This window comes from Lactuca virosa, chromosome 5 (assembly GCF_052849685.1).
Source record: "Lactuca virosa cultivar CGN04683 chromosome 5, Lactuca_virosa_CGN04683_v6, whole genome shotgun sequence".
Taxonomy (NCBI): Eukaryota; Viridiplantae; Streptophyta; class Magnoliopsida; order Asterales; family Asteraceae; genus Lactuca; species Lactuca virosa.
The window spans coordinates 379,736,069-379,880,247 of NC_136430.1; the positions used below are offsets into that span (position 1 = coordinate 379,736,069).

The window sequence follows — 144,179 nt, forward strand, 5'->3', positions numbered from 1 at the left end:
AATGTCCCAACAATGTCTCAATTGTGATAAAACAATAAAATGAAGTTGGAATATATTAGAACCACATGATACACCCCAAAAGTATTGAAAATTATAAAGTATGGGGTAGATTACTCACATTAGTCCCAAAACGAAATGCGTGTGTCGTACGATAGACGATTCGAGTCAAAATGGCGTAGAACCTAATATAATTAATAGTTTTGGTTTAGGAACTGCTAAACGAGAATGGAGTATTAATACAAATAATTAGACACATATTCTTATATTAGATGAATTAACAATAATTCATTTTGATTATAATATTAAGGTATTTATTTGTTAAATGAATTTTAAATTGAATTACTTACTTTGCATAATTAATTTATATTTTCAATTTAGGTCAGATTTTAATAATTTCTTATTAAAATAATAACTTGCCCAATTATAATTATTTACAGATTTTAACAATTATTTATATGAAATAATCATTAAAATGCATTTTTACATGCTTAAATACTTAGGAAAATAGTTTTAAATAGTAAACAGTATTGAAAAATTATGAAATTATTAGGAAATCATTATTTCATACAATATGAATTACTGTAAAATTTGTATATTTTTCTGAACTGTTTTAGTATTTATTTAATATTTTAATGATTAAACAACACAAAATTCGGGAAAAATAGTAAATGATTCTCAAAAAATCTGTAAAATTAACCATAGTTTTATAACATGATGTAGAGCCCAGTGTGTAAGTTTCAGATATTTGTGACTAGGGGAAGTATTTTTTATATATTTCATTATTAATTAATCAATAAAATCATAAATAATAGTAAACAGTAATATAAATGCATGAAACTTCATATATCATGTTTAATCAGTATACAGGTCATCCCAGAATTTTCTCAGAATTTATTGAATGCAACAAGTATTTTATGTGAATTATTGCCCTACTTTATTGCAATAATTATGATAATTCAATAAAAATAAGTTATTTTCTGAAAATTTCCAGAACTTCTTATTTTATTGATGGTATTCTGAGAAAAATCAGGTTTATGCAAAAAAATGAGTTTTAGATATTTTGGTGGATTTAATTTGTTTCTTGTATGAATTTGAAACTTTTAACAACATACCTTGATGAATGCTTCAAGAGGGATGAAGATTTGAGTATAATAGATTGTTCTTGGATGGAATATGAGTATTCTTGGAGGAAATTTCGAGATTGAGAGTGAGAGAAAGAATAGAGAAGATTTAAGTGGTGAAGAGAATAATGTGTTGGGAGAAAAAGGAAAGGAAAGTGGATGGGAGGTGTGAGTGGGAGACCATGGGAATAATCTTTTTGCTTTTGGTGGTCTTCATAATTTCCCACTAACACAAGCATCTTTTACATAATTAATATAAGAGTTTTATAAAATTTAATGTAAAGTTTATAAAAATAGAGTTTTATAAAATTTAATGTAAAGTTTATAAAAATGGAGTTTTATAAAAGATGAGTTATTATTTGATTATAACAATCTACTTTGATTTGAAGTTTAATTATAGCATTCAAGTTTGATTCTTTTAAATTTAATTAGAGCATTATACTTTGATTTGATTTTAATATGGTATCATAATTTAATTTGATTATAGTTATAACGTTGTACTATACTATGTTGCTATTAACGTCAATTTATATCGTAGTGTATGAGTTTCGATCCTATTAGCGTCAAGTAATCTTGAGTAGGGTTTGAATGAGATTGCGAGAGGTTTCGTTTGTGATCTTTTTGAGTGTCCGGCTTCGCAACGCAAGGTCCATAGACCCCGTTAAGCCATGATTTAGTGTCCTACACAATCCCGATGATTGGGCAATAGTGTTTTATCACTTTGGTTCGTTGTTTAGCACTGTTAAGGCTAAGGAATATCAAACACATGAACTTTCCAAATGATGTTTTCTCATTAAAATAGCGAATTGTACAGTGATTACATAACGTAAACCCTAACATACAAGGGTTAATAGAGTTGACCGGTTTAACTTGTTGACTTTGTTTGACTTTGACTTGACCGAAATTTGATGGTTGTCACATCATCCCCCCGTTAGAGGGAATTTCGTCCCGAAATTTGCATTTTGACTGGGACTTCAAGAGTTTGGAAAAAGATGTGGAAAACGTTTCGTAGTACAAGAAATTGATTATGGTGAGGAACAACCCTCCTGATGTCACATGACGACCTTGGAAATTTCTTATTGTAACTTGAACTGAGTCAATTTAAAAGGAGTTTATTGTTTTGGGATGATAGAGTATTCTATGTGTGCTTTTATACTCCCTGTTTTATCCTTGGTATTACCACTATGAATATTTTATAACGTAGTTAGCGAGTTCCATCATTACGAATGTTTCAACAAATTTTGACGAAATTTGCATTATAAGTCCTACAAGTTCTTTTATAGTCGATTGACATAAACTAGTCGTATATCATTAAGATTGCAAGGGCATTTTGGATGGGTGACCCCGCCTTAAGCCCACAACCAAATAAGGAACAGGGAATGAGGCGGAATCACACATTCTAAGTCCATAGAATCTTAATGATATATGACCATAATGTTTACACTAGCCCTCATAGATTCCAGGGGAGTAGTATTATTGGGCTAGAAGTAGGAATTGTAGTTCAAAATAAAATAGTTATAAGCCTGCTATCTTCAAACTTGGGCTTTGGCCCCTCCCGATTCCTAATCAGAATAGTCCAATACTCCCAATTCTCCAAGCGACCAAGCGGTATCAAGAAATCAAAATCGATTCATCCCCATTTTCCCAATTCGCTGCCTATCTCGCCTGTTGTTCGTTTGTCGCTGTCTCGCCAAGTCAGTCGCCTGGTCTCACTCTCGCCAATCGCCATCGCCAAGTGCCCAAGTCCCCATTCACACTTCACAGAAATCAAGTATGTAATCCCGAGACCCAAATCCTGTTCAGATGTTCTTTCTTTTCTGATTGTAAGATTGTTGATTGTTGGTGTTGGCGTATTGCACTGCTGCTGCTGTTTTCTGTCAATTTGTTGCCTATTTATGCATTACTACTGTCTTACTGAGTTTCCTTTTAATTTGGCTGTCATTTGCGATTTGGCGATTTGCCAATTTGATTTATAAGTTATGAACTTATAGATTTGGTTATTGATTTGGTTATGCTTAACAGCTTGTCAGCTTCAAACAAAACTGAAAAGTGACAACAAAGATTGATTTGGTTATTGTTAAATGAGTTATTGGTTATTGTTCTAATTTTGAATTTGATTTTGTTTTGATTGGATCAATTGTTCCTTCATTTTGATTTTTTTCTAGATATAATCATGGGAAAGATGAAAACATTGAAAGAGAAATTGTTGTCTGCTTACTAATATATCATTCATAATCTGTTTTTAAAGACGTTAAAGGCTGTCGGGCTGAGTTGTAATTCTTTTTCTAGGTGTTTTTGGTGTTTATTTGTTGAAAACAATCTGTTTTTTTTTAATGTTAATTTCAGTTTATAATATTTTCGCCCCCCCCCCCCCCCAAGTTAATTGTTCAAGCTCCGCCACTGATAGATTTACTAGTAAAAACCCTGAGTTTTTTTTTTACATAGATGATAAGACTTATTTGGGTTTTGCCGTGTTCTCAAGATTCATGGTTTATATACTTGAATCGATGCTAGTTTTAGTAATAAAAAGAAATTTAGAATTTAAATGTCGAGGTTAGAAGCTTGTACTGATATTTAAGGGGTTAAAAAATAAAGTTTTATTAGTTACCTATAGCGACACACAAGTCATAATTTGCATGTGTGAAGACTTGGAGTACTTTCTAATTGGTTCGTGTGTGAAGACTTGGAGTACTTTCTAACTGGTTCATGTGTGAAGACTAGGAGTACTTTCTAATGAAAAGTGTGCTACTGGGGAAATTTGAAACTGGTACGTAGCTTCAAAGTCAAGAATATGCAGTAGGCATGTGATGTATTAAATGCATGAGGCACATAAGTCATAATTTGCGGCAACATATACGTATATGTGTGTGAATTGAAGAAGAAGGTTACAGCTCAAAGACCATATATATTCATTTCCTCTTTATTTGTTATTAATTACTTCTCCCACTTCACTTATATAAATCATCACATTCTTACCGCAACTTTTAACTTCTCCCTCACAAATGGATCCACCTGCAGATCATCAAAACCCCATATATGACCTCGATTGGTTTCCGTACTTTGATCATCAAGATCTTTTCAGGTATATATAAACGTCACTCATTACCCCCATCTTTCGCACAAAAAAGTGATTTTGTCTATATTGATCAAAACATGGTTTGGATTTGTAGTGATCAAAAAGAGTCTTCCGTCGTGTTGGATTTGATTATCTTGATTTTTTGGATTTTTGCAGTGGTGACAGGCTCGACCATCATGATTACGAGTTGTCGGAAAAATTGCATGAAGTGCTCGATCAGAACGTTTCCACAGTACTTAACAAAGATCAAAACATCATTTCTAGAAATGAGTTTCACGATTTGGATCCCCTTGAAGATATAAGCTTATGGGATTGTTGGGAGGATGGTAATTTACCATTGGTTAGTTTCAGTGAAGACTGTAAATCCGGTGGTGAGGCTACATGTAGTTCTAGTGCTGCCACCACTGATCACGGTGGCCGGAAGGTGGCAAAGAGATTGAGACCATTGGAGTTTGAAGAGATAGCGAAGTACTTTGAGATGCCGATAATCATGGCAGCAAAGGAACTAGGGATAGGGTTAACATTGTTGAAGAAAAGATGCAGAGAGCTAAACATAAACAGATGGCCTCATAGAAAACTTAAGAGCCTTCAATCCCTCATTCAAAATGCCAAGGTAAACTACGATAATAACCTTCTATACATTACTCATGCATGTATGCATGCACTTGGTAACCAAAGTAGTTTTGGTATTTTCTAAAATTTTAATTATTAGTTTCTTTATAACATAAACATAGGCCCTAGGCATATGCCACATCGAATCAATTGTTTTACTACGATTTCTGATTTATATTTACATAAACTTAACTCATTGTAAATTTTGTGAACTCACACGAAAAATATATTGCATCTACCTAAAAAAAACTAGGAGTTGGGATTAAAGGAGGAGGTAGAGACGTTAGCAGGGCACAAGAAGATGATGGAGAAATTGCCAGGTATGGAATTGACAGAAAGAACAAAGAAGCTTAGGCAAGCTTGCTTCAAAGCTATTTATAAGAAGAGAGGACTTAACAATCCTTAGTCCTTACCTTTTCTTTTAGCCATTTTGTTATAATTAGTGGATTTTAATCTACATTGTATGTGTTTTTCTCTTGATAGATTGATACCCTTTTTAGTTTCATTGTGTTTGTCTATTGATTTTTAATGCAGAAAATTTTGTATAATTTGGGTATTATAGTTTGTATTATGTATTTAGCAATATTCTAGATTGCCGACACGACTACGCTGACGACTCTATACCAGAGGTCTATATAAATAGACTTATGAATTTAGTAGGAATAACTTGATTATAATCTTGTGATTTGTTCCATGTCTGATCCACTCCTAAGATTCACTCGACATGCCCCCAGTTATGTGTAATTAAAATTTTATTAGACTGTTGATCCTAATGAGTCTACCCTAAGTCCACAACCAAACAAGGAACATGTCAACTATGAGAAACACACATATGGACTTGTGAGTTATTTGTAAATTGATTAGGGAAATAAAGTTCTTTTTAGACATTGTTGGGTAAAATAATTGTAAAACACTTGTTGGGCCATTGTTAGGAGTGTTGGGCACCTTTTGGGCTTTCCATGGTTACTAAATGTGAAACATGTAGCACTTGCGTGGGCCCCCACAAAACTAAGTTTTCACATTTCTTTCCCACTTCTAGGCCCATTAGGGAACTTAATAGTCCAATGAGTTGGCCATTTTGGAGTGTATCCTTTCGGATACGTTTGATAAGGTCGGGTATTTTGATGGCTCAAAAGTAATGTGAATGACGCGCTTTGGCCTATAGGTTTGGGAACTCTCGCCATTGGTCCCCAGATAAGCAAACTAGTCCCTCGGTTGATTGGGATGTATACGAATGCTTACCTAGTCAGGACTTTCGGGCTACCAGCACCTCCCCCTTCCAGTTACTACGCGTCAATTACTATGATCCTACCCGACTAGAGTGGATGACTTTGAATTTCCTATGAGCTCTAAGGAATATATATGTATATACATTTTTTTTAAACCACTTGAATATGTGTGTGATTTTTAGAGAAAGAGGAGAATATTCACCAGTGTATGCACACATATAAGTGTCAGGAGTAATACGTATGCACTTAAGGGAGCAACTAACACACAAAGGTATTCCTAGGATTTTCTAAGTGTGAATTGCATGCAGTTGTGTGTGCATTTTATAAACTAGCATACGAGAGGACCCTAGAGGCTATAGACTAGGTCAAGGCAACTAACCTAATTCCCTATAGTCAAGGGCTCTGATACCAATCTGTCACACCCCGATCCTTGTCGGAATAGATCGAGGCGTGATATATTGCTCAAAGTCTCATGACAACTATGTTATAATATGATTAGATTCAATTAAGTACTAAGTATGCAAACAAGATCCACAACATACAAATACAAATCCAAATACGAACAACATTTATTACATCAAATTTAAATAGTCTTGTGGATTTCTAAGGCACAACCTATTTTTCATCAACTTCATTCTTCAAATCTGCATCATGGGTAAAAACATGTCAACTACGAGAGTTGGTGAGTAATCTAATTTTAGTAGAGAAAATTGTGAAGTTGAAACCTTTATAATTGGAAATTTGTTTTCTTTTGAAGTCGGCAAACAATTGTATTTGAGATAACGGTTTATAAATCAAAAATTGAATAACAAATGATAACAACAACAATAAGTCCTCACCCTATATATACATATGTATATATATATATATATATATATATATATATATATATATATATATATATAGGATGGAGCATCTAATCATCATACACACTCAACCACGTGCGATCAATCACCTTAGCGTCCCAAGGCGGGGTGGTCAACCCAATAGCGCTATTATTGTCCATAACGTACCTCAAGAATACGGGCATAGTCATGGAGATTAGACTAAAAATGGTAATGCACTACAAGTACATGTAGCGTAAACAAACAATAGTTATACAATTAATGACTCACGTATAAATGTCCCAACAATGTCTCAATTGTGATAAAACAATAAAATGAAGTTGGAATATATTAGAACCACATGATACACCCCAAAAGTATTGAAAATTATAAAGTATGGGGTAGATTACTCACATTAGTCCCAAAACGAAATGCGTGTGTCGTACGATAGACGATTCGAGTCAAAATGGCGTAGAACCTAATATAATTAATAGTTTTGGTTTAGGAACTGCTAAACGAGAATGGAGTATTAATACAAATAATTAGACACATATTCTTATATTAGATGAATTAACAATAATTCATTCTGATTATAATATTAAGGTATTTATTTGTTAAATGAATTTTAAATTGAATTACTTACTTTGCATAATTAATTTATATTTTCAATTTAGGTCAGATTTTAATAATTTCTTATTAAAATAATAACTTGTCCAATTATAATTATTTACAGATTTTAACAATTATTTATATGAAATAATCATTAAAATGCATTTTTACATGCTTAAATACTTAGGAAAATAGTTTTAAATAGTAAACAGTATTGAAAAATTATGAAATTATTAGGAAATCATTATTTCATACAATATGAATTACTGTAAAATTTGTATATTTTTCTGAACTGTTTTAGTATTTATTTAATATTTTAATGATTAAACAACACAAAATTCGGGAAAAATAGTAAATGATTCTCAAAAAATCTGTAAAATTAACCATAGTTTTATAACATGATGTAGAGCCCAGTGTGTAAGTTTCAGATATTTGTGACTAGGGGAAGTATTTTTTATATATTTCATTATTAATTAATCAATAAAATCATAAATAATAGTAAACAGTAATATAAATGCATGAAACTTCATATATCATGTTTAATCAGTATACAGGTCATCCCAGAATTTTCTCAGAATTTATTGAATGCAACAAGTATTTTATGTGAATTATTGCCCTACTTTATTGCAATAATTATGATAATTCAATAAAAATAAGTTATTTTCTGAAAATTTCCAGAACTTCTTATTTTATTGATGGTATTCTGAGAAAAATCAGGTTTATGCAAAAAAATGAGTTTTAGATATTTTGGTGGATTTAATTTGTTTCTTGTATGAATTTGAAACTTTTAACAACATACCTTGATGAATGCTTCAAGAGGGATGAAGATTTGAGTATAATAGATTGTTCTTGGATGGAATATGAGTATTCTTGGAGGAAATTTCGAGATTGAGAGTGAGAGAAAGAATAGAGAAGATTTAAGTGGTGAAGAGAATAATGTGTTGGGAGAAAAAGGAAAGGAAAGTGGATGGGAGGTGTGAGTGGGAGACCATGGGAATAATCTTTTTGCTTTTGGTGGTCTTCATAATTTCCCACTAACACAAGCATCTTTTACATAATTAATATAAGAGTTTTATAAAATTTAATGTAAAGTTTATAAAAATAGAGTTTTATAAAATTTAATGTAAAGTTTATAAAAATGGAGTTTTATAAAAGATGAGTTATTATTTGATTATAACAATCTACTTTGATTTGAAGTTTAATTATAGCATTCAAGTTTGATTCTTTTAAATTTAATTAGAGCATTATACTTTGATTTGATTTTAATATGGTATCATAATTTAATTTGATTATAGTTATAACGTTGTACTATACTATGTTGCTATTAACGTCAATTTATATCGTAGTGTATGAGTTTCGATCCTATTAGCGTCAAGTAATCTTGAGTAGGGTTTGAATGAGATTGCGAGAGGTTTCGTTTGTGATCTTTTTGAGTGTCCGGCTTCGCAACGCAAGGTCCATAGACCCCGTTAAGCCATGATTTAGTGTCCTACACAATCCCGATGATTGGGCAATAGTGTTTTATCACTTTGGTTCGTTGTTTAGCACTGTTAAGGCTAAGGAATATCAAACACATGAACTTTCCAAATGATGTTTTCTCATTAAAATAGCGAATTGTACAGTGATTACATAACGTAAACCCTAACATACAAGGGTTAATGGAGTTGACCGGTTTAACTTGTTGACTTTGTTTGACTTTGACTTGACCGAAATTTGATGGTTGTCACAGAAGGTTCCCTCATTAGCACATATCAAGGTTTGGGGTTGCGAGGCTTTCATAAGACGAGAGACTCACGACAAGCTCGAACCTTGCAGTGGGCGTTGTATTTTCATTGGCTACCCACAGAAATCCTTTGGATATCTCTTCTACAGACCGAGTGACAAAGTTGTCTTCGTTGCAAGGAGAGGGGTTATCCGAGAGAGAGAACTCATATGCCAAGAGGACAGTGGGAGGCAAATTGACCTTGAAGAGCTTCAAGAGTTAAGTGATGAAGGAACCTCAAACACTAGCGCTCAACCCGAGGAGGAAACTCCTGTTGAACCAATTGGCGAGTCCTTACCTCTGAGACGTCCCGGTAGAGTTAGAATGGCACCTAAGTTTTATGGTTTCCATATTACTACATATGGTGATACATTTATCAGTTATAGTACACTGGTAAATTTGGATGAGCCTAATAACTACAAGGAAGCCATGGCGGGCCCCGAGTCTGCAAAATGGAAAGAGGCTATGGACAGCGAGATTCAGTCCATGTATGACAATCAAGTTTGGAACTTGGTTGACAATGTACCAGGTCGTAAGACAGTCGAGTGCAAATGGATCTTCAAGAAGAAGACTGACATGGATGGGAAAGTACACACATATAAGGCACGATTGGTTTCGAAGGGCTTTACTCAAACTCATGGAGTTAACTATGACGAGACCTTCTCACTAGTAGTGAAGATTAAATCTATAAGGGTTATGCTAGCCATAGATGCATTTCATGATTATGAAATATGGCAAATGGATCTCAAAACCGCTTTCCTTAATGGGAAGTTGGCTGAAGATATTTACATGAGTCAGCCAGAGGGTTTTGTCAATGCAAAGTACCCTAATAGAGTGTGTAAGCTTGAGAAATCCATTTATGGATTGAAACAAGCATCTCGCAGACAGAATCTTTGTTTCAATGAGAAAGTCAAAGAGTTTGGTTTTTCGAGAAGCGAGGATGATTCCTGCGTATATGTCAAAGCTAGTGGGAGTATAGTTAGCTTTCTGGTGTTGTATGTAGATGACATACTTCTCATAGGAAACGACATTCCAACCTTGTAGGAGGTTAAGTCCTGTCTTGGAAAGTGTTTCGCTATGAAGGACCTTGGGGAAGTTGATTACATTCTAGGGATAAAGATATTGAGAAATAGAAGTAAAAGACTAATAGGACTTAGTAAAAGTACTTACTTGGACAATGTGTTGAAACGTTTCAACATGGAGGATTCAAAGAAAGGAGAATTGTCAATCCTGAGCAATACCAAATTGAGTAAGACTCAAAGCCCGAGAACCGATGCCGAGATAGCAGAAATGAGTCGAGTACCATATGCTTCTGCAGTTGGCTTGATCATGTATGCTATGACATGTACTCTCCTTGATGTGGCCTTTGCTTTGAGCATGGTCAGCAGATATCAAGGGAATCCTAGTAAAGCTCACTGTATTGCGGTAAAAAAACATTCTTAAGTACCTACGGAGGACTAAGGGCTGGGTTCTTAACCTCGTTGGGAGTGATGACTTGAGAGTGACAGGGTATAGTGACGCCAGTTTTCAGACCGACAGAGATAATTTCTGCTCTCAGTCAGACTAGGTATTTACCCTGAATAGAGGAACAATGACTTGGAAAAGTTCCAAACAGGAGACTGTAGCTGATTCAACGTGCGAATCAGAGTACATAGCAGCAAGCGAAGCGTCGAATGAGGCAATATGGCTGAAGAACTTCATTGGAGACCTTGGAGTTGTACCAGTTGTAAAGGAGCCTATGGAGATTTTCTGTGACATCGAGAGTGCGGTAGCCTTAGCCAAGGAACCGAGGGATCATGGCAGATCTAGGCACATCGACACAAAATATCACTTCATACGACATAAAGTAGAAGAAGTACTCCTCGTAGTAAAGAGTGTATCGTCAGAGGAGAACCCAGCAGATCCCCTTACGAAGGGACTGACTAGGGTTAAGCTCTTACAGCAATGTAGGAGTATTGGGATGAAGGACAATATTAGTTTTAATGATTAGATAGTGTTTAGAAACTTGTAATAGATAAAAAGTAATTGAAATTTGATGATTAAATAAAAGGTGTTTTATTTATGAGTAAAGTTACTATCTTGTGTCATTCGCTTACTATTGTTTCATTTTTTGCATGTTTTGACTTCCAGAATGATAAGATTATTCAAACCATCCACAGTCGATCATACTTTGGAAATAGGCTATGAGATTAGACTGTCATGAATTGGCTTGTAGATTGTCTAAAGTGTTTAGACATAGCAAAGGTTTGCTGCAACATTCATGAGTGATCTTGAAATAAGATTTGAGTATTGGATTAAACCCACGCTCATATGAATCGCTTCATGGAATTTATCACGGGTGATTGTGAGACGATAATATCGTATAATATTCAAACCAAGATATATGAGTTCTTGATTACGAGTAGGTTGTACATTGATAGTGCGAAAACGCATCAGTAACTCGATGTTATAAAACGTGTTGTTGTGTATGACTTAACAAGTAATTAGTACAAGCATATAAGTCGAATTTTATCTGTTCCTTTTATCCTAAGAGGACTAAAAGCGATATCTTGGGCCCCTCGATGCTTTTGTTTTGACTTATGTGTCGATCCCGATCAAGACTCAATTCTTGTATTCAATTAAGTTCTATGTCAAACAAATCATAAATCGGGAAACAAACTGCTGGACAATAAGTATGACTATGTTCCATGTATTTGTCCGCATGATATCTTGAAGAACAGAGGATTATATGATCCTGTATCTGAAAGGACGCGTCAGAGTTCGACAATGGCTTTTGAGAGCTACAATTGTTAATCAGATTTTGAAGTTGTGCTTGCAATTATAGTTATTAGACTTATCCAAGTGGACGACTGTTGGATTAGGTGTCTAAGCTCATAACTATAGTTGGTATGTACTTGACCCGATAGTAGCATGGTCCATTACAGGTTGCATTCTCCAAAGCAATTTGATAAGATGGATTTTGAGAAAGAGGTTATTTGTGATTTATTAATATATTATAAGTATAATATATTAATTGAGGAATCATATTATTTAATTGGTATTGATCAAGAATTAATTTGGAATTAAATTAGTGATCAAAAGAGACTAATTAAATTTACAAGGACTGATTATGTAAATCAATGATACATATAGTTTGGGCTAATGATCCATGATTGATTGGGGATGGACTAAGTTAGTCCAAAGAGTTATCAAATGGTTATGGATCATAAGCCTAAGTGTAAGAATTAGGGTTTACATATGACTCTTGGAAATTCTACACTATATATATAACCCCTTAGGCCCCAAAGTCGGATACACATGTGATACAACAAGAGTATAGCCGATTTTTGTGTGCTCCTAACCTCTCTCAAGTTCCTCCATTTGTTCTTGGTGTTTTGTGAACCATTTGAGGCATCACACTTGGGGTGCTAAGCTCTTGAAAGACCAATTTCAATAAGCTACAACAAAAGGTATTGTTCTAACTAGTTTTTATGATTCAAATATCAAGTTGCATGCTAGTTAGGCTTCATGCTTTGGAAAAAAGAAAATTGCATGTATAATTAGAGAAAACTTAGATCCAAAGCATTAGGGTTGTATGTGCACCATAGGGATGTTATAGTGCTTGAAACCCATCAATTATTACTAAATTTTAGTCTAATATTTACTGCGACTAATTATTAGTGTAGATTCATCATTAACTCAGAGTCTATTTCACGATCTATCGAGTAAGGAACAACCAGGTAGGGTCCGTTTGGTATACAAAGTATACTGTTTGGAAATCCCACTTTAAACACCTCCCTAAATCACAGCCTAGACATCATCCCCATAAGTAGATCAATCAGTATAACGACTTTGAATCACTGATAAATCTTGTTTATAGGTTCATAATAATGATAATGAACTTAAACATAACTTATACTTAAAGTACGGGAAGCATAACTCAACTTACATGTAGTTTAGTGAGAAACTAGGCTCTGCACGGACAGAACTTATGAGCCGAAATCTCTTCTTTTCGGAGCCTTCTGGCGCTCCGAGACTCGCTACTAACACCTAGGAGGTGCTAGAGAAAAGCCTTGAGGCTTGGGGGGGGGGGGGGTTGAGAGAGAGTTGGATAGAAAGGTGTGAAGAAAAGAGTGAGTTGCGCCTTCTATTTATAGGCTGTCCAGGGGAAATTCACATCGTGAAATTTACATTTGCGTCGTGACCTTGCGTAGACACCAAGGCTTCGCCAGGTGCTGACACGTGGCGCAGGACGCAGGTAAAACAGTCAATCTTAAAAAAATCATAACTTTTGTATATAAGCTCCATTTTTGACGTTCTGTATATCCACGCGTAGGTATTGACAAGATCTACAACTTTCTTTTTCACCCTATTGGCTAATTCTCGACCGATCTTAAATTTAGCAGTCTGAGAAGATTACATTGTTAAAGACTGTATAAAATTCATAACTTCTAGATACGGACTCCGTTTTCGACTGTGTTTTTATCGTTGAACTCCTATTAATGAGATCTTCAATTCTCATTTAGATCATTTTGGCTAAAAACTAACCGATATAAAATTCGATTTCAGGGTTGTATATTACTATGTAAAATCTTAGAAAAATCATAACTTCCTCAAACGAAGTCAGATTTAGACGTTCTCTATATGCATGCTCTCGGTTTAACGTATACTACAAATTTAGTTTATATTGCTAAGGCTAAAAAGCATTTCTTCAAAAATTCACTTTTTACGTTACGCGGAGTCGTGTCGGTTTAATCGCAAAACTTCGACGGGTCATAACTTCTTAGTTATAAGTTAGATTTCAGCGTTCTTTATATGTATGGAATCCTTGTGACATATACTATAACTTTGGTTAGATTGTTTATCCTAAATAATCTTCTATCAAAAAGTCATTTTTAACGCTTAATCGCTTATTATCTCAAAATTGACTAGCCCGAATCTGCGGGCGTTACACCTTCCATATGCAAACTCCTAGATTATGTTAAAGGAATTACAACTTTAATTTTTTTCTGACTCACATGATTGTGAACCCTAAGGAACATCGGGTTCTATCTATCCATTAAAATCATTTTTTTCTACGTAATATGTAAAGGTTTGTGATATGGTTAAGACCCCAATTATACAAGGATCTTCAGAAATCTTATTGCTACAACCACACAAATTAACCAGACAAGCAAGGAAGTATGAAACACCCATGGATAAAAATTTGTACATCAATTCCATAAAAAACAAAAATTGTCTTGTACAAAGTCATGCAAAATATTCTTATCTTACAGGCCTAGACTGTGGCTTGGTCATCATTGCATGGGGTTTTCTCCTCCTCATTCTTTTTCGGTTGCTGCCCTTCACGATCCTCAATGGTGTTGGCAGGTTCAACCTTTAAATTGGCTAAGGTTGCACACCACCCAACCAAATTACAGCATCTTGCATTGGCCACATCTTTGGCTAACTTGATATTGGCCTCCCAAACAGCCATGGCAGCACTGGCCCTCGCTTCGACAATCACCTCTGTCATCTCTGCATCATGCTCCTCCTCTTTCTCGGCTTTATCCTTGCTCAAAAGTTCCACTCTTTTCAATAGATCCTCATTGATCGCCTTCCACACTTTCTCTTGCACCCCTAAAGTTTGTTCAAACTTTTCAGCTTGAATCCTCAAGTCTGTGGAAACATGATCAATGACCTGAAACAAGAATAACATTAGAAAGAATGAAAGGCAAAGCATAAAGAACAAGAGTAACACTTACAAGTTGAGAAAAAAGAGACCAACTTCTGGAGTGCAGCCTCGGCTCCAAGATTTTTCAAGTTTATGTTTGTAACTTCATAAGTTTTTCTCATCTGGGATCCTGGAGTCTTCATAGTCAGATCAATATGGGCCTTTTTTGAGACAAGAGAAAAGCTAATCTTTTCTTTCTTCATGAGCAACTGGCAACTTGACATGGTCGTATCAAGATCAGAAAGAGAGAAATGAGCATTGGCGCGTGTGGCTTTGGATCATGAGAAAACCAAAGAAAGCATTGTTTGTATCAATCTCTCTCTGTTCAAATATGAGAAATAGATAGATGACTTACGAGTATAAACACTTGGTATAATTAGTCCTTAAGTTTCTAAGTTTTTAAAATACACATCATTTACCATGTCTTTAGTGAAAGTTTGATGTCTAGCCATTTCATTACTATTCTAACGTCTTAGGTCCAATACATAATCAAGTAGTCATGATAAGTTTCATCTAATTGTCATTTGTAGCCCCTCATCTTTATTTTCTATTTTGTATTGTAGATAAGTTTACCAAAGGGCCTTTGGCCTGGCGGTAAGGAGTGACTCTCTCAAATGAGACGTCATAGGTTTAAGTCTCAATAGGAGACATAGACGGTGTTTAGAATTAGATTAGAAGTAAGATAGTTTGCCGTTAAAAAAATATATATTTAGCATAATTATTATTTTAACATATAAAACTTTAATGTTTCTATTTATAAAATTTAATGTTTCTACTTTTAGCTTTGTTATTTAATTATTTTTTAAATAAGTTTTATATTTTCCTAAAAGACAAAATGTTTGTCTTTTCTAATTTATATCATTAAACACCTTGAAATTCTAAAATTGACAAAGTACCATCAATTACTAAATAAATAGTTTCTATAGTCGTCTTCTTATTCAAATACATGTCTAACCCGTCAATCCAAGTGTAAATATCACTAATTGGATTCCAATTCAGACTTGAAACATCAACCTACTTGAAAGTTGAATTCTAAGTCCCGGCTGCAATCTCATATTTGATGATTAATTGATCTAAAGACTTCATTTATCCCACACCAAGGAAAATCTCATATTTGATGATTAACTAATCTAAAGACTATTGATTTATCCAACACCAACGACATAAAATAAAAGGAACATCCACTTCAAGACTCATTAGATATCGTCTAGTAGGCAAATAATCTAGCAAAATATGCCACGTAAGGAACCTTCATACGGATAAACTAGTTCCATCTAGTAGAACCATTACCACAATTCAATAAAAATTATCTGGATGTTGTAATGAGCAACTCATGAAGAAGAGTTTATAATTTGTAAAATTGCACCACCTCCTCGTGAAATTGTTCCGTAAGGAGAGCCTCACGATTTGTTATTCTTATTTTGAACTACCAAAATGATTTACATGATCTAAATAAAGAAATTTGTTCAGGTTAGATGTATCTATCATTTTCATACCAAAAAAAATCTATCCTCTTTTCTTTGAATCTTGTTTATCATGTCGTCATCAACAAGGAGACAAAACCTTGAATAATAAAGCTCTAGACACGTCTCAAATCTCTTCTCAGATTGATTGAATCTTTCCATCTTGTCTTCATCTTCTAAAAATAGGTCCACCCGTCAATCCTAAGGTTTTGATCTTAATACCTTTTACTAGCAAGATATTGTCTAAATTCTATTGCAACGGGTAGAACGCCTTAGCAAAGTGGTCCATTTGTTTCAAGTTGTGGCAAATGACATCCTGGTTCTTGTCTAAATCCAAGGACTGAAAGGTACCTTTGTTACATTGTATTATCTTTTCGTACTTTTGTTTTTATCAACTTTATCTCGCATAAAATTCCAAATTCTCTAATATTGTGACCCAAAAAACGTTAAATATCATTTAGTTACTCTCAATATAATAAAAATTGAACCATACGATTAAAAATATATTTTACACTTCCATCATATTTTAGTTAGCATCTCTCTCTCTCTCTCTCTCTCTCTCTCTCTCTCTCTCTCTCTCTCTCTATATATATATATATATATATATATATATATATATATATATATATATATATATATATATATGGGAAAATTACAGTCCTATCTAAGCTTAGGTACTAAACCTCATAAAAATACATTGTTTTATTATATAAAGATTGCGGTTAAGAGATTCACGATTAAAACTTGATGATGTAGATTCAAGATAGACAAAATAGTTTTGATAAGGAAGCAAGAATATATTGATTATCTTCGACCTTCGTGACAGTGAAAAAAAGTAATGTTTACTGGGATGAACTAATAAACGATAATTGAGAAAAGAAAACAATGATAGTAAAACGATAATGGAGGAAGAAAATGTTATCGAGGATGATATATTTACCAAGTGAAAACCAAATCGGGTATATTTATTAAGTTAAAACGACATATTTTAGAGGTTAGTACCTAAACTTAGGCGGGGCTGTAATGTATAGAAAAAAATTTTCTATTTTTTTATAGAAAAAAAAAATTTAATAAGTATATCAAAATTCATACTTTTTGATACTCTTTAAACATAGATTCATATTGATGTTAAAAAATAAATAAATAAATAAACTCGATATTTCAGTTTAGATTCACATTGTGAACCTGTTCAGATTCACATTGTGAACATGTTCAGATTCACATTGTGAACATTCTCAGTTTCACAGTGTGCATAATAGTAAGTCAGATTCACAATGTGAATCTGAACTGATCGAGCTTTTTTACATTGTGAATGTTAAAAATTGAAATATTTACAGTTTAGATTCACAGTGTGAATCTACACTGATCGAGGTTTTTTTTAGTCGATGTTGATATTTATTAATAGAGTACAAAAAATTAATAATTTGGTATAATTAGTTTTTTGTTGTTTTTTTTTGATAAAAATAAACTTAAATATTGAAAAAACTAACAAAATGAAGTGGGTTTTTTTGAAAAAAAAATCGTTTTTTATATATCAACATAGATCTCTATGGAAAGATGACGAAAAATCAAGAACAACGTTATATTCAGTTTTTTTTTTTTTTTGATAAAAAATATGGCTAAAAAAATTTAAAACGAATTATATATATATATATATATATATATATATATATATATATATATATATATATATATATATATATAGAGAGAGAGAGAGAGAGAGAGAGGTAATTTTGATTGACAAAATAAAAAAAAAGTTGAGAATTAAGCGATCATTTATTTTTGCTGCAAAACGCTCCGACGTAACTGGCCGACGCAGGATGAGTAATGTTCATATATGAATATAATTATAAGTTTATTCATATATGAATACACTACCTCCCGTATGCCACCAATCACCACTACCAACGCCACCAACCACCACCGTCACCACCACCACCTCCACAACCAACCGCCACCAACAACCGCAATCTACGCTACCACCCACCGCCGCTATATGAATATATGTATTCATATATAAATACACTTGTTCATATGTATTCATAAATGAATATGATTTGTTCCGTCGGCCCGGTAAGTTGGAGCGCTTAAGCAGCAAATTCGAAATGAGTGGCCCAGATTCATTCCCTCGTTCTCAATTTTTTTGTTTTTCAATTGAACCATCCCATATATATATATATATATATATATATATATATATATATATATATAGGAAAAATGAATATACATTACAACCCCACCTAAGCTTAGGTACTAAACCTCATTAAAATAAGTTGTTTTACTATATAAAGATTGCGGTTAGGGGATTTATGATTAACAATTGAAGATGTAGATTCAAGATCGACGTAATAGTTTTGATAATGAAGCAAGAATATTGATTATCTTAGATATTCCTAGCAGTGGAAAAAAACAATGTTCACTGGGGTGAAGTAATAAACGATAATGGAGGAAAGAGAATAGGGATGGTAAAACGATGATGGAGCAAAGAAATGTTATCAAGGATGATATATTTACCAAGTGAAAACCAAATCGGGTATATTTACTATATTAAAACTGCATATTTTATAGGTTTAGTACCTAAGCTTAGGTGGGCTCTAATGTATATTCCCTATCCCCACATATATATATATATATATATATATATATATATATATATATATATATATATATATATATATATATATATATATATATATATATATATATATATATATATATATATATACATACAAAACTTTGTGTTCCATGAAAGGAAGTAATTAGGTATTGATATTGATGGGTTATTCTTTAAATAAAAATAATGGGTTATATGAAGAGGATATCATTATAGGAGTTTAAAATTCTTAAAGAAACTTTTAACTACTTTGTTGTTTGTAACTTATCCAGGATATCCATAAAAGTCGGCAAATTTGACATATGTTATATTTTAATTTTTAATTGGTTAAATAAGCAAAATAATTTCCAGTAGAAAGTATTCGAAATCGTTTTAAAGTGTACATTCACTGTATAAAACTTACCAAATGGTTATTTTGAAAATAACTATATTTTATTATAGTAATATGACTATATTATTATCCAGTAGTTAATTATTTATTAAAGTTGGACAAAAGAGTACTTACAGATTAATTTAACTGACTATAAGGGTACTTACAGATTAATTTAACTGACTATAAGGGTACTTACAGATTAATTTAACTGACTATAAGGGTGGATAGAGTCCACAACATCTAACTATATTTTAAGAAAATATGTATGTTTTTTCTTTTTTCCAACTATAAATATCACCCTAACTAGTTAAGGACCGTAAACGAACTAAAAATTCAGCAAGCTGTTCATGAGCCGTTCGGCAGGAAGTTTGTTTATTTAATAAATGAACGAACAATAACACAAATATTCGCTCGTTTAGTTAAACGAATGAACATGAATTGTGTTTGATTATGTTCGTTTATTTAATAAATGAACGAACTGAACATTCGTTTATGTTCGTTTATATAAGTTCATTTTATCTTCACATATGCTTAATTGTGTTTGATTACATTACTATATCATATTTTCATTTATATTCATATAGGTTCAATTATGTTTTTTTTATCTTTATTCATTTATGTTCGGTTAGCATGTTCACAGACGTAAACGAATGAACATGAATAAGAAAACCCATTCGTTTATCTGTTCGTGTTCGTTCATTTATTCGGCTAACTTAAACGAACGAACATGACCAAGCCTCGTTCGTGTTCGTTCGGTTTCTTTACAGTCCTACCCTTAACCACTTCTAAAACAACATATTTTTCCAATTACATTCTAATTCTAATTCAAATGGATTGCAGTCGTGACCAATCCCCTCCCAATCTCGTCACTCAAATCCAAAACGAAGAGTCAAATGACAAATCAACAAAACGTAAAAAATCCAGAAAGTTCTCTAAACAGGAAGAGGCGACGTTTCAAAATGCTTACATTGACATTTTGGAAAATGAACGTGGAAACGAGCAAAGAGCAAATGTTTTTTGGGGCTGAGCTCTGGAACACTTTAAATTGAAACTTTGTGGTTTGGATCCTTTAATGCATCAAATTAACTCAAAATGGAAGGATATGTTGGCGAAAGTTAGCAATTTCAATTACATATTCACCCAAAAGATGAATACATGTGCATCTGCAAGTTCCGAGCTCAATATGTTTTAAGTCCAACAAAAATTGAGTATACCGAACACAACAACATGAAAGAATTTTCGCCTAAGGATGTCCATGATAATTTTAAATCCACTTTAAACGATTAATATTTTAATCATTTTTTTGAATTTTAATTGTTGTTTTATCATTTTATCTACCGTTTCTAGTAATTTACCATTTATTTAATAAAATGATATCTTTATATTTAGTTTAAATTTTTTAATTTTAAACTAGTAAATATTTTATTTAAAATAAATAAATAAATATATTATATGGGTTGGAGAGATGGATTTCCATGAGGTGTTGATAAAAGGGATGAAAATAAGATGAGAGATAAAAGTTGATATAATAGTGAGGTGACAAATGGGTTCGGAGAGGTGGGAAGGTCGAACGCTCGTCGTCCTAATAAAAGATTAATTAAGGTTTACATGCCTTTAGATTTATTATACCAAATAAATATCGGATCCTTTCTTTTGTGTCTTTACAAAGCAAGCACCAAAAATATGATTGCCTCTAATGGCTTACACCCAAAACCTAGAAACTCTAGAATGAAGAGGAAAGAGGAGAGGGATATAAATTTTGTTCCTAAGCTTGTAGGTAAAGGTATGAACGAATTTTTTTGGTATTGGGGTCCTATTTATAGTTTAGGTAACTTGCAGTCAAAACCAGATTTCAATTAATTAAATAATAGACTTAATCCCAATTCAAATCCTTTCCTTATCTGCATATAGGAGGCTTTCAGAAACCTTAGGAATCAATCTAAAACCATCCATGCCATAGATGGTTCTAGAATTATTTCATTTGTTCAACTATTGAACAATTACAATTCACCTCTTGCATATTTAATTAAGTCCAATTAATCTCAAATTAATTTCAGATTAATTCTGATTAACAATTAATTAATTCTTATTGATTTCTCATTAATTTATCAATTAATAAATCAATTATTTAACTATTGATCTCATGTTAATTTATTAATCACATAACAAATTAAAATATCAATTATCTATTTCCAATTAATATATTAAACACATAATATATTTACAAATCATATTCCTCTCTCTTTCTTCTAATATCAATTCTAGTTATTTCTGGCTATGAAGGCACCCCAAAAAGGATTTTTCTTCTATTTGCGAGTTTTTACCAAAACTAGTTATGAGCTTAGACACCTTAATCCAACACTCTCCCACTTGGATAAGTCTATAACTACAATTACAAGTATAACAAAACAACAAAGAGTGCTTTCCAAACCCACTGTTGAACTCTGATTCAAATCAAACGTCAGCCCTAAGATAAGTGATCAGCTATTCCTTTGTTCTTAAAGATATCGTATGAACAGAGTCATGTAATAAATGATCAACATCATGCTCATTTGTTTGTTTTTCAGTCTCCGATTTAATGATCAAATTCATACTACAAAATCGAACACATCAATTTAGTCCGGACCAGGTCTGGTTCTTATAGAACAACTCAAATCACCGAAAAAACCCAAGGCTATCACTTTTCCTTATTCAGGAAAAAGGAACGAATTACATTGACTATATATTCATACCTTTTACTCACCAAATCATACATGGAATAACCCTTTATAACATCCAGTTACGATATGCATTTAAGTAAACCAATGCACGACTAATTCCTAAACTATGAGCTATATATCTCTGCTTTAAGAATAGTTGGTATTATCATCTTAGAATTATGCGTGATAAAATCCATGAAGTAATCTCTAAGCATGGTTTTATCCAATACTCAAAATCTTCTTTTTCTAAGTACTCATGAATATTGTAGCAATCCAATGGAATGTCTAATCTCTATAGATATTCCACAAACTATTCATGATAGTCTTAATTCAGTACTTACTTCCAAAAGTATGATCGACTATGGAATTTTGAAAAATAAAATTATTCGGGAAGTAAAACATGCAAAGTGAAACACAATAATAAATTAATCAATTATGGCATCAAACACTTTTATTATAAATAAATCTCTATTATTTAATCATCGGAACAATTACGAATTTATTCATAGTAGATTTTTTTGTGTAATCAACTAACTACTTGACTTAAGTAACATCACTTATTCCATGTTCTAAGCACGCATATTATGCCTCTCTATAGTCATTCCTTTATGAACAAATCGACTGAAAATTACTCTAATGATGCTCATTTCACAATTCCTAATTCTCGTTGCTATCTAAGATGTAGTGGAATTTCTTCTTTACATGCATTGCCCTTCTGAGATGTTGAAGTTCTAAAGTCATAGTAACTAGGCCTTCGATATTATAGAATGTTCCACTAGAACTTGTTACTTAGAACAATTCCAAGGTTATGAAGTCTCAAATTCAAGGCACACTCCTTGAACACTTCTCTTGCATTAAAGTTTCCACCTCACATGTAGATTTTATAACCAACTCTTATTATGGAAACATTTCCATATGCCCATCCCCCATTATGGAATCATTTCCATATTCCCATATGACCATCAATTCTGACCAAGAATCATCTCAATCTAAAACGTGTTACTATGGTCCTTCCAAAACAATATCATACTTTCAACTGTCCACAAGCAACCAATCTTCAGTAAACCTCAGAATGTTCTTGATAATTTGTTTAATATCTCTAGTCACTTAAAATTCTAGTCTTTTTTCTCATAATGCTCAAAGCATTTGAAAAATTAGAATAAGAAAATATTATAGCATATGAAATCGATCCTATATCTAAAGCATATAGGACTTGACTCATTATATCATATATAAGGATTTGATATCTATTGAATCTCTTTCTATAACATTTCCATATAGAATCTTATATGTTGAAACATTTCAACACACTATTCATATATGATTTTGATTAAGTTCTATTAAACTATGCATTCTAAACCTTTAGATTCGTAATGAAGTATGAGTTTCCTCTCCCTTAAGTCCAGTATAACGAAACAGTTCCTAACTTTTGCAACTTGCAAACTAGAGACATTGTTCCTTATGAATAGTATTGTCATCATGCAATACCAACATAACAATTAAGCTCCCATTAGCTTTGACATGTACTCAGAAATCAACTAGACTTTTAGAAATCAGTACCCTTTAACTTTTTCATGGAAGTGTAGATTCCTATTTTGTGATGCTTCGACAAGCCTCTAATTAGGCTTCTTAAGCTTATGCACTTTATCCGGATAGTGTAGGTGTTCAAACCCTTTGAAGACATGATAAACATATCTCCTGAAAGTTTAAAAAATTCCTTGTCATTCCTCATAATTCGAAATATGAAGAGCGATGCCACAATCATATTATGAATTTGAGGATGTAATTAATACAACCAGTATCCATATTCATCCTTATCAGATCCTTAAAATCTACTAGCGAAAGTGTTTCCTCATAACCATTTTCTTGAATTACAGTGAAACCTTTTAGATTAGAAGGTGCATACGTTCCCGTCCATTTAGAACTTTCATTTTCAACCTACAGTCATAAGACAAGGTTTAGGACAAACCAAAATCACATTTAGGTCTCCTTCATGGACTGAACTTCACTATTCTTCATTTCTCGCTTTCTGGCATCTCAAAGCCCACCAGTGCTTCTGTTTATGTTAGCAGCTCACTCGTATTGATCAGTGTACCTTCACTAACCAACACCCTTTGCTTTTTCAGTTAAATGAAAAACAAAGAACTCAGAAGTATTGCCGACTTAACTGGAAGTGCATAGAAATAAGAATGTGTCAATAAATAGAATAGGCTTTCAACCACGGGTTGCGCGCAAGTGATAACAAAAAGGATCATTGTCGGTTAACTCTTGAAACTCTCAAGATCAATACGAATCTCACTGACTTCTAGACATATAATTTTTCTCTCAAGAGACATTCTTTGACGAGTTAAAACAAGTACGCAAAATTTCGTGCAGATTCCCGACATGATAACACTCTTCATAATTGGATTCAGTTCATCTTTTGTTTCTCGACTGCCGAAAAATAACATAACTCCAATTCTTAATGTACTTTAGCGAGAAATCATTCTTACTCCACTTATTACAAGGTGTTATCAACCTTCTTAGTTTGAAATGAATTTGAAGATATGATTTAGATTTAATAGAGAATAACTCTAAAACTCGATTGGGAATGAAGTATGACTCATCCCTTGATTGAACCATTTCCAACAATATCTAATTCCTCTTCTTAGTCATACAATTGCAGTAAGATGTTCTTTGAGGATCAATTGTGATATAATTCCATAACCACTAAGATGATCATAAAACATTATAAAAAAGTAATCTCCTTTCCTTTCATATCGGAGAAACTTTTATCTTTCTGCCTAATAGATTCTTCTATTCGTTATGCCACTCTTTAAATCTTTTCAAAGTATTAGAATTATGTTTAATCTTATAAACACAACTATATTTACTGAAATATCAGTGAATCATGATGAATAGAGTTATCGTCCCTTGTGATGGATCTGAAGAGTTTATAACAACATGTACAAGATCCATTAATTCATCACTTGCCTCACGTAAACATGTCAATAATGACTCCATCATAATTTCTCCAATGAACAAAACTCGCATTCATCATCAATTTCGAATTGTATGACTCCAAGTTTTTGTCCAATTGAAACTTGGTGATAAGATTTCCTTTCACTTGGTCAAATTTGAAAATACCAAAAGCACGATATTATAAGAATTACATCCACAATTAATATTATTATTATTAGAAACACTCTCATTAATGTCATTGCAAGGAACTATAAATAAGATAACAAAACATAATTTTATTGATAAAAGAAAATTGGAACTTGTCCTTACAATGCATAAAAGAAAACTATGTTTCTAGACATCTCCAAAGAGTAATAGCAAACTATTAAAGCTATCCTAACTCCTTAGTAGTAGCTCAAAGTTCTGACTATCGAGCCATACGACAAAATTCAATTTCTCATGATCAAATTTTGTTTGCTTTGCTCAAGCTTCCTTCTTTCTCTTAGATCCTAAAGGGGTTTCAAGATCTAGGAGGGAAATCACCGGCAAAGTAGGTCGTAACGATGGTCGGTCAAATTTCTGACAACGAAGGAAGAGGGAGAGATATAGTATTCAAAGTGGGGTGAAGTTTGGCGAGGTTGTTAAAGGATTGGTGTAAAATTTCTATTTTGTTTCTATTTTAATCAAGAAAATTATAAAATAAAGTAAAAAAGTAAATAGAAAGGGCAAGAAGGTCATGTCACACATTTTTTATTTTGAAACGGTCCAAACTCGCAACAAAATAAAAATTTTGGACCTCTAGTGCTAGTCCAAACCTGTTTGGACCAAAGTTGTAATTTTCAATTAACCACATGGACCATTCATACAATTTTGTCTTTTCAATTCATTTTTCTTTGGCTAATATACCATCCTTGATCTCATCAGAATCTCTCCATGTTGTAAGTGTTCCATTTTCATGGTGTTTGAATTTGTGGGAGATTTGAGAAAATTGTTTTGGTGGAGAAGATGATGAAGACATATTTTTGAATGAATATGTTATCATGTTTACACTCTTTATATAGAATTTTACAATTATGATAGGTGGGTTGATAGGTGTATATTAAATAAAATGATAGGTGGATGGTTAGACATTATTTAATGTAATAGTAGTAGGCATTTAATGAGATGGTAGTTGAGTTGGTAGATGAAGATTTAATAGAGGACTAATAATAAGTCATATTATTACATATAAAGACAAATTACATTAAAATACTAAATAAAATACATCATAATACTAAATAAGATACGAAATATTGAAACACTACACATTATTAATCATATTCAGTCTGCCATCCGTGGTACTCTTACAAAAAAATGGTTAATGTATGTTTGTTTTCCATTCATTTTCTTTATTTCAACCATTACCTCACTCTCTCCACGGGCATGAGATTTTTTAAACTCCTTTATCGACAAATTATTTTTCTTGATTTTTATCCATTTTTTTTATTTTAGCTTCTTTTTGTCCATCGCACACCTTCATGCATGAATACTGAAAGTGTGTATCTCAAATTATTATTCTTTGTCTTTTACACCCTTCTTCACTCTTCAACATCTTCCAATGTCTAAATGTATCATTAGAGGTGAAAGGTGATTGATGAGATGAGCAATTCTCGACCGGTCTTTTAATAGAGAAGAAGAACATATTTTTACGAACAAATGCAAATTTATGATTTCAAGATGAGTATGAAAGTTTGGTATGAAATTCGTATATTTTTAGGTTCTTTATATATTGTTTGAAAGATGTAGCAGGTGGCACATTTTGGTATTTTCACATGCTACCTAGACATTTTCGCAAAACATTTCCGCAGGTGGTCGGGAGATTTCCGTAAGTCACCAAGCAATAAAGAGATTTTCACAGGCCACCTAGATTTCGTAGGTTATCACCTATGAAAACAATAACTAAAATGATCATTTCTCTAATTTTGCTTAGATTTTAGAAAATTATATTTAAAATTATCATTGATTTGTCTTTTTCTATGAAATAAATATATGGTCGTTTGAAAACATCATTAATAATTTGATTTTTCAAAAACATAATTAACCTTTATTATGTATATATATTAGGGATATATACACTAAAGTCTCAATATTTTCAACGATTTGACAAAAAAATCCTAAACTTTATTTTTTTGACAGTAAAGTCTTAACTACCGGCAGTTTTTGACACGCTTACCATTTTTTGCTGGTTAGTCGGTAATTAGGACTTTACTATCAAAAAAATAAAATTTAGGACTTTCTTGTGAAAGCATAAATTAAGACTTTACTGTCAAAAAATAAAGTTTAAGACTTTTTTGTCAAATCGTTGAAAATATTAGGACTTTAGTGTATATATCCTTTTTTGTTAGAAATTTAATAGTATGATAGTCTTTAAGCATACGTGTTATTGGAACCTGCTCTGGTCACCTAGATTGTATTGAAATCTTTAACATTTTGCTTCTTGTTAAATAGTTTTTTTTTTTAATCTCAATGAAATGACATTGAAAAAAATAAAGATAATCAAGGAAGAAAGAACGAATCAGGGTTGTGTTGGCTTTTTGCAATCCTAAAAATGGAGAACTAAAAAACCAAAAAAGATGGGACATTCACGCCCTTTTGACTAGGCATGTGTTATTTGTGTTTGTACAATATGTCTCCTCTTTTCAGTTCAGATTTGGCGGCGAACCAGTTGATGTTTGTGTTTGTACAATCTGTCCCCTCTTTTTAGTTCAAGATTTTGCAGCGAACCAAGAAGAAAGTTTTACAAGTCTTCTCACCCTCTTTCGTTCTCTCTTTTGCATCTGTTTCCCATGATCGTGATTGTAGCAGGGTAAAGATCATGATGGTAACAAAAACAGTGGTGTTGTGACGAAAATCACAATTAAAAGTTCTTGGGTCTCATGAGGCTGATAAAATTATTTGTTTCTAGGGAAACAAGACTATACACTAAAGTCCCAATATTTTCAACGATTTGACAAGAAAGTCCTAAACTTTAATTTTTTGTCAGTAAAGTCCTAATTCCTAATTTGACAAGAAAGTCCTAAACTTTTTTTTAAGACAAAACTTCAAAAATAGTCCCTGTGGTTTCACAAAATCTGAAGTTTGGTCCCTAATTTATAAAAACCTCACGGATGGTCCCTGTGGTTTCAAAACTTTTAACAAACGGTCCTTTTCGCTAACTTCGTTAGCTTTTGGCCGTTAAGTGAAGGGCATTTCTGTCCTTTCACAATCACAGGGACCATTTATGAAGTTTTGCCTTATTTTTTAAAAAAAAAGAAAAAAATATATAATTATTTAATATTAAAGGGTCCCACCTCTCTCTCTCTCTCTCTCTCTCTCTCTCTCTTCTTCTTCTTCTTCTTCTTCCTAAAAAGAACACACCCTTTTGATCCCCTCCCTCCTTCTTCACTTCATCATAAACTCCAAAACCTCAGTCAATTTTCATTCTTCATACACAGAAAGAGAGCATCCTTTTGCGATTTGAAGCAACCCCCACATAAATTCATATTTCCACAAGCTTGATTTCATATGGGTTTTGAATCTCTCGAGCTTGGCACGACTTTCTTCTCTCTCAACTACATTCACATCAAGAACCCGCAATCGCTCTATTTCCTTCTTCATCAGTTTCCGTTTACCATGCACCTACTGCCTTAAACCCTAACCTCTCCCTATTTCTCCGACCACCCACCTTCAGCGGAACCTTGTCCGACCTGCAACAATGGCCGAATTGGGCGAAAACCTTAGTGTCATCTGTCGGTTCATCTTTCATAGATTCAGATAACGGACCAGACTTCGAAAGTTTACACAGAGAACTTAATTGGCTGATCGAAGATGCTCTAGAAAACCCAAAACCATTACTAACCCTCAACGACTCCAAACACAACACTATTTTGCAATTAAGAGCTTACTTGGGTGATCTTTACTCTTTATGGGGGATTTGGTTCTGAGTGTCGAAGAAGGTGATCTGATTCCAAGGCCTGAAACCGAGTTGATAATCGATCTGCTGGAAGATTTGATCAAGCATAGTCAAGAATTGAATGAAGGTTTGTGGGTGGATTTAGGTACCGGTTCTGGTGCAATAGTTATTGGAATCATGAGGATTTCATGGATTAGGATTGAGAGAGAAGGTGGGTTTATGTGTATATTTTCAATTTCTTTGATTATACATTTGTGTGTATTGAGTTCAGCTCCAATTTGGATTTCAATTAGAAGTAAAAACAAGGATTTCATGGCGATTTTCTTAAGTTGCAGACCAACTGTTTGTGGAAATGCCCCCAATGACATCAATTTGTTCACACCCCAAGCTGGCTGTTTCTTGTTTCACAGCTTCGTCATAACGAAGATGATGATCAGATGAAGATGAACATGGTAGAGAGATATGTTTAAGTTTGTATATGAAATTAGATATGAAATTAAAATTGGATATGAAATTAGAGTTCGAACCCATTTTCTTTGACAATTTTGCTTCAAAGTTTTTTAAAAAGGTGTGTTCTTTTTAGGAAGAAGACTTACAGGGGGAGAGAGAGAGAGAGAGAGAGAGAGAGAGAGAGAGGTGGGACCCTTTAATATTAAATAATTATATTTTTTTCTTTTTTTTTAAAATAAGGCAAAACTTCATAAATGGTCCCTGTGATTGTGAAAGGACAGAAATGCCCTTCACTTAACGGCCAAAAGCTAACGGAGTTAGAGAAAATGATCGTTTGTTAAAAGTTTTGAAACCACAGGGACCATCCGTGAGGTTTTTGTAAATTAGGGACCAAACTTCAGATTTTGTGAAACCACAGGGACCATTTTTGAAGTTTTGTCTTTTTTTAAAGTAAAGTGTTAATTACCGGCTAACCAACAAAAAATGTAAGCATGTCAAAAATTGTCGGTAGTTAGGACTTTACTATCAAACAAATATAGTTTATGACTTTCTTGTTTAATCGTTGAAAATATTGAGACTTTAGTGTATATATACCTATAAATTATAAATGGGCTCCTATGTACTTTTGTCATAATTGTACACTAGTTGTAAGACTCATGTATTACATGGGTTAATTTAAAAAAATAGATATGATTATCTAAATATTTGAGAATTTTGAATTTATAAGAAAATAAGAAAAACAATGAATTATCAAAATTGAAATGTGTTTTTTATCTTTTAAATTTAAACAAAAAATTTAAATAAATAAACAAAATAAACTAATGAGTTTTAATTTGTGAATTTTGAAATTAGAAGGTAATTTCATTAATGAAATTGATATGCATTTATTATAATTATTATATTAAAATATTATGTGGAATATAATAAAATAAGAAAACCCATAAAATAACATATGGAAAAAAAAAAGTTAATTCAAAATAACTAAAAAATGGATGACATTTAGCAAATTAAATGAGAGTATGATATGTGACAAAAAAATCTTCATTTATTAGAGTAGATATGTTTTTCATACAACACAAAATGGAATAACAATTTTCCATAATTTGTTTTGATCAATAATAACATTATATCAATGGTCGAAGGAAACATCGCAAGATCTTTATAGTTTTATAGGGTTGGATTGAATATTTAGTATTATCTCAATCGGGTCTCTTTTGTCATGCCCCTGCCCCATTCATCAATCATGTTATAAACTTGTAGTTTATCCGAACAAGGAACAAATGGTCTAACAAATCGTCCATTGAAAATATTACAAATATTGAATACCGATGATACAAAGAGAATTTCTGCTCACGCCAATTAAACCCTAATTTAATAGGGTAATATATATACATATATGTATATTTGTAGTTACAAAAATGTCTTATTCTAACCGGGCCAAGTTGTCGAAGGTCTCAAAATTCAAAAGAAAATTATATATATCTACAATATTTAGTAATTAGATTTTTTTAGCATACAAAAAAGGTTAATTTAAACTCAAATTAAATTACACTGATAATTGGCCCAATTTGGAGTGAAGAAGTAGCAGATGACTTGTTACTTTCCACCGGCTTTGGAGCAGCAAGTGTAAGTTCTAAATCAAGAGTACCACTTTTAGAGCCAATAGTACCACACGGAGAAGCATGCACATGTGAACACATTGATGTTGTTTCATAGGATTTGACTGTTGGATTGTAGTAGACATTTTCTTGTTTTAGTGAACTGAAATCTATCAAAGAAAGATTGTTACTCCGATCTTGATGACCTTCATCAAAGGAGTTTGTTCGACTCATATTGTAACTATTTTCTTGATTTGCTACTACATTCTTGTTGCTGTTGCCCCTTCCCTGTGATCACAACCAAAAATAACTTTAGAAACTTCTTTTATAAGGTTTATCAAGAAAAAGAACATCGATTCTCTGGGTTTTCTTCAATTACAAGAAATTTGGAGTTTAGCTTCATCAATTAAAGGGTTATAGTTTGTGTATTATGGGTTGTACATTGTTGTAAAAGTTTCAAACCCCTACCGAATGGAGTGCATAACGCCTAATGGAGGTACTATTTTTTCTACACAAAGTACAACCTTGCAATGCATGATTGTGCGGAAACACATACCAAATCAAAGAGGCTCGAACGACGTTTCTTCTTGACAAGACTAGCCTGCCTTAGAAAGTACTTTTGGGCATGACTTGCAACTTGTGTAGGTGTTCTTGTGGTCACATAGTTCCTTGAAATCCCTCTCCAATCACCTTTCCCAAGCTTTTCAAGACCAGTTAGAAATAGACGGTGTTCATCTTCCGACCAAGGAAAGCCTACAAAACCACCCAACCAATATGTCACAATTGAAATTCTACGTTCTTTTATGTCAAAAAGAGAATTTTAAAGTTGAATACATGCATGGCATATGGTGGCATACATAATGTAATGTAACCATAAAGAGAACTTTCCATCAGTTCATACAGTATATAAGTAAATAATATTGTTGATGATTCGTGCATACCTTTTTTCCGTTCTTGAGCTCTAAGACCATCTGAAACATAACCAACTGACATACTCTTGAGGTCGCTAACGGACACCCGAGAAGAAGATAAGGAAGATGAAGGTGAATGTGAAGTTGAAGCTTGTAGTAGTGATGAAGAAGGCAAACAATCCATGCTAAGGCATTTCTTAATGACCATAGAGTGTGGTGTGTCTAGTTGAACCCCAAAGAGCCTCAATCCCCCTCCACCACCCCCACCTATCAAGATTGTGCTATTGACATTGCCTCTATTATAACTAGTGCAAGTTCTTGAATTGTGGCCTATGTTTCCACAATGTGAGCATTTTCTCCCCATTTTGGTTCAAGTTCTTTTGCAAAAGAAAGAAGTAAGAATGACCCACAAATACCCAACACCTAAAAAGCACACCCAAAGAGAGAAAAGAAAAGGAAATGTTAGGTTTGGCACAAAGGCAAATAATGATGATGATATATGTGTGGTGGGAGGTGGGGTTTTGGCAAAAATGGATGCAAACCTAAGAATAAATGATTGGGTGGATATTCTTTTTTACGATTTGAAAAAAGATAATATTTTTATGACCAAAATCACTTATCCAACTATATATATATATATAGAAGAAAAGAATCTTTATACATGATATTGGCATCTCGAAAGGATATCACAGGAAGATATGATATGATGTGTTCGTGATTAATTTGTACAAACATAGTAGGGTTTAAAGATCAAGACATTCGTTTGTCCACTTGGGATTTATGCTACTTTTGAATAATAAACAAAACCCAAGTTACATATCCGATAACAAGATAAAATATGAAGTTATAGTCGAGTAAAGATAATTTAAATAAGTTTGTACTATGAATTTGATATTTTACACTGGCCGGCATCTATTATTGGAGTATGGAAGGCCTCAATTAACCTCTTAAAGAATCTTGACATTAACATCGTTGAAGTTGTAAGCATATGTTGACATGATTAATAAAGAAACCAATCTTGATTTAATTATTTGATGATCAATCAAGTATTAAGTTTGGGTATTTTATCTTTTAATGACATAATTTCGGAATAACCTTTTTGTAATAACTTGTATATTATGCAATATAACGTGTATCTATTTGTGAAACTAATCATTATGGGTCTTAATATAGACAAATTATTTATATTTGTTTTTATCCTGTAAGTTTTCTTTTTCAAAACCGAGACAAAATCAAAGCTATGAACCCAAGTACCCAAGTAGTAAAATGGCATCACTATAGCAAAAATTAAACAAAAAACATAATTTTAAAATGAAAATTTGTCTACTCCTCTCATTTTAAAATAAGTTTATTTTATAATTTAGAAGTTTCTAGTACATATAGATTACCAAAAATCGATCGTTTGGTAAGAAAAAAACGAAGTATGATTTGTTTTTAAGTTCATTTTATATTATATAAAAAACGTTCTAAATTTATTTGCTCGTGTTTTATTGGTACCTAAGAAGCCAATAATTTAGGGTGTAAGTACTTATCCACCCAACCCCATCAAGCATCAACCACCAACTTAAGAAATATAATATGAAATCCATTAAAATAAAGAAAAATAAATGAAAAAGTCTATAAACTGTTCAACACCTATTTATCTCATTAAATTTAAAAAAGAAATGTCTGTTTTTTTCTTCATTAAAAAAAGAAAAAAAATATATATATATATATATATATATATATATATATATATATATCTTAGGTGCCTAAAAAAATAAAAAATTGTAACTTTATTTCCATTTAGGATAAACTACACATATCATTTAAACGTATCTTCATAATCAATTGTTCAAAACCAACACTATAATTTATAATTAGTTTTTAAGATTGATCTAGATTCTATCTTTTCAAACCGAAAAGGTCAACCAATCATGTCGGTTTGGATGTTAAACAACTATTAAATACAAATATTTCGAAGATAAACAATATAAAGATTCCTATCGAAATTGAATTAAAATAATGCGTGTGAATCTCTTATAATACGTAAAAAGAACAAATTGAATCTACTAAAGATTACCCCATACATACATACTTACATACTTACACACACAAAACCTTCCATTGGCGAATATATTTTAAAGGTTTTGGAGTTTGTCATTACTATAAGAGGGAATCTTCCAACACCATATTATATGCGGCCTAATTAACTTTCTTTGACTAAGTTCTTTTTTCCATGATAAAATTGGTTTAATCATGCAACAAGTTGAGATATTTTAAAAATATAGTTTTTTTTAACGATAAAATTGGTTTAATCATGCAACTAGTTGAGATATTTTAAAAATATATATATCAAGAAAACAATGTTTAAAAGTTTATAAAACTATATAATAATGTTACCCTAAATCAGATTGGCCAAGCCAGATAGTCTCCACTTCACGAATCATAGATCTTGAGTGAGGTTGGTATCCTATGAAAACAACACACAAATAAAATGGCAACTTGCCAAATACACTTTTATTACTAAAAGATTAGTTTCTTCTAGAAAAGCAAAGTCTACACGAGTACTACTATTCATGCATAAAATACTACCCAATTGTAACAAATGAATGTATTAAAAGGATGCTTAAATTAGCTTTTTGAGAGTGATGTCATTTTTGTGATTATGTAAGATGTGATATTTAAGTCATAATTTTTTAATTTATGCAACAATGGTTTTTATACGAAATATGCAAATACATTTGACTAAAATATACAGTATATGCAATGTTTCATTTAGATCATTCGGTATACGTATCACTACCAAAATTGTGGTGTGGTGACATGTTAGGATCACCTCATTGGTGCATTAAAACCACACCACTCAACATCACTATATCCCTTTCATTTATTTTTTTTATTAAAAAATATATTTTTTAATTAATTAAGAGAGAGAAAATGATGGACTGTTTTCAATTGTGGTAGTGACCACATTCCACAACGCCATAGCCACCACAATACACACGGGGCGGAGTGCACTACGTTGGTGGGCAGAGTGCACTATGTTGGTGGGCTGTCAGGGTGGCAATGAAGCCCTTTTATATGTAGGTAGTGTGAATGATCTTATTTATCAAGTTATGTCACAATGCTTCATTTTTTACTTTTTTTTACCAAGTGTTACAACAATACGCCAATTGAATTAGCATGAACCATAAATACATCTACCAAACAATTCGGCTTTAATTAGAAACAAAGATCTTCATGTGCGATTCAAGACAACATGGGCCTAGGAAAAAGAGGGGTCAACAATCTTGAAGCACTAATTTTATCGTACCATAAAACCATTTACTTTTATGGCCATTATGCGAGTTTTCATGCATATCATTTGTGGAAACGCACCAACACTATGACCAAATCAAAGTACAAAAGCACTTTGATCTTAATCAAAAGTTGTATAACATTTTTAAAGGTAGACTAAAGAATAAAGCCTTGTGTACTTGGATGCATGGTCATGGTATATTATTTATTTATCATGGTACTTGTTACAAAAGAAATATTACAAAAAAGTCACGTATGTATAAACAAAAGCCTTAATGACACCGATCCGCTTTAGTATGAAAAAGAAGGCACAAGTGGCACTAGAAAGGTCTATCGTCTTTAAAATAAAAGGTATAACTATGTAAGTTAAATGCTAACTGGACCACGAAGGAATTGGAATCTTCTCATGAGCTGGTGCAACCTCAAAATCTAAGATTGTCGTGGGAATTATCTCAAACTTTTATTTATATTTGAATATTTTTGAATGAATGAATCATAATATGTCAACATAGTGTATAAAAAAGGAATGGAATGTAGCAATATTGTCCAATGAAAAAATGTTGTTTGTTTGCGATGAATGAATGGAATGGAGCATTCAACATGGAATATGATTACTTCTCTTGGATTGAATTTTATTCAACGTGGGAGAATGTTTTCCATTCCTTCATGCCTTCATGGAATAGAATGATATATTATAATTATAAATTACTTTTATTCATATAGAACGTGTTTGGTAAAACTAGTTGTTAACTAAAAGTTGGAATTAAGTTGATGGCTAGGATCTGGGAGCTGGAAGTTGTAAGTTGTAACTTTTATTTATGTATAAGTGTTTGGCAAAAGTAATTGCTAGCTTTTAAAGTTGTTAATTTATATAAAGGAGAAACAAACAAAAATTAAAAACTCTCAAAAACTACCTAAATAGCTTTGGGTGTGTTCAACACGAAGATATTAAAAGCTTTTGTGAGCTTTTAACTTTTAAGAAAAAACCCAAAAAAAATGTTCAATAATAAAGCTTTTAATTTTTATTTTAAATAAAAAAAACTCATTCAAAAATTACTTCAAGTAGCTTTTGAAAGCTTTTAGTTTTTGGATTTTATATAACTTTACATATTTAAGAGTTAACAACTAGATATGCCGAACATTTTTGCACAAATAAAAGTTATACTTTCTAGCTATCAACTTCCATGTAGTAGTTTATGTTGCGATTTGGGGTCCAACAAGTGGACTAACTCTGTGCTAGTTGGTCTTTCCTTCTAGCTTGTGATGTAATTGTTCTATAATTTCTCTTTTAATGTATTTACCGGAGGCGTTGCCCTCTTTTCCGGAAAAAAAAAAAAAAAAACTTCGTAGTTTTGTCAAGCACATCCTTTAGATTAAGAGTTTTTTGTTTAAAATAAAATCAAAAAACTCTTACTGCTAAACAAAGATTTTTTCTTAAAAAATAAAAGCTAAAAAGCTCATAGACGCTCCTAAAAGCTTCGTGAAAAGTGATTTTAGATGATAAAAACTCATTTTTTAACTATTTTTGAAATACATATAGCATATATTTTAAATGAAATGGAATATGCATACATAACAAACATTTTCAAATGACATCAAAATCCACGAACAAACACACCCTCATGTTCTCTCATTTGTATCTTTGTAGAGATCAACTTATGTTGTCTCCAAGAGAAAAATGACATCGACTCAGTACATATATACATATAAAGAAATATCACCACAAGATGATAGAGATACAGATAGAGATACAAATACATACACACTCAGGAAAAACTCCAAGATCTGAATTTGCAAATTCCACGCCGATTTTCACCAAGAGAATCACGTATGGATTTCACCAGGGAAATCACAGCTGGAATAAGTGACAACTCCTCATCGCATTCCTACATTATTTTTTATTTTCTTTAAGTCATGTTTAACTTAACAAAGAATTTAATAATAAATGAGAAAATTTCCAAAAAAACAAATTGTATTACCACATCAGCAATCCGGGCTTCAATGCCTCCGATGTTTGCATTAGTAGGCATGAATATCTTCCTGTAAGCTGCTCTCAGGCTCCTGATCTATCCTTATCAAAGAAAACAAATCACTGTTTGGTTGGATGGAATGGAATGGAATAACAAAGGAATGGAATGGAAAGGGTAATGAAACAAGCAAAGTTAACGGAATCAGTGATTACATTTCATGATCATGTTTAGCTGACCTGTTGGAATGAAATGAATTTTTATATAATTCTTTAATGTAATTACAATGTATGGTTTTAACTATATTATGTAGCATTATATATTATAATTAATAAATTTTGTAATTTCATAAAGTAAAGAATTAAAAAATATCTTTTCTAAATTCTAACCTCAGTAACTGAGAAGCCACCTCGTCGAAGACCTTCTAGATTCAAACCACGCAGCTCTGCTCTGTCTCCAGCCACCATTGTATACTTGGGGACATCTTGTGAAACCTTATGTACATATAAAATTATTAAATCAGATTTCTAAACTTTGATTAACAAAAATTACTTTCATGGTAAATTAAAGACTGAAAACGAATCTTACCACTGAACCTCCACCAATGAAACAGAAGGAACCTACATGGCAAAACTGATGAACAACAATGGCTCCAGCTGTGTGTGCATGGTCCTACATTTGGACTTGTAAAATCAGATTTTTAGTTTTCACAATAAAATACCCAAATTGACCTCATACAAAGAAATGTGAAAAAAGAAATAACCTCCACCAAAACATGCCCAGCCAAAAGTGTATTGTTTGCAAAAATGTTATTGCTACCCACTTTGCAATCATGGGCAATATGACAAGCTCCCATGATAAGATTGTTATCACCAATAACCTGGTTATGCAATTTTTTTTACTTCAACAACACATTTAAGTTTATAAATACTAAAAGGGGAAAAGATATTCACAATCACATACTGTTGTATCACAAGCCTTTGAAGATCGATGGATGGAAACATGTTCTCTTATCTCATTATTATCACCAACTTGAAGAAAGCATTCATTACCTGACTGATAACAAAGTGAAGTATCAATAAATTAAGGTTTAGGGTTTAGGATTTAGGGTTTAGGGTTTGGGGTTCAGTGCATACAATTCAATTACCTTATACTTCATGTCTTGGCATTTGAGGCCAACAACAGCATGATGACCAATGAGATTATTGCAGCCTATGATTGTTTTGCCAGGAATGTCATCTCCAACAACTGCACCACTGCTTGATGATGGCATATAAATAAGGATCAAGGATAGAAGAACAATCACTAACAATGAAAGTGTGACTACATTATATGAATTACGAAATTATGAACTAACCTCATCAAGATGCATTTATCTCCCAATTCTGTGTTTCCAAAAACATGACTTCCAGGATGTAGTATGCAATTATTTCCTAATGTTGCTGAAGAGCCCACACTGCAAAAGGGGCCAATTGAAACTCCCTGCAAGCTAATATAGTTTTAACATTATATATAAGTTGCAGGACAATCTAACCACTTTATAAATTATGATATCATTCCTGATTGTAGTCCCTCTGGCCTATAATTATCACTAATGTTTAATAAGTGTGTGCATTAAGAACAAATACACTCACTGACTCACAATTGTATAACCTTTCAACATTTTCAAATTTTCCTATTTCACAGAAGGGGATGAGATTTGGCTTATTTATATGTAAGGGATCAGCTTTTAGATTGAATCATTTGGTTCAACTTTCCCAAAGTTTTATGTTGGAGTAATATCTGATCATTTATCACTTCATTGATACTACCTTTAACATAGTTACATCTAGATAATACAATTTTATACATGATTTACTTTAATGCAGTTTCTATTTGACACTCTCCAGGTTATCAATATAATCAAAAATGGTGGCGACAGTCCCCTAAACTACCATTTGCAAGCATACAAGGAATACTACATTTCAGTGTCAAAATCTCAATATACCTGACCTATCATCGCATTAGGATGAACGACAGATGAAGGATGTATGAAGCTAGGGTTTATTCCATCAGCATTATGGTCTCTACTAAAGTCCGAGGCATCTGTACATAAATTACAAAAGTTAATTCGTATATACACACAGGGAGATAAGGAAGCAGGACACGGAAAGTGAGTTACAGTTGAGAGTCGAGAGGCGTCGAAGAGAAAGTGCCCGCAGTAGACCAACGGCGACCTGCCGCCGGGCTCTGAGGGGTGAAGTTGCCATTTCTTGAAATTGACCCACGTTTGCGGGCAATTTATATCTGTAAGATAAGTTACCACTTTACCCCCTATATCTTTTGGAAACCCACTTTACCCCCTATATGTTTTGGCAAAAAGTTTTTAACCCCTTATATCATATTTAGAACCAAAACGATCCCTTTATTATTGATTCTTTTGAAATTTGACCTATTAACTTATTACAAATATATGTCAAATTTAGCATAAATTTGTTGGTTTTCTTTAAATAAACACAATATTTCGCTTGGGGTATAATTAAATAAAGACAAATTATGTAGAGGGTCCTTGTGGTTCATCATAAGTCCTAGTTTGGTTTACAAAAATAATAATAATAATAATAATAAAATTAGGATTAGTAACGGTGGTGATGGTGGACTCTTAGGCGCTGTTTGTTTTTTCTGAGGCAAAATGTATGCAGTCTGCGGACCACATCTGTAGACCTCTGCAGTAGAAGAGGTGGACCAAACGTCTGCAGTCTGAAAAAATAAGATTGTTTTTTTTTTTAACATCTGCAGGCTACTAAAATAAACTGAAATCTAAATAAACTAATTTTTTTAAACTTCAAAGTGATTTTTTAATATTTTTATGACTTTGTTATAAATAATTAACGAATCTAGATCAACTTTTATGTATTATTGTATAAAAAATAAAAATAAAAATTGTATGAATTAACGTATCTATTTGATAAAAACCAACAACTTTGGTTGTAAAGTTATAACTAAACATTATAATTAGTGATCAAAGAATTTGATACATAAATGAATGGAAATAAACTTCGATTTTTTCAATTAAATCTATTAAAAATGTACCATAAATATTTTCTCGGGAAATTGATGATAATGTATTAAATAATGTTTTACAAAATTTGTCAAAAAAATATATTAATATATTATGATTTTTTTTTTCATACTTATATAAACAACTTCAACGACTATTATTGTAATAAATCTTTATTTATAAATTTGTCAAAAATATCATGTTTGTATCGACGTTTTTTTTAGTTTTGTAATTTTTTTTCAAATTGTTTATCATTAATAAAGTTGGAAAAAATATAAATTAAAAAAACTTAAAAAAAATAAAGATATATATGTTTTTTTAGGCTAGAAGATGTCTGAAGATGTTAGAAGACTCTGATCCACATCTGCGCCAAGAAGAGGGCGCGCAGACATTTTTAGGTCTGCAGTCTTCAAAAAAACAAACAGTCTGTGAAGGCTAATGTTTGCGCGTGGTCTGCGAGGCGCAGACAGAAGAGGCCACGCAGATTTGCAGACAAAAAACAAACACCACCTTAGTGGTGTTGGATGGTGGCAGTGAAGGCTAATTGGAAGAGAGGAGTGGGGTGAGGGGTACGCGTAGAGATAAGGGTAGTGTTGTTTTTATTTTTTTATTTTTTTTTAACTATATTTAATTAAAAAAATTAAAGACATAAAAAAGTACAAATTAGTTATTTCATGTGGCTCATGCACAAACTATATAAAAGTTTAAAAACCTATAAAAAATGTGTTCCTCAAAAAATACTAGCAGTGACTAAACTTATGACATTTAATAAACTATGATGACCATTTATATAATTTTGTCTAAAATAAATAAATAGTACCACTACTAAAGTAATAATCACAAGGGCTGGTTGTAAATTCAATCTTGTTCGTAAAGTCTCTTTCTTCATTTTAAACGTTTTAGACAATTATTATGGAGTGAAAAAAAGACGATAACATACTTTTCTATAAATAAATAAAGTGATACAATTATATAAGTGTTTGTGCCCAATTTGGTTAATCCGATCGAACCCGAGTTTTATATTAGTTTTTGAAGTTATTATTTTATTTTTATTTTTTTAACTGGCAAATCTAATATACTCCTAAACTAATACTTAATTTCACATATGTCCACAACGGGACTTGAATCATTGACCTTTATAATGTCCAATTTTTACATTAAAATTTTCGTTTTTAATCAAGGTAAAACTTCACATATTTAGAATCTCAATTAAGAAAATTATTTGTTCCAAAGTACATTGTTTTAAAATTAGAGTAATATAGTAAACGCGGAATCCCCATTGCTACTGATGAATGTGTACAGTCACATCTCCGTTTTCCCATGATCACCAATGGTACATGAAAAACATAAGCAACTAGGTAAGCACGAAGTTTAGTGAGTTCCCCAAAATAACACACACCACAATACACGTACAATGCATGCACACCGGGCCCACAATCACAAAGACTGGATTGCCCCAAGGCCCACAGCCACAAAGACTAGATTGCCCTCAGGTATGTTGGCATATCGCCTCAACCCAATCGTTCCCCTGAACCTTCGTGCCTACGGCGTAGAGTCGACCCGCACCTGGTATCTTGACCTACAGCACAAAGCAGAACCACCTCAACCTAAACTACCACGATATGTCAACATATATAATCAAACAAGCAGTCAAATAAACACATAAGCATGGGCAACTATCTACATGAATCTACCTGTCGAACAGTTCACTACCGCCTACTAGGCCCCTACCAGCACAATACGTCACTACCGGAAAATATCCAAAGAATACATAGCTATATGCAGCCAGATGTGAGATAGACACTCAAACAGATGATCCTACTCTAGAGCCATAACCAAACAAGTAACATGCAAGAAATCCTATATCAAGAGTTTTCAGGTTATCCTACGTAACTACATACATCCCTTAGGGCACTCTACTAGACGATAACCAACCTATTGGTACTCGAACCAGCATACCACTACTCATATATCATTACATATATTATATATATATATATATATATATATATATATATATATATATATATATATATAACAGACCACTACAACATATCAACATCTCATACACAAGGATACATAACACAATCTAGTGGGTCGGCATTGGTGCCTTCGACCCATGTGTACAGTAAGGAAAACTCACATTGCAGTCTAGAAGGTAGCAGTAATGATTACTGATCTGATACCAGCTATACATGGTACCTATGCAACAAACAAGGATCAAGTCTCAATCTACAACTCAGAATACTCAATTTGGCCTAAAGTCAAATTTTGTCAAAGTCAATGGTCTACGGTCAAAAAGTCAATGGTCAACTCCAACCAATCTAAACCCTACATAGCATGCAACTCTACGCGTTCCGTACAACTCAAGGTGGCGAAATAGGGTAGAAAAGAGCTACACCATTGCGTATCACGTTGGTGTCCAATTTTCCATTAAGTTCTTAATACAGAAGATTAGCTTCTCAAACTCTAAGATCTAACCAAGATGGACGTCTTAATGTATAAAGTGTCTGACTTTATCCATTTGCATGCATACAAAGGGCACTAATCCAAACCCTAGGTCCAAAACAACCTTCTATTGCTCAAAAGCTCATGCATAGATGGATGAGAGTGACCAAGCTCTCATTTTTATGACTTAGCAATCCCAAAAACGACTAGAAATGATATTTATACAGCCTGGAGTAGCTTATACTCACAAAGGAAAAGGTTATGGGGACAAAAGCATAGAAATCTCAAGAGTAACTAGATCTAACATGAAACTGTTGGATTAGGTGTCTAAGCCCATAACTATAATTGGTATGTACTGGACCCGAGAGTAGCATGGTCCATTTGGGTTGCATATCATCAGGACAATTTGTTAGGATGGACTTTTGAGAATAGGTTATTTATGATTTATTAATATATTATAAGTTCTATTATATTAATATGAAATCATATGATTTAATTAGTATTGATCAAGAATTGGTTTGGAATTAATTTAGTGATCAAAAGAGACTAATTAAATCAATGGGGACTAATTGTGTAAATTAGTTATATTTATATGTTGAGCTCATGATCCATGTTGGACTAAGTTTATGTATGGATACATAAAGAGTTGGGCCACATGAACCATGGATCATAAACCCATGGGTATGGATTAGGGTTAACCCATGACCCTTGGAATCCCACATATAAATATGTGACTCCATAGCCAAAATTGATGACTACGAGTTCTTGGAGTTCATGGACGATTTTGGGTTCAAGATTCTATCTCAAAATGTCATCCTTTGTCCTAGATGTGTTGTGATTCCATTTGAGGCATTCGCACTATTGGTGCTAAGTTCTTAAAGGCCAAATACTACAAGTTCTACAAGCTACACAAAGAGGTAAACTCCTAACTAGTATTTTATGTTGTTTATGTCATTTGTATGCTAGTTGTAGATTTAAAGCTTTGGAAACAATATTGCATGTATAATTAGAGAAAACATAGATTCAAAGCTTTTAGGGTTGTATGTGCACCATAGGATGTTGTAGTATACTAAAACCCATCAGTGGTATCAAAGCCATGGGTTGTTTTTAATATACTTGATGTTTTATAAGTTTTCAAAGCAAAAAAAATTGTTTTTTCTGTCTTCTGCCCAATGAACTCTCCGAGTCCACTGGGTGACTCGCCGAGTTGCTTGAATATTGTCTTGGACTCGTCGAGTGCATCAAGGGACTCGACGAGTTGGCAGTCCTGAATGCAGATTTTCGAGTTTTTTTGGCCTGTTTTGGATTAGGATCGTTACCACAAAATGTTTTTGTTCATAAAATTTGATTTTGATGTTATGGTAATGATTATCCTCATCCAAAAACAAGATAACCGTCAAAGTTTCAAGAGTTATATTAGTTTATATGATTAGGCTAATTTCTTATAATTTGTTTGATATGAATTATCTTAATTTATGAGTTTGTTTTTGATCAATAGAAAGTTGTATGATGATAGTTATTGTTCAAAGTTTGATCTAAAATATTTTTGATATGAGTTTTGTAACTTGTCCTCAAGTTACATGAAAAGACTCATTCAAGAATTTTAAAACTCATAAAGTTCCATATGTTATGAAAATGAAGAGTCTTATTTTCTTAAATGCTTTTAAAGTCTTCCATAACTTGTCCTCAAGTTATGGAACTTGAAGAGTTTTTTCATTAAACCACTTTAAACTCATAAGTTATGGATTTGAAAAGTTTTGACAAGTTTCAAAACTTGCCCTCAAGTTTTGGAATTTGTAAAGTCTCTCTCATGATCACTTTAATTCCAAATCCTAGAATTTTTAAAAGGTTAAAGTTCAAACCTTATGGATTTTATTAAATTAATTAAAGTGTTTAATTAAAAGAAAGTTAATAACTCCATAAATAACATGGTTTAAGGTTAATTAAATTAAGAGTATAGTTTAATTAATAGATTAAACCACCGTATTTTAAATGTGTAAAATATACCCTTATACTATTATAATATTATAGCTTTAATATTTATATATATGTATAACTGTATAAGAACAAAGTCAGTCTTACCGTTAGTATGCCTCATTCACGAAGCCGGTCTATAAGGGGGTATAAGGTTACTGCCTATAAAATGGCAATTTAATGGGTGTCCACTCTCACCCACCGCTTCCTTAACTGATAGAGGGTCGTTAACCAAACGGGTTTGACAGGACATTTAAATTCTCATTAAAAGTATAATGAAATACTAAGTAACTAAACACTTATAAATTCCCAATATTAGTTACTTAGGAAAATGTGAATATGGTGCTAACCCATGAAATTGCACTTTGCACCTTGTTAAGTCGTTAGTGGAGCGTGTATGGTTAACCGGCACACTAATCTGGGACTAACAGTGCGTGGCAAAGGGTAGCTTGATGTTAATCATAGGTCAGTGGAGCGTGTGTGGTTAACCGGCACATTGATTATGTGGTTGTAACATTGAGTGTACCAAGCTAATTTGCATGGTTATTCACACCTTGTTTGTGATCCTCGGCATCCCAGTCACAAACTTGAAGGGCACAATCGAGATTTAAACATGTCATTGAATTGTTCAATGAATCTCAAAGGATCTAGGAATTTCAATTCACTTAAAACCTAAAGTTCCTTTTTCGTTTTTCGTTGTAGATATTGGTAAATCGTCATTTACCTACCTTCAAATATTTTGCAAGAGGATTACGGCATCCCTCTTCCGAATTGTAAAATATTGTGTTGGGTCCTAGCCTTAATATTTCATTTGGGTGTTATATTAAGGACTAAAATCAACTAAACTTGAATTTCTCCCTTATAAATGTCTAAGTTCAGACAACTATGGTCTTCCCTAATCTTTTGAAAAAGCTTTCCTTTCCACAAGGCGATCAAGGTGAAAGATTAATCCCTTCTTCAAGATGTAGTGGAACTTCACTTCCTCCATTAATTCTCCCTAACCCACAAGTTCTAGGTTACTCAAAGCCTTATTGGCAGGAAGGAAAGTCTGTATGAGCTCACGTCTTGGAGATGAAGTTACATATTGACAAGCTGGGAGAGTTGGGTGTCGAAGTCTCAAGGAAATTGGTTGTTGACTGGGTTCTTCAATCACTTCCTAAGCCATATAGCGGGTTCTTTAAGGACTACTATATGGGAGATCACGACATGACCCTTATTGATCTAACATATTTGCTTGTTGATGCTGAATCAGCAATGATTTGGTGCACTGGTAAAGCAATTTGATTGGAAGATCTACTCTCCAAACTTCCATGGACAGTGACAATGGTAACATTGAAAGTCCAGAAAAGCTTTCTCTTCCCAATAGAAAGGGATCAACCATAGTCAACCCGGTTGACCAAATGGTAAAGAGAAGGGCTAAGTCTGAGATTGTCCCATGTACCATTCCAAGAGTCCATATGTTTCTATTTCCAAGAGAAAGGGGCATTGGTTGCGAAGCTGCCATATTAACCTGAAAGATCCAAGGATGGTAAAGTCAAAACTGTTGACTCTACTTCAGGTAAAATCCATTGTCTTACTCTATTAAGTTCCTATTTGGAGATTCTTAATACATGATGTAATGTTATTACATTTTGATGTTTTGAAGAATCAAAGAAATGAAAGGAAGCTTAAAGGAAGAGTATGCTGAGTCCGTATGTTTCTATTGCCAAGAGAAAGGGGCATTGGTTGCGAAGCTGCCATATTTACCTAAAAGATCCAAGGATGGTAAAGTCAAAACTTTTGACTCTACTTCAGGTAAAATCTATTGTCTTACTCTATTAAGTTCCGATTTGGAGATTCTTAATACATGATGTAATGTTATTACATTTTTATGTTTTGAAGAATCAAAGAAATGAAAGGAAGCTTAAAGGAAGAGTATGCTGAGTATGATCGTGAAGAGATGGATTTCGATCGCATGGTTCGATGATCAGATTTGTGAGCTGCTGCTTGATTGCTTAGGAATAGATAACAACATATTTTCACTTGTATTTGCATTGTAAGGATAAGTTTTCCGCAATTTTTATAAATAAAGAAAATTTTGAAATTTATCTTATTTTTAAAATTTCCTTACAATGGTTTTTGTGAAAAATTGTCGTTTATATGATTCCATTGATAGCAATATTAGGAAAATGGATTTGATTCTTTCGTTTGTGGTAGTGTCGAGAATTTACCAAATAAGGAAAGATTCTCATCACCCAAGTTTCAGCTGGATAGAAACTTGGAATCATGAAACTTGTATTGTGTGATGAATGAGAACCTTTTATCTTTGGGAAATTAAGACTAATTCTTTGTTCACATGTTTATGTGATTCAAGTGAAGGACTATGGGATCGGGCACATTGGGTGTGCGCTGGTCAGGTTCACCACAGAGAACGATAAGACTATTCGTCATGATTTACTAAAGTTTAGTAAATATGGTTATGCTTACAAGTTTAAGTATAATTCTGAAACATTGGAAAATTTTCAATGTATGGCAGAACGAATGAGAAGAATCAAATTAGGCAAAAAGATAAAAGTTTCACCAATCTGAAAAGATGGGAGAGTACTTGAGTATCGTGTTTTATGATCATCTTAATGATTGTGAAAAACCATGTCACAATTGATCCTCTAAGGATATCTTAGTGCATTTGTATGGCTAAGAAGAGGAATCGTGAATTGTTGAAACAGTTAAATCAAGAAGATGAGTCATACTTCGTTCCAAAACAAGTCTTAGAGTTGTACTCCAAGATTGTACCTTGAGTGACATAATCTTAGGAAAGGTTTATAATACTCATCAAATGTAGAGTTAAATGTTTTTACTCTTGTACATTTGAAATTAGTAAGTTGTGATGTCTTGGTAAGGACAAAGACCAACTAAGACCAATTGTGTGAAGTGTTTATCTTGATAAGAATCAGCACTAACTCTTGAATATTTCTTTTGTCGATGAATGGTTCTTGACAGAGAATCTTATATGTCAAGAGGTCAGTGGGAGTCTTAAAGATCTTGACAAGTTTCAAGAACTAATCGAGAAAAAAAAACTATTGTTTATCACTAGCACACGACTTGAGGTTTGTAACCTACCGTGTTGACATGTTCTTATTTTTGTGCCCGTTCCAGTTAAAGTTTACTATGCATGTGAGTTCTATGAGTTCTCAATTGTTTGCGTAACAAACTGGAAGCAATGGTAGGCCCTTGTGCTACCAAGTGGCAAGAAATTAAGATTCAACTAGTTTAATTCACATGAGTTTGGATTTGTCACTAACCTTTTCTTTTGATTATGGTTTGACAAATTCATATGGATAGGAACACATACACCATAAAATCTAAGTGTCATAAGGTTTCTCTCCGATTCATGAAAATGATGGTGAGGAAACGCTTTCACTAAGTAGATTTAAGGAGATAGCAGTTGTGATATTTGCATTCTCAAATTTGATTATGATTACGGTACACCTTTTCATAATTCGAATTGTGAGGAATGGCAAAAAGTCTAAACATTTGAGACTTATTACTGTAAGTTCTTAAATTGTTTAGACACACATGTCTTGTGCTACCAAGTGGCAAGAAATTAAGATTGAACTAGTTCAATTCATATGAGTTTGGATTTGTCACTAACCTTGTCTTTTGATTATGGTTTGACAAATTCATATGGATAGGAACACATACACCATAAAATCTAAGTGGCATAAGGTTTCTCTCCGATTCATGAAAATGATGGTGAGGAAACGCTTTCACTAAGTAGATTTAAGGAGATAGCAGTTGTGATATTTGCATTCTCAAATTTGATTATGATTACGACACACCTTTTCATAATTCGAATTGTGAGGAATGACAAAAAGTCTAAACATTTGAGACTTATTACTGTAAGTTCTTAAATTGTTTAGACACACATGTGAGCTATCTAAGGTAAGGTGTATGAGTTTGAGAAGCCTAGATAAAGTTTTATCAAAGCATCTCGTATCATAAATCTGAACTTTGGTAATGAAAGTCAAAAAAGTATTGATTTCTAGAAGTCCAGCTGATTTCTGGGTACATGTCAGAACTAGTGGGAGCATAAATGTTATGCTAGTAAAAGTAATGATTATTATGCTAATGGGAGCATAATCAATTATGATGAATGTTGAAAGTTAGCAATGTTAATTATAGAAAACAAAAGTTTCAATTTGCAAGTTGCAGGGTTTGAAAAATTGTTTTGCTATAATTAAGGGAGAGGAATTCATACTTCATTCCAAATCTAAAAGCTTAGATTGATACTTTAATCAGATTTAGTCAAATATTATTATGAATGTTATGTTGGAATGGTTCAACATAAGGAAATTCTATATATGGATGTGTTAATTGCAATCTCAAAATTCGACTATGATTACAACATCCCTTTTCATAACTAGAATGACGAGAACATGGCAAATAGAAATATTATAGCAAAAGGTTGATCAAGTACCATGTCTTTATGTAAGACATCATGAATTGTGTCCTATATGCTTTGGGTATAGGATCAATTACATGTGCTATAATATTCATCCATTCTAAATTTTCCAAATGCCTAGGGCATTAAGAGGGAAAAAGGTCTAGAACCGGATATGACTAAAATGGTTAAGAAATTGTCGAGGACAATCTGAGGTTTACCAAAGATTGGTTGCTCATGGATAGTTGGAAGTATATTTTAAATTTTGGAAAGGACCATATTGACATACTCTGAGAAGAGGTAACTCTTGTTTAGAAGTGATGGTCAAAATGGGAATATGGAAATGTTTCTATAAGTGGAAGTTATTCTTTAAATCTATGAAAGATTAGAAAACTTAATGCAAGAAGGATGTTCAAAGGAATGTACTTTGAATTTGAGACTTCGCTTCCTTGGAATTGTCTTGCAACAATCTCCAAAGGAATACTTTGTAATATCGTTGGTCAAGTCTCTGTGACTTTTGGTACCTAGACATTACAAAGGAATCATTGCATGATAGTTTACAATCTAACACATTCTGGCAGTGACAAGAATTTGGAATTTTTACACTGGTGATAAAGATTTGGAATTGTGAAATGAGTTTCATTGAAGATGTGTTCAATTGATATATTTCACAAAGTAAGGACCATAGACAAACATAATGTGCATGCTTGGAGTGTGGCATAACTATTGTTTAGACAAACATAGTGTGCATGCTTGGAGCATGACATAGCTATTGTTTTAATTCAAGTATTAAGTTGATTATTCGAAACATTATACAATGAATAATAAGTAATCAATATGACTCAAAAGCTTTTGGGCCATATAAGATTAGTATTATTATTGTGTTTCACTTTGCATGTTTTAACTGATGGGTTTTGAGCATTCTAACACTTCCTAAGTGTACATGCAACCCTAATAACCTTGAATCTATGTTTTCTCTATATACATGCAAATTTCTTTTTCAAGGTTATTTCCTAACTAGCATGGCATGGGGATTACATAAAACATAAAACTAGTAGAAATACATACCTTGTTGTTGCTTGGATTCCTTCAAGACTTTGTGAGCCTAGCACCCCAAATGTTGTGCCTCAAATGCTTCACACAACACCACAAGACTTGGAATAACTTGAGAGAATACTTCTAGCACTCAAAATTGGTTATGCCCTCTCTAGTAACACTAGGTCTACTAGGTCCACTTTTTGCTAGCCATAGGGTTCCTTTTATAGTGTTGTCACAATTAGGGTTTACACATGAATGCCCTTAATTGTCATGACTCTTGATTTCCCATGACCCATGGATTTGTAACTCCCATGGACTATCCATGGAGCTCCATATGGTTACATCCATAACCCATAAACCATGGATCATTAATCCACCATAAAAGAATTGATGATTGTCATAATCAACCCTATATATTTAATTAGTCTCACTTTGATCACCAAATTAATACTAGATTAATACTTGATCAATACTAATTAAATAATACTATTATTAATATATTAGAACTTATAATATATTAATAATCATAAGTACCTTATTCTCTCATTTAGTCTATCCAAGTATTGCAATGCCATGCAACCCAAATGGACCATGCCGGGTCGGGTCAAGTACATACCAAATAAAGTTATGGACTTAGACACTATATCCAACAGTCTCGCACTTGGATAAGTCTAATAACTATATTTGCAAATATGACTTCAAAATCCGACTAGCAATCGTAGCTCTTTCAAAGTCTCTCGGAACTAAGATGATGATGATACGCCATTTAAGATAAGTGATCATATAATCCTCTGTTCTCATGATATCAGCCGGACAAACACATGGAACATGGTCTTACTTATTGTCCAACATTTGTTTCTCGATCTCTGATTTGTTTCGACATAGAACTAAATTGAACACATCAATTAGGTTCTGACCGGGCCCGGTACATAGGTCAAAACCAAATCATCGAGGGGCCCAGATATCGCTTCTATTTCTAAAAGGAACAGATAAACTTCGACTGATATGCTTGTACTAACTACTTGTTGAGTTATTCACAAAGGCACGTTTTATAACATCGAGTTACCAATGCGTTTTCGTACAATCAATGAATAACCAACTCATAGTCAACAACTCATATCTCTAGGTTTGAAGATTTATATGATATTACCGTCTCACGATCACTCGAGATAAATTCCATGAAGTGATGCAAGTGAGCGTGGGTTGGATCCAATACTCAGCCCTTATGAGTACTCATGAATGTTGTAGCAACCATTGCATTGTCCAAAGCACTTTTAGACAAATCATACAAGCCAAATTCATGACAGTCTTAAATCAATACTTACTTCCAAAGTTTGACTGACTGTGGATGGTTTGAATAATAACATAATTATTCTGGAAGTAAAAACATGCAAAATTGAAACATAGTAAACAATCAACACAAGATAGTAACACCTTACTCATAAATAAATAACAACTTTTATTTATCATCAGATGTCAATTACATTTTACAAGTTTCAGGAATCTAATTATTGAAACTAATATCATCCCTCAGCCCAATGCGCCTCGCATGCTGTAAATGCTTAACCCTGCTCAGTCCCTTCGTGAGGGGATCTGCCGGGTTCTCATTTGATGATACCCTCTTAGCCACGAGGAGTCCTTCATCTATTCGATGTCTGATGAAATGGTATTTTCTGTCAATGTGCCTAGATCTCCCGTGATCTCTTGGTTCCTTAGCCAAAGCAACCGCACTTTCATTGTCACAGAAAATTTCCATTGGCTCCTTTATAGCTGGTACAACTCCAAGGTCTCCGATGAAGTTCTTTAGCCATATCGCCTCCTTAGCTGCTTCACTTGCTGCTATGTACTCTGATTCACAAGTAGAATCAGCTACTGTCTCCTGCTTGGAACTTTTCCAAGTAATTGCCCCTCCATTTAGGATAAAGACCCAGCCTGACTGAGAGCGGAAATTATCCCTATCAGTCTGGAAGCTAGCATCGCTATATCCTTCCACTCTCAAGTCATCACTGCCTCCGAGGGTAAGGACCCAATCTTTAGTCCTCCGCAGATACTTGAGAATGTTCTTTACCGCTGTCCAGTGTGCTTTGCCAGGGTTCCCTTGATATCTACTGACCATGCTCAAAGCAAAGGCCACATCAGGGCGAGTACAAGTCATAGCATACATGATCGAGCCCACAGCAGAAGCATATGGTATATGACTCATTTCAGCTATCTCAGCCTCTGTACTCGGACTTTGAGTTTTACTCAGCTTGGCATTACTCTGGATTGGTAATTCTCCTTTCTTGGAATCTTGCATACTGAACCTCTTCAGCACCTTATCCAAGTAAGTACTTTGACTAAGTCCAATTAGTCTCTTACTCCTATCTCTCAATATCCTTATCCCTAGGATATAGGCAGCTTCTCCAAGATCCTTCATAGCGAAACACTTCCCAAGCCAGGACTTAACCTCCTGCAAGGTTGGGACGTCGTTTCCTATGAGAAGTATGTCATCCACATACAACACCAAGAAGCTAACTATGCTCCCACTAGCCCTGACATACACACAAGACTCATCCTCACTCCTAGAAAAGCCAAACTCTTTGACTTTCTCATCAAAGCAAAGATTCCATCTGCGAGATGCTTGTTTCAATCCATAAATGGATTTATCAAGCTTACACACTCTATTAGGGTATCTTGTATCGACAAAACCCTCTGGTTGAGCCATGTAAACATCCTCAGCCAACTTTCCATTAAGGAAAGCGGTTTTGACATCCATTTGCCATATTTCATAATCATGAAATGCAGCTATGGCTAACAATACTCTAATAGACTTAATCTTAGCTACTGGTGAGAAGGTCTCATCATAGTCAACTCCCAGAGTTTGAGTAAAGCCCTTCGCAACCAGTCGCGCTTTATAAGTGTGTACCTTCCCATCCATGTCGGTCTTCTTCTTGAAGATCCATTTGCACCCAACCGTCTTACAACCTGGTACATTGTCAACCAAGTTCCAAACTTGATTGTCATACATGGACTGAATCTCGCTGTCCATAGCCTCCTTCCATTTAGCAGACTCAGGGCCTGCCATGGCTTCCCTGTAGTTATTAGGTTCATCCAAATCTATTAGTGTACTATCACTAATAAATGTATCACCTTCAGTGGTGATGTGATAACCATAATAAAAATCAGGTGTGTTCCTCACCCTAGTGGAACGTCTTGGAGGTACAGACTCATCTATCAGATCAACATGAGTTTCCTCCTCTGGTTGGTCGATAGCATTTGAGGTTCCTTCACCACTTGACTCTTGAAGCTCTTCAAGGTCAATTTGCCTCCCACTGTCCCCTTGGCTTATGAATTCTCTCTCACGAAAGACTCCTCTTCTTGCTACAAAAACCACATTATCACTGGGTCTGTAGAAGAGGTAACCAAAGGATCTCTGTGGGTAGCCGATGAAAATACACCTCTCACTTCGAGGTTCAAGCTTATCATGAGTCTCACGCCTCACGAAAGCTTCACAACCCCAAATTTTGATGTGGTCCAAATTGGGAACTTTCCCAGTCCACATCTCGTGAGGTGTTTTGGCAACCTTTTTAGTAGGGACTAGATTAAGGATATGGGCGGCAGTCTCTAAGGCATACCCCCAGAAAGAGATTGGTAACGAAGCTCGACTCATCATGGAACGAACCATATCCAACAAGGTTCGATTGCGCCTCTCAGCTACACCATTCAACTGTGGTGTTCTGGGAGGTGTCAATTGTGAGACAATCCCACATTCCTTAAGATAGTCAAGGAACTCAATGCTAAGATACTCTCCTCCTCGATCGGATTGGAGCATCTTGATGTTCCTGCCCAATTGATTCTCAACTTCCTGCTTAAACTCTTTGAACTTTTCAAAGGTTTCTGACTTATGCTTGATTAAGTAAATATATCCATATCTACTATAATCATCAGTAAAAGTCACATAATAGCGATTAGCATCCCTTGTAGCAACTCTGAAGGGCCCACACACATCCGTGTGTACAAGGTCCAACAAACCTTCACCCCTATCACAAGTACCTGTGAAGGGTGACTTTGTCATTTTTCCAAGTAAACAAGACTCACAACTATCATCTGACTTGAGGTCAAATGATTCCAAGACTCCAGCCTTTTGGAGTTGGCCTATGCGCTTCTTGTTAACATGTCCAAGACGACAATGCCACAAGGATGCTTTATCCAAGCTATCTGAAGAATCAATATACAACACATTATTTCCTAGATTGTCTACAACATTCACGGCTTCATATACACCATCACAAGGTAATGCTTTAAAGTAAAATACATCATTGTAATAAACATTAATAGCACCACTTTTATTATCAAATGAAAATGTAAAACCTTGTTTGTACAAGCCATGAAAGGAAATAATATTTCTCGCCATTTCGGGCGAGTAACAACACTTATTCAAATCTAACATTAACCCATTATCAAGCAATAAAGAATAAACTCCTATCTTGGTAACAGGTGATGCTTTCCTGTTGCCCATGACTAAGTTTATCTTCCCGTGCTCCACTTGCTCACTTCTTCTTAGTGCCTGCAAATCAGTACAGATGTGAATACCACAACCTGTATCAAGCACCCAAGAATTAGCATTAGATGAGTTATTAGACAATATTGTGTAAATACCTGCATGGGTGGGTTTAACCTTCCCATCCTTTAGATCTTGCAGATATTTGGGGCAGCTTCGCTTGAAGTGTCCCTTATCCTGGCAATAGAAGCACTGTGCTTCCTTTGGGTTTGAAGAATGAGTAATGGGACCTTTCTTTGTCCTACTTGAAGAGGAACCATCAAGAGTCTTACCCTTGGTACCCTTCGAAGGGCTTTTCCTCTTCTTACCCTTTCCCTGCCCAATAGCCAGAACAGGGGCTGTTGAAGGAGTAGAAGTAGCAACCGCTTTACCCTTAAGGCCATTTTCAGCTGTCCTTAAGAGTCCTTGAAGTTTGCTAAGTGTGACTTCCTCCTTGTTCATATGATAAGTCATACGAAACTGATCATAACTTGGAGGTAAGGAATGGAGAATGATGTCAATCGCCATTTCCTCAGGAAAGTCAACATTTAGCTTCAGCAACCGGTCAACGAACCTTTGCATCTTCTGCAAGTGACTGGTGATGGGTTCACCATCCTTCATCCTTGCGGTTATCATGGAGGAGATGATTTCATACCTCTCCTGACGCGCACTCTGATGGTACCTTTCCATCAGATCCAGGTGCATCTCATAGGGGTAGAAATCTTCATAGGATTTTTGAAGTTCAGGAGTCATGGTGGCCATCATGATGCATGCTACTTTAGTAGCATCCTTTTCATGTGCAACAAACTCCGCAAACTCTTCAGGAGTAGCAGTGGCTTCATTCACAACCTTAAGCTCCTTATCGAGGACATATTCTTTGTCCTCGTAGCGGGTAATCATTCTGATGTTTCTGATCCACTCATTGAAATTGGATCCATCAAAGATGACCTTACCACACAAGTTCATAAGGGAAAAGGAGCCTGTTGGGTTTGAGCCAGAAGCATTGTTGGAAGACATCTGAAAGGAAAGAAAGACAAGTTTCATTAGATTAGGAATCCTTAATAATTCACCCAAATGAAATATTAAGGCTAGGATCCAACAAACTATTTATAGTTGGAAGAGGGATGCCGTAATCCATACTATAAAATATTTGAAGGTAGGTAAATGACGATTACCAATTTCCACCATAAGAACGAAATATTTTATTATTAGGTTTTATTGGTTTTGAAACTCCTAGATCTTTTGAGATACATTGAACTTTTCAATGGCATGTTTGAATCTCGATTGTGCCCTCTCAAGTTTGTGACTGGGATGCCGAGGATCACAAACAAGGTGTGAATAACCATACAAATTGACTTGGTACCCTTAACAATATTACCTAATCGATGTGCCGGTTAACCACACACGCTCCACCGATCTATAATAAGGTCAAGTTACCCTTTGCCACTCTTACTAGTCCATGTTAGTGTGCCGGTTAACCACACACGCTCCACTAACGACTTGGTAAGGTACAAAGTGTAATTTTATGGGCTAGCACCAATTTCACATTTTCCTAAAGTAACTAAGATTGGGAATTTATAATGTATAGTTACTTTATAATTCATTATACTTTTAACGAGTATTTAAAGTCGTATCCTACCCGTTCGGCTAACGACCCTCCACCGATCAAGGAAGCGGTGGGTGAGAGTGGACACCCATTAAGTCACCATTTTATAGGCAACAACCTTATACCCCCCTTATAGACCGGCTTCGTGAATGAGGCCTACTAACGGTAAGAATGACATATTCTTATACATATCTATATAATAAAATTATAATAATAGTATAAGTGTTGATTTTTAAACTTTTCAAAAATCTAAGGTTTAATTTGGAATAAAAGTATTAAAGTGTAAGACTTTTCAAATTCCAAAACTTGAGGGCAAGATTTGAAACTATTCCAAGTCTCTTCAATTTGTAACTTATGAGTTTTAATGGTTCATAAAAATGAAGACTCTTCATTTTATGAAACCTCTTTAGTTCTTTAATCATAATTAAAAGAAGTGACTCTTGGTTATCCATAACTTGAGGACAAGTTATGGACACCATCATAGCCATTAAGATCATGAATTAAACACACATGGTGGTTACACATAATTCCTATGATCTTCTAAAAACTCATAAGAACACAAATTCATGTCAAGCAATTTCAAGAAATCATATAAACATATACAATACTTGAAAATTGATAAAAGTCATGTAAAATGGGTTAACATAATCATTATCATTTTGAAAAACAGATTTTACAAGTCCAAAACAGATTGGGATAATGATCTTAATCCATTTCCAGCAACAAAACTCGAAAAAACTGCCCAGCACGCTCCTACTCGCCGAGTGCACTATTCTACTCGGCGAGTAGAATGAATTTGTTCATGGACTCGGCGAGTCCTCCCCATGGACTCGGCGAGTTCAGCCGTCAGAGTGCAGAATTTTCGATTTTTAAGCAGTTTTGCATCAAGTATACAGAAAACAATCCTAGGCTTTGATACCACTGATGGGTTTTGAGCATTCTAACACTTCCTAAGTGTACATGCAACCCTAATAACCTTGAATCTATGTTTTCTCTATATACATGCAAATTTCTTTTTCAAGGTTATTTCCTAACTAGCATGGCATGGGGATTACATAAAACATAAAACTAGTAGAAATACATACCTTGTTGTTGCTTGGATTCCTTCAAGACTTTGTGAGCCTAGCACCCCAAATGTTGTGCCTCAAATGCTTCACACAACACCACAAGACTTGGAATAACTTGAGAGAATACTTCTAGCACTCAAAATTGGTTATGCCCTCTCTAGTAACACTAGGTCTACTAGGTCCACTTTTTGCTAGCCATAGGGTTCCTTTTATAGTGTTGTCACAATTAGGGTTTACACATGAATGCCCTTAATTGTCATGACTCTTGATTTCCCATGACCCATGGATTTGTAACTCCCATGGACTATCCATGGAGCTCCATATGGTTACATCCATAACCCATAAACCATGGATCATTAATCCACCATAAAAGAATTGATGATTGTCATAATCAACCCTATATATTTAATTAGTCTCACTTTGATCACCAAATTAATACTAGATTAATACTTGATCAATACTAATTAAATAATACTATTATTAATATATTAGAACTTATAATATATTAATAATCATAAGTACCTTATTCTCTCATTTAGTCTATCCAAGTATTGCAATGCCATGCAACCCAAATGGACCATGCCGGGTCGGGTCAAGTACATACCAAATAAAGTTATGGACTTAGACACTATATCCAACATTAACTTCCTGAATAACTAGGTTATTCAAACCATCCACAGTCGATCATACTTTGGAAGTAGGTATTGAGGCAAGATTTTCATTAATGGGTCTGTAGTTTTGTCTAAGTGTGTTAGACATAGCTGGAGTATTCATGAGTACTCGTGGAATAAGATTCGAGTATTGGATTCAACCCACGCTCATCTGAATCACTTCATGGATTTTATCACGCGTGATTGTGAGACGATATTATCTTATATTCTTAAAACCAAGACATGTGAGTTGTAATTTACAAGTCGGTTGGACATTGACATATGTAAACGCACCAGTAACTTGGTGTTATAAAACATATCGTTGTGTGTGATTTGGTGAGTAAGTACAAGCAAGCATTTGAATCGAAGTTTATCCATTCCTTTTACCCTTGGAGGGATAAAAGCGACATATGTGGGCCCCTCGATGATTTAGTGATGACAACCCTAAGCGCTCGATCAAGCCTGGACTGATTTGATTTGTTCAATTAGTTGGTCGTCATAAATCGGAAATCGGGAAATAACAGATGGACAGAGAGAATGATCATAATCCATGTCTCAGTCCATATGATATCTTGTAGAATGGAGGAATATATGATCCCTTATCTAATGGACGCGTCATTGACTAGATCAGAGTTCGACAGCGGCTTTTAAGAGCTACGATTGCTAGTCGGGTTATGGAGTCGTACTTGAAATAATAGTTACTAGACTTATCCAAGTGGGAGACTGTTGGATTAGGTGTCTAAGCCCATAACTATAATTGGTATGTACTGGACCCGAGAGTAGCATGGTCCATTTGGGTTGCATATCATCAGGACAATTTGTTAGGATGGACTTTTGAGAATAGGTTATTTATGATTTATTAATATATTATAAGTTCTATTATATTAATATGAAATCATATGATTTAATTAGTATTGATCAAGAATTGGTTTGGAATTAATTTAGTGATCCAAAGAGACTAATTAAATCAATGGGGACTAATTGTGTAAATTAGTTATATTTATATGTTGGGCTCATGATCCATGTTAGACTAAGTTTATGTATGGATACATAAAGAGTTGGGCCACATGAACCATGGATCATAAAACCATGGGTATGGATTAGGGTTAACCCATGACCCTTGGAATCCCACATATAAATATGTGACTCCATAGCCAAAATTGATGACTACGAGTTCTTGGAGTTCATGGACGATTTTGGGTTCAAGATTCTCTCAAAATGTCATCCTTTGTCCTAGATGTGTTGTGATTCCATTTGAGGCATTCACACGCTAAGTTCTTAAAGGCCAAATACTACAAGTTCTACAAGCTACACAAAGAGGTAAACTCCTAACTAGTATTTTATGTTGTTTATGTCATCTGTATGCTAGTTGTAGGTTTAAAGCTTTGGAAACAATATTGCATGTATAATTAGAGAAAACATAGATCCAAAGCTTTTAGGGTTGTATGTGCACCATAGGATGTTGTAGTATACTAAAACCCATCAGAATCATCATGAGGGTAAGAACTTTATACCTTCTGGAGGATGATAATGTGGTGCAAGATCCAGATCCACAGTTCTTTCTTCAAAACTACACACACAACACTCTAATATCACAACACTCATACAAAATGGTTATGGTTTCGAGGTGGCTGTTTAAGGGGATGAAGGTTGAGCATCAAGAGGGCCTCAAGGGGTTAAAGCCTTTAAATAAGGCTCACAGCCCCAAGAATTAGGGTTTTTGTTTTAGGCTCCTACGCCCTACGTAACTCGATCTACGCCCTACGTAGATAATTTAAGTCTTGTGGCCAACTTCCCTCCTACGCGCTGCGTAGGAGACTACCCTACGCCCCGCGTAGGACCAAATTTTATCAGTGGTCCACCCAACGTCGTCGGTAGCCACATGTGGCAACCTCTTCACAATCCGTCTGAATCCTCCATATCTGCCACCGAGCCGACCATATTCGCTACAACCACCACCAGTCAAACCACTAGGTGGTATGATCCAAATAGTATCAAGTACTTGGGAATACTCAGGGAGTACTCGGATTTGGTAATTCATGTAGAAATATTTTTAGGGAAATTATATATGTCAAAATCAAAATTTTATTGAAATATATAACAAAATTAGATACACGTGAATACATAAAAACTAAAATACACATGGTGATCTAACTATATGAATAATTACTGAAAATTTAAGATATATATGTAGTAACATGGGATTGGGGATGGTTCGACAGTGGTGGTGGTGATCGAGTGATGGTGGTGGTGGTGGTGGTGTCTAAAATATGTTATTTTCCAAATATTTAAAATAAATTAGGAGATGTGGGGTAGGTGATATTTTTTGGGATATTTATTGAAAATAATAAAGAAAACAATTAAAATTAAATTAAAAAACTAAAAAATTAAATAAAAATTAAGTAAAAAATTATAATATAATAAAATAATATTTATTAATATATAAATAGTATATTATAAAATTAATATTTATTAATATATAATAATTCAACAAAAAAAAACTAATCCAATATAAAAATTAAATAAAAGAATTAATAATCCAATAAAGTAATACTTATTAATATATAAATATAACATATTAAAAATAATATTTATTAATATATACTAATCCAATAAAAAAATAATACATTAAGATAGAAACTAAACAAGAAAAAAAATTAATTAAAATAATTAATGTATAATAATTCAATAAAATGAAAAATAAATTGCATAAATGTTCCTTGTAGTTTGGTAAAACGATATAATTACAAAATGTCATTTTCAAAAAGTTACTAGTCAAGTTTTAAACTTGGACCTCGCTAAGGGCGCAGCCCCTAGACCTCGCCAAGGAGTTGCAGCTCCTTGGAACCTTGTGTACTCAGGGGTGCTGTCCCTGGACCCCCGTATTTCCGAGTTCACATTTATCACACCGAGTGTACACCTCGCACCTCCAAGCTCAGTTAGTAAATGGTGTTCGGCGTATCTCATTATTAACAATAATTACACCAAAATATGTTGATAACACTAAATCTGCACATACTTCAACCTCGGCAACACTAAATCATTCGCCCCTCCGCCCCTAGTAAAACTAATCAAAAGCTATAAACTATAACTTTTAAAGGGTAAAAATAATTAAAAACTAAAAGCTTCTTAATTCTATTTGAATTAGTTTTTTTATTCGAGTTTTTTGTTTAATTAAACGTACAAATAAAATTTGTTTAAATTTTTTATAAAACTTAAAATTCTTGTAACCACATTGTCAAACAAGCCAATTTTAGCCGGTTAAACAAAATGAACACATTAAAACAGTAAATAACTACTCCATCCGTCTCAAAATTATAGTTCATCTTTCCTTTTTGGTTTGTCCTAAAATAATAGCTCACTTCTAAAGATAAATAACATTTTTATCAAAATACTCCCTCATTATTACTTAACCAACTAAGCATTTATAAATTAAGGACAAAACTGTCATTTTATTATATAAAGTTAGTGGTAATTAATGTTTCCTTAATCTGTTTGTTTTTTGTCTGTGGACAATAATTTTAGGACGGAGAGAATATTTGGGTAGATAGATCGGTTGAATTAACATCATTCTTTTAATTATTTTTTGAAATGATTACAAATCCAATATAATTACGATAACGACAACTTTTTATAATAAAACGATACGAAAATGTTACATTTATAGAAATACATTATGAGCGTTTTTCAACCAGTTAACAACTCAAACCGCGTTTTTCAACCCTTTTAACAACTCAAACCTACCACTTCAAAGGTAAATTGTCAAATATTATTAATCATAATACAAAAAATAAAAACCCGTATAATTTTATTTATGCAATTTCCACCAAAAAGTAAAAGAATTTATAAAAATAAAAGAAATAAAAATAATACATATATATGTACAAGTATTCCAATAAATGCATAAAATGTCTATTTTTCAACCATCTATGGACTATTTGTACTGTAACTATTGCTCCGGCCATGCTTCCGGCCGGCATACATATCTATCACTTGATATCGTCGTTTTCCAACATCCAAAGCACCTGTTTCCCAAAAAAATCAAAATCAGTACAAAATCATCTTATAAAAACAGCTGGTGTAGCTAGACCGGGGTTCTAGGTTCAAACCTGAGACATCCGAGGTCTCGCATGTGGGTCCCGCCTGATACACAACGAGGCACAATGTGCCATGCATCGAACCTCTGCCTCCAAATATCCGTCTTTAAGCCGTGGATCTATCAATTCACCAATGGCAGCCTCCTCAAGCAATGGTCGTGCCTGTAAAAAAAAAGTTGGTTCATATCAACGGATTTTCGTCCGGAATGGAAAGTAAACATGCTATGGAATGGAATCTCGAATTCCGTCGGAATCCACGAACCAAACATGCCTAAAGTGTTCCAAAACACATACCCATTCGGTAAGATATTGTTGGCCTTTAGGTCGGTTTATATCGACAGCTTTTCGTCCAGTAATGAGCTCAACCAACACCACCCCGAATGAATACACATCGGCCTTTTCGGTAATTTCACCACTCTGAGCATATTCTGGAGCCAAGTACCTAGAAAAACAAAAAACATGTTAATAAACGATTGTCCATAAAAAAAAGCCATATTTTGTTGAAAATTGAGCCTAATCTAAGCCGTGTTCCTTTTTTTTTTTTAATTAAATGTTGTTTGGATAGATAATGTTTAAAAAACATGTGAGAAAAATAAACAAGGACAAAATTTGAATTTCTCTATTAACTCGTTCTTTAAAATTTATATACCCGAATGTTCCAATTACTCTTGTTTCCACTCCCGTTTCTCCATCCGGTTGCCACCTCGCAAGTCCAAAATCTCCAACCTAAATTCAAACCCAAATCTCGTTAAGTGTTGACTTCAAAAGTCAAACTGTATGTATTTTTTTCTCGAAAATTTATACATACCAAAGCTTCAAAATCATGAGTTAGGAGAATGTTGTTTGGACGCATGTCACGATGAACAATACACCCCACCCGACATTCTTCATGAAGGTATCTTAACCCTCGGGCAGCCCCAACAGCAATCTTTTGTCGGGCAGACCATTCCAACAGCCCGTGATTGTGCCCTGCAAAAATTGACATCAATCTCATTTCGTTACAAAGGACATGACATTATCGGGATTTTGAGGGCATTTACGTCTTTTCCACAGACCAGACACCTTTTTTGGGTGTACAATTTTTCTTTACCCATTGACATCAGTTTCAGTCTGTCCTGTCCTGTTTGTCCTGTCTTACTTTAATTTACGAAACACGTGCTAGATTTGTACCGTAAAGATGAGAATCCAAAGACCCGTAGCAAATATATTCATAAACAAGTAACCGTCTTCCATCCTCCACACAATACCCAATTAACATCACAACATTTCGATGTTGTGCACAGCTTAAAACCTCAACTTCTGAGAAAAACTCATTATCACCTTGAGAACTAGCAATCTTATGTTGTTTAACTGCAACCATTCGACCATCTTTCAGCACCCCTCGGTGCACTGATCCAAACCCACCTTCTGCCAAAAAATTAGCCTCTGAAAATCCATCTGTAGCCTCTTCAAGCTCCCCAAATCCAAACCATTTTGGAGGTTTTCCAAAAACAGGAGCTTTATGCTGACAAATCGAACAAAGTGGAGGTGATTTTGGGGACACGTGTCTCGTTAACGGGATCATGTTCTTCACATTCTTGGTTGCCTTTTCGGGTCGGTTATCGATTTCAAAGAATTTCAAACGGAGTGCATTCGTGATTGGATTTATCAAAGGTTTCACGTTTAAATGTTTGAAACTTTTTTCAATTGAGAATTCATCCGATGAACATAAGCTTGTGGACGGGGAGGAACTCGGGTTCTCGGAGTCGGAATCGGAATCGGAATCGTGAATTCCGTCTTTTTTCGTGTCCCAATCGTGATCGGAAACGAGAAACGGGGAGAATCCAAGGTCGGAGCTTGATAACGAGGGAGTTCCGTGTTCGGTTGTGGTGAATGATAGATGTTCGGGACTGCTTACTGGGGTTACGTTTGGGACTTTAGTTGTGTTCCAAGTACTTTCGTCTTCTTTGGAAGAATCCGGGGGTGGTTCTTGACAAGTTGTTAAAACTTCAGGGTCTTTTGTTGGTGATCCGACTAAATTCAAGCGAAGTACTTTTGGACGTGCCTTTTTCATTACAACCACGTTGCATTCTAGCTCCTCGATGCATGCTTTTGCCTCTTTCTTCAGATTCCTGTTGATAAAAATCATCAAAAAAGTATGAGGGCATTTACGTCTTTTACACATACACGGGTCCAAAGATCATGGGCGAATCTCCGTTCTACCTTTTTGGGTGGGACAAAAATTTGCATATTCGTACTTTCTATTTTTTTTTTCTAATTATATTTTGAGAATCTACCCAATTATAGCAGAGAAAATTGCTTTGTATTTTGATGACATTGCTATAATTGAGTAGATTTTTCAAAGTACAATGTCTTAATTGGAAGAAATGAAAGTAGGATGATATAAGAAACAGGTCAATGAAAGTTTTTTTTTTCTATTTCTTGCGTTTAACTTTTTTGAGGTTTTTTTGTAATTTAGTATGTTGCTTACTTATCCAAAACCACCCACTGTGTTCGGGTTTTCTTTGCTTCAGCAGCTACAACTCCACATGGGGTGCCAGAAATGACTTTGATCTTCATCTTTATCTATTAAGAACCATCAAAAAATCTTTTAAAAGTTGGTAATGATAGTTAATAGCATTTTGTTTGTTAGATAAAGTTAGTTGGAAAGATTCTGTGTCAAAACAAAACAAAAAAAAAAAACTACGCATGAGAAATATTTCGTATTTGAATCACATTCTACAATTGGTAGTTTTTCAAAATATAATACTAATAATAATAATAAACAATGAAAGTACATTACTACAACTTGTATTTAACACGATTTTGAAAAGAGCAAGAAAACACAGAATAACAAGACTGACCTTATCTGAATCGTAGATATTATGGAGTTGAAACATCATTTGAGAGCACGATTCCGTGATGTCATCCTTCTGATCCCTAACATCGCCCGAAAGATGTTTCCATTGCCCAGTGGTGCAATCACTGTTGAATTTTGAGAAATTCCATAACTTGTGACCTGAAAGAACGAAACCCAGTTCATGATCAAGAAAAAACGCCATCGATTTGTTATTTTGGTCTGGAAATCAAATCAAAAGTCAAACTGATGTTTTCGCAAGAACAAAGAGAACTAATGAAGCCTAATTTAAAACCCTAAAAAGTCAAACTGACAATTTTGCAAGATCAGAGAGAAGTCGTGAACCCTAAATTGAAGAAAAAACAGATAGAGCATAAAAATAGGGTTTAACGGATTACTTGAAGTGTGAGCAGGGATGACCACAAGCAACTTAGCACAATCCCCAGGTTGAACGACATGTGTTAAAGCCCAAATAAAAGCACTTTTTGGAATCTCTCTTGATGCTTTCACAGCAATAAGCACAACTCTTTCTCCTGTTGGATCTCTAACTGTTCCACTCTTTTGTCTCTTCATCATTTTTTTTCAAGAAAACAAGGAATGGATCCACAACTAGCTAAGATTTTCACTGTGAGTGCCCAAAAACAGCAAGAATTGCTAAAAAGAAGAACCCTAAATTCCCGATTTCCTTATTTGTTCAAATCATTGAACACCCACCAACAACTTTCGCTTTGTTGTGTGCTGAAACAAGAAAATGTGGCGACTCTTTTACCCAAATCGGAGCCGAAAAGGTATCTTGAGAGTACTTTGGGTCAAGATTTTACAAAATGCAGGATCGAATATCGAAGAAACTCAACTAATTTCAAATCATCGAACACCCACCAGCAGATTCCATATTCTTGTGTTCTAAAACAAGAAAAATGTGGTAACCTTTTCGAAATTCAGTGCCCAAAAGGTCTCTTGAGAGTACTTTTGGTCGAGATTTCACTATAAATGCATGATGGAAAGTGAATAAATTACTAAAAAAGAAAGAACCCCAATTACCGATATCTTCAAATCACCAAACACCCAACAACAGTTTCAAGTTTTATGTTTTAACAAACAAGAAAATGTGAAACTTTTTTTTTTGCATATCAGAGCCCAAAAAGGCAGAGTACTTTTGGTCAGGATTTCACAAAAAATGCATGATGGAAAGAGAAAGAAAACAAAGTAGGGTGTAGAAAGCCTGCAAAGGCAATCGGATCACACTATTTGGACAATAAGGTTAATTTTCTGTGTAAAGAAAAACAAAAAAGAACAGCCAAACGGAAAAAGAAGGGATCGGAAAATGGAAGTGAAGCGAGCAAAAAAAACAAAACCTCGAAGGCGCATGATGCTTAAAGTAATGACAAGGGTGTCCCACGTCTCTGAATAATACCAAAATTATTGAGTCAATGATGGATATAATTGGAATTTAGAAGTTAGAACTCTCTATTGATTACTATAGTTTATTATGAAGTGTTTAAGACACATTTAATGAACCTCATTCTCTAGAACAAGAGGCAGGAGATTGCTTTGAATCTTGGATACTCGCAGGTGCCCATAAGTTGTTTAAGATAATAAATGATTTTAAACATTGCTCTAAATCAGGAGCAATGTTTGGCCCCATGAAATTAATTGAGAGTTTGGTATGTATATTTTACTCCATGTATATGATTTTAAAGTAAATAAATGAAGGTGTGAATTTGTTGATAATAAAAAAGAATGATGTAGACAGAATTAAATGTGTCTTAAACAAGCCTACCCAAATTTAATAAATGATTTAAACAAGCCATCCAATATAAAAATATCAAATGAGGCATTTTAATTTTGAATTTGATGTGATATAGACAGAATCTTTTGACATCCAAAAGATTTTGATAACTCGAAAAAATAACCACTAGGTTAAATATTATCATATTTGATTCGATTTGATTTCAATTAAAACAATTTTGGAGTTTTAAAATGCAAAAAATCTTACGGTCATATAGTCAAAAACATTTTAAGCTTCAAATAAGTAAATAAGCAAGGCAACATCAATTAGAAATCAAAATATAGTTCAAGATTACTACAAAAACTATGGCCTTTGAAAATGTATTTTCTATCTTTTACCCAAAAGTCATCTATAGTCTTCGGTATGTGCATGTGTCAAACTATAGTTTGACAATGAAATGTTAAGAATATCCTATGTGGATTCATTTAAAGTAATGATGATGGTAATTGAGACCAACCCCAAAAATCAATTTAAATAAACAAACAAATTATCATTCTATTTCATTCATTTTGATTACAATACAACTTAGGTATTTTGTTGATTCTAATTTCTCACTAAAGTTACAATTTCATATAAGTATTTTAAAATACTCTTTCCACAATCCAAAACACATTATACATTATGAATATATAATTAATTTGTCAAACAAAATCCTTATTTGAGTTCGGGCTCACTTCAAACATCATTTTATTACATTTTAATTGTAATTCACCATCAGAATTGCTTAATGGAACTATATAATCATAATTAGCATCATCATATAACCAACGAGGAGGGTATGTTAAGGTTTGGTGGGTCATTTGACCCACCTTTTTTTTCTATATAACAAGGTATGTACAATAAAAATTGGTGACCTATCTTAAATGATTTTAGTGAACTACCCTATCTTAGTATTTTAGAAAAAAAAAAAAAAGGAGACAGAGAGAGGATGCTACATTATAGTCAAGATGACAAGATTGTCGACACCCTCATTTTGGATTTTTTTAGGTGACACAACAAGAAAAAATGCAATTAGCGGCGACAAAAGTCGCCAGTAAAGGTAATAGCGGCGACACGTCGCCGGTAAAAAGTTGTCGCTACTGCTCTGTCGTTATTGATCAAAATGTCGCCGGCAATTGTCCCTGCTAATGCTCATGTCGCCGGTAATAGTTTCTCCGGTAATAACATTTTTCATTTTTTTTAATCAACGATTTTGGGTATAAAAAAACCGATACATAACAACATTAAATGCAGAAAAAAATTACATAATAGCATCCGATTAAATACCAAATACTGTTATAATTAATTTTATACCAAAATAAACAACCAAAGTTGTACAATTCTAACAAGTAGCAAAGTGTCACGACAAGTGTAACATACAAAACACAAATTAATTAAATTAATTATCTGACGAACCATCATCTCCGTTCCCATCGTTTCCTCATTGATCTTTCCCCGATTGAAAAAACGCATAAAGTTCATTCCTACATGCCGACGACACCAATAGCGGCGACACTTACCTTTAGCGGCGACATATCAATATGTCGCCGCTAAAGATAAGTGTCGCCGGTAATGACCATATTCCTTGTATTCATGATTATATGAAAATTTTCATATGGACACCTATAAAAAGCAATAAGGACACCCGTGGTGAACAAAAAAGAAACAAATGTTCATTAACAAAATTTCTATATGGTTACCGACATTTTAGGAGGATACGGTCAGTGGCGAGGCTACATATATCAAAGGTGGGTCACTTGACCCACCTATTTTTTTATTTTTATAAAAGGTTATATAAAAATATAAATTGTGAACTACCTTAAATATTTTAAGTGAACCACCTTAATGCTTTTGGCAAAAACAAATATGTATAAATCAAGATTTTCAAAGCCTATCTTTGATTTTTTTATTGGTTTCCTTTGAATAGTGAACCATGTGGTTTTACGTTCTAAACTCGCCACTGGATACGGTGGATGACAAAAAAACCTTTTCTACAAATATCATACAAATAATGTTAATCTTTCAAAATTACATAATATAAAATAAAATAATATCATAGATAGGGAAGAATAAAAGAAGATTGAAAAATGAAAAAACCCCAAAAACAAAATTTACAAAAAAATTTAGGTCACCCAAAGATGTTCGCCGTCCTCAACATTTGTCTGTCGGTGCTAAGCTTTGAAGTAGTATCACTTAGGTCGGCCTATCTCCGCCTATTTCCATCGATTATTTGTTGTCTCTGGTTGCTTCAACGGTTTCGTCCACCTTCACCCACCTCCGTCGATTCTTTGTGAATTTATGTTGACCGGAGATCAATCGGACGCCTACTTCTCCACTTTGTCCGATGGCTAGCCTCCTTTATCTCCATGTATGAGGTTTCACTTTTTACTTTGTCATCTAGAAATAATGTATCCAAATAATTATAAAGCACAACACGTCAATGTCTAGTAGTCTAGTATAGAAAATATAAAGTATAATAGATATACTAAGCACCATTTTGAATATAACTAGACTAGAAGCAAAGTATTTTATCTTTTGAGGATAATGTAATCGATTTTACTCATTTTAGTTGGATGTTTTTTTTTTTGTTTTCAATCTTTCCAACTTTTTTTAAATGATTGGTAATTTTTTTAGGTTATAATTATATACCATATACAACTTTGATCAAAGATTTTAGAATAGTCCCAATAATTTATTTGTTTATTAATTACTAAATCTTCATTTGTTTATTGTTTTTATGATGTTTATTTTTTATTTCTAATGTTAAAGTTAATAATTTAATATTATATTTGTCTTATATAGTATTCTTGACAACATGATTTGAAATTATATTTTTTTGACTTTAAATCCTGGATTCGCCGCTACAAAAAAAATATAGATTCGCCGCTGCAAAAAAAAATATGTATAAATCTAGTTTTTACACTTTATATTTTAATAGTCCAATCTAATAGTGAACCATGTGGTTTTACGTTCTAGACTTGTCACTGCATATTACTAGGGAAATCATATAGTTTATAAGCTCGTATAGAAGTCATTATTGTCAATGCACAACTCAAATAATGAGTTAGGGACAGAAACACTTAATTCCATCAATAAATATGAAATTTGACATTCATTGATTAAATGGAATCTACATGATTATGTAGAGAGGATTCTTATCGGTAAAAATCCATCCAAATCATTGTTTGATGGTTAATCTCATATTTAAAGGAAACTAGGGTTAGAAACCCTAAAAACCTAAAACAACCATCTTTATAAACTAAAGTATCACTTTTTGCATTATCAAACAAAAACTGAAATCATTGTTTATATAATGCATGAAATGAAATACATTCTTAGACATCTGACAATGTCATATTTATACATTATTTTAATACATTTGAGTTATATTTTGGTTGAATATAAAGATATTTTGTACTTATATAGTTTAAATTCTTTTTTGTAGCCAAAATGGAACCGAAGAAAGTTGGAAGCTTGGAGGTTGGAGCGTACATTAAGAGGAAAAAAGAGAAGAAAATCGAGCATAATGAAGTTTCCACGTCGTGAACAATTACATACCACGACGTGGCGATTGGAATCTTCTCAAATTCATGCATGAAGACTTTCCCACATCGTGAACATCTATGTCTCACAACGTGGCGATGTGTCAATTATAAAACCTTCTCTAGACCTGCATGGAAACTTTGGCACATACGAGATTAATATGTTTCTCACGACGTGGAATTCATATTGCCACAACATAGAGACCAATTTTAGGCAACTATAAATTACAGAAGTAGGTCGAAATCAGAGAGCAATTATGGAGAGCTGTAATTATAAGGCGACAATAACCCTTCTAAGAACCTTTGGAAGGCAGAATACGATTAGATCAAGAGTTAGAGAGATTAGAGCAAGAACTAAACATCAATCTTTCGGTTTACCTAGATTTAATCATGTTTAATCTAGTCTACTACTTGATTATGTGTTTTACTTCAGTCAATGGCGGATCCACTATAGATCCCGGGGTATCCCGTGATACCCCTCAAAAAGAAATTTAGTAGTGTTAATTTTTTCGGAAAAAATGCGTTTTATGTTGCGGTTTTATATCAGAAAAAAATTTGGGCTACCCTAAAAAAATTTCAGGTTATTTGTAAATGGTCCAAAATACAAACTAGCACAAATGGTCCAAATTTTTTAAGCCCGCACCCATTAGTTTATTGAAACAAAGAGGTATTAAGTCCAATTAGTTTAATGAAAAAAATTGGACGTATACTCCTAATCCTTCTGTGATCTTCCGTCATCGACTTCTCAGTTGTCGAATCGTATTATGTTTTATCGACTCATCCTATCGTCGACGTCATGTCTTTATCGAAGCCCTGAATCGTCTTCACAATTGCCGCAATCGTCGACTTCTCAATTCCGACGACCTCCTCCTCAGTTCCTCCATCACAATGAAACAAGTTAGTATAAAAAAAAATATTCAATCCTATTATGTATTTAGGTTAATTCAAATTCCAATTTTTTGTCATTATGTTTGAAAAACTAGAAATTACCAATTAACTTTGTTAAATTAGTGACTTAGGGTTAATACTTAATGATTATTTGTTGTTGAAACTTGAAATCAAGTTATAGTTGATATACTTTGATTGTAGGTTCCTATCATCTATTTGTTCATTTGTTGTTGAAACTTGGAAACAAGTTTGTTGTTGATATATCTTGATAAATGATAATTTGATTGTAGGTTGTTATTTGTTGACTGTTGTTGAAGCTTGAAATCAAGTTTATAGTTCATATATTTTGATTCTAGGTTGCTATTAAAAGTTTTTTCAAAAGACAGTTAGATGTTGGAGACAACAATGGTGAAGGAACTTCCAAAAAAACAGGGCCAATGAAAGTAACCAAGTTCCACAAACTAATCAACATACGCCAAAACCACAAGAAACACAATCTAATGAACCTACTCAAAAGCCAAAAGTGACACAATCTTTTGATTTGAATGATCTTCCTTCGAACCGGGGGATATGCCAAAGATTACATCTTATAATCCTAATCAAAGGGATTAAATAAGGAGGGCATATTTGATTAAAGGGTCTTGTCAACCAAAGGGGCGTAGTTTTAAATATACCTTATATAGTAATAAGCCAAGACGTTTTGTTGTGCAATGGTTTACCGATTTTCCATGGTTAGACTATAGCATAAAAAATAAGAAGGCATATTGTTTTTGTTGCTACTTGTTTGGAGACATGGTAGAGGAACAAGGTGGAAGAGATGCATTTATAACCGAAGGCTTTGAAAATTGGAGTAAAAAAGGCTCATTCCGGAAACATATGGGTAATATTCAAAGTTATCACCATAAGGCCCAAGAAAAGTGTGATTTGCTATTGAGAAAAAACCAATCTATTGGTGAAGTCTTGCATAAGCAAACGGAACTTGAGAAAAGTAATTATGAAATTTGATTACGTGCTACAATTTGTAGTTGTAGATTTTTATTGAAAAATTCATTACCATTTCGTGGACATGATGAGACGGAAAAGTCTAATAATAAAGGACTTTTCATCGAAGTATTATATTTGATTAGAGAAGATAATGAGAAGATTTTTAAAGTTACTTTAGAAAATGCTCCAAAAAATGAAAAGTTGACTTCTCCGACGATTCAAAAATATATTGTCAATTGTTTTTCAAAAGAGATAATCAAGTCTATTTGTGATGAAATTAGTAAAGATGTGTTCGATATATTAGTTGATGAGTCTAGTGATGTTTCCAAAAAAGAACAAATGGCTATAGTTTTGAGATATATTGATAGACTTGGGATTGTAAAGGAAAATTTTATTAGAGTTGTTCACGTGTTGGATACATCTTCTTTGACTCTTAAAGCCGCCATCGATACCGTATTTTCCAACAATAATTTGAGTATGACTCAGGTGAGAAATCATAAAATATTTATCCCTTTAAATTTTTATACGATATTAGTTTTATTTTTATTTCTTATAGTTTTTTTATTAATTTTTTCAAATATATAGATGAGGGAGCAAGGTTATGATGGAGCAAGTAATATGAGTGGTGCATTTAACGGTTTGAAATCTTTGATTTTAAATGAAAATAGTTCTGCACATTATATACATTGTTTTGCACACCAACTTCAATTAGTGGTTGTGGCGGTTGCAAAGAAACATTATGATGTTGAAGAATTCTTTGAACAACTAGCTTTGGTGGTTACTGTCGTTTGTGGGTCTTGTAAAAGAAAAGATATGATACGAGAGATGCAAAAAGAAAGAATTGGTATTGGTGAAACTGAAACAGGAAGAGCAATTGTAAGTTTTTTGAATTTGTTTGAAGAAGTTGTCGTGGTCCTTAAATATGCTAAAGAGTAGGGGTCTACTTTATCTAACCGTAATCAAGCAAAGGGTATTTTGTCATATTTCAAGACACTTGATTTCGTGTTTCTTCTACACTTGATGATGAAAATTCTATGCCTCACAGATACCTTGTCAAAGCATCTTAAAAAAAGAGATCAAGATATTTTGGAAGCGGCTTCGTTAGTAAAAGGGACAAAGAAAGCATTGCTAGTTTTTAGAACAAATGGGTTTCCACAAATTTGGAATAAGTATGTGCTTTTTCTGCAAATCATAGTATTGGAATTGTGGACATGTCGGAATATTATGTTACCCCACACAAGCATAGGACCAATAAGACTATTCAACATCATTTTTAACACGATTTTGGATATGCAAATTCAAGAATTTGGGGATAGATTTAGTGAAGTTGGCACGGAGTTGATGGAGTACATGGAGGATTTGAGTCCTTGTGACTCATTTTCTAGTTTTGATAAAGGAAAGTTGTTAAAGCTAAGCGAGATATACAAAAACGATTTTGACGATTCAGAAAGGGCGTAACTTAATGGGCAACTTGATATCTATTATCACTCTTTGCTCCATGATGAGAGATTTTTCAACTTGCAGGGAATTGTAGACCTCTCTCATTTGTTGGTGGAAACTGGGAAGCGCCTCTCTATTCCTTTGGTTTATAGATTATTAAAACTAAGTTTGGTTTTGCCCATCGCAACCGCAACCGTTGAACGGTGTTTTTCTGCAATGAAGTTTTTGAAGATTGATTTGAGTAATAGAATAGGTAATGATTTTATGAATGGTGATTTGATTTGTAGTGTAGAAAAGGAAGAATTAGAGAATGTTAAGACTGAAAATATAATTACTCGCTTTCGTAAAATAAGTGAGCGAAGAGGTGAACTTTAAAACGTAACTTTGTTATGGAAGTTGAACTTTATATCTAATGAAATTATGGTTTTTATTTTTTTTATTATTGTATATTACACAAAAAAATCTGGGATACCCCTTTACTTTTACGCTGGCTTCGCCACTGACTTCTATAATCATGGGTTAATACCATTTTACTTTCGTTTAGATTAGATGAACCCTAATACTATGTGTTAGTTTCTATTTTTATGAATTAATGAAGTTGGTTTAGCTTGTGTTTGATAATTCACTACCTAATATGTTAAAGTTTCAATCTTTATTTGAAACATCCCAAAAATACAGACCAAAAATTTCGTTTTTAATTATTAATAAAACCATTGTTATCCAAAACACATGTCATAATATCTCAAACATCATATCAATGTATATCAAAATATCATAGTATAAACCTCCCAGACTGAACAAATGGTGTGTGCACTGCAATCATCCCGAGCCCTTCCCCTTGCTACCGGAAGTACCTGAAACCAAAACTGAAAACTGTAAGCACGAAGCTTAGTGAGTCTCCCCAATCTACCACATACCATACACACAACGTGCAACTAGGAGCTACGGGCCCCGCCCACTCTCATGGAGATTCGGGCCCCGCCCACACTCGACTACTATGAGATTCGGGCCCTGCCCATACTCAGCTACTATAATATAACATATACGGGTCGGCCTTGGTGTCGTAGACCCGTTCCTACTGAAGGAAACTCACCTCGCAAGGCTGACTGCTGAAATCTCGAGTGAGGAATCTCTGATGGCTGCTCCGACGACTCCCTGACTATCAATTTCATAATAACACTTAATCAAAATCTCATAATCCTTCTTAGGGTAAAATGACAATTTTAACCCTGGTCAAAAGTCAACGCTTGGGTCAAAGTCAACCTTCTGGTTGACCCAACTCGTCGAGTTGTTCCATCAACTCGTCGAGTCCTAGAACCTGAAATCGCGATCTAACTCGTCGAGTTCCCAGGCTACTCACAGTTGCGATCTACCGATTTAACTCGTCGAGTCCCTTCACCGACTCGTCGAGTTCTACCTTAAGCTAAAACAGGACAAACCAACTCAACTCGTCGAGTCCCTCTATGGACTCGCCGAGTTCCTCTATTTAACTGAGCCATCTCAATGGATTAAGCTCATATCCTTCAGATCCAAGCTTCATACTTCATCTACACATTGGGAATACACTTTTAAGGGTAAAGTTTCCAACTTTACCCGCTCTTAGTCCTTCTTAATGGGTTTAGCTCAAACCCTAATCCTCTAGAACATAGATCTTGGTCTACAAGCCATAATACCCTAAACCAAAGCACGCTATACTAGATCTAGGCTTTGAACATCAGTTTGACACGTAAAGATCCTAGCTTTCCTTCCAAGCATGGCCTCTTAGGGCTAAAAAGGCCATATTAACGCTTATAAGCTTGCATGGGGCTTCCATGGTCATAAAGTTTGCACCTTTTTGCCATGGAACCCCTCCTAGATCCCAGATCTGGAATATAAGTCACTTGGGACGTCCAAATCCCAAAGACCAAGGTTATTGCACCAAAACCCTTATAAAATGGAAGTAAATAGATCTAAGAAATGAATGATCAAGTTGGAGACTTGATTACGAGAAAATGTAGCAAATGGAGTGTAGTTCCTGGATCTACTCCTTCCCTATTGAGCCTTCTATCTTCTTCTTCTTCCACAAGCTTCAAAACTGCACAAAGATCACTCAAAATGGCGCACACTCTCAAATAAAGCTCTAGGGTTTCGTGGATTAGGGTTTGGGACAAGGAGGCTGGAAATAAGGCCAAGGGGTGGGGGTTAAGGAGCTTAAATAGGGTGTAAAACCCCAAAATTAGGGTTTCACTCTGGCCGATCTACTCGCCGAGTCGAGGGCTCTTGACTCATCGAGTAGATAGCTTAAACCCCGCGCGTATTCTGCCTTCTACTCGACGAGTTAGGGCCACCAACTCATCGATTTACCCTTTTAAAATAAATAAATAAATGAGTTAAATGCATACCAGGAACCAGACATTACATTATTGCTTAGCTTTCAAGTTTTGTGTAGTTAGATGACCACTTTGATTGCATGAACTTGTTACCTAGTTGTCTATGACCATTAAATTGTTAGAGCTAGTGATTGACCAAATCTTAGATTAGGTGATAACGTTAGTTACTTTGACTGTGCTAGAGAGCATTATTTGACCATAATATGTGCTTTGGTTATTTGTCTTTATCATAGATAATTAATCCTTATATTTATCATTCATAGCCCAAAATCATTATAATCAATTTCGTGTCCAACTTGTGCATGATCATTGCCTAGTAGTGAAAGATCTAGTTAGCTTAAGAATCATATTAAAGTGATATTGCTATTTAACATATGATACTAATGGGTCACACTAACAACAACTTGATACAATTGATTATTTATTAGAAAATGGTTTTAATAAATATTCAATAAACTCTTATAATTAATTGGAAATTATTTATTTCTAGGAAATAATAATTTCATTAGCAAGTAAGATTACATAATTCATATGATATGAATTATTAAGTCATGTACAATATTTTGAACCATAAGGACTTTTTGTCGTTTACCAAAAGGTTAAGGTTTATATTTTATAAAAGAGTTTATAAAAATTACAAAGTTTGACTTTTTTTTATATGTAAAAATCGCAGCATGCCTCTAGGAAGCATGTTATGGGATTTTGATTATTTAAATGAAAATAATTACATGTCTTAAGAAGCATGGGAGACACTTAGGTGTAGGTGCATGGATGGCTAAAAGAGTTAAGGACGTAAGGGTAAACAAAGTGCTTTATGAAGGCTTGAACTCTTTCCTTTTCTTTGGTCAACTAACCGTAACATGCATGCTCTCTCCCATTCTCTTTATTTTTGAGTTTAAACTTGAAGAATACTTGCTTATCTTATGCTCTCTTGAAGTTCATATTGGTTATGAACTTCACGCTTAAGAGTCTTAAGAGTTTTATACAAAAGAACTAGCATTCTACATCAAGTTGAGTCATTGTTGGTGTCTCTAAAGTTTATCATTCTCCATAAACTTCCAAGTCTCTCAAGAGGACCCAAAGAACTACAAAGGTTGTTATTTCTTCATCCTTTCTTTGGTTGGTGTTTAATCTTTCTACAACTTACAAGATGATCCTTGGTGGGTATAAATTTGCTTATGTTATTTCGAAAATTTGAAGTCTTCTGTTTGCCATTTTATGAGTTTTTGAAACTATTTGTGAAATAAAACCCAACAAATTGGTATCAGAGCCACCTTGCAAGTTTGGTTAAATTTTTTGATTTTTGAAAATCTTAGTTTTTGGAGAATATGGATAACTTGTTTTTGTGTAAAAATAAGTTCATACATATTTTCTTTGACAACTTTTTAATTGTTATTTTTGTGACAAAAACTTACATGATTTTTTGTCACTTAAAGTTGTCTTAGAAAAACAAAGGTTGTTTTATGTTTATATGCATTTTTAAGTGTATAAACAAGTCATGGACCTTTATGTTGTTGTTGTTGGTTGATTTATTAAAATGGTTTGTAATATTCTTTTATTCATAAAGTATGTAATAAAAAGTAGCTAGTTTTTCATCTTTGTTATTCTATTTAATATATTAGTTTTGGACTAGATTTATTTTAAAAAATATGTAACAAGATGAAGATGGAGGCCATTTTTGAAGATCAAGAGGATGCCCACGGTTTTATATAATTTTTATAAAGGTTTATAACTTTTATAAAAGTTTTATGAAATTGCAACAAAGTATATTGTCAATGCAAGTGAAAGCTTGAATTCGACATGTAGAACAACTTGAAGATTTTGTTCCATTTAGTCCCTTAGGAAAGGACTTGACACTTTTATGTTGGCTCATAAAAGTGTCACTAGAACTTGGCTTGTTTTACACTATAATGCATGTTTGTGTTATTTATTTTTCATGCAAATATTTTGTATAGTTGATAAATTAAATTTTCACAAACTCAAACTATTTTTTGGACAAAATAAATATCATATGGAGTTTGGTTTTCAATTTTCAAAACGATAACATAAGATGTAACAAGTTATAACCTTAAAATAAAAACAAGTTTTACTAAAACGTTACTAAAGACAAATTTTGAAATTGTAAAATTATAAGTCTAAAATGGTGATTTTATAACTTATTCAAACTCCAAAATATTAATAATAAAAGGAAATTTTATTAAGTAATAAATAAGGTTCTGTATGGCTCAAACTCAATCTCAATACTGGATATTATCGGTTAAACTGAACTGCATCAAAATATAGAACCAAATTTTATATTTGAACCTTAAATATGATTTTTGGAAAATCGATACCATGATTAAATGGATGCATGCAATTATCATGATATCATATATTTTTAAAACTAGAATTATAAAACATATAAAAGACTCTTTCAAACCACAAATCTATGCAATCCATCTTGAAGAACACCCGCACATCTCTTGTATGTACTAGTGGGATAAAGGTCACCTAACCGCTTAGTATTATCTTTTGATGGTCGGGGTGTCTTCGCGATTTATATAACCAAGTTATAGGCCGATTACACATGTTTTTCAAATTGGATGATTTGATCAGAACTCTTTTGTGATAAAGATCACCTAAGCAAGAGAGTTCTAAGGAATAGATGAAATCAAACATGTCTAATTAAATTTGTTTTTAGTGATCCCATAAATCTAGGAATTATATAGTAAGATATAGTTGATAATCGATATCTACCGGGTAGGATTCAAATAAACGAGATAAATGTCACCTAACCATTTATTTGTTTTGCAACTTGGATCCTAGACTTTGATAATTAATGTTTTTGGAAACTAAAAAGGGTATTAATTATTGAAGAGTTTAAATATTGAAAATACTAAATGAATTTTGTTCAAATTTTGTAGACAAATAATACATTCTCATTACCATGATTTGTCATTTTCTATAAATGACTTAATTAAACAATAACATTCACTAAATGCAACTTCAATGAATGGATTCATGTCTTAAGAGAGAATCTTGTGAGAGATATAAAATTGTATACTCTTAAAAATCCTAGTACTAAACTATTTGCTTTGAGCAACTGACCTGAAGATGACACCTGGTAAAGGCATCATTGTGATGCTAAAATGTTTCTAACATCAAACTATGAATAGTTATTCCTAACTTCCAGGAAGTCTTGAATAATTTAGATATATATCTGAGGATATAACAAGTTAAGAAATATTCCAATAAATATAGTGATATTTTGTTTTAAACTAGTTAAAACATTTGGAATAGTGCAAGGTTAAAAGAATCACCTTGTGTGATTTAAGAGGCCCAGGTTTTATGGACTGGACACCTTTAAGCCCAAGAAATCCAATAAGACCAACATAGATGGATCATGTTTCTTTTGTGGAGAAACTAGACACTGGAAGAGTATATGCTCCTCTTATCTAGAAAGAATGTTTGGAAGAGACTAGTACTTCAGGTATCTACTAGATAGAACTCATACTTTTCATATAACACTTAGGTACTTGATACTTAAATGTTAATCTAATATTTGTAAATGGCCGGCAGATATTTACAGAAAAGGAACCAACTGAGCATAATCAAGTTGGAAATACACTCTTAGAATTAAGTTTATTAATTATACTAGGAACATAATGTACTTGTAATATAAAAAAATGTTTGTTTTGGAACAATGTATGTTTTAAATTTAGGTTGTCTAAATATATGTCTCAGTTTAATTTATAAATGATTGACTATTTACTTAAATCGTTTTTCATAACGATCACCTTCATATTCAGAAATGATTAAAATTCTCGTTATGAAACTAGATCTCCTAATAAAATTTATAAAGTAAATATCAATGTTTTATAAATAACAAGTTATATATGCAAAATACTTTTGACTTAAACTTGTTTTAAATCAAACTCATCTTTGACATTGTTATCTTTATTATATAAATAACATTCACATATTCCAACTTCAAGAAAGGGATCTTTGAAGGCAAATAATGTAGTTTATTTGACATATGTGAAACCTATTTATATATAAAAGATTCCAAATGATATTTTCACTAAGTAGTAGAGAAAATAAATTATTAAGGAATTATACACTATGTTGTATGACTTCCTTTCTAATAAATGTCTAAGATTTAGCACAAGATACCAAATCAACTTTATTAATAACTATAACAAGTTTAATTATATTTTACACGGTAAAGAATAATTGTGAAACCTTTGTTTAAGTTTTCAAATTTAAAGTTGAGATACAAACCGGTAAGAACTATCTAAAGCCTGAATGATAATAAAGGATGAATTAAATCTTACTTGATATGATTTACTTTCTCATCGGTAGAAATGTCATCCTTTTTATTTCCTTAGGATAACACCTAGAACACTATCAATCATACCTTGAGTACAAATACAAACTAATAAGTAGATATAATATTTTCTTTATAAAATTTTGTATGGAAAGGCTTCATCCCTATCTTATTAAATGTTTTGTGGATTTTAAGCCTATGTTGGACTAAAGCTTTTAAACCTAAAATCTACTAAATACATATTATATAATACTCAAAATATGGCTTAGATTGTTATATGAAAACCCACCAAGAATAAGTTTTTCTTGTTCCTTTGATAGATGAGTTAGTAGAAAGCAAGCTTCTAATGACAAAGTGAGCGGGAGGTCCATAGAAATTGAAGCAACTCAAGAACCATAACCTGATGTAGTAACAGTTGGCACTAGTTTTAACAAGGGATTGTTAAAATTGAATAATAGTTACTCACAAACACAAATTGTTTGCATCAATGGTGGATATCATATGCCTTGAGAAATGTGGAATCTCTCATTGATGAGCTTTTATTGATGGTTTCTGTAAAATCCATCAAATACCCAGATGCTATGTCAGATCTCGAATCTGATTAATGACTTAGAGTCACGAACATGAGATGTAATCCATGTATGATAATCAAGTATGGTCTTGATTGAACTTCCTCCCTATAGCAAGGCTAGAAGGAGTAAGTGATTCTTCTAGAAAGAATACATTGCATGGATAACTATACATATTTAAAGCAAGACTTGTTATAAATGGATTTTCTCATACTCATGTCACCGAATATGGTCCTCATCATACTCATGACATTGACCATGATCAAACCTTTTTCACAAGTAGCTATGATTAGATCAACAAAGATATTATTTACTGCAAATCATATTCTCAATATGACATATAACAAATAGATTTCAAGAAAGGCCGCTTTTCTTAATAGACATCTACTAAAAGATATCTATATAGATTCGACTGGAGGTTTTCTTAATCCATGTTATCCTAACAAAATGTGTAAAGCTTGAGATCCACTTGTGGATATAAAGAAAACATCTCAATGTTGCAATCATCATTTTAATATAAAAACACAAGGTTTGCTTTTATATCAAAATGAATAGAGCATGTGTGTTTACTAAAAACTAGTAGGATCATAGTGAAATTCCTAATATTGTATGTGTGAGACATACTTAATCATAAGAAATTACATTTTGACCATGTCAGGCCTTTTCACCTTGACTCAGAATGTGTTTCTAAAATGAAAGACTTGGGAAGAACAAGATACATTCTTGGAATGTAAAATCTACATGGATAGATAAATTTAATGTTAAAAGTTTTATATCTTTATGCATATATTGATAATATCCCGAGGAGATCAAGATAGAAGATTCATTTGGAGGAACCTTAGCATTGTCACATGGCACTAAATTTGAGTCAGCCTCAAAAGGAACCGAGCTCATAGGTTTAAACTAGCTAAAATGATTTATATTTGATTTGCTTGGATAATGAATCCATCATTTATGACATATGATGTATAAGACCTGGTATACGATCATGCTATGAGCATATCATAAGATACCAATTAGATATATGGTTAAGTCACCGGATGACTATAGGAACATTCTAAGAGTAATTTAAAAGAACTTAGAGAATGTATATGAGACAATTAGTTTAGAATAAAATCTTCATGTAAAGAGCTACATAAGATTCTGATTTCTAAGCAAATATAGATAATTATGAATTATAATTGGATTATGAATTCATTGTGGGATGAAGAGTAAGTTTAGTTGGAATGAGGTCCAAGAAAAACAAAATGACAAAATCTACTACAAAATAAGAATAAACTACTTTAGAAGTTGAAATCTAATATGATTGGATGAATGAGTTCATTGAAAAACTATGTTGATTTCTACCATTCAAGGATCACATAGAAATCTTTGTGACTTCGAGAGTATACTTAATCGAGCTAAGAGACTCCATGTCACGAAAGAGCACCAATCATATACTCCAAGATATTTAACTATACCTATAGTAAAGTCAAATATGGAGATGATAGTATTCACAGGATTCACACAAATTAAGTTTAGTCGAACCCATTAATAAAGTCCTTCTTCTGAGCTAAGTATGAATGATCACACTTCAGCTATAAGACTTTATTATTCTATAAATGAAATTTTAATTTGGATTTAGTATTTGGATATTAGAACATTGTGACAACAACTATTGTGTAATGTTTTGATATACTGGGATATGATCATAACATCAATACTTGTTGTGTTCTATATTAACATGTTCAATCCATGAATAATCTTATTATTCTAAAACTTCGTAGTCAGGTATAATTATGTGAGTAATTATGAAGTAAGACTAATATGAATTGGATTGGTTGACTTTCACCAGATGAAGGTAGGAAATGGGTTGTAACCAACTTTCATAGGTACTTATCAAATAACTAGTATTGAACTGACCCGTATCAAGCTCATATCATGGATCGCTATCGTGAATGATACTTAATTAAAAGGTAGTATCTTTGTATCCTTAACTCCCGAGATACATAGTGGGGCTTAAGTGTAGGGAGTGTTGTGCTTTGATATGATCAAATGCTGGTTCTTAACCGGGCAATTATAAAAAGCCATTTTTAGGTATGGTGTGAATTATCCAAGAGGCTTATGTAGTTAAGATGAGATTTGTTCCTCTTATGTGTTGAGAGTTAGACATCTAAGGCGCCTTACCGAAAGTTGATCACCTATTGAGATTGATCGCGATCTGTATCCCATGTTCAACATGATGTACGTGAAAAAAGTGATAAACTCACCTTATACATCAATTGTAGCTTTGACATTTTTGGGAATTGGGCGTTGATAGATGGTACAAAGTCATATGTTGATGGGGGCAGTGAAATATTGCTAGACGTTCACCACTGTCTATATCAATCTAATATGAGTCTTGCGCAAGTGGGAGTCTGAAAGATCTACTATGCTCAAGAATCATATTAAAGTGATATTGCTAATTAACATATGATACTAATTGGTTACACAAACAACAATCTTGATACAATTGATTATTTATTAGAAAATGGTTTTAATAAATATTCAATAATCTCTTATATTAATTGGAAATTATTTATTTCTAGGACATAATAATATTCATTAGCAAGTAACATTATATAATTCATATGGTATGAATTATTAAGTCATGTACAAGATTTTGGACCATAAGAACTTTTTGTCTTTTACCAAAAGGTTAAGGTTTATATTTTATAAAAAAGTTTATAAAAATTACAAAGTTTGCCATCTTTTTATATATAAAAGTCGTAGCATGCTTCTACGAAGCATGTTATGGGATTTTGATTATTTAAATGAAAATAATTACATGTCTTAAGAAGCATGAGCGACACTTAGGTGTAGGTGCATGGATGGCTAAAAGAGTTAAGGACTTAAGGGTAAACAAAGTGCTTTATGAAGGCTTGAACTCTTTCCTTTTTTTGGTCTTCAAACTGTAACATGCATGTTCTCTCCTATTCTTTCTGGTTTTGAGTTTAAACTTGAAGAATACTTGCTTATATTATGCTCTCTTTAAGTTCATATTGGTTATGAACTTCAAGCTTAAGAGTCTTAAGAGTTTTATACAAAAAAACTAGCATTCTACATAAAGTTGAGTCATTGTTGATATCTCTAAAGTTTATCATTCTCCATCTACCTCCAAGCCTCCCAAGAGGACCCAAAGATCTACAAAGGTTGTTATTTCTTCATCCTTTCTTTGGTTGGTGTTTAATCTTTCTACAACTTGCAAGATGATCCTTGGTGGGTATAAATTTACTTATGTTATTTCGAAAATTTGAAGTCTTCTGTTTGACATTTTATGAGTTTTTGAAACGATTTTTGAAATAAAACCCAACAAGTAGTTCATGAATTGGTGAAAACATTAGGAGATCGAACCAAGACTTCTAGTAACATTAAATTTGGTAACCAATTGAAATTAATCAATATATTGAAATTAACCATAGGGAAAAGGTTGATTCGAAGCTAAATGGAAGTATCCGTATTCTCTTGATTAAAAACTGTCTTTAGTTGTTTGTTTTAGTTTTACAGTTTTTAGTAATTAATTTAAGTTAATTTAAACTTGTAAAATCAATTAAAACCCCCAATTTTAGTTATTTTTCTTAGTTTAACTTTTAGTTTTTTATTTTCTTAATTAAAATATTGTTCTCTGTGATCGACTCCTTACTTACTCTACTTTACTACTACGCGACTAGGTACACTATCTATTTGTGTTTTAGCAGAGTCGAATGATTAGGATTATAAATTTAATAGTGTTTTTAGTATATATAATAAAACACATGTTTTTGGCGGCGTTGTCGGGGAACAGCTTATTTTAGTTTTAATTTAATTGATATTAGTTAATCGATCCTTTTTGTGGAGTAAAAGCCGCAAAAAATTATTTCTGCTCTGTTTTAACTTTTTGTTTAGTCAGCTTTCATAACGTGGAGATATACTTGCCACGATGTGAGAACCGAATGAATTTAGTTTTTAGTTTATTTAGTTTTTATTTGTTTGACGTGTTTTCTTTGTTTTGTTTCAGTAGTATATGACTGCAGGATCTTCCTCAAAGATTGTGCCACCTCTTGACGATCCCAAATCAATATTTCACAAGAAAAAGCACAAGAAAAAGGGAGGAGACGATTTGAAAACCGACGTGATCTCACATTTCAAGAGAAAACCAGACGAGAAAGAGAGCGGGTACGAACTAGAAACTGAAACCGAGAGCAAGGTTGAAAGTGAGGTAGAACATATGGGAGACATCAAAAGAATGACCATGGAAGAGTACAATAGGCGAATGCATAATGACAATGGGCCAAGTCTCGTACCACCAGAAATTCCAGCGTGACCAACTTTAAACTCAAGGTACATATCCTCACTATGCTCAAAGATATTCCATTATATGGGAAGGATCACAGAGATGCCTACAAACATATTTATGAGGTGTTTGACATTGCAAATTATTTCAATGTTACAAATGTAACACGAGATGTGGTGCTACTAAGGATGCTTCCAATCACGTTTCAGGGAGCAACAAAGGATCGGCTAAAGTCACTTCCACCTAGAGCGGTCACGACATGGGCCAAATTTCGAACATAATTCATTCAACAGTTCAACCCTCCTTCGAAGATAGCTAAGCTGAAGAAGAACATTCAAAACTTCCAACAATTGGATGAGGAATCTTTATATGAAGCGTGGGAACATTACAAGGGGCTACTTCGCAATTGTCCTCAACATTATCTAAACGTACAACAAGAAATCTATACCTTTTACAATGGGATCAGTGTGTGCACCCAGGCACCCACCAACTTCTTGATTCTCAAGGACCGATGACAAAGAAGGATCTAGAAACCAACAAGTCCTTAATAGAAGAATTTATCAAGCACTTAAGAGAATATCGCAACCATCACGATGATTTCACTAGAGGAAAAGCTAATGGTGAGAGAAGGACAAGAAAATGTTGCTTCAATAATTGCAACGCTAGAGCATGGATAGGAGGATCACGAAAATGGGACATTACATTCACACGATGCAAGTTGGGTGTGACAACTGTCACGGGCCACATTTAACCAAGGATTGTGATTTAGATGATAACGTGAACATGAAAGCGCAAGTGTGCTATTCAGGTGGTGAGTGGTATGATGAAGATCAGAGAAAGCTTAAAAAGGAATGGAAGCCCTATGAAGAGTATAGGAAAGAAAAATAAGATAAATACCGACAACAAGGGTGAGGCTTTTGACAGAAAGAACAAGCACCACTCGAGAAAAAAATCCAATCTTGAATCGGTATTATATAGGTTTGTGGAAGCTAGTGAAAAAAGGAATAATGCAACTGACGTGACATTGAGAAATCAACAAGCTTCCATATCAAACATTGAAACTCAAGTTGGACAATTGCCAAAACTAGTACAAGAGCGTGTGAATTTGGACGCCTCACATTGCAGTGAATATGGAAATGCAACAATAACATATGCTTTGGCCGATTATGGAGCTAGTATCAACTTGATGCCATATTCATTCTACCAAAAGCTTAATTTACCGGAATTGAAGAACACGAGAATGGCAATCCATATGGTGGAGGATCTGTCACTTATCCTCATGGCATTATTGAAGACTTATTGGTAAAAATTAGAAAATTTGTTTTTCCAATTGATTTTGTGGTCTTAGACATGAAAGAAGATGAAGAGGTAACTATCATCTTTGGACGTCCGCTACTTAACACCACAAGAGCTTTAGGCGACATTTGCAGGTCTAAACTTACACTACGAGTTGGTGATGAAGAAATTACTCTTGGAGTAATAGGAGACGATAAATCCTTGCGAGTGAGAAATGAATTATGATTTGTGGATCGGATGGATGAGGAATTCTATGAAGACAAAGAGAATGGCATGGAGTTAGAAGAAGAAAGAGTTGATGAAATTCTAGAATTACAAAAGATGATGGAAGAAGAGCTTTTAGCTTTAGACAAACGTTTGCCAAAAGAATATGAATCAAGGAAAGAAGTGAAATATAGCAATCCTAGAGCATCAATTCCCATGATTTTTGAAGTTTTTCCTTTACAACCCCTCAAGCTCAAGTCAAGGAGGCAAGTGAAGATGAAGAACCTAGTAATGAAGAGGAGGATGTTAGAATGAAGGAAACCGATAAAGATAAAAAGAAGGATGAAGTGGCTATACAAAGTAAAGGGATAAAGTGAAAGCACGATCCAAGCGATAACCCGAGAAAGAAGGAGAATTCAAAGAAAGCATACAAGAGAAGGGTTACGACATACAAACGAAAAAGGATCAAATTGAAGGAGAACATGGAGATTCCATTCCCAACCAGCACAACGTAGAGTGGTAGGAGTGCGGTTCATGACTCCTGCAAAAGAAGCGATCCCGGGAGGCAACCCGTGTTTGGTTTGAATTTTCTTTCCTTTTATTTTTTTTTCATTTTTCGTTTTTAATTTTTCTAGGATTATTCACTCGTTCATTCTCTGTTTTTTAATCAAGTGTGGGGTCGTTGGAGTATATTGGTGAAGGCTTTTATCAAATTTTGAAGAAAAAAAATGATTTTTTTTTAATTTAAACAACATCGTGATGTGGACATATCTTGTTCATGCCGTGAGATTTTTACGAACCCCGATTTTGGCACATGTACTCATCCTCACAATGTGACAATCACATGGTTACGATGTGAGGGCTGGGGAAGGGTGACCAAATTACTTGTAGCCTAAATCACTTTCGCTTTCACCTTACCAAAACCATTTTCACGACACGTGCTCCCTATTTTTACCCCATTACTCGAATTTTTGGCCTTAATCACTATTTTCTTCCAAATTTGTGTACTTCTCATCTCCAAGGTAAGAATTTCTTGTTCCATTGTGTTTAATTTAGCCCCATTTTATTTAATTTGGACTAGAGTTTTGATTGTGGATTAGGAATTCAAGTTTGTTGAGCTTAAATAGAGCTGAATGTTATGAGGAATGTGTTTATATTGGTAGATGGACAAAACTCTTGGAATATTGTGGAAGGATTTTGACTTAATAGGGTTACGATTGACCGATCTAATTTCTAATAGGTATTATGACGTGAAAACTGGAAATAAATAATCTGAATTTTTCTGTTTTGCTAAACTGTTGTTATTTTTGTTTTATGTTTTGTTTGTTTCTTATTTTGAAGTATTATGCGTCCAATAAGGGAACCTAATTAGAAACCTCATGGGAACGTATCGAATTTACACTCATTTTACCAATTCCCGAGCAATAGCTCGAGAGCTCAATTAACTGTTCGAAAGAGTGTCAAATGTCATTAACTATTGGTAATATTTGCATGTAATAATAGCAGGGTCCTTTTGGGTTGCCCTCGAGACCCAAATTAAGTAGAATAAATAAAAGAGAAATTGGTTAATTAATTATTATGGTTAATAACTAATTAGAAACTAATTGGAAATATATTTTGAGAATTAATTAAGAGTTTAATTGATTAAAGGGTTGAATATTCATTAATCGATAGTTGGTTAATCATGAATGTTCCAGAATCCTTATGGAATTAGGGTTGGATGAACATCACTCCATCCCACATGGGAAAAATTAGTGAATTTCATGGTTGTCTCCTTGTCCCACATGGGAAGGAGTACAAAACTTAGGAAAGGATCAAAGTCTATAAATAGGGCCTTAGGGATTTCATTCTTCCTTGAACCTTGGCTTGCAGTTTCGCCAACTCTTCTTCGTCATTCCATAGAGAAGATTTCTAACCCTCTTAGGGTTTGTGAAATTGACCCTTCTCATAGTTATTTTTATTCCACTCTTTGGTGTCATTGGGTGCAATACCATTAGAGGGATTCTGGTTTGGGTCCTCTCATCCAAGCAACTTCGTGGAGGACGAGATCTCAAGCATGGAGATCAAGGGCTACATAAGAGGTATGTTTTTCTTCTTTGTATTTTTGTTTTCCAGGGTAGATGTAATTAGCATTAAACCATAGATCCATAGGTTGCATGTACACTTAGGTACATCGTAGTTTCGATTTTTCCACTACCTAGTTTAGAGTGTATTTGATGCGTAGAAAACCTAACAGTGGTATCAGAGTCATTGGTTCATGATTACATTCACCTTAGATCCATATTTTCTGTAAATACTTGTTTGAAATTCAGTGAAAGAAGAACGATTGAAAATTCGTAATTGAAAAAAAAACCTTTAGTCGCATCTCATGACACGAGAGCTTGCTGCTCGCGACGTGAGCTTGCCGGATTAGGGTTTCCCTATTTTTTTCATTTTTCAAATTTGAAGGTTTGCTAAATATGGATAAATATCAAATTTAAAATGTTTTAAATCTGGAAAACAATAAATATTATTTAATAGAGATTTGAATTTGAATATTTATTTATTATTTAAATAGTGAATTTAAATATTTAATATTATTTATAATATAGATTTATAAATTTGAATATTAACCCCTCATGATTTATTAATTATTTGAATTTGAATATTTATTTATTATTTAAATAGTGAATTTAAATATTTAATATTATTTTAGATTTATAAATTTGAATATTAACCCCTCATGATTTATTAATTATTACATTGCGTCCTCGCAATTATTTAAAATTAAAAATAGACAACTAAATTTAAAGAGTATTAAATTTACCCCTTATATATTAGGATTGTATCTATTATATGTATAAGAAAGTTACAACATGCGTCATTGTATGTTTTAAATATTGACATTACCAGTCTTACCATGACTAGGCGCATCCATTATGATATAGGGGTTTAAGGAGGTCTCTATGATTCCTAATGAGGTTAGTTTTTAATATGCTTTGTGCTTACCACCCTCACCGTCGTATTGCATTTTGAGAATGGAGTTTCCGAAAGGGTTTGATAGTGATAATGGTCAATCTAAAAGTATTCTAAATACAAGTATAAAACAAAATCCTGTTTTATTAATAGAATGTGAAGTTCATATTATCCATGAAAATTACGCATTCACTTTCTATTCTGTTGGCGGAGCTCGTGTGGTTAACCGACACATCAATTTAGAGTATAGTTGAGAATGAAATGGAACTCGCAAATCTCAAGCGTAACTTGAGTCGCGGACCATGTGATTTTGCATGGTTAATTCACAATCTATTTAATGTGAATCTTATTTTATCCATAAAAGTTGCACATTCTCTTTATAACTTGTTGATGGAGCTCGTGTGGTTAATCGGAACGTCAATTTGAGAGTATAGGTAAAGAATGATGTGGAACTCGCGAATCTCAAGCGTAACTTGAGCCGGGGACCACACGATTTTGTATGGTCGATTCACCATTTGTTCAGTGATCCGCGGCGACCCCTTTATTGAATTTGAGATGAACATAATCTGAGATTAACATGCCATTGATAGTCAATGAATCTCAAAGATCTAGGAATTTCGTGGTGATCAAAATTGGAAAAGAGCTTTGCCTACCGAAATAACTTTATTGTGTGTTTACGTCATCCGTTTACACATCATGGAGCCAAATATGGATCCTAGCCTTCTTAAATAATTTTATTTAGTGTGATTATTTTCTAAGGATAAGTAAAACAAACTATAATGGAAATTGATATTGAATGATGTCTATAACCTTGTCCACTAAAATCTACTACTTCAAAACCTCTAAGGATTAGCTACGAGGATGATCAGTCTTGTATAAATTTGTAGTTTGAGAATAGTTCTCATAAACGAAAGGAAAGATCATGCCTTTGATAAAGCTCTTCCTAGGTTACTCCAAACATTGCTTTCTAAACTATTAGAAAGAGCAGTTATAAAGTATACGTTGTAAACTGACATATTTACTAGGGTTAGTTGACTAGCTAACGTGTACATATAATCAGTTCACTCTGATTCTGATATGAACAACTTGGAATGTCCATAAAGGATTTGTGTAGCATGTTGAGGTTTCCTTTTGAAACTAACATGACCAATCATAGAAACTCAAACTTCAAAACACTCTCATATTTTTACTCTCATGAATAGAAGTGTTAAGAAGAAGAAAACCAATTGCCCATAGGTTAAAAGACTATTAGTGTTGGTAAACCTAATATAGGCCCAAAACGCCTAGGACAAAGGAAAGCTTATTTTGAGACATGTTTTGATAGCTATTCGTTTCCATAACAAGAAAGGACTAAGAAAGCATACATGCCCAATATATATATATATATATATATATATATATATATATATATATATATATATATATTTGAAGTGAAAGGATTAAAACATGGAGAAAGTAATTTGATCATGGATTACGAGCCCATGCTACTATCCATAGGATCAAAAGACAACTAGTTATCCCATGTTTGGTGTTCAATCAGATATATGAATTCATAATACCATTGAAAAATACTTCTAATCCTTTGAGTCTTTTTATTAAGGATTAATTACAGACATTTGCAAGAATATGCAGTGACTAAAATGGAGTAAGAAGACTGAAGCATAAAGAAGATAAATTTGATCATGAATGCCAAGCCCTTGCTACTATTCATAGGATCAAAAGACAATTCTTTTCTTAAATGCTTAGTCTATGGTCTTATAATTGAAATTGTTTATACTATGTTTCATGAGATAGTTCTGACTTAGTTAAATGTAAAACATGTTAAAGAAAAGTCATGAAATATATGAATCAAGTATAGTAACAATAGTTCAAAGCTGATTCAAATATTTGAATAAAATGTATTATTGTATGAATATTTGTTGAAATTAGTTTAACTAATGGATCGTTCAGATTGACCATAATACATAGTGATTCAAATACATCCAAATTGTTTGGGTGAAGTGTATTTGTGGAATCAATGTCTTGGATACAATGAGAAATGCATTACCAAGTATCCAGTTGGATCGGATTTTAGATATCATTTGACCTCAAGTCTCTTGATAAATGCAAATCTTGCTTATCAAGATAGATGATGAACACATCATTGGGTGATGTGAATATCTGTTGGAATTAGTTTGCACTAATGGACCGTTCAGATTAACCACGATACATGGTAAGACTGACTTTGTGTGAACATGAGTCTGGAACCTTTCAGGTGTTCAGAGCTCTCATAAAGAAAAGTTAAGAATCAACTGGGCATTAGGATAAGACACTTATAGTGACAATCTCCGTCTAAACTTTATCGATCATCTAAGGAATTGTGAAAGAGTCTCACGAGATATCTCCACTCAAAACACTACCACAAGGAGTGTTAGTAGGACAGAGAAATTAATCATTCATTGATTTTGTACTAGATGATTCACACTATGTTTGCTAAGAATGCATGGATTGTACCATGAATAGTGTTACGAGAAGTCCTTTGGTCATGTACCAACTGACAAAAACTCAAGAAACACTCTATGATATGTGAAGTGGGATTCATCCCTTACTAGCACATATGGAAGTTTACGATTATGAGGCTTACGCTCGTCGTGAAGTGTTCGACAATCTAGAACTTAGAATAGAGATGTGTTATCTTGTTGGAGAACCCATTGAGCATTTTGGATAGTTGTTTAACAACCTTTGAGAACAAAGTGTATGTCACTCGAAGGGCAGTCTTGCAAGAAAGGGAGCCAATATCCAAAAGTGCTAGTTGGATCCATATTGATCTTGATAAGATTCAAGAGTCAACCAACAAAGAACCTAAAGTTAGACATAGCATTCAATTCGGGATTAAAAGAGCAATTGAGGAAACTGACATATTTCCACTTTTTCCTTATAGATCTGATAGAGGACGTCATACACCTAGTTATATAAGTGTTTATATTACTAAGGTATATGAGTCATTGGTAGATAGAAATCAGAGTTACCAGCTATCGGAAGCTATAGTAGGCCCAAAAGGCTACAAAGTGAAAGGAAGACATGGAAAACAAGATTCAGTCCATGTATGTTGAAACTTGGTAGATCAAGCACTTGGCCTTAATGATTAGGTGTAAGTGGATCTTCAAGAAGAGACAAGCATAGATAGGAACAAATACATAGTCAACCCAATATAGGTTTTGAAGGATGTGTAAGATTAATAATTTCATTTATGGACCGAAATAAGTATCTCGCAAGTGGGATCATTATTTCAATGAGAAAGTTTAATGAGTTTGAATTTTGAGAAATAAAGATGAGCCATGCATATGTCAAAGCTAGTAGGAGTAATTGGAACTTTGTTTCAATGAGAAAGTTTAAGGAGTTTGAATTTTGAGAAACATAGATAAGCCATATATATATATATATATATATATATATATATATATATATATATATATATATATATATATATATATATATGTGTGTGTGTGTGTGTGTGTGTGTATATATATATATATATATATATATATATATATGTCAATGCTAGAGGGAGCATTGTAGTCACCCTTGTTTAGTACATAGACAATGTACGATTCATAGGGAACTATGTTCTAACTTAGCAAGTGTAAAAGCTTGGATTGGTATGGGAATCGTTTCACTATGCTATACATGGGAGATACAATACATATACATAACAAGGATCTATGGAGATAAATCAAAGTGATTCATTGGATTAAGCCAAAGTACATGGAATCTTGAAGAAACTCAACATGCAGAACTTGGAAAGGTCCGTGCTTAATAAATATGGCATGCCATTGAGCGATGCTAATTTCCTAGTTCTACTATTGAACTAGAGGTTATGAGTCATGTCCCATATGATTCTGATGACTCGTATGCCTTGAGCATGACAATTTAGATCAGATCAATTTGGCATGAACTAATGAATCAAGATCAAGATCATTCTTAAGTGTCCTAGGAGGACAGAGGAAAGGATCTTGACAGTATGGAAGAGGTCATTGTGAAGATTACATTGATGCTAAGTTTTATATTGATAAAGACGATTATGTTCACAATTAGAATTCGCGTTGTTACTGAATGGTGATGGACTAGCTTGGAAGAGTACTAAGTAATACACTATATTGGATTTAACAAACTTAGAATATGTTGAAGTTGGTTAAATTGAAAAGAAAACAACGTGACTAAAAGAGATTCGTTAGTGACATCTTTGTTGAAATTCAATCATTGATGGTCCTTTTGAAGTTTCTTGTAACTATAAGGGTGAACTTATCTCGAGTATGGATCTCAAGTCATACAAGCTCACAAGACACATACTTAGTAAGTACCAACACATTTGATAGTGAGTCAAATGTAAAGACATCATAGTCAATGAGTCATATCGAAAGATAATCTTGCCGATCCATTCCATAAGCCAATGTCAATGTCACTGACCAAGTCTGACAGTCAGACAAAGTCGAGATGCATTAGATTTACAAATGAATTGGCTTAAGCACTCTTATTATTTTGTTTTAAACTTGAGAACTTAATCAGTATAAGTGTTAATTCGATTTGGCGATTATTAAATGGAGATCTTAATATATGACGGATATCAACATTTCAATTAGCTTATATTGTGTTCTCCTTTTGCATGTTTGGAACCCACTTCCCGAGTATTAATTTACTCAAACGTCCATAATCGGTCATGCTCTTGGAAGTAAGTAGTGATTCAAGACTGTCATGAGTCTTAGTGGATTTTCCATAATGAATGGACATAGTATGGAGATTGCGCTTATAATCGAAAGTACTTAGTAGAGATGTAAGTATTGGATCAACCCACACTTAGAGATTACTTTATGGATCCAGTCACGAGTAATTCTAAGACGATAATATCTTCTATTCTTCAAACCTAGATACATGTGGAGTTTTGCTCTATGATTCTATTATGCATTGGTTTACTCCAACGCTATCTGTAACTTGTAGTTATAAAGGGTAATTCAATGTGTGACATGATGAAGTAGAAAAAAACTATATAGTAGAAGTTTATTTGTTCCTTCTGCCTTAACATGAGAAGTGATATCTATGAGCCCCTCGATGATTTGGTGCTGACATCTAAAGTGCTTGGCCGAGCCATGACTGGAATTGATGTGTTCAATTTAGTAGTCAGATACATTCATCACAAATCTATATCGGGAAACATAATCTTGAATTCTGAGATTGACCATTATCCATGTCTCGAGTTCATATAGATATCATCAAACGAAGGGATAGTTGATCACTTATCTAAGGGAAGAATCTTGATTAGATCAAGAGTTTGATAGTTGCATTAGATGGCTAACTCTCTGTTGATTATTGGAGAAGTATTGGTCCTCATACAGTTGATGACTTGTCCAAGTGGGAGACTGTTGGAAAGAGTGTCCAAGGTCATTAACTATTGGTAATATTTCAAATGTTAAGAGGGTCCTTTTGGGTTGCCCTTGAGACCAAATTTGAGTAGAATAAATAAAGGAGAAATTGTTTTATTAATTATTCTGGTTAATAATTAATTAGAAACTAATTGGAAATATATTTTGGGAATTAATTAACAATTTAATTAATTAAAGGGTTGAATATTCGTTAATCGATAATTGGTTAATCGGGAATGTTCTAGAACCCTTATGGAATTAGGGTTGGACGAAAATCACTCCATCCCACACGGGAAAAGGAGTGAATTTCATGGTAGCCTCCTTGTCCCACATGGGAAGGAGTACAAAACCTAGGAAGGGATCCAGGGCTATAAATTTAGGGATTTCATTCTTCCTTGCACCTTGGCTTGAAGTTTCGCCAACTCTTCTTCCTCCTCCCATAGAGAAGATTTCTAACCCTCTTAGGGTTTGTGAAATTGACTCTTCTCCTAGTTATTTTTATTTCACTCTTTGGTTTCATTTGGTTTGATACCATTAGAGGGATTCTGGTTTGGGTCCTCTCATCCAAGGAACTTCGTGGCAACGAGATCTCATGCATGGAGATCAAGGGCTACATAAAAGGTATGTTTTTCTTCTTTGTATTTTCGTTTTCTAAGGTAGATGTAATTAGCATGAAACCGTAGATCCATAGGTTGCATGTATACTTAGGTATATCATAGTTTCGATTTTTCCGCTACCTAGTTTAGAGTGTATTTGATGCGTAAAAAATCTAATATTAACAACTTGGAACAATCGACTGGGTTGGCTCTACAACCGAGATGTGTCTGTATCACCAAAATTTTATTGGGCATGGTTGATTCACTACGAAACCATGGAAAGGATGAATCAATATTTAACAAAGTTGTTTATTGGGAATGGAGTTTCTATCACTTGCAATGGATGGAGGAACCTATTCTTAATCAAAGTACTGGTTTATAGGGAACTTTGTGTTGAATTCTTTACAACGGTTAACTTTGAGGAGATTACGAAGGACCCACATTATAGGAGGGAACTTACCTTTAGACTTGGGGGACAATATAGGGAGTGTAGTTTGGTTAAGCTAGCTTGGAAAATGGGGTTACACGAACGAAATGAAGCCATGATGCCATAAGACATGTTCTTATGGGTCGGGGCTAGAGACTTTTTTTGAAGGTGTAAACAATTATGGGTTTTGGACAACCATTGCGAACAATATCTAGAATCTGGGGATTTCACAAGAAAGTTAAATTCCTTCTCCGATCCATCGCTTTATCCACCGCCTTGTCACATTTAGAATTAACCATAAAAGTCATGGGGATAAAGTCACGAGCCTAAATTTGTTTTATCTATGGAGTATCTTGACATCAGGGGTTTTCTGCAATATTCCCTACTTCCTTGGCAGATGTTTAGGGGGGAAAACACTTTCCCACGTCGTGACAGCTGAACATCTAATTATTTTGAAGTTTTACACACCACATTTTTCGAAGTCAAAGTTCTTGTTTTTATTTTGCCGGCACATTCACAAGAAAAAGAGGTCCAGTTTCCAACAAATTTTAGAGATGTTAATCTTTCTCATAAAAATCAGATTCGATCTCGCCACTACTACCCCAGGGAAATCTATTCCTTTTTCCCCCTTTTAGTTGCTTTTATGTGATTTATTTGTTTTATGCATAAAATGAGGCAATTGTATGAAATAAGTGTGCGGTAAGGGGTCGAAAAAAGATTTTCAAGCATTAAAGTTATTATTAGAAAAATGCTAGATACAATTTTTTAATTATATAGAATTGCAAAAATAGTCTAATTTTGAAAATCTAGTACATTTTAATTTTGATATTATTGCATTTGAACTAGTTTGCTAGTGTTGTGCGGGACGATTTGATGCGAACTCTAAGATTTAGTTAAGCCAATATGGTATAGTGTATTTGTGGCTTCCCAGTCCTAGTGAAATCATGAGACAAAAACGCGACCTTGTGTAGTTTGAGGGACATAGTAAGTTTTGTTTTGTGAATACCTAGACCTAATAAAAATCCTACCGATGACGATTTATCTCATGGGTCCTTTCTTTTAAAAATAAAGCAAATCAATTTTCCAAGTTTATCTATTTAATTTCTGCATTTTGAGTCTAGTTATATATAAATAATTAATTAACAGTTCAGGAGTGAGAAAAGAGAAAAAGTTCCACAAAAATACGAAGTTGCAATAAAAGTTTAGTTATATTTTTAGGATAATTATATCATATAGTATTTTTCTTTTTAAAGTCATGTCACTTGAAATTTGGCAATAACTTTTGAAACGAAATGGGGTAAATAAAAGGGCGTAGGTGATAGGAATGCCAAAAATAAATGTTGTTTAAAATATTATTATTATTTAGGATTCACGAAGTACTTAGGATATTTTAGACACAAATACATGCATTGAGGTGAGATGTAATTAGTGAGTTCAATTTGGATTGTTTTGAGTGATTTTGGTATTCTATGTTCTACGTGATATATTAAAATAAGTTTTGCTTGAGGGCGAGCAAAAGACAAGTGTGGGGTATTTTGTTAGTGTCATATTTATACATATATTTATACATATATTTATGCATTGTTTTAATACATTTGAGTTATATTTTGGTTAAATATAAAAATATTTGGTACTTATATAGTTTAAATTCAATTTTGTAGCCGAAATGGACATTTTCATGGAAAAAAGACTAAAACTGAAGAAAATTGGAAGCTTGGAGGTTGGAGCGTACATTAAGAGGAAAAGAGAGAAGAAAATCGAGCATAATGAAGTTTCCATGTCGTGAACAATTACATACCATGACGTGGCGATATGAATCTTCTCGAATTCGTGCATGAAGACTTTCCCACGTCGTGAACATCTATTTCTCACGACGTGGCGACGTGTCAATTATAGAACCTTCTACGCACCTGCATGGAAGCCTTGACACATACTGGATTAATATGTTTCTCACGACGTGGCACTCATATTGCCACGCGATGGTCTCGACGACTACTACAACTTTCTTTTAGGTTGTTTTAGGTGATTCCAACTTTCTTTTTTTGCCTAATACTTTGTAAAGAGAGGGTATTCTAAAATAATTTTATAAAAATCATAAATCTATCATACATGCTTCGTTTTTGGACTTCTTCCTCTCAAAAATATTATCTCAAGGAGTACTATGATTTTCCTTTTTATGACTTTAGCTAAAACTCAACCAATCTCTCTCTAACTTTTTACATTGTAAGTTTTTATGCACGATTGATTTTTATATTTTATAAAATTCATATCTCCTGCATATTAAGTCTGATTCTTACGAAGTTTATATTTTCAGAATCAAGTTGACGTGTACTTTCCGAATATGTCATAATATATATATATATATATATATATATATATATATATATATATATATATATATATATATATATATATATATATATACACACACACACACGTGAGAACATTTTGCGCACTTGATTTCTAGCCTGTAGGTCTAACTAAGCATATTTTATGAATTTGTAAAGGACGTACTTGCATATTTTTATTAATATTAAATAAACTTTACATCATTGGTCTATTACATTTGTTCGTTTCTACTATCTCTAAGGTGGTGGGTGACATTTTTCCCGTAGTTGTCACAGTTTGACATTTTGCTGCTACTACAACCTTTATCTTTTGCAATGATGACATATTCTGGAATGAATCATGACTTTTATAATTGCATGTCAATAATTTCATTGACTTATTTGGTTGCTCTTGCTCCGTGAACATGTATTTCTTAGCATTTATCCCTTCTGACATGCTGTCATCTACTGCTTCTGGAAGAATTCCTTGTTTTCCTTCATCTTTAGTTTCGAACTTGAGACTTATTTTTCATTTCTTACCATACAGATATGTATATAAGGTTTGTGGCATAACACATTTTTGTCTCTACTATAAAAATATTATATGGAAGATGCCTTTAGCCTTATCTATCCATGAGTGCTTCCTATCTTTTTTTTTGACCTTCAACTTGTGGTGACACATGGTGATGTTTCTATAGTTATATCCTTGGAGATGTATGTGGAACTCCACTTGTTTCCTTAGACGGTGGCCTAAATCTTATGATATCATTGGCTAAGCTTCACTTACTCATATATTATAAAAGGAAAAATAGTGATATCTTTCTTTTCCTTTCATTTCATTCTCTAGATCATGTGCCTTCTTACTTGTTTGGCCGTTTAAACGACTTTTCTTTCATGTTTCTTGTTTCGGTTATACTTCGATCTTCTTGCGTCATGTGACCGTGCCACCACTAATCTAACCATGTAGATTTTTCCTTATACCACCAACTTCGTCTGTCAGAGGAGTGTTGAGAATAAGGAAACTTCACGTCCGACTAATATCCACTACATTTAACTAAATCATCCTCTAAGGATTCTAAAGCTTTGAGCATCTATCACTTCATTACGCCTGTCAGAGGAGTGCTATATACATTATAAAATTGTTGACCCACTAGCACATATTATAACTTTTTCCTAGATTCTCTTTTTAGGATTCCTCCCCCGCATGCCCTCGTGCGAAATGAAATTTATACTAATATCGACAAGTCGCCTTGTAATTTCATTGTCGTACATAGTTGAGAATTTGATAGATGGTAGAATAATTGATTCCACCCTAATACAATATATCAAAAAAGAACCATTCAATAAGGTAAAATCAAGAATTTTCATGTTATCTAACTAATTGGGTACAACCATATAGTATTCACTTAACATCCTATCAATACGAACATAGATTCTAAGTAACACATTAGACAAATAAGGCATCTCTCCTAATCATGCAATTTTTAACAAACAATTTCCAGAAAAGATCCTAGCCTAAATATTTAACATACACAAAATCATTATATTATTTGCTACTGTGTATAGTAATCTTTCATATAATTGTTATTGTCTCATTCTACAACAACCTTTCAGCTAACATATTAACGAGCTAATATATTAATGACATAATATATTTTGTTTTACATACACAAAATATAACTTATAGATAAGCGAGACTTATCTTTTTTGCAATCCGGCTAACTCTTTATCCCGCATTTTCTTTTTCTTTTAAAACAATATCAGACAAGAACATGAAATGGGATCAAGTCCATGTTCATAACCTGACAGTTTTTCTTTCAAAATTTTCTAATTTCTTGAAAATTTCCGAAAAAGTTGAAGACTTTGAGAATTTTGAACGCGTTGAAAATTTTGAATCTCGGTTTAAGTTTAGACATGCACTGATGTATGTCCAAATCATTTAAACTAAGGTTCTGATACTAACTTGTAACATTCTGATTGCAAAAGGATAAACGATCTGTTTTGTCCTAATTAAAAGTTGATCATAAAATATCATTCAAAAAAATCAATCCTTATAGTGTTGCATAAATCGTTTTTCATTGAGAGTAAATAGCGAAAGACTTTATATTTTCAAAATAGTTTCAAAAATATAATGCGGATGCTGCTGTAATCAACCTGGGTTCTTCTCTGATAATCTTGAAAAAATATTAATAACAACTATAAGAGAAAACACTTAGTGAGTCTACACAACACTCACCCATTGTATTCGTCATATACCTCCACATAACATACAAATCCTAATACATACTAAACATATAAATGAAGACTGATCACACATCGCGTCATGATCATCTTCCCCCTAATTGATTTTGAGAAGGATTTTCTCATATAATCCATCCCTCTAACCTATATCGTACTCTCCCTTATAGGTTTAATCATGACACATTGATCAATTCTAGTTATAGGAATGAGTCATGATCATCCTATATCCTTGGCCATTTCCCCTTTTAGGGTCACTCATGATCAACACATACATATACAACTAATATAATAAATGATTTAGTGTAACTCATATGATCACTTTCCCTTATAGGGTTACTCATGATCATCATTAATCTTGACCACTTCCCTTTAAGGGTCACTCATGTTCAAGAACCCCACACCTTATTCACTCCACCAAAAAGGGTATCCATGGACAAAAATACACATGAACATGAAAGCTCAACGTAATAAGAGAGTTATTGAAAACTCACATGAACAATAATTGAACAGCTAACTATGGTTCAACTAGCGAGCAGACACGCCAAGAACATATTAACTCGATTGGCGAATGACTCGGGAAACAACGAACATAACCTTGAAGCTTAATCATTCTCTGATGGATCCTTACAAACCTTCAACATTTTACTAGTGATACTCGAGAACGAGAAAACAATCCATAGAGAAAGAAATTTGAGAGAGATCAAGAGAGAAATGGAGAGAGATTAAGAGAGAGAATGTGTGAGAATGAAGAGGCTTGAAGCTGCGGTTTATAGCCACCAAAACATCTTGACGTGTTACACCCAAGCATGGGACGCACCGTGCCCATACCACATGTCGACTTGTTTGCCACATGTCTTACACTGCTGCCACCCCTCATGTCAACTCACCACGTAATTGAATTTTGGTCTTATCTTCATTTGGTTGTAACTTTCTCATATAAACTCTATTTTTATGAAATTTATATCGATGAAATCGTGTCTGAGTAAACTACAACTTTCCTTTAGATTACTTTTGCTAAAAAATAATATATTTTCACTTTGAGTTTTATAAAAAAAACGTTTATACTCTATTATATTTAAAAGTGGAAACGGGGCATTACACATGTGAATCCCTTATAATACTTTTCATCCATCATTAAGTTCTATAATATAGTTTTATATATTAAAACAAAATCTGATCAGCATATTTCATCGTATTTTCATATTAATACAAAGAATTCACATTTCATGACTATACCCAATTATGTATAAAGTTCACACTTATAGCTTCATAATTCATGTCTATTTCATGTTATGAACATAATGTTTAGCATTTACAAAGCTCTGTCATTCTGTATCAATCCATAATTGTAACATTCGAATCCATTTACAAAACTGAGTATTATACCCTAATTTGCTTGAAATTCCGTAAATAAAAGATGGAGTATAAACACATATCTTTAATCTAAGTTAGATTGTATTAATCCTTGACACTAGAACTTGAATTCACTTTCAAAATGTCATTTACACACAAAAAGAACACACATCATACATTTGTAGAAATGCTTTAGTAGTTATGAAGTTGAAATTCGGTTACGATCACTTAAAACACATATATCAAAGTGTTGGAACCTGAAAGTGAACCTCTAGCAATCCTAAGTCCTTATTCCGAAGAGTGTGACTTCCGAAGTGAAGAGTGGTCCGGAACCTGTCCGGACCAAGTAAGGAGATGAGAAGAGTGAAGGCATTCCGAAGCTGACCCTCACGTCCGGAATGCATGCTGATCCGGAACATCTTTTTTTGTCTCTTGGGCATTTATTGTTTTTTGTCTTGTTATTGATGTAACGTTTCATAGGACTAAGTCTATAGTTGTATTAGGACAATCAGAATGTCATATTTATCTCTTTTTTCCGGTCCTATGTAAACACCTGGGTTAATTCGCTGTAACATTCACTCCTATTTATAGGAGCATTCAATACAAGTCAACTACGGATCTTTCACTCACTTTTGGCATTTTACTCTTATCATATTCAAAACATTCTTCTTGTTCTTTATTTATTAACTTTACCTTGATCATTTACTACTTGTCTTCAATTAATTTCTTGATCATTTGTTGAACATATTATCTAAGACTTGACTGGTCTTTCCAGCCTCGACTTGAATATCTATTAGCAAGCAGACATTGATCTCAAGCATTCACTCATGGTTTGAGTTTTCAAACCTTGTCCCTGTGCATCGATCTTGTTCTCACAATTGGTATCAGAGCTTGAGTGGTTGTCCTTTGAATCCATAAGATCAGATTATAATTGGTTTGAATTTACCTAGGTATCTCAACCATTTATGTGATAATGATAAAGGTTCTTCTATATACCACTTTAGCTTGAAGATATCTTGACTTCAATGGCTGCTTCTAATCCTCAGCAAATGATTTCAATGCAAATCGCAAATAGTGTGGGTGGCCCTACATGTGCCCCATTGCTAGTTGTGGAAGAATATGATCACTAGAAAGTTAGAATGGAAAGGTTTTTACTAGCCAAAGATAAAGGTGAACAAATCTGGAGACCCGTCAAAGAAGGCCCTCATGTTCCTGTAAGAACAGTTGTAAGAGATGCAGCTGCTCAGCTCATGCGAGAAGATGAAGTTCGTCCAACTCCTCTAACTGCAGATGATATCGAAAAACTACATGTTGATCAAGTCGCCTTCTCAGAAATGGTGTTTGGTGTTCCTCCTTCACTCTTTGAGCATATTAAGTTATGCAAATCAGCCAAAGAAATTTGGGACACTCTTTAGGATCTGATTGAAGGTTCGGAAAATATGAAGGACAAGCGCCTCACCTCAGTTGCCAACTACTTTGACACCTTCAGCACTACTCCAGGTGAATCTGTGGCCTCTGCCTCCAACCGTTACCGAATTGTTGTCAACAACATGACTGCTCATGGGATTGTCCGAACTCCTCTGGAGTACAATCTTAAGTTCATAAACAGTCTTGGCAAAGGATGGGAAAATGTAAAATCTTGTCTTCAAAGCAATGGTTCCTTGAAAAAGTTAAAACTCTATCAACTTTTTGATGAGCTTCAAGGACATGAATCAAACGTTGCTCAAACCATAAGGGAACTTTCCGGAGGTCCTCTTGCCCTCATCAGTTCTTTTGAATCAACCATTCCGAATCAATCTGCTCTGGAACCTTACAAACCCACTGTTCCATTGATTCAGTCATCCGTACCTACCTTATCCACATAAATCTATCCTGCTAATGATTCCGAAACCATGGATTCTGAACTCTGTTTCCAACAAGAGTTCGCCTTACTCTGAATGAAATACAAACGTCCTTTCAATCCCTCTTACAAACCATACCAAAACAGATTCAATGCTCCTCACCAAACCAATTCTCAACCATATTCCCCTCCGGAACCGAAACCAACTTCCGAAAATCCTCCTGCATACAAGCCTAACCTCACTAAACCAAACTCCGCTCCGGAATCCTCTCAAAATTCCAAATCGGACAAACCAAAGATCTTGTGTCATAAGTGTGGACATGCAAACCAATTTGCCAAAGATTGTCTAGCTGATGTTCTACAAAAACCAAAAGTCAAAGACTCGGCTTATTATGTCCGAAGAGCACAAGAAATGGCTGAAAGTGAGAAAGCCTTTGTTACAACCGTTTCAAGAGATGTTGAAGGATATTGGTCATCCGGAGATGATGATGATATGGTAACTGGAAGGAATATGTGTCTGATGGCAAGACAAACGGTTGAATGTGATGAAGGTTATTGGTCTTCTGGGTCTGAAGATGATGATGATGTTGCTGAACCTCACTACTGCTACATGGCCACCAACGATCCACCAGGTCGAAGCATCGTTCAGCAGGTAAAATCTATGATCTTTGATAATAATTTTGATTTGACTCTTTATGAACCTTATCTGACCCAAATCCAAACAGATATGAAAACCATCTATAAAGCCTATGAGTCTGCCATAGAAGCCAGTGAGAAGAAGGACTGTGAACTAAGTCGTCTTAGGTTACGTTTTGAGGATAAGAAATTGAAAATCGAGTCTTTAGAGCATGAACTTGTAATGTCAAAAGATGAATGTATCATTTTGAAAGATAAATGTGAAATCACTTATTCTGAACGCAATATTTTGATTTCTGATAACAAACGTCTTAATGCTAAGATAGATGCTTTTGCATAACTCTGTAGACATACTTGAAGCGGACATTCGGATGACTCATAATTTTCGTCATCCATGGTCCAAAGCTCCTGGTCTCGGAAGCGAGTTTCTGAAACCAATTGTTAGTCCCCTGAAGGAGTTACAAAACTTGACATTCATGGGAGAAGTTCTGAACACTAAACATTCGGACACCCCTGTTTCTCCCTTGTCACCACTTCCAGAGACTAAAGACCATTTTGAGTCCCTAATTCCTGAGTTTAAACTAATAGTTGTCAAGCGTCCTGATTCCACGCCTCTTCCGCCTCTGATAAACCTGGACCTGAATCGGACCACAAAATTTCATCATAGTCTCACAAATTGTGTAGACTATGTTCCTAAAAGTAATCACGTGAACAATTGTGTGATTGAGGAAATTATTCCGGAGACAACTGAAACCAATGACTCTGAGTTCGTATGGGCATCTTTAGATGATAAAGTTGAAGTCTCAAGCCACGCATCCTCTGATTCATGTGAATCGGATTCCTTAGTACGTTCAAAGACTAAATTGGTTCCCATTACTCCTGAGTTTAAGAATCCATCCAAAGGACAAACTTCTAAATACTCACCTCATCTTAAAAGAAAACCAATGTTGAATAGGAAGGATGTTGTAGATCCCAAATTAGAAGCTCGAAATGCTCACAAAAAAGAGGTTATGATTAGACAAAATTCCAGGTTTCTTACCAACTCTAAATCAAATTCATCCCGGAATTCCAAAGCACCAACTCATCGTAAAAACCCCTTTGTTCCTACTAGGATCCTAAAAAGACCATCTGAACCTCTTGCTCGTATGGAACCTAAGGAAGTCATTAGCTCTACTCAGTCTCAAGCTCATGTCAATGACAAAACCATCCGGAACACTTCACCAAAATTTCGAATTGTTTCATCTATTTTTATTGCAAAATCTGATGACATAATTATTAAACCTAAGTTTTCCAAAAACAATGTGTCATCAAACAAATCCATAAGTGTAAAGACAACAACTGTTTCAAAATCTTCAAGAACAAATCTTGTGTGGAAAGTCAAAACATCTGTTAATGAAACACCAATTCTGGAGGTAACAAAAGTTACCAATCCTCCGAATGGCATAGGTCCGAAGAAGTCAGTTCGGAACCCTCAAGTAGTTGAATATGACTACTGGATAGATGAAAAACATTGGCCTTCTGTCTGTTCCCAAAAATCACCAAGAATGCCACCCAGCAACACAAAGTTGTTCCCAAGTCACAATCAAAGTCCAAAGCCCATGCCTATGTCCCAAAATCTAATTCGGAGCCTAAAAACTCCATTACTCACTAATCTTTGCAGGCACTTTGTGATGGGTTTTAAGCATAAGAACAATCCTATGTGCTCATACAAACCCTAATGCTTGGATCTAGGTTTCTCTATTGTACATGCAATGAATCCAAGACTTACAAACCCTAAATCTATCAAATAAGAACTGAAATAAGGGTTTAGTAATTACCTTTGATTGTTATATAGCAATAACAATCAATCCTTGCTTTGATTGGCTTCATAAAGCTTAGTGCCTCAAGTGTTGCACCTTTAATGGAGTCACAAACACCACTAAGCAACTTGGATGAAGAGGGAGGAGAGAGGATGCACCAAAAACGGTTGGAAACCCTAGAGGAACACTTGTGCACGTTTTTGGGGCTTAAGGGTCGTTTATATACATGTAGGCTATTAGGGTTTACAACTAGGAAACCCTAATCTGACTGCTTAAGCCCTAAGCAGTCCAATGGACCATTCCAGAAGGCCCTTGGACGATTTCTTTATGGTCCTCCATGTAGAATTCGTCCATTGCCATCTAATGGATCCTAAGCCCAACCTTGTAACTATCTTATAATTACAATATCAGTCCCCTTAATCTCTTTTAGTCACAAAATTAATTCTTAATTAATTCTTGACTAATATTAATTAAACAATATGATTTCTCCTTTAATATATTATTCTTATAATATATTAATAAATCATAATTAAACCTTTCTCTCTCCTTAATTCATCCTACATATTGCTATGGTGAAGGCAACCCAAAATGACCAACCTCATAATCGGGTCAAGCACATACCAAAATAGTTATGGACTTAGACACTAATCCAACACTTTGTGCTTCGGAGCAAGAAACAATATGGTATATTGATAGTGCTTGCTCCATGCACATGACGGGGCAGAAAGATTTTCTGCGAGATTTAAAGCTTTCTCCAAATGCTGGTTACGTGACATATGGCAACAACTCCAATTCTCAAATTCGTGGTTATGGGACTCTCACCAATGGAAACTTCTCTATTTCACATGTAGATTATGTATCTGATTTGAAACATAATTTGATAAGTGTTGCTCATCTCACTGATTCAAGTCGTCGTGTGGAATTTTGCAAAAAGTATAGCTATGTAATGACTGAAGACCGGAAAGAGTGGTTAATAAAGTCGCTTCGCAACAAGAACATGTACCCGCTTGACATCAACATGATTATTGACAAACCGCAACTCTGCCTTCTCTCCAAAGCTGTTCCTGACGTTAGTTGGTTATGGCACTGAAGGCCCGCACATCTGAACTTTCGGTACATGAATAATCTTGTATCCGGCGAAATGGTAAGAGGTTTACCTCTTCTCAAGTTCGAAAATGATCATTTATGTGTTGCGTGTGAGTGTGGTAAGCAATCAAAGAAGGGTCATCCCGTTATCATAGAAAAGTCCATTTCGGAACCATTGGAACTTCTACACATTGATCTTTGTGGACCATCCACTGTAGAAAGTCTTCATCATAAGAAATACATTCTTGTGATTGTTGATGACTTTACAAGGTTCACCTGGGTCTTCTTCCTAAGGCTGAAATCCGAAACAGCCTCTGAGCTCATCAATTTTATCAAAGGAATAGAAGTTCTTATCAAACTTCCAGTTAGTAGAATCCGAAGTGATAATGGTTCGTAATTCGTTAATTCCACCATTGAGAAATTTCTCACAGAAAAAGGAATCGACCACAACTTCTCAGCTCCCTATACTCCACAACAAAACGGTGTAGTTGAAAGACACAATAGAACCCTTGTTGAAGCTGCTCGATCCATGTTGAATTTTGCAAATCTGCCACTTTATCTTTGGGCTGAAGCTGTTTCCACTGCTTGCTTCACTCAAAATAGGAGTATCATTAATCGACGCCTCAACATGACACCGTACGAAGCAATGAATGGTCGGAAGCCAACAATCTCGTTTTTGCATGTTTTCGGATGTAGATGCTTCATCAAAAACAACCATGATCAGCTTACCAAGTTCCAACCTAAAGCTGATGAAGCCATCTTCCTTGGGTACTCTTCCAAATCAAAAGCTTACAGAGTTCTCAACCGGAGAACTTGTGTTCTGGAAGAAAGTTTTGATATTACCTTTGATGACAACTTCGTTCGGAATTCTGGCCCCACTCACATCACAACTCATATCATGGAGTCCGATGCTCCTCCGCCAGGGTGTCCGAACCCTCAAACAATTCTTGAGGTTGACTTTGAAACTCTCTTTGGTCCTTCTGAAACCGCTCTTGATTCGGAATCTCGATCAAGACCAACTCTAATTCCAATTTCTCCTTCGGAAGCTCTAGTTTCTCAAAATCTCTCCGGTCCGATTCCAAGCCTCCCTCCATTTGATTCCGAACCATTTCAACCTTCTCAAGTTGAGGGGGTGAATACTGCCAATCCCTCTCTTGAATCAAATGTGGATGGCTTCCAAGATGTAGCTGCTGATTTCGATGACTCAAATCCTCTCAACATTGATGAAAATGAAAACTTCTTTGAGTTCCCTTCTGATGATGATGTAAACCTCTCTGGTTCAGAAGTTCAGGGGGAGCACCATCCCAATATTCAAATCATTCAGGGGGAGCAAATCAATTCCACTATTGATATAGGATCGACGGCTGCACAAGAACTCCCACGATTACATGTTTGGACGAAGGATCATCCTCCGAACCAAGTAATCGGTAATCCTAATGTTGGTGTACAAACTCGCTCAGCTACCAACATCCAAAATGAATGTCATTTTTCAGCATTCATATCCATGGTTTAACCCAAATCCATCAAGGAAGCATTGGAGCATGCTGATTGGATTACAGCCATGCAAGAAGAACTGCCAGAATTTGACCGAAATGAAGTCTGGACTCTCGTGCCTCCTCCTCAGAATCATCCCATTGTCGGTACAAGATGGGTATTTCGCAACAAGTTAGACGATGCAGGAGTTATCATCCGAAATAAGGCAAGATTGGTAGCTAAATGTTTTACTCAGATCGAAGGGCTCGACTATGACGAGACATTTTCTCCTGTTGCACGACTTGAAGCTATCAGAATCTTCCTTGCTTATGCTGCTCACAAAGGCTTCAAAGTTTACCAAATGGATGTTAAAAGTGCCTTTCTTAACAGTGAACTTGACACTGAAGTATACCTTCAACAGCCCCCCAGATTTATTAATCTTTCCTTTCCAAACTACTGTTATAAACTCCGGAAGGCTGTCTACGGACTCAAGCAAGCTCCTCGAGCATGGTACGAGACTCTCACCGATTTTCTCAAACGCTCTGGTTTTCAAAGAGGAATTCTAGATCCCACTCTATTCTGAAGATCAAACGGAAAGCATCTCATGATGGTACAAATTTATGTGGACGACATCATTTTTGGATCTACGAATTCATCTATGGTTGCTGATTTTGCTAAACTTATGATCAGTCGATTCCAAATGAGCATGAATCGAGAATTAAGCTTCTTTCTCGGCCTCCAAGTCAAACAGACAAACAGAGGTATCTTCATCCACCAAGAGAAGTACATTTCAGAACTTCTCAAGAAATACTCAATGGATACCTGTGCCTCCGCCAAGGTACCTATGGGCTTCGGACACAAGATTTTTGCCGACCCTTTGGGTGTTTCTGTTAATGAAAAGAAATACCGTGGAATGATTGGATCCCTACTCTATCTCACAGCAAGTCGTCCGGATATTATGTTCTCAACATGTTTATGTGCCAGATTTCAAGTCAACCCAAAGATGGCTCATCTTTTGGCTGTGAAACAAATATTCCGATACCTCAAAGGTACAAAGAGTCTCGGAATCTGGTATCCAGGAAATGAGAGCTTCCTACTGGAAGCTTATTCTGATTCAAACTATGGTGGTCTTCAACTCGATAGAAAAAGCACTTCAGGAGGCTGTCAATTCTTAGGTGGTCGTTTGGTCAGTTGGTCATCCAAGAAACAGAACTGCATTGCACTCTCTACAGCCGAAGCAGAATACATTGCTGCTGCCAGCTGTACATCTCAGGTTCTGTGGATGAAATCTCAACTTTTGGATTATGGTTACCGCTTTCAACGCATTCCGATCTATTGTGACTCTCAAAGTGCTATTGCGATTTCTCATAATCCAATTCAGCACTCCATGACTAAGCACATTGATATAAGGTACCATTTCATAAAAGATCATGTACTTAATGGTAACATTGAACTCATTTTTGTTCCATCTAACGATGAGATTGTTGATGTCTTTACCAAGGCATTAGATGTAACCAAATTCAATGGCTTTCTCAACAAGTTGGGTATGATGGTACCAGATCCTCAGTTCTTTCAAGAGACTTGTTCTCTTTGATAGACGTATTTGAAAGAAATCTAGTTCCGATCTTAAAATCTTTTCATCTCGGAACTACTTTCTCTCGGAATACTTAGGATCGTTTTACTCATCTTTGTTTCTGACCTTCACTTGAGTTTTTTAAGTTGTACAGTTCATCCTGATCGTTTGCCATTTTAAGTCCACATCGGTGCTAGAATCATCATCTCGGAATATACTTCATGATTGGATCCGGAATTCTACTCCGGAATGTCAAAATTGCTCCGGAATTTTCAAACTTGCTCCAGAATTTCACATTTGCCCCGAAATTTCAAAATTGCTCCGGAATTTTCAAATTTGCTCCGGAATTTCAAATTTGCTCCGGAATTTCAAAATTGCCCCGGAATTTCAAAAATTGCTCCGGAAGGATTTCACAATCTTGGTCCGGAACCATTTTCAAATCTGCTCCGGAATTGTCAATCAAACTGAATTTTTGCTCCTAAACCAAAACTTGCTCCATATTTACTTCACATTCCGGACCTCCTTTTGAAACTAGTATGTTCCGGAACACAACTTTTTATCCTCCGGATCATACTCTGTCCGAAACAACTCATCCGGAATACCAAAGGACCTTAAGGTGAAACGGTTTTCTCAACGGTTACTTTTCAGGAAGATCCTATCCTATCATCCTCGATTTGTGTGACACGATCGCACGCCCCCATAAAATAACCATCTAACCGCCGGTTGAAATTCTCCATTTTTAGCCACAAATTACCTCACCTTTCACCTCCCCTATCCAATCAACGTCTCCAACATTAAATGCAACCCATTTTCTTTCCGGATCCTCATCATTACTCTCCTAACCCGAACCATTTCCCTTACCTATAAATACCCATTTAAAATCCCTTTTACCTCTTTACGCTCTCAAAACCCCCAATCTCCCAAAATTCTGTCTACTGTTCTTCGTGTTCTTCAAGAACTCATAACCTGCAACAATGGCGTCCTCTCAAGAATTCAAATCCACTGCTCCAGTCCCAAAGAAATCGATTGCCACGAAGAAAACTTCCAAAGGATCAAAAGGACCCTCCTCCCCTGCTGATCAAGAACCTTTCTTGAGAGACACCACTCAATTGTTCTCTCTGAACCCACTGGATTATGACGAATCGATTAGGGTGATGATTGAGTTCATCGCAAACCACCCCATTTCAGTTACCCTCACGAAAACCCCAGAACCTCCACTGCCTCTTCATCATCTTCATCGCGCATTCACCAGTATTCGACTTGTCGATGGTAGCCTCGAAACTGCAATCATTGGGGACAGAATGGTTCCTATCTACAAATCGACCTTTCTCAAGGCGATTGGTGTCAAAGTGAATCCATGGGGATTCAAAGTAGTTGAGCCAACGACTGAAGAGTTTCAGACATTCCTCCACTACATCGGGTACACTCAAGACTACAGAGCCAAAGATTTCAAGAAGACTGTTGTGTCCGGACTGTGGACTGTTCTGATGCACATCATCCTCAGAGGGTTGTCCGGAAAGCATGGAGGTACGGACACCTTAAGCAAAGACTGGCTCAATGTTGTCTTCAGCATCTACTCCGGACGGGAGAATGATGTTGATCTTCCGGAAGTCCTGTGGCAAGACTTCTGCAAGTTTGCTACCAAGCGGAAGCCGAACGAAATTTCAAGCCCTCGATTCTGGGCACTGACGCTCCAACAAGTATTCATGGAGCTTTCGGAACCGCTTCCGATCAACACCATCCCTCCAGAGGTATGTGTCACTTTCAAAACTGTTAAGGCCTATAGGATTCCGGACCAATCCTCCTTTGGTCCGGTCAGACGTCTTCCGGACCATATGTTGGCCCTTATCCCTTCCGATTCCGTTTATCTTAAACAACATCTAGAGACTTCGGTTGTGTTTGACCCAACACAACCTGCCCCTGTCTCTGTTGAGCCCATCTCGGAAGAAGCCAAGCCTACACAGTCCGGGCCCATAATCAAGAAGCCAGCCAAACGAAAGGCTTCTCCCACTAAGCCCAAAACCAAAAAGAAAACCAAAGTCAGTGCCCCCTCTCAACAGGAGGGCACCCATGACATTCAGGCTGATTCTGGCCATCCGCACACCCCACCTACCCAGTCATCCGAGGCACACGTCGATGTTTCAAAAACACAAGCACACACTCACGGGGACTCTCCACATAATCCACCCTCACCTTCCCAAAAAGGTGATGCAGGTGTTGAACATAGTTCCTTACAGCCCCATGGAACACACCCATTAGTTACCTTTGATACCCTCATTGTTTCTTCGACACGCACGCACTCCGGAACCACTGTTCCTGACACCAAGCTTTCAGGAGGAGGAGCAGTTTCTCCACCTCCGGAAGCCTCAACCGGTCTGATACCCGTAAGGCGTACATGACGACCAGGTGTTAACGATCCCCTATGGGAAGATTTTGTGAACATGGCCGCATCCAAACGTCCGGATCTCACCAGAGATCAGGTGGAGTCCACGCTTATTTCCATGAGGAACAGGGCCATCCAAAGCAATCTGCCCTATGTTCCTCCCACTGACGCTGATGCTATCAATGAGCTCACCTCGGAACTGCCCCCCATCACCACTCATCAAAGTATTTTTCATACTGATCCGGAAGAAGAAATCTCTGAAGAAATCATGCTGGAAGAAGATGCAAAAACCATTCCGGATGCACATCTCATGACTTCAATTCACTACCAATCCAAGGCATCGGTCTCCAAGTCTACTTACGACTTCGGATCCTCTTCTTCAACCACTCCGGACGGAGAATCCAACTCCCAACTTCACGAAGATGATGCTACAACCAAACCGGGTCCCTCCACCAATCCTTCCTTCAACCAATCTCCTCCGCAACACTTGAGTTCTGACACTGAATCCAATGCTGTTGACTATGTTGACCCCTTTGCTCTGCTAGAAATCCGCACCAATGTCTCCGACACCATGAAGAAAGTGTCATCTGTTGAGGCATCTGTAACTGAGCTAAACACTAAATTGGATCAAAAAGTCTCCGGAATTGATGACAAACTCGATGCCATTCTTCAGTCCCTGTCCCAGCAATCAGGACCATCTGTTGCGGAAAGGGAAGCCCAATTGGATCAGCTGATCACCCTCCGGCTCAAGCATACAATGGAGGAAGTCGACACCAAATACGATATCCTTGTTGATCACTACCTCAACACCATCACTTTAATGCTCAAGGTTCATGATGACTTGGTGTCTGCTACCAACGACCTAATCAAGCAGACCCATGTTCGTCATGAGAAACAAATTCAACGGCTGGAGAAGGAGATCCGGAAGAAGGATGAGATGAACCTCATTATTCAACAAGTCCTCATCAAACTTCTTCGCTCAACTTGGAACATTGTTGATGTTCCGAACAGGAAGTTTGATGAGATGATTGCCATCCTCAGCAGCACATTCAAACATCTTTCTGATCAGGCCCCGCCTTCAGAAAGTCTTCTCAAAATTTGACGATCTGAAAGAGGTTTTGCAGCTTGCACCAGTTCCGAGATTCACCGATGCAAGCGGGGAAGAAGGCCCAAGCAGAAGATGGAAACCAACCATGGAATTCACTCTCCGGGATGAGGACCTGGATTCCAAAGATGATGACGTTCAAATCGTCTCCAGAATCCTAGGGATCACTAAAGGAGAGTGAAGCGAAAATGAAGACATATATGTTCCGGATGAAGCTCCCAAAGGAGTTCTTGGTCTTCAAGCTCCAAAACTGTCCATTCCGAAGGAAATGTCCGAAGAACAAAAGAGGATATGGTCCGATGTCTCCTGGCCATCCTCTCTTCCGGAAGCTTTTGAAATGGCTATCAAAATGGCTAAGGCAAAATCTTCTCTGACTACTCAAGCCTTCCGTTCCACTCCCTCAGTTCAATCTCCCATTCCGGAACCCAAAGTTGCTCCGATCGACCAGGGCTCTCCTCTCCGGACCCCTGATAATATTCCGGAAGAACCACTTCCAAACCCCACTCCGGAATTTTCAATCGACGAAAATATGAAGCTTGCCATAGCTGCGCTTCAACGAGACAAAGGGAAGAAACCAATGACTGCCGAACAACAAGCCTTTCACTCCGGAACTCCCCCCAAGCACAAACATGGATGGTCTCAGGAGGAAATAAATCAGGCACTAGAGGACATCATCCGGATCCAATCTCTGAAAGACAATCCTGATCCGATGCGTGACATCTCTCCTCTCTGCCGTGAATGAATTCTTAAGGCTCAGGAAATTGTTCCGTGCCTATACTATGAACTTCCCTAAAATGATGCCGATCAGCTGGATCTTCCTCTCTCTCATTACAGCAAATTCTACACTAAGTTTGCTCCGCTTCACCCGACCGATAATCCGGAAGTGATCATCCGGACAGAGCGAGAAAGGCTCAAAACCTTCTATGCAAAGAATGCTCAACCCTTCAAGGAAGTGTGGACAAGGAAGAGGATCACCAAAGTTCAAGGCTTCGGAAGAAAAATTTTAGTAAAATTTGAGCTGAACTGTCCCCTATTCTGTTTCCACCTCCTCCGGAACAAGCCAACTCCCTGGACCGTTACTGATGCGGATTTTCCTTCAATGAAGCCGAACGACATCCTCACCCTAGCTGCTTATTTTAGATAAAATCAAAAGGATGACATCAGTATGCGTGCTTACCACGCAACTCTCAGCTTTCTTAAAGATTACGTTGCTGAGTTCTGCCGGTGTGAGTACGAGCTTGCACACCTCTACGGAACAGAACAATTCGTTGCCAAGATCGACTTTGTTCTTCCGGAAGCTGAAATTCTTGCAGACGGTCCCATTGAAGAACCGGTTCTAGGGTTTGTCTACACCACCAGAAGAACAAACAAGAAGGACTTCTTCCGAGTCATTGACAAACACCTAGTTCCGACCAAAGCTCTGAAGAAGTTCATATCCCGGGCGTCCAAGTCTGATGCTCCGGAACAGGTCAAGGCAAAGTTTGTAAGTCAACTGGCGTGGTACATTGTGGTGCGAGAATGGTTGTTCAGAGCCTACACCTTCATCAAGGAAGAAATGAACTGAGCTTGCTGGATTGCTAAGTTCACTTAGGGGGAGATTGTTGGAACCTGAAAGTGAACCTCTAGCAATCCTAAGTCCTTATTCCGAAGAGTGTGACTTCCGAAGTGAAGAGTGGTCCGGACCAAGTAAGGAGATGAGAAGAGTGAAGGCATTCCGGAGCTGACCCTCACGTCCGGAATGCATGCTGATCCGGAACATCTTGTTTTGTCTCTTGTGAATTTATTGTTTTTTGTCTTGTTATTGATGTAACGTTTCATAGGACTAAGTCTATAGTTGTATTAGGACAATCAGAATGTCAGATTTATCTCTTTTGTCCAGTCCTATGTAAACACCTAGGTTAATTCGTTGTAACATTCACTCCTATTTAAAGGAGCATTAAATACAAGTCAACTACGAATCTTTCACTCACTTTTGGCATTTTACTCTTATCATATTCAAAACATTCTTCTTGTTCTTCATTTATTAACTTTACCTTGATCATTTACTACTTGTCTTCAATTAATGTCTTGATCATTTGTTAAACATATTATCTAAGACTTGACTGGTCTTTCCAGCCTCGACTTGAATATCTATTAGCAAGCAGACATTGATCTCAAGCATTCACTCAAGGTTTGAGTTTTCAAACCTTGTCCCTGCGCATCGATCTTGTTCTCACACAAAGCCTTAGTCAATGGGTCACCCTGAGTGTTGAGTGTTGTTGAGTACTTGTGCATGATACACAAGATCATCTCCCGACGTGATTCAGACTGTATATAAGGAACAATAAGGTCTTGTATCACTCGGGCCGTATGGATTTTTGTTTATAGGCTAATATGGTCGCACGTAGTGTACATAACTTGCATTTTCGGGCCATTTTCACTAGGATTGAGCAAAAACCGAAAAACATGATAAAACCCGAACATAAACTAAAGGTTTGTTTTTTTTTTTTCAAAAACCAAAAATTTGGGTTTAGTTTTTGGAATGAGAAAACTAGAAAAAACCAAACTTAACTGATTTGTATGAGATGCTTAAAAATATATTTTATATATACATATAATATAAACGAGTTAATTGTATGACAAAGTTAGCTAAACTTAAAATTTTCAGTTTGAAATGAGTAAAACTGAAACCGAACCAGAAAATACCTAAAATTCAAGACAACAAACCAATCAATTTATGTTTGGGTTTATTTTTAAAATGTTTGAAAACCGATGTTGTCCAATTTGTGTTTGGTTTAGGGTCAAAATCGACCCAGTTGATTCATGCACATCCATAATTGTCACTTATATTGAGCCCCATCCATCCACTATAAATCTTTATACATTCCATTTGTATATAAACAACATAATCACCTCCATTGTTCTATTTATGGTAAATCATCATTGAAAGTTAAGCATTGACACTTAATCGTTTCCACAATGTTTCATACTTAGGGTTACATATAACAACCTACTCTTATGTCCATTGGCTTATAAGTTCTTCTGAAGCTAACATAACACTTATGTAGTGATTCCAAGTAGTTTACCTTTTTTATTTCCTTACCTTACCCATCAAATCATTTATTTCCCTTTTTGCCTCACTAGTTGATTAATAGCAACATACTTTTGGTTTGTCTCGTTTCTTGTACAAACACACTTTTATTTATACCATTCTCGTTATGAAACATAATATCACTCGCTCAATGTCCTTAAGTAGTTACAATATGTATTTTAGTTATTGATGGACATTTCCATTATTTTTACTTTCTTGTCCCATAATGTTAGTAAGTAGAAACATACTATTATAAAAGTTGATCTTGGATATGTGTCTTTGAGACAAAGGTTGAGGGTTTAAGTCTCGTTTAAGACAAAATATATAGATTTGGGGCTACAGTAGTGAATATGTAAGTTAGTCATTCTAAAAAGAACTATCATTTTTGTCTTATTTGTAATTTAACTATGTTCCTATAGACATCTAACATGTCATGAAACTTCTCTAAACATGTTCAAGCATTGAATTTGTGTGAATCAAAACTTAACATAATATGTGTCCTGAATTTGTGTGAATCAAAACTTAACATAATATGTGTCCTGGACATCCTTTCATCATATTTCCCACAATTAATTTCTTGCTTTCAAATTCATTTCTTCCAATGCTATTTCATAAATTCAAGGTTTCAATTAACATAAGTTGCACCGACAACTAAAAAAAATAGTATGTTACATCAAAGACTTTATAGTTTCAAATCTACGGAGAGCATATGCTTCATGCCAAATTTTCCGCATTATCCACCCTAATGAACCAGACAAATCCGAACATCTTACACAATTTTGAACTTCATCTAGCGATGAAAACGTCTACAACAATTTCATGCTTCACATAAATCCTTAGGGCGGAGTGAGTCGTTCCCTCCCAACCCACTGAATCCACTGTCACATCAATTTTTGTCTCTTCTTTTTCTTCATCTTTCCCAACCCACAACACATGGAAATCCTATCTTTCTCAACCCACAACACATGAAAATCCTATCTTTCTCAACCCACTCAATTAAAAAAAATACAAAACAACTAAGATACAAGATTTAAAACACATGGTACAAGAGAAAATGAGAGAGAAAAAGTAGAAAGAGATGATGAAGTGGGTTAGTGAAACCAATTAACCAACCCGTTGAAGCGGGAGTGGTACCGCCGGTAACTCTATTGCTAATTAAGATTTTACCTTTGATTGTTTTGTATTTTTTTTAATTGAATGGGTTGAGTGGGTTAAAAAAGATAGGGTTTCCGTGTGTTGTGGATTGAGAAAGATAAAAAAAAAATAAAAAATAAAAAGTGATGTGGCAGTGGGTTCAATGGGTTGGGAGGGAATGACTCCCTCCTTCCTTATAATTCAAGGTGTGGGGTTGTGAATTCGTGACATCTATAGTTTGTGAGCGCATTTGGACGTCCGTAGCATTGGACCTAGCATGAGGGAAGGTATCCGAGACCAAGCATGTTAAAAACTCCACCCTTGGTATCTAATTACCTAATATTTTTGAAGATTTTGAAAAAATAATTAATCAAGCATCTCTTACTTGATTTTAAAGTCTAAGCAACATGTGCCATTTAATGACTTAGATTTTTTATACTTGGATCCCACATGATCTTTTATTAAACAATTCAATTTGATATGATAATATTTAGTTGATTTTAATGATCAAAATTAAAAAGATGTACATTTACAATTCTTATCATATTTTAAAAATAGTGGATGAAGAAAAAAGTGTGAAGCCTATAACGAGTTCGACTTTACAATAGCTCAACTTATTTTCAATCATGCTTTTAAAGTTTATTTATGTGCTAATATGTTTCCATCGAATTTGAGTAGAAATTGTTCGCTTTATATATAGAAATGATAAAAAGGTGTTTGTAATTGTTTATTTGGAGTATTTATTAATTTATGTGGTTTGAGACCGTTAAAAAAGATTATTTAATTTTTAGATAGTTAAAAATTAAAAATGTTTATTAACTTAAATAGTATGGTTTAATAACTATGTATTCATTTAAAAATCATTATTAGAAATATATCTTTGAGTTATTCACTAAAATGTCCATAAGAGGTAACCTTTTATTTTTAAGATAACTATTTTTTTTTGGAATGGGTTGCCATTAATATCTTTTATAAGAAAAACACTAATTCCGCAAAATAACGATCATTATTTAGAGATATTGTTTTTTCCCAAAAATAAACTCTCCCAGAAATGAAATTCAATCGTTGTGAATTGCTTTTAGTTGATCGGTTTCTTAAACGCCTCACAAAACGGCTCGCTATGTAACCGTTAAAGTCAACGTGGACGAAGATGATGATTTGGCATATGTCATGAATTATTTTCAAGTAAGTTAGTTAAATGATCTTTGGTTTTACATAATTTACATCTATCGTGTTTTGTTAAATGAGTACTAATCTTGTTTGCTTTGTATTTTTTTTATTTAGTGGTGGATGATGTAAACAAACAACTTAAAAAGATCTCAACATGTGAGCATTTACAAGTCATTTTAGTGAATAACTTTCTACATGTTTTTGTTATTGCCCGAGAAGGCAATTAAACAACTCATATAGATAATGTATATATATTCATTATTATGAGTGATATTTTATACTTTCATTTTATTATGCTTAATATCTTGAATATTGACTAATCTTGAACGGTCCAAGATCATGAATTAAATAGTATCTTGGAATTGCCACCGTATCTTTTATGTCTTGTCAAACAAGTCTAAGAGATTACTTCATCTAATGAAAATAAGTCAATTGAGCACAACGCCAACAATAATAGACGTTGAGTCTCCCCGAAATACTTGGTCAAGCTAGAATACGGGAAGATCTTAGATTTTTAACATAGATAGCTATATTATCTATGTATAAAAAGACAAGTTGATTCACTTCTACAGACACGTTATCACACACACTAGCTCTCAACTTCACCTCTCATGGCCAACTTGCAATTGTAATTCTCTAATTCATTTTAATAGAGGTTCTAGAGGCAGAGTGACATTGGTCACCTCCCGATGTTTTATGTTGGAAATCCTAAATGATTAATGGATTTCCTCGTATAACTCGTGTTCTAGCATTGTTATTTACGTTTATACTTCATCGTCTTTAACATTCATACTCATCTTTGACATTTTCATACTTGGCACACATCATATTTGTCTTAAAACATTTTTCAACATCTTTATACTTATTAACATATCGAACATCTTAAGACTTTTTGGTATCTTCAACACAAACACTATTTTTGTCTTGTATTCTAAAATATTGAACATATTTTTCATTTAATAATATTTATAACAATCATTAGCTATTATGTTTTAATTCCAAGATCTTGAACACATTAAAGATCTTTAGCATCATTTAACATCTTTTGCAGTCAATAATATGCTAACTCAAAATCTTTTAAAAAAACATCACACTGCACTTACTAATTTGGTTACAAAACGATTTTAACCAAACAATCATAATGCAAACTAGCCTTTACTGAAGGCTTACATTGTTGATCACAAGTGATCTTCATGACCATGCATTTGTATTTTATGAGATCACATTAACACCGAGAAAAAATGCATAGGAAATGGGATGCTTTCTCGGTCCATCATATATATGATGATTAAGGCATTGATTATATCAATATACAAAAATTATTAAAATATATGTAATAGTTCGTTCCTTAATAAGAAGTGAAGATACATGTGTATTTATTTTCTCTTAATTATTTCCTCGCTTTATTAGATTGTGTTTTTTATTACATAAGTAACTGGTTTGTTAGATCATCGATGTATGTAACATTTGTAACGTGACAATGTGTTCTGATGGGGAATTAAAAAACAACAAATTCAATCTCACATTTTATTTTTGGAGTGCCCAGTGGCTATTGAAGTTTAGAATCGTATCCAAGATTGGTGTGGAATCACGATCGCAAGTCACATTAGCCTTAATTGTTTTTTCAATGGGATAATGACAACACCAAAAAGACGACTAGTGTCACTCGGAGATTTTGTGGTGTATATGGAAATCTCAAAATGATTCTATTTTTAATAAGGAAAAATCAAAATAACGGATAACATAATAGTGTTGCTGTTCTCAAAGGGTGAAATTTATTGCGAAAATTTCATAATTGTTGTTGGAATGTTTAGTGTGCATCACATTTTTACTCTTTGTAACTTATGAACTTTTTGATTTCGATATAATTGGGTCCAATCATACGTTTTTGCCTGACTTAGTTTGTTCAACGTGTTTTATAGGTAAAATTTTACATCTGAATCGATCCAGAAAAAAAAAGATGACCGAGACCAACACTCTTCTTTTTCCTCGTTTGCCCTTTTCCTTCTCTTGACATACACTTTATTCCTTTAGCCTCCACCTCATTCATGGTATTTTTATAATTTCTTATTGGGATAAAGTATGGTTAGGTGAGGTATACAACTAGGGGGGGGGGGGGGGGGGGGGCGTTCTTGTGCTTCTTCCTTTAGCCTCCACCTCATTCATGGTGTTTTTATGATTTAGTATGTTTAGGTGAGGTATATAATTAGAGGGAGGGGGGGGGGGGGTCTTGTGCTTTTTAATTTCTTTTAGTTCATTAGAGTTATTGATATCAATTAACAAAGTATGTTAAACATTGATTTTACTGAATTTATTTTTGTTCAAGTAGTTTTCATGGAGTAGATTTCATCTTATATGATGTATTTATGTAAATCTTTGATGTAACAAACACAATGTAAATATGTGGAAATACCAGTCTCAAAAATTTGATATTATAAACAAACAAGTAAATTATAAACAAAAAGGTAATATGGTTATTTTCATCATTCAACACATTCAGCCAAATTCATGATCAAAACAACCAAGTTTCATTCAAAGGTAGCCTTAGTCGAAGTTTCTGATTCAGTCATATCTATATCTGAATCAATCAATAACTATCAAACAATCACTTGGATTCTTTCTTCTTACCAACCATTTCCACGTTAGTTTCATATTGTTGCCTTTTTGCAATTAAAAAAGTAGACATGCTTTCCATTTTGTGTGTGTGTGCGTCTCTCTCTCTCTCTCTCTCTCTCTCTCTATATATATATATATATATATATATATATATATATAGAGAGAGAGAGAGAGAGAGAAAGAAAGAAAGAGAGTGTGTGTGTGTGTGATAAAGCTTAATATAAAATTATAATTTATCAAAGATGTAAAACCCCAATCTAGGTATCAATCTAAAACACGAGATTAGTGTGGAATCCTAATCAAGTAATAAACACAAAACAATAAATACGAATCAAGAACACAAACACGAATCTTCAATGCACGTTATTATTGATTAATAGTCGGGTACATAAGATCAAACGATTTCTCTCTAACTGTTAATGCTCTCTAAATCTCTCTATGATAAAACCAAATGACTAACTCTATTCACGGCTTAAAATAACACATTATCTACTAATACCTAATCACTAAAGCCCAGCCCAACCGAAAATATCATTAAACCCACCGAAATCACATGGTGATTTTGGTCCAAGTACCACCGAGATCATAGTGATTTCGGTCCTAAAACGAGAACTCTAAAAGCCTTGAGAAGCAAAGTATAAACCACAAATTTATGTCCTAACAAAAGAACCAATGAATCGATCTTGAGAGTCAGAATCTAAAGCTATCGACGAATAAAAGATAGGTTGTATATTTGTATGTTGGTGCATGTACAAGATTCTATCAAAAATCTCATATCATTTTTTAGTTTCTTTTTTAATATTTAGGTCGTGTTTTTTATCGAAAAAAAACAAAACAAAATTCATGATTTCTTGTCATCTTTAAAGAGAGACTCATGTTTATATATATATATATATATATATATATATATATATATATATATATATATATATATATATAAAACTTTGTACAAAAATAGTGTTCATATTAACATGTGAATCTAAAATTTTTAAATTTCTTTATAAAAAATAATTCACATATAAATAGTTATTGTATTTGTTTTTTTCAACGATTGTTGATAATTTATTAATCATTCATTAACATATAATATGTTTTATGGTTAATATTCTATGTGAATAGCTATCGTGTACAAAATTTATTAAAACCAATCAAGTTCTTGTCCACGTTCACAAATGGATGATGAATATGAATTAATAATATATATGTGAATGATTGCTAATATATATATATATATATATATATATATATATATATATATATATATATATATATATATATATATATATATATATATATATATATATATATATATAATTTACATGTGAATTCGAACAAAAATTCACATACATGTGATTCTAACTAAAATAAATGTGAATATATGTAAATTCCCTTTATTTTTTTTAGTTTTCAACATTTTGATTACATACAAACAAATTTACTAATAATCATATGTGAATTTACTAAAATTCAAATGTAATGATCAAGAATTGTTTGAAAATCGGGTACAATAAGCATTCACATGTGAATTTTTGTATAAAAATTGATACAGTTAAGATTCACATCGAAATCTAAATATAAATTTTGAAAAACAAAATCATATTATATATATCAATACAAATGTCTATTTAAAGAGTACCGAAAATTATAAACTTTGGTATATGTATTTATTTTTTTCGATAAAAAACAACTCTCACTGTTAACAAAATGGAATGAGTTTTTCTTTTTTGAATAAAAAGTTTATTTTTTACATACCAATATGAATCTCTATTGAAAGAGGAAAAAAAGCGTGAATTTTGGTATATTTTGTTTTTTTCGATAAAAACATGACCTAAAAATAATAAAATAAAAACAAGAAAGTAAAATGAGTTTTTTGTTATTATCTGTGTAAAACCCGTTTTCCAGAATAGATCAATTGAGGGCTTAGAATGATCAAATGTAAGGCTTTTGGTAAAACTTTGTGCCACAACGTGGTAGATAGAGCACCACGACGTGACATGAAAAATGCATGAACGTGTATCTGGATGGCCGTCACGACGTGGCAAGAGGAAGGCCACGACGTCACAGTAGCTACAGCCCAAATCCATGATCTTTTAGAGTTTCTTCCATATTTAAGCCCCTAAACTCAAGGTTTAGGGAATCCTCTTCGGCCTCCAACCCTTCCGAATGATACCCTAGCCCCATTATTGAGTTCTTGGAGCTTTTGGTTGTGTTTTGGTGTCTTGAAGGAGAAGGAAGCATCCTTGGTGCATAGATCCATCTTGCAAGTATCATCATCATCTTTTAACTCTTACTCTAGGACATTTTGAGTGTTCAAGTTCCAAGCTTTATGTTCTATGCTTCAAGATCTAGGATTTTTGTGTATTTTCTCCATGTTTTGGAGAGTTTGAGTGGATGGATTCCATAAAGTTGGAAACTTTATGGATCCTTCAGGTGCCTTTGAGGTTTAGTGTTCAAGATTTAATATTTGGTTGGGTTTTGATTCATGCATGATATTTTTGACCTCATTTCCACCATTGCTATGACTTAGCTTGGGAAAGACATGCATTGGACATGCATGAATTTAAAGCAGCGATTTTATGACTCATTGGGTGAGAGGAGGCCTTCTAGAGGATATGAGTGTGTAGCTTAATGGATTAAGGGGTTAATCCATTAAGTTTTCCAGTATTAGTTCCCACGACGTGGTGATACGCTCATCATGTCATGGCATGGCCAAGATTCATCCACGTCATGGTGGGTGTTAACCTGGTTGACCGTTGACTTTTGTTGACCATTGAATTTTTTACCAGTTCGACTTTGGGTCAATCTTGAAGGAATTAAATTATTGAGTAAGGGTTTGTCTTTGTTTGTTTCTAGTCAGCTTGCAGGTGCAACCAATGCAGGGAGTGAGCATGTTGTTGTGCTCCTTGGGGCTTCGATTCATGTGAGTTTTCTCACTAAATTGCCTATGTCATAGTAGGGTGCATGCTAGACTAGCTGAGTCTTAGTAGCTGATGGTTGGTATGAGTATTTACCGAGTTGATGATAACTCCAGGTCTGTTGATAGTCCTCAGGAATGTCGATAGTCCCAGGGTTACTGATAACCCACAACTGTTTATATTGACATAGGGGTAATTGTATGTTGGTTAGAGTACCAAGAGGTCGGTAGTTGTCTAGTTTAGTGCTCTAGGGGTTGTATGTAGTTATGTAGGATAACTTGAGAACTCTTGATCTAGGCTTTCTTGGTTGTTCCTTGTTTGGTTTTGGCTCTAGCGTGGGATCACCTATTCGACTGTCTATGTCATCTCTGATTACCTATTGCTATGCATTCAATAGTGGTCTGCTAATGGTGACGTAGAGTATTTTGTGAGCCTCGACATAAGGTAGCGAGCTGTTAGACCGGTATACCAGTATAGGTGTTGCCTATATTTATGCTCTTATTTATTGTTTGTTGTTATATGTGTATTTGTGTTGTTGATAAATCAGTACTACTGATAGTCCCTAAGGTTGTTGATAACCCATAGGCCGTTGTGAGCCATAGGACTACTTATAGTCCCAGGGTTGTTGATAACCCATAGTTGTTTATATTGTTGTGTTGTATGTGATTTTTAGGATTAATGATAGTCCTCAGGATTGTTGATACTCCAAGGGTTGTTGATAACCTATAGCTGATTATTATGTTGTGTTATATGTGATATTTTGGGGGGACTCACTTAGCTTTGTCTTAAAGTTGTGGGTTAAATGTTTTTCATGTACCATTGGTGATCATGGAAAGGCAAAGGCATGATTGTACACACACATCAGCAGCAATGAAGATTCCATATTATTTATATTACTCTGATTTTCAAACAACTATATTTTGGAACAAATGAGTTTTTATAACTTGGATTATGTAAATGATGATTTTACGTTAATTAAAAATGAAAATTTTTCTTCTGAAAATGGGACATTACAAGTTGGTATTAGATCACTGGTTTAAGGGATCTGGATGAACACTCATATGATTCCAGACTCAAATAAAGGATCTGAGAATTTTTCATAAAACAATTTTGGAAAAGATTAATTCTTAAAGAAGGAAGGGGAAGATGTGAGGTGTACAATCAGCCGAAACTCGATAAAAGTGATTTCCTAAAATATCCATACTTGTTTTATATGTTGTCATTGAGTTGTTGTTATAAGTGTGACAACCGCCAATTTCTGGTCAAGTCAAAGTCAAATAAAGTCAACAAGTCAAATCGGTCAACCCAATTAACCTTCGTATATTATGGTCTACATCATGATTACTATTGTACAACTCACTATTTTAATGAAAATTATCATTTAGGGATATCAAGTGTTTGGAAAATCTAGACCCTAATCAGAGTAACATGATGTAACTACTTGATAAAACATTAATACATACCTTACGGGAGCGTATAACACTCATAACAAGGCAAAACGGGGTTTAGAAACCTTGCATTTCGAAGTTAAACACTCGTAAAGGGCACACACAAAGTCTCTCTCAATCTCTCTCGCTATATCTCTCTCTCTCTCTCCTAAATCTCTCCCAAATATCTCCCAAAATCTCTTTCAACTTTTTATAATCACTCGGGGCATCCCGACCCTTAATTTAGTCGAAAACCACTCGAAACGGTAAGATTCCTCGAAAATCAGCCATATAGAACCGAAACTAGCCTTAAAGGAGCGAAACCTCCAAGGAACTGAACCTCCCTATAAGGACCGAAACCTCCTAGGAACCGAACCTCCCTATAAGGACCGAAACCTCTTAGGAACCGAACCTCCCTATAAGGACCGAAACCTCTTAGGAATCGAAACTAACCTTAGGGACCGAACCTCCCATGTACCTTCGGTTCTCACCATATAGGACCGAACCTTCGGTCTGGCCTCGCAAGTTCGCTTCTTTTTCCTGGTTTTCGAGTAGTTTCGTGTTTTAAGCCCGTTTTTCATGATTTTAACATGGGACTTTCACCCAAACTCGTATTTTGACATATAAGACCCTATATTATCATATTTTAATCACATTTTGAGGGGGGGGGATCTTAAAATAAGAACAAAATCTATTGGGTAAGATATTGTGTTGGAGTGTTGACTTCCCATGGAGTATGACACAAGCTATCCCCCATACCCACTTAGGACAACCTCCAGTCACTATTCAGCCTTACCTAGTCAACTATTTGTCCTCTCACACCCCTCCTCCAGCTGGTAACTTGATCAAAAGCTGGAAACCCCCATCTCCCCTTCCACTTTGCTCACTCTCTCACCAAAAAGCAAACACTTCTCTCTCACTTTCCCTCTCTAAGAACTCGAGACTCCAAGGCTGACTTTGAACTTCTCACCCACATTCAGTAAGTATTCTCATCATACATTGAACATTCTTCACTCCTTCACTCAAATTATGAATCTCTCATAACAAATGTCGCCATATTTGTTCTTAGATCTTCAACTCTCCAAGCTTGTCCCAAGTGTTCTTGACTTTGAAACCTCTTTTCTTCATCATCCATCTCAGAAAACCACTCAAGGTGAGTTCATACCCTTACATTTTCGTGTTTTCTTCAAGTTTTAGGGGGGGGGGGAATACAAGTTAATACACCAAAAACTTAACTAAATTCAAACAACAGCTTTCATCAAAAAAGTTGAGTCCTATTAACGGTCTGTTTTGACCATCTTAGACTTAATATATTTCAAAAATGTTTAATATTCAAGTAGTTCAGGTTTATAACTTTCTAATGACTACTTGCACATCTCCATACGATTTTCCGAGAATTTATGGTGATTTTTACAAAACTGTCTATCATTTCAGAAACAAATTCGGACCAGTCTGTGAATATGAACAATTTCACACAAGTTAGAAACTTCTAAAAATAATAATAAAAATTATGAATAAACTAGACAGATTTACTAAACTCTCAGAGTTTACGGAATCAATTTTTGACTTCGTATGATTTTTCTATGATCTTTTTAAAACAGTGCAGAAAGGTTAAAAACTATTTAACAGTTTACAACTTACATAACACTTTGTAACATGTTGAGCAAAGTGTTTATCCTTGATGACCCTATCTTTTACATGTGTTTTCTGTTGAGTTACATTTAAATAACAGAAATTACTCACTGATTTGTAAGAGTCCTTTATCATTACAAACACACTAGATGAAACATAAAAAGTATAGTTTATGGGTTGTACTTTTAAAACATACTACATAAGAAGGGGATTTACTTGCACCAGACAAAAAGGGTTTTACATTCAAACCACACATAAACTCGTTAACGTAAGTTGTGAGACATTTCTTCAATTGTACTCTTAGAGTACGGGTTAAAAAAATTCCTGTAAGTTATAACCAGAATCTTTTGTAGGGAGAGCGTGATAATTGTATATAGATCTATATTGGGATTGACACCCCACACCTTGCTGCTAGCTATAGCGGGACCTGCAGGTCTACGGGTGACAAAAGTCATAGGATCTTGATGTCTGAAAAACGTTGTAGCAGGTTCATTCTAGTTATAGTATGGTTATAACGACTCACATAGGGAGTTAACAACACTTCAAGCTTACGGGAAAATTCTACTTTAAAAAGGGGTTTTATCTATCTAAAACTGCATACACTCGGTCTTGGGATTTAAGACTACACGACTTTTTATAAGGAAGATATTGGATTTTCTTGAAGTACACGTTACATTTACAAATAAAGGTTTTCAAACTCTACATCCAAAAGCGTATGAACTCACAAACTTAATTGTTGACACTCTTTCAAAACTACTTGTATTATCAGGAAACCAGTGAAACAGGTAACCAACAGCATTTTGAGGATGGGACGCAAGACGTCAATTTATACATTTTTGTCATCATAATGTAATTGATTTTGGAACATGTAAACTCATACTATGGTGTAACCTTTTCAATTATATTTATGATGATTGTATTTACTATAAGCACTATTATACTCGTGGTTGTGATACTATACATGAAGCCATTTCCACCCCCGGACGTTTCCGCAATCCTTGGTTTGGGGGTGTGACAGATTGGTATCAGAGCACTGTTTATAGTGAACATAGTATATCAAACCACATAGGATATACAAACTATAAACACAAAGGGACTGAGATTCTCTGATTTAAATGTTTTCCCTACAAATATACTTTTAAATATAATAAAAGCGTTATTTTTAGGAAAAAGCATAAGTACATACATGCATACCGGTATAGTGTCACGTCTAAGGAAAACGCGAAAGTTAAAAATAGAGGAGTTGTGCACTGTGATTATTCCTTGGGATATGAAATCAAGTCTGGGAGGAATATAGTCTGATCAACTATATTCGTCTGAGAAATGACTAGTATATGCCGAGGGATAGTCATAGTGGACAACAAGTCTATCAACTTACCAACACCCATACAAGAAAAACGTTAAGAATCAACAACAGCCGTTAAAATACTATAGGAGTATTTTATGATGCTTAAGCACAATATTTCTCGATTCATTATGTTCTTCTTACACCCCTATTCTCGTACAGACGACATGGCATGATTTCATTTACCCGGAGACCCCTACTTTCCAAACCAGAGGAACGGTGGTTGGTTAGAAGCAGAACCGGAAGAGGATCCCGAAGAAGACCCCGAAGAGGACGAAGAAGAAGAGGAGGAGCCGGAGGAGGAAGTCATCAACCCTCCTTACATCGCCAGGGTGCCTGCGAACTGTTTTGGCTACAACGTGCCTGAGCCCCGTTGGGCAACAGTGATCGAGAGATGGAGCCGTCAGCAACGACAACGATCACCATTTGGCGATCAACGGGGTTACTACGACCTCAGTCATGGGGGACCGGCTGACATAGCCCTCCCAATCATGATCCAGCAAATCACGAACCTAGGGGACCATAATAGGGAAATGGCGAATCAAGTTCGGGATCTCAACGTTGTTGTAGAAGCCTCAGATACTCGTACCAGGGACTTGGAAAGAGACTTCTATCCCGTGGACCAACTCATCGAGGACCTTACCACCGCTCGGGCGGAGGTAAGGGAGTACCAGATAAGGCACGCGGCTCTCGAGGAGAGAGTAATCACGGTCGAACGCCGAATTGCGGAGCTACAGGGAGCCTCGACCTCGTCTCAAGGCCCGCAAGGGACCACCTGATACCACCCGCCTCGAGTAGTGCTTGCACTACTCACATTTTGTTATAAATTAGGTTTACGAGTATGTGTTAGGGCTACTCTTTCCTGCAAGTAGTTTTGACCCTGCGTCTAAGTGATTACACTAGTCAAAGGGTCTATGTGTTGTCAAAATTTTCAGTTACGTTGATATAATGTAGACCTTCTATAAGGTCAAATTTTCCTAAAAACATGTACTAAATTATATCAATGAAAATTGGCATGCATTTTATTTTATTGGGAGTTCACCTCAGATTGCTTAACATAGCATTACAAACGATTTGCTTGGTAATTCTGAGATTATTTAATATATATCTCGAGGTTATATGTAATTAAGAGGCGATCGACTTAGAAATGGTGAGTCCGCCTTGGATCCTGTTCCTTGTTTGGTTGTGGACTCAGGGCATACTTATTAAGTTCGATGGTCTATTGAACCTTAGTTACACACAACTTGCATGCACAAAGGCAACTAGTACATCATAAGCGTAATTGAGGGGAATCATAGGAGGAGGTCCTAGGAAGTTAGTTGCGGCTCTTAGGATCATATGGGTATCAATACACCTACGGGTGGTCAAGAATAGTGACTTGGGACCTTGAGATGAATTATGGGTCGACTATGGATAGATATGGAATGTAGTATTGGCTTGTACTACTGAAATCACAAGATCCGTATGAGAATCAGAAGGAGTCTCAAGGCTACTAAGGAATCAATATGTAAAGGCATAGTCTGTGTAACATCCCGAGTTCCGGGTATATTATTTAATTAAATTTATTCATTTCAACAGGGCAACTCGACGAGTTGGATGCTCAACTCGCTGAGTAGAGGAGTTAATTGGCCACGTGACTTTAGAGTCTACTCGACGAGTCAGAGGATCCCGACTCGACAAGTAGGAGCTGTGTGAGGAAACCTAAGGCACCTTATCGCCTTGCGCCGCCTAAGATGCAGGAGTTATCCTCACAGCTCCAGGAGCTGCTGGGGAAGGGTTTTATCAGACCGAGTAGCTCACCGTAGGGAGCGCCGATCCTTTTTGTCAAGAAAAAGGATGGTTCACACCGGATGTGCATCGATTACCGGGAGTTGAACAAGCTGACGATCAAGAACCGTTATCCACTACCGATGATCGACGATTTATTTGATCAGTTGCAGGGGGTATCTTGGTTTTCCAAGATTGATTTGAGATCTGGATACCATCAGATGAGAGTTTGCGAGGAGGATTTTCAGAAGACGGCCTTTAGGACTCGTTATGGGCACTACGAGTTTGTGGTGATGCCTTTCGGACTCACCAACGCACCGACAACGTTCATGGACCTCATGAACCGGGTGTGCAGGCCCATGTTGGATCGGTCGGTGATCGTGTTCATCGACGATATTCTGGTATACTCGAGGTCCAGAGAGCAGCATGAGGAACATCTTTGGAAGATTCTTGGAGTATTGAGGACGGAGAGGCTTTACGACAAAATTCTCTAAGTGTGATTTCTGGTTACGAGAGGTCCAGTTCCTGGGGCACCTCTTTAATCAGAATGGGATTCTGGTCGACCCGGCCAAGATTGAGGCAGTTATGCGATGGGAGGTGCTGAGATCCCCATCCGAGATTAGGAGTTTTCTTGGCCTGGCAGGTTACTACCAGAGATTTATTAGATATTTCTCCAAGATTGTCGTTCCTCTTACGAGATTGACCATGAAGGGTGTTACTTTTTCCTGGGGGCCCGAGCAGCAGGCCTCATTCGAGACTCTTCGCCATAGATTATGCGAAGCTCCAGTGTTAGCCCTTCCCGAGGGAGTGGAGTACTTCATAGTTTACTGTGATGCATCTATATCATGGATGGGATCCGTGTTGATGCAGAGGGGACACGTGATTGCATATGCATCGAGGCAGTTGAAGCCTCATGAGACGAGGTATCCCACTAATGGTTTGGATCTGGGGGTGGTAGTGTTCGCCCTCAAGATTTGGCGTCACTATATGTACGGTGTTTTGTGTACCATATACACGGACCATAAGAGCCTGAAGTACCTTATTGATCAGCCCAACCTGAATATGAGACAGAGGAGATGGTTGGATGTAGTGAAGGATTATGACTGTGAGATCTTATATCACCCAGGAAAGGCTAATCTGGTAGCCAATGCCTTGAGCCGTAGAGCAGAGAATGCTCTGATCCGAGACATATGTATGAGGATGACGGTGATGACTCCAGTCCTAGATACCATTCGAGAGGCTCAGGTGGAGGTTGTGACGCCAGAGAACCGCAAGAAGGAGCGAGTGATCGGACAGGTTTCTGAGTTTGAGATGGATAGTTGGGGGCTTATGACCTATCATGGGCAGATATGGGTGTCGTATACGGGTGGAGCTCGACGTATTTTGATGGAGGAGGCCCATTGGTCGAGATTCTCGATCTACCCGGGAGCCACCAAGATGTATTTGGATTTGAAGAGGGATTATTGGTGGCCCTGTATGAAGAGGGATGTGGCTTGGGTAGGCGGGAGGTGCTTGACATGTCGTCAGGTCAAGGCGGAGCATCAGCGTCCTCATGGCAAGTTACAGCCTTTGGAGGTTCCCCAGTGGAAGTGGGGGAAAATTTCTATGAATTTTATCACCAAGCTTCCGAGGACCGCGTGAGGCGTGGATGTGATATGGGTGATTGTAGACCGGTTGATGAAGAGGGCTCAGTTTTTGGCGATTAGTGAGAGCTCTTCTGTTGAGAAATTGACCAGGATCTACGTTCGGGAGGTGGTAGCACGGCATGGGGTGCCGACGTCGATAGTGTCAGATCGAAATGTGCGTTTTACTTCCAGGTTCTGGAAGAAATTCCATGTGGAGTTAGGTACCCGGTTGCACTTTAGTACAACCTATCACCCACAGACAGACGGGCAGAGTGAGTGGACAATTCAAACGCTCGAGGACATGTTGCGTGCATATGTTATGGACTTCAGTGGAAGTTGGGACACTTACTTGCCCTTGGCTGAGTTTTCATAAAACAACAACCATCATTCCAGTATCGGTATGCCTCCCTTCGAGCTTTTATATGGGAGGAGATGCCGAACTCCCATTTGTTGGGGAAAGGTAGGGCAGAGAGTGATGGGGGAGCACTGAGATAGTGCTCAAGACGACAAAGCAGATCTAGCAGGCCAGACAGAGGTTACTGACGGCCCATAGTCGCCAGAAGAGTTATGCCGACCGGCGTCGTTAAGAGCTGGAGTTTCAGGTCGGAGATTTTGTCCTTCTGAAGGTATCCCCATGGAAAGGGGTGATCCGATTTAGGAAATGGGGAAAGCTGGGCCCTAGATACATTGGTCCTTTCAGGGTGATCGCCCGAGTGGGCAAGGTAGCTTACCGGTTAGATCTACCTGCAGAGTTGAGCCATATTCATAACACCTTCCATGTGTCCCAGCCGAGGAAGTGTGTAGCCGATGAGACGGCAGTGGTTCCTTTAAAGGACATTCAGATGTATGCGAGCCTGAACTACATTGAGAGACCGATAGCGATCTTGGATAGGAAGGTGAAGGTCTTGAGGAACAAAGAGGTGCCTTTGGTTCAAGTCTAGTGGCAACATCGGAAGGGATCCGAGTGGACTTGGGAGCCAAAGTCCGAGATGCAAGAGCAGTACCCATAATTATTCTTGGGAAATGACTTTGAGGGCAAAGTCTGATTCTAGTGGGGGAGAATTGTAACATCCCGAGTCCCAGGTATATTATTTAATTAAATTTATTCATTTTGGCAGGGCAACTCGACGAGTTGGATGCCCAACTCGCCAAGTAGAGGAGTTAATTGGCCGTGTGACTTTAGAGTCTAATCGACGAGTCGGAGGACCCCGACTCGACGAGTAGGAGCTGTGTGAGGAAACCCTAATTTTCCGGGATTGTGACCTATTTAAAGGACCTTAAGCCCTCATTTCCGCCACCCTTGTCACCCTACTACACTGTAAGAAACCCTAATCAAGCTGTAACCTTGTGTGAGGGAAAGAGAGGCTAATTTTGTGGGTTTTTGTGCATTCTTGGAAGAGAGTTAAAAAGCAAGAGACCTTGGACGAGAATGAGCTTCTGGATCTGGTGTTCACTCATTCTTAGCTACTATTTGAAGGTAAAAAGTCACCATCTTGCTCATTAATTAGCTAGATCTCGTTTTAGGGAGTTTAGGACCTTAATCCCCATGCTTCTTTGAGATCTAGAGTGTTATGAGCTTGTCATGGAGTTGAGACTCCAGATCTGGACATGTTGAGGTCCCATGAGCCCAAAGATATAAGCTTTATTAAGCTTTGGACAAGTTTCCATGCATGAGACCCCTTAAGGAGCTTGTTTTGACATTTTGAGCCATAAATGCCATGCATGAACGTAAAACATGCAGCTTTACGTGATAAGTGAGCCTTGGAAGGCTAGCTCCAGAGTATGAGACACCATTTCTTCCTAAAATCGTCTAAATGAGAAAAGGGGCTGAAGGGACTCGACGAGTCCGTAAGCGGACTCGACGAGTCGGTTAGGGTTTTCCCCGACGAGTCTGGACACGTATGACTCGGCGAGTTAATGAGACAACTCGACGAGTTAAGTTGGACTTTCACGACACTTCTGAGGAAACAAGAGGACTCGACGAGTCACATAGATGCACTCGACGAGTTGGGTCAAAAGTGACTGTTGACTCGAGTGTTGACTTCTGTTGACTTTTAGGGTTGGTCAAGGATTGGATGATGGAGACCATGGGGGGGGGGGGGTAAAATGGTCTTTTACCCATTCTGAGAGTTAGAGTGAGGGGTTAGCTTAATTCACTTAGATTTGTGGTTATGAGTGTTAATTAGAGATGATTATGACATGTAGGCGGGGATTTGACCGTTCGAGGGGTACGAGGTTTATTTGCTTACTTACAAGATGAGTCTTCTCACTATACTTACCTTGAGTGGTAATTTGTGTGACCGGAGGGTATTGTATGCTATTATTGAGTATTGTGATATCCTGCATTATGTCTTTGTGATTTATGTTGTGTACTATTCTGAGCTTTACTGAGTTAGGACTGGGGGGTCCACCCGAGTTGTGGTACCGGAGGGTTCCACCGAGACATATTGAGCGGAGGGTTTTATTCGAGATATAGCCATAAGAGGATAATGAGATGTGTGTGGTATTTTGGGGAACTCACTAAGCTTCGTGCTTACCGTGTTATGTGATATGTGTTTCAGGTACTTCTCAGGATCGCGGGAAGGCGCCGACTTGATTGTACACACGAGATGGATTTATGTTTTGAGGATCCTGGATTTTTATTAAACAATTATGGATTTGTGTTTCTGATGATTTCACACTTTGGGGTTTTGTGAAATGTGTTAATGGAAATTATGTGATTCTAAAATGAAATTTTTGTTTGAAAATTTACGGTGTTACAGTCTGTTTGAGCACAATGTCTTGATGTTTGACCTTTTGTTGTGTGTTTTAGTATGGTGGCTACCAGAGGTTCAAGATCAGGTGCTAGCTGCACCGAGAGGACGGGTCTGTGTGATGAAGAGATCCACAGGATCATTGTTTCCGAGGTGGCCATGGCGACCATGGAGGCGATTTTGGAGTTATTTATGTCAGTTAACGTTGCGATGATTGAGGAGTTTGGCAGGCGTTATTTTGCCAGGATGCAGGTTGCCGCTACCGTGACTACTACAGTCGTCACCGCTGTGGGACTTTAGAGGGGTGAGGCGATGAAATACCAGGAGTTCAGTAATACAAAGCCTTAGGACTTTAGAGGCGACAAGGACCAGATTATCACTTTGATATGGATATTTGATGTAGAGGGATGTTTCTACATGTGTTCCTGTCACGAGGACCAGAAAGTAAAGTTTGAATTGAACCTTCTTCGCTAGGAAGCAAAGGATTGGTGGGATTTTGTGACCCTAACCTTTGCGCGTACAGAGCGAGCAATAGTGACATGGGAGCAATTTTTGAAGATGTTACGGGCAGAGTATGTCCCATTTGTTAGGAGATAGAGAGAGAGAGACATAGAGGATGGCACAAGAGTACCTATCGCTTAAGCAAACGAAAAAATCGGTAACGGAGATCACCATAATGTTTATAGTGAGAGCCTTGTTTTGCCAGGAGTATGCTTCTTCAGAATAGATACATATGTTGCGGTACTTGAGAATACTCAATACAGATATTAGAGAGTTTGTGTCGACTCATCTGTATTGGACCTTGGCTGAGTTGCAGTCTGTAACGTTCCATTTTCACAACCAAAATTTTTCATTTTATTAAAGTAAAACTTCCCGATTATACTCTTTCAAAAAAAAACTACTCGATTATAAATCCATTATTAAGAAAACCGTTTATCCCAAAATACATTTATTGAAAATTAGAGTAATATAAGAAACGCGGAATCCTCAATGTTGTTGATGAGTGTGTACAGTCCTGCCTTCGCCTTCCCACGATCACCGATAAAACCTGAAAAACATAAACAATTGGGTAAGCACAAAGCTCAGTGAGTCTTCCCCCAAAATACCCCATACGCTAAACATACAAGCATGCATAACGGCCCACAATCATCGGATTGGAATGCCCATACCCAATCAGTTCCCGAGCCTTCGTGCCTACGGCTTACAGCCAGCCCGTACCGGGTATCTTGGCCTACAACACAAAGCAGGATCACCTCAACCCACTACCACCATATGTCGACATATAAACAATCAAGGATCAAGTAGGCACATAATACAAGCAACATCAATCATACAACTCATTATCGCCTACTAGTCCTCTCACAAACTCCATGAAATGCGTAACCATAAGTAACCAGAGGTGAGATAGCCACCCGAACAGATGATCCTACTCTAGAGCCACAACCACACAAGGAACATACAAGAAAGCCTAGATCAAGAGTTCTCAGGCTATCCTACATGACTACATACAGCCCCATAGGGCACTCCACTAGATGATAACCAATATACCACTACTATAGCATCCTATCATATAAGGATATATACATAGATCTAGCAGATCACTATAGCACACCAACATTGTATATACTAGGATACAAATATAACAGATCACGACAACATAACAACATCCTATATACCAGGATACATAACCTAGTGGGTTGATATTGGTGCCTTCGACCCACATGTACAGTGATGAAAACTCACCTGAATCGAAGAACACTGAAACACTGCGCTACGATCCCTTTTCTGTATTGCTTGAACCCGCGAATCCACTAACACTAGAACCAGATAAAATTTTAATTAAAAGCTCAAAATTCTCAATTTTGACCCAATGTCAAACTTGGTCAAAAGTCAACGCTCAACGAAATTCAAAGTCCAAGCTTGATGAGTACGCCCAATGTACGCGGTCTGATCCCATTCCTCCATTAAGCACTTTATCCCTCAAGGTCCTTTGTCCAGGGCTCAAATCTAAACTCAAAACATCGACTTAAGTCATAAAGTTTCCACCTTTATGACTTTCCATGTCTAGAAAAGGTCCGAAAGCTAAAACCTTAACTTATTAATCCATTGAGACATCACAACTCTTGCATGGAAACGATAAAAGGACCAAGATCACATTTTAATGGTTCCTAATACCTCCATAATGGATAAAGTTTCCAACTTTATACATTAGGATGGTTCAAACAACCAAGATCTAGTCTTTAAGTACCAAAGGGACCACAAATGCATCTTTCTCAACTTAATTCATTAAGTCCAACTCTCCAACCTTCAGATCTGAATCAATATGATGATAGATGGATAAAGTTTCCAACTTCCTCCATAACAATGTCACAAACTTTCAAGATCTAAACTTTATGCACTAAAGTGACCAAAAGCTCATAATACTCAAAACTAGCAAGATTTAACAAATGCATCATCAAGATTCAAGCTTTATACCTCTAGAAGAAAGATCAAGGTGAACAAGGGTTGGATCTACAGGCTCCAATGTAACCAACACTTCTCTAATAAGCTCCTTCTTCTCTAATAAGCTCCTTCTTCCGGTCGTGACTCAGACCTCCAAGCCCCAATTAAACAAGAACAGACAAGGAAGCCCTCATCACATCCCTTAACCTGGACTCCTAACACCCTAGAGTTTAAAGCACAAGCATGCCCTACCGATGTTATCACAACTAAAACTAATATGACTCGAAGTGAAATCCAATTGTTGACGATGATCTTGACGCGAAATCAGAAGATTCAGCAGTTGTGTGGAAGTCTTGAACTTGGAAAAATCCTACTGAGAACCGAACGCGAAATCAGAAGATTCAGCAGTTGCGAGGTTCCACTCTCCCCCACTTGAGATATGCTACAATCTCAAAAATCACGATCCTTCGATACTCAGACTAACTTGAACTCTACCACTAACCATTGATATCCAGATACATAGGAGAATCTGAGTCCACACAACATTCACAAATTCCAATATGCATACAACCGAGGACAAAGATAATTAATCCATTATAACAAGAATTCAATTTAAACAAAGCTAAATAAGGTAATTCGTTTCAACTGATCATCCAAGGTTACAACTAAACTTCGAAACATAAACATAAACATACGGATGAATACCAACACTGCAACAATCGACTAAATAGAGGAACTGATAACTCAAACCTCGATCTACAGGACTTCGGCCGCCCCACAATGACCGTCGGGAAACTGCCAAGCTAGGGGTGTAGGGTCCAGCACCTCAGCGAAAATGAGAAATAGACAACAAGCTCTGATGTGGCCCTCCTGGCCGCAAGGGAAACAAACCCGCGAACTACGCCTGCAATCTCTACCAAAATAACCCTCCTCGTAACACCTGCAACATACAACAGGTCGACACCTTCCATCAATAAACTTCCCGCACCTTCCATGCTTGGAACTCCTTCCCTTAGCAGATAGTGAACCCGGGTAGGTAGACTTGACCCACTTGGCCACCGGCTGATACTGTCCTAAAGTTGTTCCTTCCTTCTTCTGTTGAATCTCCAACTCAATCTCCCTCATCCGGTCGCTTGACTGCATCTCGGTCAAGGTCTGGTACTACTGAGCAGATACAAAATCTCGAATCTCCGTCTTGAGCATACTCAAGTATCGCGACATTTGCGCCTGCTCTGAAATGGCATACTTAGGGCAGAAAAGAGCTCTCTCCGTTAACATCTTGGTGATCTCCATCACCGTCTCAGTCGTCTTCTTGAGTAATAGATACTCTTGTGCCAATCGCTCCCGCTCCACAATAGAAACATACTCCGCTCGGAGCATATCTAGAAACTGCTCTCAAGTCACTGCGACTCGCTCGGCCTGCGAAAAGCCTTGGGTTACAAACTCCCACCAATCCTTCGCATCCCAGCGAAGAAGATTCAGGACAAACTTCTCCTTCTGGCCCTCGATACATGAACACATGAAGAAACATCCCTCCACATTATAAATCCATCTCGAAGCGATGATCGGGTCCCTGTCGCCTCTGAACTCCGGAGGCTTCGTATAACTGAACTCTCCGTACTGCATCACTCCGCCTCCCTGGGATCCTGTAATGGTGACTGTTGTTGTGGCTACGGCAGCAGCTACCTGCATGACGGCGGCATAGCGCCGGTCAAACTCCTCGATTAACGCGGTCTTGACCAATCCAAAAAACTCTGGAATTGCCTCCCTGATCGCCTCGGTCACACCGGCAACAATGATCTCGCGGATCTCCTCCTCACTCAAACCTGCTCCCCCAGTGCCATCAGCTCTGGATCCTAAACCTTCAATAGCCGTCATACTGAAAAATACACCAGGGAAAGATCAGACATAAAAAACAGTGCTCAACACACCAGTCTACCCTCCTATTAGTTCCTTAGTAGCCTCGAAATTCCACCTGAATCTCATACGGATACTGTGCTTTCAGTAGTACAGGCCCATACTACCTTCCACACCTATCCGTAGTCGATTCAGAATTCATCCCATGGTCCTAAGTCACTTCACTAAACCACTCCTAGGTGTGCTAACACCTACTTCTCCTACGAGCTACAACTAACTTCCTAGGAACTCTTCCTAGGATTATCCTCGCTCTCGCACCACTTGTTGCTTTTGTGCATGCTTGTTGTATACAATACGGGGTCAGATACACTGTCAAATAATTAACTCTACCCTAAGTCCATAACCAAACAAGCAACATGAAGTAAGGCTAAGTCGATCATTCTAAAGCTATTTAATCCTGGCTATATACAACTAATCAACATACACACAAAAATCACACAATCAAGTAAGATATAGCAAGCAATTCCCTATATCATAAGGCATCGCCTAAATTAGGCACTTCTATCCAATGATTCCTATAAGAACCCTAATTTATCCACTAGCATGCTTTTCAAATAGTTCACATATAAAGAAAGTCAAAACTCAACACATATAACAAGTATGGGTATTTTGGGAACCACTCTCCTGTTCGGGCTCTGGCTGACTGTACAAATAGCATCTTCCTGTAAAACCAAAGTTAAGTCAAGGTCCATGTTCTCGATCCCAAGCCAACAATCAAACAAGAACATGACAAGAGACAGAGTCCATGTCTCTAGCCCAACACTTTTATTATAAGTTCTTTTTAAAAACATTTTTGTGAAAATTCTCAAACCCTAGTTTGAGACTGGATTCACACAATTTTTCCTCCAATTCGATCAAACCATGGCTCTAATACCAAGTTGTAACATCCCATTTTCACAACCAAAAAATTCCATTTTATTAAAGTAAAAATTCCCGATTATAAATCCATTATTAAGAAAACCATTTATCCCAAAATACATTTATTGAAAATGAGAGTAATATAAGAAACGCGGAATCCTTAATGTTGTGGATGACTGTGTATAGTCCCGCCTTCGCCTTCCCATGATCACTAATAATACCTGAAAAACATAAACAACTGGGTAAGCACAAATCTTAGTGAGTCTTCCCCCAAAATACCCCATACGATAAACATACAAGCATGCATAACGGCCCACAATCATCAGATTGGAATACCCAGGCGCAATCAGTCCTCGAACTGGAATGCCAACATGCAACGGGTCCAATGAGCCATCCGACTACAATACCCAGGGTTTGTTGGCCTACCGCATCAACCCAACCACTCTTCCTGAGCCTCCATGCCTACAAATTACAGTTGGCCTGCACCGAGTATCTTGGCCTACAACACAAAGCAGGACCGCCTCAACCCACTACCACCACGTCGACATATAAACAATTAAGGATCAAGTAGGCACATAATACAGGCAACATCAATCATACAGGTCACTACCACCTACTAGTCTTCTCACAGCACACTGTCCCGCTACCAGCTAACCTCCATGAAATGTGTAACCATAAGTAACCAAAGGTGAGATAGCCACCTGAACATGTGATCCTACTCTAGAGCCACAACCAAACAAGGAATAGGCATGCAATCCTAGACCAAAAGTTCTCAAGCTATCCTACATGACTACATACAACCCCCAGGGCACTCCACTAGATGATAACCAATATACCACTACTAAACCATCCTATCATATAAAGATATATATACAGATCTAGTAGATCACTATAGAACAGCAACATCCTATATACCAGGATACATATCTAACATATCAATACATCATAACAAAATTCTATATATCAGGATAAATAACCCAGTGGGCCGACATTGGTGCCTTCGACCCATATGTATAGTGAGGAAAACTCACCTGAATCAAAGAACTCTGAAACACTGCACTACTATCCCTTTTCTGTACTGCTTGCACCCACGAATCCACTAACACCAGAACCAAATAGAATCTTAATTAATAGCTCAAAATCCTATAGTTTGACCTGAGGTCAAACTTGGTCAAAAATTCAACGGTCAAAGAATGTCAAAGTCCAAGGCTGCTGAGTACGCCTGACGTACTCAACATACGCCCAGTGTATGCGGTCTGATCCCACTCCTTCATTAAGCACTTTATCCCTTTAAGTCATAAATTTGCCACCTTTATGACTTTCCATGGCTAGAAAAGGTCCAAAAGCTAAAACCCTAACTTATTAATTCATTAAGACATCACAACTCTTGCATGGAAGGGATAGAAGGACCAAGATCACATTTTTATGGTTCGTAATAGCTCCATAATGGATAAAGTTCTGAATTTTATCCATTAGGATGGTTCAAACAACCAAGATCTATTCTTTAAGTCTCAAAGGGACCAAAAGTGCATCTTTCTCAACTTAATCCATTAAGTCCATGTCTCCAACCTTCGAATCTGAATAAATATGATGACTAGATGGATAACGTTTCCAACTTTATCCATAACAAGGTCACAAACTTTCAATATATGAAATTTATGCACTAAAGTGACCAAAAGCTCATAATACTCAAAACTAGCTAGATCTAACAAATGCATCATCAAGATTCAAGCTTTATACCTCCAGAAGAAGGATCAAAATAAGGTCTGGATCTACAAGCTCCAATTTAACCAACACTCCAAAGCACTCAAAAACTAAAGGATCTCACAAATGGATCTAGTGTTTTGAAATTAGGGTTAGAGAGGATGGAGGCTGAAGGTAATAATGGTTTGGAATGAGTAAAGGTCTTTAAATAGGGCCCAAAACCCAAATATTAGGGTTTGCATCAGGCTTGTGTATGCCCAATGTACTCCTGGTACGCCCAACAAACTAGGTTGGGCCTCCGCGATCAGCCATGCCTTGTACACCCAATGTACACCCGATATGCCCAGCGTACAACCTGTACGCCCAACATACTAGGCTAAACCCAAAACCAACCTAACTTCAAATGGTCATAACTTCTTCGTTCTAACTCTGATTTCGACGATCTTTATATCCACGGAAAGGTATTGAAGAGCCCCACAATATTATATAGATATCTTGGACTAAAAATTTCTCAAACAAAAATCAATATTTCATGCAATAACTCGGCCTATGACTTTCCCCTTTCTATCCTACGGCCCAATACATTGTTTAAGGGTTAAATATCTTAACCGTCATTACCTCCTTCCACAAGGACCAAACGTTACCACCTTAAGTCCCAAAGCCTTTACACAATTGATTTTTGGTCCACGGCCCCGAAATAAGAAGTGACAGAAAACAGGATGTTACAAAGTCGAATGCCAGAAAGAGAGAGATTGAGATAGAGATTCAGAAGGGACATGAAATGCCAATTTTGGTGTAGTTACAGCTGGCGCCCAATCAGTTATATTCTACCGATTCAAGATCAGGACCAGTAGAGTAGAGGAGTTTTGGATGTTATAAGTGTAGGATGTTTCATGATGGAAGGTGTTAATCTTTTACATGTCGCAGGTGTGCAAGGAGGGACATTTTGGAAGGAATTTCAGGAAGAGTGTGCAAGTTTTTTTTCATTGCAACTAGGAGGGCCACATCAGAGCTCATTTTCCCATTCTCATTTTTGGTGAAGTGAAGAATCCCATACCTTTAGATGATAGATTCCAGATGGACACTAGGGGAGGGCAGAGGTGCCTAGGACTAAAGGAAGAGCCTACCAGTTTGTTGCAGAGGATCCAGGTGTGGCTGCTATGTCGACTGCGGGTATGTTTTCAATTTATTTTTATATCCTTATTTTTGCATGTAAGAACTGGGTTTTGCATTTGGAAGTTTTCTTCTAGATGAATGTTGTCCTATGTATGAATTTGTGTTGGAAGTGTTATGAGGTTCTCGATGGATTGCATTGCTGGGGTGACTTTGACTTGGGGATTTCAAATTAATCTCTCTACCTGTACTTGTTTGAAGAAGGTTTTGGAGGTTGAGTGATCGATTCGAAGGATTATCTTACTCCATTTCTGTAACAACCCAAAAATCAAGAGTAAATCGTAGGTGTGTGCACTGCGATCAATCCGAGCCCTTCCTTCCCAAAATGATGATACCTGAAACCATAAACAAACCTGTAAGCACGAAGCTCAGTGAGTTTCCCAGAGCATACCCCACACAATCCATATAACACATATCAGATTAGCTATAAAGCTACACATACCACATAAGCCATGGGCTACCCCACATGGTCTTTACCTAGGAATGCCATGGGCTACCCCACATGGTCTTACATCGAATGCCATCGGCTACCCCACATGGTCTTTACCTAGGAATACCATGGGCTACCCCACATAGTCTTACATCCAATGCCACAGGCTCCCCTGGGGTCTTCCCTGCCAATATCATAAATAATCAAATAGCATATCATGTATCACAGAAGTATCTACACATAACACGTACGTAAACCTGTAAGGATGTTGTGGGCTCCCCCCAGGGTCTTATACCATTGTTCCATGCAAGTATCACAAAGACAACTAGCATACCACATATCACATAATCACTAGCATACCACTTAGCATAAAGCTAAATATCATACCACATATCTCTACTACAGCTAGTGTACCACATAACATAAAATGGGCCGGACTTGGTGCCTTAGACCCATTGGTATGGTGAGAAGACTCACCTCGCACTGCAGAAGCTTCCCGTATGAATTCC

General features: G+C 35.3%; 4 protein-coding genes, 1 non-coding gene and 1 pseudogene across 7 annotated transcripts; 2 read left to right on the forward strand and 4 right to left on the reverse strand.

Annotated features, from left to right (window-relative positions):
* Window positions 1-20,204: 20,204 nt before the first annotated feature.
* LOC145113700 (uncharacterized) lies at window positions 20,205-29,415 on the forward strand (annotated as a pseudogene).
* Window positions 29,416-30,855: 1,440 nt separating this feature from the next.
* LOC145117520 (myb-like transcription factor family protein) lies at window positions 30,856-32,504 on the reverse strand. The gene is made up of 3 exons (XM_079053810.1): window positions 31,935-32,504; window positions 31,550-31,746; window positions 30,856-31,281 (listed from the first exon to the last, which is right to left on the reverse strand). The coding sequence occupies exons 1-3, from the start codon at window positions 32,266-32,268 to the stop codon at window positions 30,937-30,939; spliced, it is 876 nt and encodes a 291-aa protein (XP_078909936.1). The 5' UTR covers window positions 32,269-32,504; the 3' UTR covers window positions 30,856-30,936.
* A 4,223-nt stretch (window positions 32,505-36,727) lies between these two features.
* On the reverse strand, window positions 36,728-39,439 carry LPXA (bacterial transferase hexapeptide repeat-containing protein). 3 transcript variants are annotated; one of them, XM_079051926.1, is made up of 10 exons: window positions 39,312-39,439; window positions 39,138-39,235; window positions 38,508-38,632; window positions 38,298-38,406; window positions 38,114-38,206; window positions 37,914-38,030; window positions 37,739-37,822; window positions 37,540-37,644; window positions 37,163-37,249; window positions 36,728-37,069 (listed from the first exon to the last, which is right to left on the reverse strand). In XM_079051926.1, the coding sequence occupies exons 1-10, from the start codon at window positions 39,397-39,399 to the stop codon at window positions 36,950-36,952; spliced, it is 1,026 nt and encodes a 341-aa protein (XP_078908052.1). In that variant the 5' UTR covers window positions 39,400-39,439; the 3' UTR covers window positions 36,728-36,949. The 3 variants fall into 3 exon arrangements, with proteins under 3 accessions (XP_078908052.1, XP_078908054.1, XP_078908053.1); XM_079051928.1 differs by lacking the exon at window positions 39,312-39,439 and having other exon boundaries at window positions 39,143-39,235; XM_079051927.1 differs by lacking the exon at window positions 39,312-39,439 and having other exon boundaries at window positions 38,508-38,639.
* Window positions 39,440-61,698: 22,259 nt separating this feature from the next.
* LOC145117522 (inactive protein kinase SELMODRAFT_444075-like) lies at window positions 61,699-66,197 on the reverse strand. The gene is made up of 9 exons (XM_079053813.1): window positions 65,244-66,197; window positions 64,853-65,007; window positions 64,480-64,574; window positions 63,180-64,120; window positions 62,818-62,978; window positions 62,659-62,735; window positions 62,304-62,451; window positions 62,022-62,171; window positions 61,699-61,937 (listed from the first exon to the last, which is right to left on the reverse strand). The coding sequence occupies exons 1-9, from the start codon at window positions 65,419-65,421 to the stop codon at window positions 61,902-61,904; spliced, it is 1,941 nt and encodes a 646-aa protein (XP_078909939.1). The 5' UTR covers window positions 65,422-66,197; the 3' UTR covers window positions 61,699-61,901.
* A 5,638-nt stretch (window positions 66,198-71,835) lies between these two features.
* LOC145113701 (uncharacterized) lies at window positions 71,836-73,485 on the forward strand. The gene is made up of 4 exons (XM_079049762.1): window positions 71,836-71,960; window positions 72,069-72,513; window positions 72,613-72,903; window positions 73,018-73,485. The coding sequence occupies exons 1-4, from the start codon at window positions 71,836-71,838 to the stop codon at window positions 73,483-73,485; spliced, it is 1,329 nt and encodes a 442-aa protein (XP_078905888.1).
* Window positions 73,486-85,319: 11,834 nt separating this feature from the next.
* LOC145118033 (small nucleolar RNA R71) lies at window positions 85,320-85,426 on the reverse strand. The gene has a single exon (XR_013713017.1). It is a non-coding gene; the product is annotated as a small nucleolar RNA R71 (small nucleolar RNA).
* Between the last annotated feature and the right edge of the window lie 58,753 nt (window positions 85,427-144,179).

Coding starts and splice junctions, on each gene's coding strand:
- LOC145117522 (XM_079053813.1), bottom strand. CDS start 65,421: ATGATGAAGAGACAAAAGAGTGGAACAGTTAGAGATCCAACAGGAGAA. Junction 64,121..64,479: donor CAGTGGGTGGTTTTGGATAA/GTAAGCAACATA, acceptor TTTTATCAACAG/GAATCTGAAGAAAGAGGCAA. Junction 62,172..62,303: donor AACAATATCTTACCGAATGG/GTATGTGTTTTG, acceptor TTTTTTTTACAG/GCACGACCATTGCTTGAGGA.
- LPXA (XM_079051926.1), bottom strand. CDS start 39,399: ATGGCAACTTCACCCCTCAGAGCCCGGCGGCAGGTCGCCGTTGGTCTA. Junction 38,031..38,113: donor CAAAGGCTTGTGATACAACA/GTATGTGATTGT, acceptor TTGCATAACCAG/GTTATTGGTGATAACAATCT. Junction 37,070..37,162: donor AAGCCCGGATTGCTGATGTG/GTAATACAATTT, acceptor AAAATAATGTAG/GAATGCGATGAGGAGTTGTC.
- LOC145117520 (XM_079053810.1), bottom strand. CDS start 32,268: ATGGGGAGAAAATGCTCACATTGTGGAAACATAGGCCACAATTCAAGA. Junction 31,747..31,934: donor AGCTCAAGAACGGAAAAAAG/GTATGCACGAAT, acceptor GTGGTTTTGTAG/GCTTTCCTTGGTCGGAAGAT. Junction 31,282..31,549: donor GTTCGAGCCTCTTTGATTTG/GTATGTGTTTCC, acceptor TTGTGATCACAG/GGAAGGGGCAACAGCAACAA.
- LOC145113701 (XM_079049762.1), top strand. CDS start 71,836: ATGGTAGAGGAACAAGGTGGAAGAGATGCATTTATAACCGAAGGCTTT. Junction 71,961..72,068: donor CACCATAAGGCCCAAGAAAA/GTGTGATTTGCT, acceptor TACAATTTGTAG/TTGTAGATTTTTATTGAAAA. Junction 72,514..72,612: donor ATAATTTGAGTATGACTCAG/GTGAGAAATCAT, acceptor TCAAATATATAG/ATGAGGGAGCAAGGTTATGA.